This window comes from Budorcas taxicolor, chromosome 16 (assembly GCF_023091745.1).
Source record: "Budorcas taxicolor isolate Tak-1 chromosome 16, Takin1.1, whole genome shotgun sequence".
Classification (NCBI taxonomy): Eukaryota; Metazoa; Chordata; class Mammalia; order Artiodactyla; family Bovidae; genus Budorcas; species Budorcas taxicolor.
The window spans coordinates 69,653,640-69,767,070 of record NC_068925.1 but is presented as its reverse complement, the minus strand read 5'-3'; the positions used below and the strand labels follow the sequence as shown (position 1 = coordinate 69,767,070).

Genomic DNA, 113,431 nt, shown 5'->3' with positions numbered 1-113,431 from the left:
ACTGACTTTCTTAGTTTATATTTCACAGCAGAGATGAATTTTTTCAAATGTCACTCTCTAGTCATCTTTTAAAAAGTCCATATGAATCTTTCAGTTCAGTTCAGTTAAGTCACTCAGTCCGACTCTTTGCGACCCCGTGAATCGCAGCATGCCAGGCGTCCCTGTCTATCACCAACTCCCGGAGTTCACCCAAACTCATGTGCATCGAATCGGTGATGCCATCCAGCCATCTCATCCTCTGTCATCCCTTTCTCCTCCTGCCTCCAATCCTTCCCAGCATCAGAGTCTTTTCCAATGAGTCAACTCTTCGCATGAGGTGGCCAAAGTGTTGGAGTTTCAGCCTCAGCATCAGTTCTTTCAATGAACACCAGGACTGATTTCCTTTAAGATGGTCTGGTTGGATCTCTTTGCAGTCCAAGGGACTCTCAAGAGTCTTCTCCAATAGCACAGTTCAAAAGCATCAATTCTTCAGCCCTCAGCTTTCTTCACAGTCCAACTCTCCTCTACAAATACGATTTGCTTCCTTCATGTTGGTCTCCCTCCTTTTTCTTAGCCCTGCTATGCTCATGTTTACCCTGAGTTTTAAAGAAATACATTTATATAATCTGGAAGGCCTTTTCCAGTCCTGTTTTACCATATTCTGTAAGACCTCATTCAGGATATCTACACACATTGATTTATTTCCTTCTCTAAATCCTTCCAAATTTGTGCTACCTAATCAGAATCTAAATATATATATACTGCCTTGTTCTTCAGATGTTTCTGCCGTGTGCTTTTACACAAGTGGTAATGGATGTTAGTTTTGTTCATGAATTATTTCATTGTACATCCTTATTCAATTATAAACCTCCACCGAGAAACTCTCTCAGTGTAATTATTTTGTGTTCCTTCATACCTAAAGAAGGGCTCGTATCTGTGAGAGGTGTTTAATAATTTCTTGGGTTGGTTGCAATTTTATGTTTTCCCGGAATAGCTTTTAATTCATCTATGGGCAGGTCAATTCATAGGCTAATTTAGGTAATTTAATAAGCTTCCAGTGTTAAAAATGTCATTAGCAAGATATTTCTCTCAATTAAATATAAAGACTATATTTTTAAAGAGTTTTTTCCCCAATGTTTTGTACTCAGTCACTGAGTGCTAACTGAATGTAAGGCATCCTTCTTATGTGCCCAAGTGGATAGAGTGTGTATAGTGCTTATTTTTTTAATCATATTTAAAATTCATCCTAAGGGGTTAGTTATGATACAGGATATAGTGTTTATTTTTTAAATCATATTTTAAATTCAGCCTAGGGGGTTAGTTAAGATATAGGATGTATGATAGGATACAAAAAATACTGCAATTCTCTAAACATTTCCTATTGTATGTTTTTTGAAAAAGTATAATTACATAGTGTAGGAAACATGGAAAAGCAGAGCAAGATAAGAATCCCCCGTAACATGATTGGTTTCTTCATTGTTAATGCCACGTATATTTTGGTCTTTTCAGTACTTTTTCTAGATCAGGAATGAATCTAGAACTTTTATGAGATCCAAACTTTTACATTTTGGAGGACTTTTAAAAAAAGGAACACACAAACATAAATACAAATTTGAGTTCAAAAATGAATATTTATATAGAAAGGTAAAGGAAATCACAGAAATCATGAATTTTATAAACTTGAAAATGACCACACATGTCACACAATCCAGAAAAATAACAAATTACTGTTTAATATTTTGTTTGATTATCCTCCCCCCTGCCACATTTTGGGTTGAGCAATCATTTATTGCTTCTTCATAAGACAACAATTTTGAAATAACATATTCTATAGAAATGGGCTTCCCAGATGGCTCGGTGGGAAAGAATCCTCCTGCCAAGCAGTAGATGAGGGTTTGATCCCTGGGTCAGAAAGATCCCCTGGGGAAGGAAATGGTAACCCACTCTGTTATTCTTGCCTAGAGAATCGTGTGGAGAGAGGAGCCTGGCAGGCTGCAGTCCATGAAGTTGCACAGAATTAGACATGACTTAGTGATTAAACAACAAGAACAACATTCTGTATCAAATCTAGAAAGGTGTTTCCGTCTAGGCAGTGACTAGGCAGTGACTCATTCAGATCCTTCTTTTAGGCGACAAAAATAGGATCTGAATGCTGTAGAAGATTCTCTGAGGTGTGTGTTTGCAGACCTGGTAGATATGGAGGTAGGTCTGCTAGTCTGCAGGCTCATGAATTCCCAGATGATCCCTGGGGTATAGACAGTGACCTCCAATCTAGGGCAGTGACTGAAGCTGTTCCTTTCCTCTTGAGCAAAGATATGCCTGACTTTAGAAGGGCGGGTGCAAAGTGGGGGTTGGAACTGAAGTGTACTGGCTTTGTAAGCAGTCCACCCCTTTTCTTGATACATATTTGAACAAAATAGTATTTGAGTGATGTGATTTTTTTTTCATATAACAATCTATTGTGACTTTTTTGCATGCTAATAAATATTTTTCTAGAACATATTTAATATATGCTTGGTAGCCACCATGTAACAAAATGTACTGTCATTTTCTTAGCCAGTCTTTTATTGCTAGATATTTAGGTTTTTCCTAATTTTTAATATGATTAACAATGTTGCATCTGACATTATTATGCACATATATGATGCCATCTTTCAGAGTAATTTTTTTCTTAGGATAAATTTCTAGAAGTTGCAGGTTTTGGACAAAAGTATGCAGTTTTTTTTTTTTTTAAGGCTTTCAAATGTATATTAAGGCTTAATACATTGTCAAGATATTCTGTGGAAATACTGTAACAGTATATCCTATCAGTAAGTTTATGAGTGGAGAAGACTATAATTCTTGAATGGAGAGCACTATAAATTAAGACTAATAATTAACTCAGCACCCCAGAGAGAGCCATTAAGGAACTGCTTTTAGAGAGAAATATACCAGGCATGTGTGCCTGACACAGCAGTCTGCATGAACAACTTTGCAAAAGCTTTTTACTGACATAAAAGCCTGTGTTCTATCATTGAGTTTTATTACTTAGTAGTATGATGTATGATCTGATACTGAAAGAAATTTAAGATGGAATCTTGAAGGTTTGGCTATCTTTGGGAAGCTGAGAGAATTTGGTGCAGCAGGAATTTAAGACCCGTTCATATTGAGTGTTTGCAGTGCAGTATTAATGTCTTTTGATTTTGAAGGATGGTAACAATCAGTGTTTCCTAGTCAGGCATGAATGCATTACTGTGGTTTTCTGTCAATAGATTTGATGGTGTGATTATTTTCTACCTATTGTATTTAATATAAAATGAGGGGAAGTGGGGGCATATAGCATAATAAAAATGATAGAATACTCTATTGTTGTTCCACTGTTATTAGTGAAAGCCAGGAACAACAAAGAACAAAAGCTCTGTAACATAGTGCTAAACAAATAAAACGATTATTTTCAAATAATGGCTAGAACCTCGACACATTACACAGGAAGGATTTAATTTATAAAGAATTTAATTGCTTTGGATATTTAAAATCTCTTATGAAGCCTAGAATTTAAAATTCATTAAAGCCTTACTGTCTGGGGAAAATACTTCAGTGTGACATGTTATAAATAAGTCAAAGAAATTTAATCAAAAAATCCGTTTCAGATTCCATGAAAACAAGTAATGATTCCTTCTAACAACTGGCTGATGTGTCTTTTCTAGGAAATGCACAGTAAAAAACTACAGACATAATATCCCAGCCAAATGTAGTTATAAAATTGAACTAGAAGAAAGAGAAATGCCATCTGAGTAAATGGCACATGACACTTGCTGCCTTTGGGCCTGCACAGGACATTGCTGTAAGCAGGCAAACGAGTCTCCGGCCAGTTTCCTTTAGTGAGGCACTGTCTCCATCACTCATACCCACTTCCAACTATAATGTGATTGTGTTTGCTTTCTTGGTGTCCAAGTCATGTGAGGAGCCCAAGTCATTATATATATATGTATATATATAATCAAATTTCTGGGAAGTACAAAAACTCTGGCTGATATGTGTCCCCAGGTCCCAGTTTTCCAGCCTCTCTAGTACAAGCAGTCGTGTTAGAAGGCTAGTTGCTTTCCAGTAAGCACCTTTGTCATATTGGACATAAGTGATTTAACTTTTCTTCACACAGAACGTGTGTCATTTCATGTGTTAGCAGTTGATGCATAATGTGCCGAATTCATCCAATAATCTTATTCAGTCATATTTTGCGAGGGGATACCTACCAGGTGCTTTAGGATCCACAAAGAAAAATATTTAAATTATTTCCATTCTAAAATGAGAAGAGAAGTCCACGAATAATTATAATATGGAATACGATGACTGATGTAAGAGAAGAAATGCGAAATACTCTGAAAAATTCAAAAGAAGAGATTATATGTTTTGGGCGGTAGATTTGCAAGGTATTATGTAGGAGGTGCCGTTGGAGATGCGCCGTAACTGATGGATGGAATTTTAATGGGTAGAGATGTAACAGTGTAGATGGAGAGCACAGGGTAAGCAAAGGCACAGTATCGTAAAAACATGGTGTGTGCTTTGGAGAACAGAAAGTCATAGCATTCTGTAGAGACAGAGAGTTAGTGGGCATAGTGCCAGAAAGCTCATCCATGGTGAGAGGGTATCACTTAATTCAGTAGGTGGCGGAGGTGAGATATGTTGGTAGATGGCTACTAAGAGTAAAATGATCAGAGTCCAGACTTAGAATATTCTGGTTTAAATATCTTGGATTGCTTAGAACAGAGGGATGCTGATGCTATGCTTCTGCATAACTCTTTAGATAATCCCTTGCCTCTCTCTTTTTTGGGGTCGGTTTCGGTTCAATCACTCAGTCGTGTCCAACTCTGTGACCCCATGAATCGCAGCACGCCAGGCCTCCCTGTCCATCACCAACTCCCGGAGTTCACTCAGACTCACGTCCATCAAGTCAGTGATGCCATCCAGCCATCTCATCCTCTGTCGTCCCCTTCTCCTCCTGCCCCCGATCCCTCCCAGCATCAGGGTCTTTTCCAATGAGTCAACTCCTCACATGATTTTTGGGGTCAGGATGATTCTAGTCTTGCCCATTTTTTCACTTCAGTATTCCAAATGCCTATTCCAGTGCCTGGCACAGAGTAGGTTAATTAATTAACTCTTCCCCTAGACTTGACTATACCAGGGGGATTTTACAAAAGATAATCTGGCCTCTGGCCATACTCTTTTTCTTGTCCTCCAGGCAGTAGCTGCCAGTTTATTCTTTTGGCTCATCAGAAATAATCACCAGTGCCATACCATAATTTCCCTCATTTTTACCCATTATTAGAAGATGTCTGAAACTGTCAGCTTCCAACTAATGAAACCATTGTTAGGTTCCATAGATTTGCTTCTATTTCAGAGCATTTACTGTATCTTGCATGGTAGCACTCCAACTTTTCAACTTTTGGATCCTTTTGGACACTGTGAACAAGTCTCTAATGACTGATTGTCTAATATCTGTGCATGTAAATGATGATGAATATGATCATACCAGTGAATCCCATGGCCCCTAGCCTTTTCCTTCACTATAAAGTGATTTGACTGTTCTGAAGTAGTGTTGTTTGGTATACTCTTACCATGAGACTTGAAAAGAGCTGGCACAGCAGCAGGGCTAGGCCAACTGGGGTAAGAGGTATATGCAACATGCTTGGGCAACCTGTGTCTTTAGGACTTGCTGGAGCCCAACTATACAAAATACACAGCGACCTGTGTATTTTTTTTTTTCTTGAAGGTGGATATGCCAGAATTTATGCCATCCAGATCACATACAGCTCAGATGCCATGGTCATTCATATCTTGCTATAAATTATACACCCTGAAACTAATTGTAGTTTTGGACAGTGAATTTTAAATCATTATAACTAGACTCAAATACAACTTTATTAATTAAAATAGGAACCATTACAATCAGCATATTTTTACCAACAAGAAATAAGTTTGTTTATTCTTGCAGCATAAAAATCTGTGCTTCAGCATTCAGTGAACTCTTGGAAAGCATTTTCTGCCTCCTTCTGGTTGTGGAAGCATTTTCTCAGCAAAAAGTTGTTGAGATGCTTGAAGAAGTTGTAGTTGCTTGGCAAGAGGTCAGGTGAATATGGTGGAAGAGGCAAAACTTCGTAGCCCAAATGTTTCAGCTTTTGAAGTGTGATTATGCGAAGTGTGGTCAAGCATTGTTGTGGAGAAAAATTGGGCTCTTTCTGTTGACCAGTGTCAACTATAAGTGTCACAGTTTTCAGTGCATCTCATTGATTTGCTGAGCACACTTCTTAGATGTAATGATTTCACTGGGATTCAGAAAGATGTAGCGGATCATACGGGCAGCAGACTGCCAGACAGTGACTGTGACCCTTTTTTGGTGCAAGTTTGACTTTGGGAGGTGCTTTGGAGCTTCTTCTTGGTCCAGCCAGTTAGCTGGTTGTCTCTGGTTGTCATATAAAATCTACTTTTCATTGCACGACACAATCCAGTCAAGAAATGGTTCATTGTTGCTGCATAGAATAAGAGAAGATGACACTTCAAAATGATAATTTTGATTTGGGGTCAAATCACAAGGCACCCACTTATCAAGGTTTTTCACCTTTGCAATTTGCTTCAAATGCTGAATGACCATAGAATGGTCAATGTTGAGTTCTTCGACAGCTTTTCATGTAGTTGTAAGAGGATCAGCTTCTTGATGATTGCTCTCAGTTGGTTGTTGTCAACTTCCAGAGGCTGGCTGCTACATTCCTCATCTTCAAGGCTCTCATTCCCTTTGCAAAAATTCTTGAACCACCACTGCCCTGTATGTTTGTTAGCAGTTCCTGGGCCAAATATGTTGTTGATGTTGCAAGTGGTCTCCACTGCTTTATGACCCTTTTTGAACTCAAATAAGAAAATCGCAGATAAGGTATACAGATGACAACACTCTTATGGCAAAAAGCGAAGAGGAACTAAAGAGCCTCTTGATGAAGATGAAAGAAGAGAGTGAAAAAGCTGGCTTAAAACTCAACATTGAAAAAACGAAGATCATGGCATCCAGTCTCCCATCACTTCATGACAAATAGATGGGGAAACAATGGAAACAGCGACAGACTTTATTTTCTTGGGCTCTAAAATCACTGCAGATGGTGACTGCAGCCATGAAAATTAAAAAAAAAAATGCTTGCTCTTTCGAAGAAAAGCTATGACAAACCTAGACAGCATATTAAAAAACAGAGACATCTCTTTGCCAGCAAAGGTCCATCTAGTCAAAGCTATGTTTTTTCCAGTAGTAATATATGGATGAGAGAGTTGGACCATAAAGAAGGCTGAGTGCCAAAGAATTGATGCTTTTGAACTGTGGTGTTGGAGAAGACTCTTGAGAGTCCCTTAGACTGCAAGGAGATCCAACTAGTCCATCCTAAAGGAGATCAGTCCTGGGTGTTCATTGGAAGGACTGATGTTGAAGCTGAAGCTCCAATACTTTGGCCACCTGTTGCGAAGAGCTGACTCATTGGAAAAGACCCTGATGCTGGGAAAGATTGAGGGCAGGAAAAGAAGGGGATGACAGAGGATGAGATGGCTGGATGGCATCACTGACTTAATGGACATGGATTTGAGCAAACTCCAGGAGATGGTGATGGACAGGGAGGCCTGGCATGCTGCAGTCCGTGGGGTCTCAGAGAGTCGGACACGACTAAATGACTGAACAACAAGAACAAATTAATTTGCTCATTTGCTTTTTGTCTAATATCATTTCCGTAGCCTAAAATTATAAAATACACAACAAGTAATGTCATTCACAAAGAAATATAAAGCAAGAAGTGCACATTAAAATGATGTATAACTTAAGCACTTTTATTTAAGTGTATTTAATATCAAAGGGCAAAGTTCAACAATATGAAACCGCAATTATTTTTACGCCAACCTAATAGCAAGGCAGTAGCTTCTAAAAGGGGCCTTCTATCAGTGGGTCAAGGGAACTTTTTTTGTTTGTTTATTTAATATTGGACTTACAAGGACATATTTGTATGTTGAAAAGGAAAATCCACTTGCCTTGCTTTGTGAGTGTAGCTGGATTCAAGTGCAGCCTGCCCATTATTGGCTTCCCTTTTCCTACTCCACATGTCCCCAAAGAGGGGAAGAGGATAGATTTCACTGTTTTTAGTACCGATAAAGATTGAGTATTATGTAGTTATCACTGAAAACAAAATCCCATTGTCATCTGATTAATAGTCACCTTGTGAACACTGATTTTAACTATTCTACGTTTAACATTCTGTGTAAAATATAGTTGAAAATCCCTGTATAATAAGAGAACTTTTTCTAGGTAATATGGTCAATCAGTCGTTTCAGTGATGAGTTGTATGGGCCTTTCTATAGTCCCAAGAGGAGCAATATGATTCAGTAATGAGAATACAGACTTTGGTAGCAGTCAGACCTAATTTCAAGTTCTGGTTCTGCCTCTTCCTAATTTTGTATCTATTTTGAAAATAATAAATATGGATCTTAGCCAAATTAAAAAAAAGATAAAGAGGACTTTCCTTTGGAACCCAAGGGGACTCCTCTCTGATTGTCCTAGAGGGGTTTGTTACAGTCTCCATACAACAACTTGATCTGCCTAAAACCCTTTGAGTTTCCTGGCATCTTTGGGTCATAGCGTTGATGGCAAAAGTTCCGACGACTGGCTGATTCTACCGTCTAACCAGCCAGAAAACATTATCTTGTTATTGACCTCACTCAAGGCCAGTGGTTGATAGGTCATTTAGTAAATGTATCAGAGCATCTTCTCCAAGTGTGACTTATTTTGCCTTTCACATGGAAAGAGGCATACGGTATATTGTGCCTCTCCTTCTTATTGGTGGGGTGAAGAATTTTTTTCTTTAGAGGAGATATTCAGTCACTTGAAATGACTGTGTGCTGACTTGTCTTCATTACTGAGTTGTCAAGCCTCTTTATTTCTGTAGGATCTAGCCCCTGCTCTCTAGTACATGCATCTGTTTCTGAGGTATCAAGAGTATACGCCTTAGGCTAGTGAGCCAGTCTAGAGAGCTTTCCAGTTCCTGAAAAGATCTATTTCAGCTATTGGGTTAGAAACTGGGGAAATAACTTCAAAATATGTGGGGTGATTTACTGAGATTGCCTTGTCTGAACTCCATTTATTATTGTCACACCAAACTTCTGTTTATTAGGTTTGGAACATTTTTCATTAAAAAAAAAAATCAAATAGGATCTTAGCTGCCCATATATTTTCTTCTTACGGGCCCCTGGTCGTTGCCAAAGAATTGGACCATTTTGATTGCTTGCTTTACTACAGTGGCACTTGAACAGAGTGACAATCTATGGGTTCACTGTCTGCAGAGCAAAACTGGTGGTCTCACCTGGCCGGGGAATTCAGTGCCTCCTATGGATTGATTTGTTCCCCAAATGTTCAGCTGCACAGGCCGCGGGTCCAGTGCAGCACAGTTAATTGATAGCCCCACCTACTACCGAATGGGGATTCCCAGGTGTCACAATGGTAAAGAACATGCCTGCTAGTTAAGGAGACTCGAGAGACGCAGGTTGGATCCCTGAATTGGAAAGATCCCCTGGAGGAGGAAATGGTAACCCTCTCCAGTATTCTTGTCTGGAGAATCCCATGGACAGAGGAGCCTGGTGCGCTATAGTCCATGGGATTGCAAAGAGCTGGCCATGACTGAGCACAAATGTGTGCACACACTACTGCTGAATGTGGTATCCAGTCCTAACCAACTAGTCAGCCTGACCAGAGTCCAGACAACCACAGAGCTCATCTTGCAGCCTTACTTGGGTAGGGACCAAGCCAGCAGTCTTTTCCAACTATCCTCAGCCTCAGCACAACACCCATCCCTGTCCTCAGAATCTGAATAGCAGACTTGCCCTCAAGTAAACCATAATAGCAAGCAGACCCTACTAGTCTAAGGACATTATCAAAAGACACATCTCGCAATGCAAACTAAACTTACTGGTAAAAAAGTCTCTGCTATAGCAATGTGTGAATTCTGGAGGAGGGACTTGATTATGCAAATGTACAATAAGGAATCAAGGGTCAGAAAAATAAAGTAAAATGACATCACCAAAGAAAAGCAAAATAAAGCTCTACTAACTAACCCTAAAGAAATGGAAATCTATGAATTGTCAAAGAAATTATTTAGAATAATTCTCTTAAGTTTAGTGAACTACAAGGAAACATAAATAAGCTAAACAAAATTAGTAAACAATGAATAAACAAAAATGAGAAATTTGACAAGGAAATAGCAAACATAAAAAAGCTCAGAAATTCTAGAGTTGAAAGATACCATAACTGAACTGAAGAATTCAATAGAGAGTTTCAGAGGTAGACTTGACCATGTAGAGTCAGTAACCTGGAGGATAAGACATTGGAAATACCCAGTCAAAAGGGCAAAAGAAAAGAGAATGAAAAAGAGTGAAGAAAACCTATGGGAATAATGGGACACAATGAAAATAAACATGGAAACAATGAAAATGTGAAATTTCCAGAAGAAGAAAAAGAGAAGGGACAGAAAGAATATTTAAAGCAATAATGACTAAAGGCTTCTGAATCTGAGGCTAGAAAGGAACATCCCAGATGGATGAGGCCAAATAGGTTGAACCTAAATAAGGCTACAAAGGTCAACAAAAGTCTGTCTAGTCAAGGCTGTGGTTTTTCCAGTAGTCATGTATGAATGTGAGAGTTGGACTATAAAGAAAGCTGAGCACCAAAGAACTGATGCTTTTGAGGGGTGGTGTTGGAGAAGACTCTTGAGAGTCCCTTGGACTGCAAGGAGATCCAACCAGTCCATCCTAAAGGAAATCAGTCCTGAATATTCATTGGAAGGACTGATGTTGAAGCTGAAACGCCAATACTTTGGCCACCTGATACAAAGAACTGACTCACTGGAAAAGCCCCTGATGCTGGGAAAGATTGAAGGCAGGAGGAGAAGGGGACGACAGAGGATGAGATGGTTGGATGGTATCACCAACTCAGTGGACATGAGTTTGAGTAAACTCCGAGAGTTGGTGACGGATAGGGAGGCCTGGCATGCTGCGGTTGATGAGGTCGCAAAGAGCCGGATATGACTGAGCGACTGAACTGAACTCGACTGAAATAGGGCTACACTGAAACATGTTATAATTAAACTGTCGAAGGTCAAAGACAAAGAATTTTAAGAGCAGCAGTAGAAAAGAGAGAAGTTTTATACAAGGGAACCACCATTAGATTGTTGGCAGATTTTCAACAGAAACTTCTCAGGCCAGGATGCAACAGGATGACATATTCAAAATATTGAAAGAAAATAGCTGTCAGCCAAGAATTATATACTGGCAAAGCTCTCCTTCAGAACTGACCTTTAGAATGTCTTCTTGAGAAGACTTTCCTAGACAAAAGCTGAAAGCATTCACTGTCACCAGACCTGCCGTACAAGAAATACTAAAGTGAATTCGTTGAGTGGAAGTAAAAGAACACTAATTAACATCATGACAACAGAAAGGTAGTGTAAATCTCGCTGATAATGGTAGTCATGTTAGTTCTGCAATATGGTACTAGTGATGCATAATTCACAAAAAACTCTAAAAGTTAAAAAAAGACATAATAAAATAGTAAAAATAACCATAATTACAATAATGTCATGTTACATAATACAAAAAAAAAAGTAAATTGTAACATCAGTAACCTAGCATATGAGGAGAAAAAGAAAGAGAAATAAAAATGTTAAATTTACAAATGCTGTTCAGGTTAAATTGTTATCAGTTTAAAATATGGTATTATAAGTTTAAGATATTTATGTAAACCTCATGGTAATCACAAGAGAAAATATTGTAGTAATCATTCAAAAGAACACAATTAAGAAGTTAAAGCATACTGATACCAGAAGACATCAAAATAAAAATATACTCATCCCTAAATGTAATATTGTCAGATTTTTAATATGTTTGCAAATAAATTGCTGTTGGGTTAGAAAAATGAAAGAAGTAGTTAAAGAAAGAGAACAACAGATCTGTAAACAACCAAAGAACATTTAACAAAATGGCAATAGTAAGTCTTTTAATTTAACTATAAACATGAACAAATTAAATTCTTCAATTAAAAGACATGGAATGACTAAATGGATAAAATAACAAGATCCAACAGTATGCTGCCTATGAAAGATTCACTTTAGCCTTAAAGATAAAGGAAGACAGAGCATGAAAGGATGGAAAAAGACATTTCAAGCAAATATTCAGTTCAGTTCCCCACTCAGTTGTGTCTGACTCTTTGCAACCTCATGGACTGCAGCCTGCCGGGCTTCCCTGTCCATCACCAACTCCTGGAGCTTGCTCAAATTCATGTCCATCGAGTCGGTGATTCCATCCAACCATCTCATCCTCTGTCGTCCCCTTCTCCTCATGCCTTCAGTCTTTCCCAGCATCAGGGGCTTTTCCAGCAAGTCAGTTCTTCACATCAGGTGGCCAAAGTATTGGATTTTCAGCTTCAGCATCAATCCTTCCAATGAATATTCAGGACTGATTTCCTTTAGGATGGACTGGTTGGATCTCCTTGCAGTCCAAGGGACTCTTAACAAGCAAGTGTTAACAACAACCAAAAAGCAAGGGTATATATCCTTATCAGACACAATAGACTTTAAAATTGGTGAAGAGACAAAAAGGCCATTATATGATGATAAGTGAAGTCAATACATTAAGGCAAATAGAAGGGGAAATGGTAGAAGTGACAGGTTCTATTTTGTTGGGCACCAAAGTCACCGTGGACAGTGATTTCAGTCACAAAATTAAGAGATGCTTGCTCCTTGGAAGGAAAGCAGTGACAAACCTAGATACCATGTTAAGAAGCAGAGACATCACTTTGCTGACAAAGGTCTGTATAATCAAAGAAGGCTGAGTACTGAAAAATGGATGCTTTTGAATTGTGGTGCTGGAGAAGACTCTTGAGAGTCCCTTGGACTGCAAGGAGATCAAAAGAGTAGATCCTAGAGGAAATCAGCCTTGAGTATTCATTGGAAGGATTATTGCTGAAGCTGAAGCTCCAATATTTTGGCCACCTAGTGCAAAGAACTGACTCATTGAAAAAGACCCTCCTGATGCTCGGAAAGATTGAAGGCTTAAGGCGAAGGGAATGGCAGAGGATGAGATGCTTAGACAGCATCACCGAATCAATGGACATGAATATGAACAAACTCCAGGAGGTGGTGGAGGATAGACTGATTAGAACCATACTAGAAAAGGGATTGAGTCAGTAATCAAACGTCACCCAATAAAGAAAAGCCCAGGACTATATGGCTTCACTGTTGATTTTTTACCAAACATTTAATAAAGATATAAAACCAATTCTTTTCAAACTCTTCTAAAAAATCAAAGAGAACAGAACACTTCTACACTCCTTTTACAAGGTCAGCATTATTCTGACACCAAAACCAGAAAAGGAACTTTCTAGGAAAGGGAAGTACAAACCAATATTCCCAAGAAATATAGATGCAAAAATTCTCAATAAAATACTAGCAAATCAATAAATGGGGCTGAGATAATTGAATTTCACATGTTAAAAGAAACTGGACCCATATATTTCACCACTCACAACATTGACTAAAAATGGATTAAATACTTAAGTATAAGATCTATAACCATGAAACTCCTAGAAGAAAACAGGAGGAAAGCTCCCTCAAGCTTCCCAGGTGGCACCAGTGGTAAAGAATCTGTCTGCCAATGCAGAAGACCTAGGAGATGCGGGTTCGATCCCTGGTTCAGAAAGATCCCCTGGAGGAGGAAAATGGCAGCCCATTCCAATATTCTTGCCTGGAGAATCCCATGGATAGAGGGGCCTGATAGGCTACAGTCCATAGCGTTGCAAAGAGTCAGACATGACTGAAGCGACTTAGCACACATGAACACAAAGCTCTTTGACATAAGGTCTTGGTAATAATTTTTGGAAATGATACCTAAAGCATAAGCCAAAATAAAAGTAAAGAAGTGGGGCTACCTCCAATTAAAAAATTTCTGCAGAGAAAAACAAGTCATCAGCAAAGTGAAAAGAGAGCCTATGGAATAAGAAAAAATATTTGCAGACTATACATATGATGAGGGTTTCATGTGCACAATAAAGAACTTTGTACAATTCAGTAAAAAAAAAGCCCAAATAACCCAATTTAAAAAATGTACAAAGAACCTGGATGAACATTTCTACAAAGAAGATACACAGAAAGTCAGCGTGTACATGAAAAGATGCTCAACATCGCTAGTTATTCAGTTCAGTTCAGTTCGGTGGCTCAGTCGTGTCTGACTCTTCGCGACCCCATGAATTGCGGCACACCAGGCCTCCCTGTCCATCACCAACTCCCGGAGTTCACTCAGACTCACGTCCATCGAGTCAGTGATGCCATCCAGCCATCTCATCCTCTGTCGTCCCCTTCTCCTCCTGCCCCCAGTCCCTCCCAGCATCAAAGTCTTTTCCAATGAGTCAACTCTTCTCATGAGGTGGCCAAAGTACTGGAGTTTGAGCTTTAGCATCATTCCTTCCAAAGAAATCCCAGGGTTGATCTCCTTTAGAATGGACTGGTTGGATCTCCTTGCAGTCCAAGGGACTCTCAAGAGTCTTCTCCAACACCACAGTTCAAAAGCATCAATTCTTCGGCACTCAGCTTTCTTCAAGTCCATACATGACCACTGGAAAAACCAAAGCCTTGACTAGACGGACCTTTGTTGACAAAGTAATGTTTCTGCTTTTCAATACGCTATCTAGGTCGGTTATAACTTTTCCTCCAAGGATTAAGCGTCTCTTAATTTCATGGCTGCAATCACCATCTGCAGAGATTTTGGAGCCCAGAAAAATAAAGTCTGACACTGTTTCCACTGTTTCCCCATCTATTTCCCATGAAGTGATGGGACCAGATGCCATGATCTTTGTTTTCTGAATGTTGAGCTTTAAGCCAGCTTTTCCACTCTCCTCTTTCACTTTCATCAAGAGGCTCTTTAGTTCCTCTTCACTTTCTGCCATAAGGGTGGTGTCATCTGCATATCTGAGGTTATTGATATTTCTCCTGGCAGTCTTGATTCCAGCTTGTGCTTTATACAGTCAAAGCGTTTCTCATGATGCACTCTCACATAAGTTAAATAAGCAGGGTGACAATATGCAGCCTTGACGTACTCCTTTTCCTATTTGGAACCAGTCTGTTGTCCCATGTCCAGTTCTAACTGTTGCTTCCTGACCTGCATGCAGGTTTCTCAAGAGGCAGTTCAGGTGGCCTGGTATTCCCGTCTCTTTCAGAATTTTCCACAGTTTATTGTGATCCACACAGTCAAAGGCTTTGGCTTAGTCAATAAAGCAGAAATAGATTTTTTTTTTTTTCTGGAACTCTCTTGCTTTTTCCATGATCCAGTGGATGTTGGCAATTTGATCTCTGGTTCGTCTGCCTTTTCTAAACCAGCTTGAACATCTGGAAGTTCACAGTTCACGTATTACTGAAGCCTGGCTTGGAGAATTTTGAGCATTACTTTACTAGCGTGTGAGATGAGTGCAATTGTGTGGTAGTTTGAGCATTCTTTGGCATTGCCTTTCTTTGGGATTGGAATGCAAACTGACCTTTTGCAGTCCTGTGGCCACTGCTGAGTTTTCCAAATTTGCTGGCAAATTGAGTGTAACACTTTCACAGCATCATCTTTTAGGATTTGAAACAGATCAACTGGAATTCCATCACCTCCACTAGCTTTTTATGTAGTGATGCTTCTTAAGGCCCACTTGACTTCACATTCCAGGATGTCTGGCTCTAGATGCGTGGTCACACCACTGTGATTATCTTGGTCATGAAGGTCTTTTTCATACAGTTCTTCTGTGTATTCTTGCCACCTCTTCTTAATATCTTCTGCTTCTGTTAGGTCCAGACCATTTCTGTCCTTTATCAAGCCCATCTTTGCATGAAATGTTCCCTTGGTATCTCTAATTCTCTTGAAGTGATCTCTAGTCTTTCCCATTCTGTTGTTTTCCTCTATTTCTTTGCACTGACCGCTGAGGAAGGCTTTCTTATCTCTTCTTGCTATTCTTTGGAACTCTGCATTCACATGCTTATATCTTTCCTTTTCTCCTTTGCTTTTCACTTCTTTTCACAGCTATTTGTAAGGTCTCCTCAGACCGCCATTTTGCTTTTTTGTATTTCTTTTCAATGGGGATGGTCTTGATTCCTGTCTCTGTACAATGTTATGAACCTCCGTCCATAGTTCATCAGGCAGTCTCTCTATCAGATCTAATCCCTTAAATCTATTCCTCACTTCCACTGTATAATCATAAGGGATTTGATGTAGGACATACCTGAATGGTCTAGTGGTTTTCCCTATTTTCTTCAATTTAAGTTTGAATTTGGTGATAAGGAGCTCATGATTTGAGCCACAGTCAGCTCCTGGTCTTGTTTTTGCTGACTGTATAGAGCTTCTCCATCTTTAGCTGCAAAGAATATAATCAATCTGATTTCGGTATTGACCATCTGGTGATGTCCATGTGTAGAGTCTTCTCTTGTGTTGTTGGAAGGTGTTTGCTACAACCAGTGCATTCTCTTGGCAAAACTCTATTAGCCTTTATCCTGCTTCATTCCATATTCCAAGCCCAAATTTGCCTGTTACTCCAGGTGTTTCTTGACTTCCTACTTTTGCATTCCAGTCCCCTATAATGAAAAGGACATCTTTTTTGGGTGTTAGTTCTAAAAGGTCTTATAGGTCTTCATAGAACCGTTCAACTTCAGCTTCTTCAGCGTTACTGATTGGGACGTAGGCTTGGGTTACTGTGATATTGAATGGTTTGCCTTGGAAATGAGCAGAGATCATTCTGTCGTTTGATTGCATCCAGGTACTGCATTTCGGACTCTTTTGTTGACCATGATGGCTACTCTATTTCTTCTAAGGGGTTCTTGCACACAGTAGTAGATATAATGTTCATCTGAATTAAATTCACCCATTCCAGTCCATTTTAGTTTGCTGATTCCTAGAATGTCGACGTTCACTCTTGCCATTTCCTATTTGACCACTTTCATTTTGTCTTGATTCATGGACCTAACATTCCAGGTTCCTATGCAATATTGCTCTTCACAGCATCAGACCTTGCTTCTGTCACCAGTCACATCCACAACTGGGTATTGTTTTTGCTTTGGCTCCATCCCTTCATTCTTTCTGGAGTGCTTTCTCCACTGATCTCCAGTAGCATATTGGGCACCTACTGACCTGTAGTGTTCCTCTTTCAGTGTCCTATCATTTTGCCTTTTCATACTGTTCATGGGGTTCTCCAGGCAAGAATACTGAAGTGGTTTGCCATTCCCTTCTCCAGTGGACCACATTCTGTCAGACCTCTCCACTATGACCTGCCCGTCTTGGGTGGCCCCAGATGGTATGGCTTAGTTTCATTGAGTTAGACAAGACTGTTGTCCGTGTGATCAGATTGACTAGTTTTCTGTGATTATGGTTTCAGTGTGTCTGCCCTCTTATTCCCTCTCGCAATACCTACCATCTTACTTGGGTTTCTCTTACCTTGGACGTGGGGTATCTCTTCATGGCTGCTCCAGCAAAGCACAGCCGCTGCTCCTTACCTTGGATGAGGGGTGTCTCCTCATAGCCGACCCACCTACCTTGATCGTGGAGTAGCTCCTCTCGGCCCTCCTGCACCCACGCAACCACCGCTTCTTGGACGTGGGGAATAAACCATTAAATAAACCATTAAACCAAAGAAATCGTACCATTTTCAATAACATTTACTTCAATGAATACCTTGCAGACATTTTGCTACGTGAAGTAAGTCAGACAGAAAAAAGCATCTGAAATAAAACTAAACTAAACTCATGGAAAAGTAGATCAGGCTCATATTTGCTAGAGGGAAAGTGGAGAGGGCATTAGAGGAAGGTGGTAAAAAGATACAAATTTTCAGTATAAGATAAATAGGTATTATGAATGTAGTGTACAACATGAAGAAGAGTAAATCCTGAGTTCTCACAAGGAGACTTTTTTTCCCTTTTTTTTCCCTTTGTTGCATCTATATGAGAAGATGTATGTTAGATTAACCTATTGTGGTAATCATTGACAATATATATAAATCAAACTATCATGCTGTATTCCTTAAAGTTACTACAGTGATGTGTATCAATTATTTCTCAATAAAACCAGAAAAGAAATCTTCTGTGAACCAGCCAAGCACACTTTTAGGCCTACTGCCAGCTATTGAGCAAGGACATCAAATCCAGAATTTCTGTTAAGTGTGCTTGTATTGATAAATTTAGCCCCAATATAAAACTACTTTCTTTTTTTCCTTGATGGAATACTTCATAATTCATTCTTGTACATATTCCCCAAGATTTTGCCAAAATCAACAAGCCACATTCTGAAGAGTTTTTGGTGTGTAATTCTTTATTCTTGAATTTGATTTTTTATTGGTCCTTTGGGATCTATTTGGATCTGGCTGTAGTAAGACTGGTGACAATAAGGGGTGTTTTGTGTGTGAGTGCCTGCCTGTTCCCACATATGTATTGGGGGTGGAGCATGATAAGAATTAACTTCATCTTTATAGATAAGTCTGTGAGGTAAGGAAGATATTCTATAAATGTATTCTACATATGAGTATCCAGTTTGAATTTGCAGATTGGTATGTAAACTGCAGCGACATAGAATAATGACTGTTCAGGAAATGTTGCCAAATTGTTGAAGTCTGATTTCCCCAGGGATTCATTATCATAAAATCTCTTTTCCAGACCAAGGAAGATTTCACTGGATCAAAGGGGTTAGATTTGGCTGGTTAGAATTGGTCTCTTTTACTTTCTAAATCAAAATCAAGACCAAATAATTCCACTGAGACCTTGCCTTGAATCTGATAGTCCTTGTGATCAAAGATTCCTTTCTGCTCTCTATAACCTCGCTTTTTCTTTCTTTTTTTCTTGCATCGAATCATCTGATCTTCTCAAGGATTTGATAAACAATCATCTATTGTTTGTCATGGATAATAACATAATAGACTTAAACAAGCACTCAATTTGTCATACTCTTTTGGGCTTACAAGCACGTAATTTTGCAAGTTTGAATCAAAGATGGATTTTAGGAAACTGTTTAAAAGTAGAAACAGAAGCCCTGATCCATCATTTATTATAGTGCTTAATTTTGCACAAAATGATCAAGTGAACTCTGAAAGAGTATAATAAATGACATATTCCTCCAGTAACAAATATTAGCACACAAAACAGGCAGACATGAATCTACTCTATCCAAAATTTTACCCAGTAGAGTTTCTTTTGCCTGAGTATAATTTGTACTCACTTGCCTGGGGATCTGTGGAAATTTGCAGCAGAGCCAAGTTCTTTTGATTCCTGCTGAGATTCTTATGATGCCAAGTCACTTCTCACACCCCTGACCTTGGGTTGATACTGCTTGGGAGAATATTGTTTACTTAAGAAAGAACAAAGGTGCCCCCAGAGTTTAAGTTTTTATATATTATTTCTTAGTTTTTATAAAGACATTGTTAAAACAATTATAAAATACTATGAAAGGAAATAAAACTCTAGTTTCACTTGTAACTCAACTCCCTACCACAGCAGCTATTTTCATTCCCTCTTGTGTCCCTTTCATTTCTGAATGCGGACAAATTTAGGGGGCTTCTTGGGCAGCTTAGCTTTCTCGGGCACTTAGTAAGCTTTCCATGTGTTTGATGCCAATCGATTTCATGTATCAGTAAGTGTATCACAGGTCTTTTCTAGACTTCTGTACTTTTATGCTTTTCTCTCTATATATTTGGCTTTCTGCTTCCCTTTTCTCTCGACTAAATTATTAATCGGAAAATCTTTATTTATTTTCGTGCATCATGTCCAAAGAGGGTCAGCAGTGGGCTCTGCCTAATCTTTCATTTCTCTCTTTTTTAAAAAGCTGTCTGCTCCTATGGAAAATCTTTTCTAAATATCATGCTCCTAGCTGACTATTGCTCTTGGGGACACTAATCCATTCAGAGATTTGAGCAATGAGTGTGATTCTTTTGACTTGTTAGCTAGGATTGATCAAGGCTGAGTTTTAATCAACTTAGTTAAAGCATTCCTAAATTTTTCATTGTAGTTTTTGGGTCTGAGAAGCAGTTGCCTCTTTCTACTCTCTAACTCTCTGAATTCATGGACTCTGTTACCTATCTCCCTTGTCTTCAAACTGGGCCAGTTAGTTTCTGTGGCCAGTTCGTCCCCTCCCTCTTGCAAACCTCGCCAAAGGCAATGACAGCACTGGTTCCCAGTATCAGCAGTTTGCTCCCGCATGGCTTCCTCTGCACCTCTAACTTTAGCACGCTGTGTGTTCTGCTTCCCAAGTTTTCCCAACACAGATTGCCGCCTTACCAGCCTCCATTAGCAGTTTTCCTGCTGTCTGCCAGTTGACCATGAAGCCAGTATCACATAGTTCAGGTTTTCATTAGAGCTACTACAGTACATTCTGCTTTTAGGTTCCAATTTTTATATCTGTCCATACAGGTTCAGTTTTGGTGTAGTGACAGACAGCTCTGACATCCCAGTGACTTGACATGGGGGAAATTGATTTCTTGTTTATAGCAGCCAAAGGGGTTGAAGCCTTATAATGTCTTAGGGCGTCAGGCTAATGGGGAATTCATCTGAGCACATCCTTGGATAGCTGCTGAGGCAAGAAAGGGGTGGATAGGATCGTGTGCTGGAATGACACCCTGACATTGGATTGGTCATTATAAGTCATGTGATCAGGCCTAACTTCAGAGTGGGTGGGGAAATGCTGTCCTTCTGTTGTGGGTTGAATACCACTCATCAGAAGATGTTGAGGCACTAACCCCCAGAACCTGTGAATGTGACCTTACTTGGAAATGGGGTTGTTACCCAGATAATCAAATTACAATGAAGTCATTAGAGTGGGCTGTAATCTAATATGACTGATGTCCTTTTAAAAAAGAGAAATTTGGGCAGAGATAAGTATGTGTAGAGGAAGGATTATGTGAAAACACAAGGAGAACATTAACTATAAGCCAAGATCTGCCTGAGGTTACCAGAAGCCAGGAGAGAGTCTCCCGCACAGCTCTCAGAAAGAACCAACCTGGTCGACACCTGGATTTCAGACTTCCGGCCTCCAGAACTATGACGTGATAGATTTCTGTTGTTCGAAGCTTCTCAGTTTGTAATGCTTTATTACTTCAGTTCTAATACACTTCCTGTATATCTAAGAGGAGAAGATTGGAATATTTATAAACAGCGTTAATGAGCATCACAGTGTCTTTATTGATGTAAAACATACATCACTTTACTAGTTTTAATCCCAGTTTATAGAAAAATTTGCACCCCATCTTCTTCACTTAGCATTAATTAATGTCTTTATCCTTTTATACAGACATATTTTCATTGCTAAATTGCTGTGTTATATATAACTATTTATATTTTATTTTTAATTGTAGGATAATTACTTTATAATATTGTGATGGGTTTTGCCATACATTAACGTGAATCAGCCATAGGTATACATATGGCCCCTCCTTCTTGTGCCTCCCTCCCGCCTCCCTCCTCCTTGCATCCCTCTAAGCTGTCACAGAGGACCAGCTTTGGGTTCCTTGTGTCATAGAGTAAATTGCTGCATTATATCTTATCATATAGTCTTAAATGTTTAATTTATAATTTTCATGCTGTTAACAAGTACTATGAATTGCAAAATCAAAAATAGAAAAAAAATATAAAATTCTCAGATAATATCAATTTCCAATAAAGCAGTGAATTTGAGGCACTAGGAGTGTAAATATATTGTCCAGTATTGCAACAAATGTACTTGATGCAGACTCTTAGAAAGTCTGAGATTATTGCCAAAATTTATTTATTATTACACAGAGAACATGTATCAATTTGTTCTGTTACTAGACTTTATTGGAGCCTAAAAATATATGTGCAATATAAAAATTTCTCTGTAAATATTCCAAGGAAAATTTCAGTGTTATCCCTTAATTCAGTGGTAAAGTAAGTCCTGATTTTCTGGGGAATAGTCAATGGAAAAAATCCAAATTAAATTTATTCTTATTCTCAATATCTGGTGTTGCTCAAGAAGAAAATTCTTTGATCTTCAACTCCTACTCAGATATATATCCTTGTAAGGGATGTTGTACTACATGCTGGAACACTTTCTTTCTTCTTTCCTGCTCCAGCATTAAATTATGTATGACTCCCTGGTGTATATAAATATTTCCTTCTAGTTGGAATCTCACTTGCAGATGGTAGAATGTCATAAATATAACTTAAAAAACCCCCCCAGTAACAGACTCAGGATACTCAAGGTATATTAATGTCACACATCTATGAAAAATGCATGAGATTCTTTCATAGAGTGATGATGCCATTTTTATTTCTCATCTATATTTAACCCTGAGAAAAGTGAGCAGAATGACAGAGTAAAATGAAATATGTTCTTTAAGCTACATTTCATGGTTTCATGGTTGAATTAAAGATATCCTTATTTAGTGTCCTGAAATGTCTGCAAGTTTGCTGAGACCATTTCAGTACCAAGCCCAGTTTAATACATTGAAGAGAACATTCAGCACAGTATGTGGGGAATAAGGTTCTCAAGTTGTGTTCTTATAGTCTGTGTGTGGCTTTTTTTTTTTTTTTAACTGTGTTTCATAAAGTTCCAGATAGAGGAGAGGCAGAGTTTTGGTTATCTGAGGATGTCTAAGGAACTAACATATAAAATCAGTTTTATAATTCGAGGCTTTTCATTGGAATCAACCAATAACTTCCTTACCACTCTCATGGAGATACAGCTGTTATTTATTGCAATTACAGTGCAAAGCTCAGCTGGTAAAGAATCCACCTGCAATGCAGGAGACCCTGGTTCGATTCCTAGGTTGGGAAGATCCACTGACGAAGGGATAGGCTACCCACTCCAGTATTCTTGGGCTTCCCTTGTGGCTCAGCTGGTAAAGAATCCACATACAATGTGGGAGACCTGGGTTTGATCCCTGGGTTGAGAAGATCCCCTGGAGAAGGGAAAGGTTCCCCACTCCAGTACTCTGGCCTGGAGAATTCCATGGACTGTATAGTCCATGGGGTTGCAGTCACAGCAATTACTACGTACTGGGCACTGTGCCAAGTGATTTACGTACATCACTCATGTAGTTTTCTCAAGAAACAGATAGAGTAGCTATTGTTATCCTCATTTTTATAGATAAGGAAGCTACAGTTTAGAAAGGATAGAGTAGCTATTGTTATCCTCATTTTTATAGATAAGGAAGCTACAGTTTAGAAAGGATTCGTCCAAGTTAATGGATACTGAAATGTGAATCTAACCAGCTTGCTGTCTCAGTCTCTTCTAACCATTACTCCAGAACTTTCCAATACCGTTTCATGTAGTAGCATGCATAGAAATTGGCAACACTTGCATACACACTTGAGAAAACTGAAGGGGATTTGGGAATATATATAATGGGGCTTGGTGGAAAACAAGTTATTAAATTTTCCCTGTGTTATGTAACTATTAGAAGAAAAATAAAAACAAAAGAACAAGGACTTTTTAAATAAAAATAATAAATCTTGTCCCATTTTATTTTTTCAATTTTAGAGAAGTATGGTTGATTTGCAATATTATGTTAATTTTTGCTGTACAGAAAAGTGATTCTGTTATACATATGTATATTCTTTTTCATGTTCTTTTCTATTATGGTTTATCTCAGGATATTGAATATAGTTCCCTGTGCTATACGATAGGACCTTGTTGTCTGTCTATCCTACATATATTAGCTTGGTACAAATGTAATTGTGGTTTCAGACTATGAATTTTAAATAATTATAACTAGGCTTAAAAAGCAGAGACATTACTTTGCCAACAAAGGTCCGTATAGTCAAAGCTGTGGTTTTTCTAGTAGTCATGTATGGATGTGAGAGTTGGACCATAAAGAAAGCTGAGCACTGAAGAATTGATGCTTTTGAACTGTGGTGTTGGAGAAGACTCTTGAGAGTCCCTTGGACAGCAAGGAGGTCAAACCAGTCAATCCTAAAGAAAATCAACCCTGAATATTCATTGGAAGGACTAATGCTGAAGCTTTAATACTTTGGCCATCTGATGCAAAGAGCTGAAAAGACCCTGATACTGGGAAAGTTTGAAGGCAGGAGAAGGGGATGGTAGAGGATGAGATGGTCAGATGGTATCATCAACAAAGTAGACATGAGTCTGAGCAAGCTCTGGGAGATGGTGAAGGACAGGGAAGCCTGGTGTGCTGCAGTCCATGGGGTTGCAAAGAGTCGGACATGACTGAGCAACTGAACAACAACAACAGAAAAAAAAAAAACCAGCAAGGCTCAAATACATCTTTATTAATCAAAATAGGAACCATTACAGTTATTTTTGGCAACGAGAAATAAGTTGGTTTATTCCTGTAGCATAAAAATCCATGCTTTGGAATTTGGTGAGCTCTTGGAAAGCACGTCTGCCTCCTGCCAATTGTGGAAGCATTTTCCCTGGAAAAAGATGTTGAGAAGCCTAAAAAAGTGGTAGTCAGTTGACAAGAGGTCAGGTGAATATGATAGATGAGGCAAAACTTTGTAGCCCAATTTGTTCAGCTTTTGTAGAACTGATTTTGCAACATGCAGTCAGGTGCTGTGGAGAAGAATTGGGCCATTTCTGTTGACCAGGATTGGCTTCAGGCATTGCAGTTTTGGTGCATCTCATCAATTTGCTGAGTTTTGCAGGGATTCAGAAAGCTGTGGTGGATCAGATGGGCAGCAGACCATCAAACAGTGACCGTGACCTTTTTTTGCTGCAAGTTTGGCTTGGGAAAGTGCTTTGGAGCTTCTTCTCAGTCCAACCACTGAGCTGGTTGTCAACGGTTGTCACTTATTGTTGTACATCACAGTCTGATTGAGAAATGGTTCTTTATTGTGTACAATAAGAGAAGACACTTCAAAATGACGATTTTTTTGATTTTCGGTCTGCTAATGAAGCACCCAGTTTTTCAACTTCCAGTTTGCTTCAAATGCTGAATGACCATAAAATGGTCAACATTGAGTTCTTTGGCAACTTCTCATGTTGCAAGAGGATCAGCTTTGATAATTGCTCTCAATTGGTTCTTGTCAACTTCTGATGGCTAGCCGCTATGCTACTTACCTTCAAGGCTCTCGTCTTCTTTGCAGAACTTCTTAAACCACCACTGCACTGTAAGTTCATTCACAGTTCCTGGGCCAGATGCGTTGTTGATGTTGTGAGTTGTGTTCACGGCTTTATGACCCATTTTGAACTCGGATAAGAAATTTGCTCAAATTTGCTCATCATTTAACATCATTTCCACAGTCATATAAATGGAAATACACATACATATAAAATAATCAAATAATAAGTCATTAGCAAAAAAGCATAAAGTGAGAAATGCACATTAAAATGACATATAAAACATAACCACATTTATTTAAGAATGTATTCAAGAATCAAATGGCAAATTTCAGCAGTGCAAACACCGCAATTACTTTTGCACCAGCCTAATATAATAGTTTGCATCTGCTCTTGGCATATTTTAAATAAGGGACATGAGCTCACTTCTATGACCATATAATTTTGGCATCAGACTTTAGGCTTGAAACATAATTTCTGACCAGATATTTTTTTAAGGACAGTTTCTTCAAATTCTTGACAGTGATCATCAACTAGAAACTTCTACAAACAAACAGGCAAAAAAATTTGAATTCATTTTAATAACCAGTTCTATTTGAAGGGGATGACAGAGGATGAGATGGTTGGATGGCATCACTGACTCGATGTACATGAGTTTGAGTAAACTCCGGGGGTTGGTGATGGACAGGGAAGCCTGGCGTGCTGCAGTCTGTGGGGTCACAAAGAGTCGGACACGGCTCAGCAACTGAACTGAACTGAATTAAATCTAGTAACTCTAAGGATTCCTTTTATCATGTTGAAATAGTCAGTGGTAGAATTTCATGTGAAAATGGATAAGCTTCGAATACCGACTTTTTCACATCAGGGATTTCAGAGTCATGATAAAGCTCTGCTTCTGCCTGGAACTGTCTGGACAGTTCTGGTCCCTAGCCCCCACCCCCAAGAGTGCAACTGGGGGCTTTGCACAGAATGTCTTACATGTTAAAGGGATCGCTAGGCTTTTTGTTAAGAATATGCTTATAAGGTAAAAGGGGTGAGCCTGAATATGGTTTGCTAATAAGATTTTAAAAAAGGAAGACCAAAGGTAATAGATTTTGGCCTAGAGAATTGAAGTCACATATGTAAGTTCATAGAAAATACATTAGGATTTGAACCCCAAACTCCAGAGCCTGAACCCCCTACTCCCACATTTGTCTACTAGATAACATTTATGGCCTGATTCTATTAGAGTCCTTCACTGTTGACTGATATTTAGCATTCTAAAAATGGGCAATTTCTAAGTGCCATTCAGAGTCTTGGTTAATCTTTTAAATCATGATATTTATTTTTCTGTCACTTTCTTTTTTTTTTTAATACTTCCCTAGATATAACTAGGTAAAAAAGAACATCATGCCTTATATCAACAGTGAGTTCCCAGAAGGCAGCTATGCCCAGAACAGCATTGAATAAGTATGCATTCATAATTATTGGTCATCTAATATGTGCCAAACATTGTGTTAAATTGCAGGATAGCATACAAACAATTTAAGTGGTGGGGGTGGGGGGTGGCAAGGGAAGAAAGCCCTGTAAATAGAAAATGGGTTGCTTTTTCTCATAGGATTACAGAGAATGATGCCATGACCTCTACTTGAGGGCATCATGAAAGGCTTTTCAAAAAGTGACATTTGAGGTGGGTTTTGAAGTATGAATAGGAGTTTGACAAACTCTCTCTATATAAAATATGTATGGATATATACATATGCATCGTGATTATCTGAGTTCTCTCCATGTGGTGAGGTGATGTGATATAGTGAAAGAATATTGGGTGGAAAATGAAGAAAAACATGTTCCTGTCCTGATTTGTACATTATAATTTAGGGGTAAGTCATTTAGCATCTCTGTCCTGTGGACTGTTTCATGAAAGAATTTTGAAAAAAAAAATCTTGACAATTCTCAGGGGATTAATGGCACCCAGCAATCATCATTTCTACCCTCTGTTCTTTTACACAAGATTTTGTACCTGTGCCTATTTAAAATCCACTTTTCCTCCTTTGCCTCTCTCAATATTACCTGTAATTAAAAGTCATCTCTTTTCTTTTAATGAAGCATTTCACAGATGATTCTCATTCAATACCACATGGTTATTGAGGAAAAAACAAATTTTAAATTTAAATACATATGTGAACTCCTGCAACATTGGGCTATGTACCATGAGTATATAAAGATTGATATGGACTGCCCAATCCTTGGGAATTTATAATCCAGGAGAAGAGACTGTTACATTTAGAGATTACTCTGGCACAGGCAGACAGGAATAAAAGGGAATCTGTGGTCCAGTGATGGAGGGACAGATCCACTGCACATGAGAAACTCCCAAATAAGTCAAACTCTAAATGAGAAATAGTGTAGGTCCCAATAAAGTGTGGCGATAACCTAAGGCCTATTGAATGTTATTCTGTTTACACCACGCTTTATTTTATATTATCTCATTTGATCCTCACAATAGCCTTGAAATGTAGGAAGGTATCATTTCATTTTATGAGTGAGAAATTCAAACTCAAGGAAATTAACTCACCTCCTCAGGGTTCTTAGTAGTGAGTGGGAGAACAGGGACTGATTTCTAAATTCAGTAATTTTTGTGTAGCACCAGCTGGTTGGATACAGACTCTGGAGGCTGGAGGTGGAAAAGAATGGGACAGAGAGTCAAGTTCTTCATATGGCTCCTGTTTTTAAAGAACTCTTTCATGGGTGGGTGGGGCGTGTGGGGTGAAACTATTGAATACCTGCTTCACCAGTTTCATGGATTAACCGACAGGTGGCACCACGTCCCAGTACAAGCCTTTTCTCCTTGAAGCTATAGCACAGACCACTGACCTTCAGTTAAACTTGGCAGACTAAAGTGAGGCTCATAACCCTGCTTCCCCCCTTCCTAAGATAATCAGGATCTGTTTACTTACGTACTTAAAATCAGTAAAGGAGTGGGAAGCATGAGGATGTTAAAATGTAATGGCTTGGGAATATCCACTCTGCCTTTCATTGCTGAATGAAAGTCCCTCTCAACTCCGGCTTTGGACAAGCAACAAAGTCCCTCACAACTCCAGCTCTTCACCTCTCAAGTGAAGTAAACTTTCACAGAAGTTTTCGTGAAGGTCAGTCATAATGCGTACTGTGGGCCAGCTACACAGCTGTTCAGCAAACGGTAGTTATATTTACCCATAGCTAAACATGGTAAGGAAACCATGATCATACCATCGTCTCTCTACCTACCCATTTGTTACTAGAAACACATCTTCAGGTAGTTAGTCTAGTGTCTACTATTGGTAGGGCATTATTCTTGCATTTTTGGACTCTTCAGCAGAGGATTCTTTCACGAAGTTTGGGCAGGAAGAGTAGTAAGAGGTAGAAAGAGAATACGGATGGCCTTTGATTATGCTGTGAGGGCTTTCATCATCCTCCTGATCAACAACATGATTCTGTCAGAAGTCCCGAAGGTAATGAACTAATGCGCATTTATTAGGTATATAACTAAGTATTCTACATGGTTGAAATAGCATAGAAGTTCTTTCTCAAAATTTATAGTTATAAGGGAAAAGAACTGTTAACCATGAAACAACTGAAAATACTAGATTATGATTATGCATATAGTTATCTGCTAAATGATACTTCTGTGTAGGATTAAGGGAAGTTTTTGCTTTCCTGCTCATCTAATCTGGCTCTGCTCACTTCTGATACTGGTATTTTGAATGCTGGTTATCAGGGTAGTTTCTGGGAAATCATAGCCAATTTCTCAATAAATAACCTGAAGGACAACAGTAAGTGAAATCTACAGATGTCGGAAGTCCAGGGCCCCTTACAATAAATCTTTTTATTTTTATTTTTTAATTTATTTAATTGGAGGGTAATTGCTTTACAATATTGTGTTGATTTCTGGCATACATCAATGTGAATCTGCCATAGATATACATGTGTGCCCTCCCTCTTGAACCTCCCTCTCACCTCCCACGCCTTCACACCCATCTAGGTTGTCACAGAGAAACAAATCTCTTTTCATTTGGCAGGACAGGTCACCCTCAGGAAGTACTAGGGTGAGTCATGTGAACCTGTGAGCTGCTTCATCTCTTTCAGGTTGCAAGGTAAGAGAGATGTCAGGTCACCTAAGAAGAAGAAAGTCTTCTTGCAAGGACGCGTAGAATAGGAGATGAACAGTGGGAAGCTTTCACAGAAGGCTCATGGAATCTAGAAGTTTGTTCAAGTGCCACACGGTTCATGCCATCTTATTCCTTCCGTGTCTCCTCAACAGCAGAAGTTTTTGCTTCCTTTCTCTTGCACAAGTTAGGACACTGTTTCTACTGCTGTTACTTTTATCACATAAGTTCCTATGTTCCCTTCTTTTTCCCCTATAATTGCAGGGTTTCTGCTAACTTGTGGCTTATAGTCGTGCCTTCTGTTATCTTCTGAATAACTTATTTTTTAATACTTTTCTTTCTTTGTCCCCTTTTTCTGTCTAACGACTGTCTGTCTGATGACTCTTTTGGAGTTGAGTAGAGGATTTGATTCTATCACCCATTCATCATGGAACAGAGCATGCTCCTGGGTCACCTGCTAAACATCTGATAAACTATTTTGGTTGCCTTTGGTCAGATATCCTTTCTCTGTTCATTGAATTCCATTCAAGGTATTAATTAGGGCTACATGTTTCAGGGCATGGAGACCTATATGTCAGGAATCTAGAGATGGGCTAAGTCCATGGCAGCCACTTTGAGGATTCTCAGCTGGGGCAGTGTCAATATAGTCACATTTCATGGTGTTCCTAATGGGCTGGGTAGCCCATAAGAAATAAGTAGATTAAAAAAATTTTTTTCTGCCTTTAGTTTTATTGGAGTATAGTTGCCTCACAATCTTGCATTCGTTTCTGCTGTACAGCAGAATGAATCAGCCATACATATACATATCTGCATCTCTGTCTTAGTCGTGTCCAACTCTTTGTGACCCCAAGGACTGTGTAGCCTGCCAGGCTCCTCAGTCAATGGAATTTTCTGAGCAAGAATACTGGAGAAGGTCACCATTTCCTACTCCAGGGCATCTTTCTGACCCAGGGATTTAACTTGAATCTCCTGAGTCTCCTGCATTGGCAGGTGGATTCTTTACCACTGAGCCACCTGGAAAGACTGCAAATACATGGATACATGTATGCACAATGTATCCCCTTCCTTTTGGATTTCCTTCCCACTCAGGCCACCTTTAAGTAGAGTTCCCCCATGCCATACAGTATGTTCTCACTAGTTATCTATACATAGTATCAATGGTGTATGTATATGTGTCAATCTTAGTCTGCCGATTGCTTCCCCCACTCCCATTTGCTCCTTAGTATCCATGTATTTCTTCTCTATATCTGTTTCTCTTATTTCTGCTTTGCAAGTTAGATCATCTATACCATTCTTTTATATCCTACATATATGCATTAATATATGACATTTGTTTTTTTGCATCTCATGCAGCTCAATATAAAAAACAAACAACCCAATCAAAAAATGGGCCTAAGACCTAAATAGAAATAATGATTTTAAAAGAGGTTCCCCGAGCAAGCTCTGGGGCCTGTGCCTGTGTTAATTAGTTTTCTATTTTGGCTGTAATAAATGATCAATTTAGCAGCTTAAAGCAGCACAAATTTATTATTTTATAGTTCTGTAGGTCAGAAGTTCTGTATGGGTATCATTGGACTAAAGCTGGGTGTCATCAGAGCTACATTTTTTTTTTTTTTTCTGGAGGTTCTGGAGAAGATTCCACTTGCAGGATCATTTAGGTTATTGGCAGAATTCAGTTCCTTGCAATAGTAGGATTAAGGATTCTTTCCTTGCTGATGGTCAACTGAAAGCTCCTTCTAGGAGCCACCTGCCTTCTTTGGCTTGTGGCACCTTTCCTACCTTCAGAGCCAGAAACAGAAAGTCAAGTCCCTCTCAAGCTCCAGATCTCTCCTGCTTCTTCTTCTGTCTTCTCATCTGCTTGATTGATCTTTCTGCTCTCCTCTTCTGCTTTTAAGGACTCATGTGACTAGACTGGTTTACCAGAATAATCTAGGATAATCCCACTACCCCAAAGTCTATAATATTAATCACCTCATCTGCAAAATCCCTTTGCCATGTAAGGTAACATATTCACAAGTTCCAGGATTAGGACATGAACATCTTTGTGGGGCCGTTAATCTGGCCTAGCACACCATTTTTTGACTTGCACTTGTCTTGACCATGACAAATATAAATCCTCCAGAAACTGTCACAGTTTTCACATCCTCCTGAAGCCTTCCTCACATATGATTGGCAGTCCTGATTTTTTCTTTCTTTAACTTCTTACGCCATATTGTTTATGGTGTAACATGATCACGTGATCACATTTTGTCACATGATCTTGTAGTACTCTTGATGCTTCAATAAATATTTAGAGTATTATATAAGTAGCAGGCTTTGGGGAAAGGAAGCTTGATGGAGTACCAGTCCCTGGGCTGATGATCACTTCACTGATGTATTTACCACCAAAGTGGAGCTACTAAAAGATTCTTATGTTTTCTAGTTCCCTCTCTTCTGGCAGCCAGAGTTGATTAGAATTTAAATCATTCTTTCAATAGAGTAGAGCTTCTGCCCTTGGATTTTATTGTTTGTTTCATGAAAGAGAGCTCCAGTTGACAATGCAGGCATGGTTAGAATTCAGGAAATCTTTATTGACAAAGATCACATTATAATTACCCTGAATCCAAGTCTCTGTGAAGATAATAGAATGTTAGGAAGTTTAGGGTCAAGCTTAATGCCTAGATTTCATCACTCCTTTTCTGTTCACTTCCAAAGTTCATTGAGTATGTCCATAAAGACAAGACCATGGATAAAAATATAAATGTTGTGAAAGTACCAAGCAACAGTTCATTAATCTGTTTCTTAGAGCAGTGCTTTTTAGTAAGGGACTAAGTTGAGAAGTGTCCATTGAGAAATGACCTTGGGACCTGTGCTATTCTGGTTTACCCACTTACCTGCAGACAGAAAGCTTTAGGCAAGCAAGAAGCCAAATTAGATGTCTCTTTGCTTACTGCGTCACTTCTTGGGAAATAGATGGGGGAGCAGTGTCAGACTTTATTTTTTTGGGCTTGAAAATCACTGCAGATGGTGATTGCAGCCATGAAATTAAAAGACGCTTACTCCTTGGAAGGAAAGTTATGACCAACCTCGATAGTATATTGAAAAGCAGAGACATTACTTTGCCAACAAAGGTCCGTCTAGTCAAGGCTGTGGTTTTTCCAGTAGTTGTGTATGGATGTGAGAGTTGGACTGTGAAGAAAGCTGAGCAACGAAGAATTGATACTTTTGAACTGTGGTGTTGGAGAAGACTCTTGAGAGTCCCTTGGACTGCAAGGAGATCCACCCAGTCCATTCTAAAGGAGATCAGCCCTGGGATTTCTTTGGAAGGACTGATGCTAAAGCTGAAACTCCAGTACTTTGGTCACCTCATGCGAAGAGTTGACTGATTGGAAAAGACTCTGATGCTGGGAGGGATTGGGAGCAGGAGGAGAAGGGGACAGCAGAGGCTGAGATGGCTGGATGGCATCACTGACTCGATGGACGTGAGTTTGAGTGAACTCCAGGAGTTGGTGATGGACAGGGAGGCCTGGCGTGCTGCAATTCATGGGGTCGCAAAGAGTCGGACACGACTGAGCAACTGAACTGAACTGAACTTGCTTACTGCATGGAGGAGGAAGCCAGGGGTTTTAAAAATGTGTTTGTTTTATAGACTTGAAACAGGCAGCTCATAGTGAGTGAGAAATAAAGGAGTCTGTCTTGCTTTGAGCAGCTCGCTGGTTATGTGGCCTGGTCTCATTAGTGACTCTGTGACTTCAACACTCAGAGAAGAGACTTGAAACTTCATTCCTGTTGATCCTTCCTGGATAGTAGAACAAGAGTTTCCTTTCTTCTTCTTTTCTCCTTTCTACCCACTTGGAGCTTCCCAGGTGGCTCAGTGGCAAAGAATCTGCCTGTCAGTGCAGGAGATGTGGGTTTGATTCCTGAGTCTGGGAGACCCCCTGGAGAAGGAAATTGAAACCCACTCCAGTATTCTTGCCTGGGAAATCCCATGGACAGAGGAGCCTGGCGGGTTACAGTCCTTGGGGTCGCAAAGAGTTGGACAGGACCGAGTGACTAAACAACAATGATTGTTCCTTCCTGGACAGTGGAACAAGAGGTCTGTCTCCTCTATGTACATGTGAGGGCAGGGGATAGACACTAAACCATCTGTGGCCTTTCAGGAGCTAGATTTTACTGATCCCCACTTATTTATCAGTCACCAAATTGAGCTCTTTCTGAATATATTTCCTCATCAACCCTCAATAGCTTTTGAGTAGACATCAATGGCACATGCTTTGACCTCCAAAGACTCTTACTTCTGTACTCCTCTGATAAGAGTTAAGGACCCAGGTCAGCCGCTGATTATGGGTTGCAAGTTTCTTGGAAAGAGTAACAGTTGTTAGCCTGTGTCTTCCACATGTAGTTCCATTTTGCTTTTGTAGTTTCCGCTGTGTTGCTTTGCTCTGTTACTTTATCTCCAGGATTCTTCTCTTCTGAATCCTGCTTCTCATGTAGCAGTTAAGAAATGGTTCTCTCTCCCTAATATCTTCTTAAAAAGCCTAAACATTTTAGGTTTACAGAAACATTGCAAAAATTGTGTCTAGTTCACATACACTTTTCACCAAGCTTTTCTTGATGTCAGTAACTTACGTAAACACAGTATAGTGATCAAAATCAATGACCAAAATCAAGAATTGAACACTGATACACTTGTGATCAACACAGAGTTGTGGTTCAGATTTCACCAGTTTCCCTGTCATCAAAATATCCTTTTCTTATCCAAGAACCCAATCAAGAACTTCACCGGTACTTACTGCATCCGTCTCCATAGTCTCCTGCAACCTGTGACACATTATTTCTGTATCTTTCATCAACTTGACAATTTGGATGAGTATTGTTGAGATGTTTTGCAGAATTGCTCTCTCATTTGGGGTTTGTCTGATGTCCTGTCATCATTAGAGTAAGGTTGTGCTTGTTCAACAAAAATACCACCAGTGATGTTGCGTCCTTCTCAGCGCATCCCAGCAATAATTTTCATCACTTGGTTAAGGTAGTGTCTGCTGGGTTTCCACCATTAAGTTATTATTTATGCACTGGAAACTGATAATTATAGTGGGGGAGAAATTTTGAGAGTGGAGTGATATCTTTTTCATCAAACTTTTGCCCAACAATATTAGCATCCATTGGTGGAGCTTGCCTGTAACAGATATTACTGTTGTGTTGGGATCATGGTAATTTTCTAATTCCTTCTTTATTTTTACATTTGTTAGTGGGAATTTTTCTGATAAGAGATATCCTGTATCCCCAACTTATTTATTCAAGTATTTATAATATATAGGGTCTCCTGGATATTTATTTTACTTACATGGCTTATAAATCCAACACTTTCTCTTTTCCTCTCTTTTCCTCTCTTATTTTCTTCCTCCCTCCCTTCCTTCCTCCATTTCTTTCTCTCTTCTCCTCAGTGTTTTCTTTCATTGTTCAAACTTTGGCTCTTTGGAGTTCCTTGCCATTGGCTCTTGTGTCTCTCTGACATATCTCATTATTTTTGTACACTTCCTTATTTTTCTAGCATCATGAGATGTCCCAGGCTTACCTTATATTTTCTCTGCTCTGGTCCTGATATCAGCTAGTCCTCTAAGGAGCCTGCTTTCATTTTTGGAGAACAGAATTTAGAAGATGAAGATCTGGGTACTGGGTGTGCTCCTTGTTACTGTAGTATCATTGATCCCAGGCCCTCTCAGTGGGCAGCATATATACTAACCCAACTATACACATATTTTGGAGAAGGTGATGGCACCCCACTCCAGTACTCTTGCCTGGAAAATCTCATGGACGGAGGAGCCTGGTGGGCTGCAGTCCATGAGGTTGCGAAGCGTCGGACATGACTGAACGACTTCACTTTCACTTTTCACTTTCATGCATTGGAGAAGGAAATGGCAACCCATTCCAGTGTTCTTGCCTGGAGAATCCCAGGGACGGGGGAGCCTGGTGGGCTGCCATCTATGGGCTCACACAGAGTCGGACATGACTGAAGCGACTTAGCAGCAGCATACACATATTTATTTACATTTATGTCTATATTCATAAATCTGCATATACATTAAAAACTGAGTTCGTATTGGTATCTCTGACTCCAGTCCAACACCACAAGGTCTTTGTAGCCTTCCTCCTTTCCTCATTTTTATGTATTTATTTATATTTACGGTTGCACTGGGTCTTCATTGCTGTGCACAGGCTTTCTCTGGTTGTGGTAAGTGGGCTTCCTGTTGCATTGCACAACCTCTAGGCACGTGGACGTCAGTAGTTGCGGATTGTGGGTCCTGGAGCTGGGGCTCAGTAGCTGCGGTACATGGCTTAGTTGCTGCGTGGCATGTGGGATCTTCCTGCACCAGGGATTAAACCCGTGTCCCCTGCACTGGCAGACAGACTCTTATTCACTGCACCACCAAGAAATTCTGCTCCTTTCTTATTTTTAACTTCTTTCCCCCAACAATGAGAAAGCTGGATCTCAATATATGCAATACCTTTACTTATTTGTTCAGTCCTAGAATACACGTAAAGGATTTTAGAATTGCTAGCCCATACTGCTATGAGAAATAGATTTGCTAAATAGAGTACAATATTTTTGTGTACAGTGTGAGATATTTATCTGATTTTACCTTTTTTAAGCAACTTGTCAACATCCATAGGTTGTCCCAGCACCATTTATTAAAATGTCTGTTTTTAACTCAGTGATTTAAGATGCCATTTGTAGCATATACTCAGTGCTCATTGATGCTTGTATCTGTTTCTGGACTTTTTATCCTTTTCTATTGATCTAGTTGTCCACAAAAGTGTGCCAGTACCACACTTTTATTAATTACAGAAGTTTTGTAGTGCTGCATTCAATATGCCAGCAAATTTAAAAAACTCAGCAGTGGCCTCAGGACTGCAAAAGGTCAGTTTTCATTGCAATCCCAAAGAAAGGCAATGCAAAAGAATGCTCAAACTACCGCACAATTGCACTCTTTTCACATGCTAGTAAAGTAATGCTCAAAGTTCTCCAAGCCAGGCTTCAGCAATACATGAATCATGAAATTCCTGGTGTTCAAGCTGGTTTTAGAAAAGGCAGAGGAACCAGAGATCAAATTGCCAACATCCGCTGGATCATGGAAAAAGCAAGAGAGTTCCAGAAAAACATCTATTTCTGCTTTATTGACTATGCCAAAGCCTTTGACTGAGTGGATCACAATAAACTGTGGAAAATTCTGAAAGAGATGGGAATACCAGACCACCTGCCCTGCCTCTTGAGAAATCTGTATGCAGGTCAGGAAGCAACAGTTAGAACTGGACATGGAACAACAGACTGGTTCCAAATAGGAAAAGGAGTAGGTCAAGGCTGTATATTGTCACCCTGCTTATTTAACTTCTATGCAGAGTACATCATGAGAAATGCTGGACTGGAAGAAACACAAGCTGGAATCAAGATTGCTGGGAGAAATATCAATAACCTCAGATATGCAGATGACACCACCCTTATGGCAGAAAGTGAAGAGGAACTCAAAAGCCTCTTGATGAAAGTGAAAGAGGAGAGTGAAAAAGTTGGCTTAAAGCTCAACATTCAGAAAACAAAGATCATGGCATCCGGTCCCATCACTTCATGGGAAATAGATGAGGAAACAGTGTCAGACTTTATTTTTGGGGGCTCCAAAATCCCTGCAGATGGTGACTGCAGCCATGAAATTAAAAGACGCTTACTCCTTGGAAGAAAAATTATGACCAACCTAGATAGCATATTCAAAAGTAGAGACATTAGTTTGCCGACTAAGGTCCGTCTAGTCAAGGCTATGGTTTTTCTAGTAGTCATGTATGGATGTGAGAGTTGGACTGTGAAGAAGGCTGAGCACCGAAGAATTGATGCTTTTGAACTGTGGTGTTGGAGAAGACTCTTGAGAGTCCCTTGGACTGCAAGGAGATCCAACCAGTCCATTCTAAAGGAGATCAACCCTGGGATTTCTTTGGAAGGAATGATGCTAAAGCTGAAACTCCAATTTTTTGGCCACCTCATGCGAAGAGTTGACTCATTGGAAAAGACTTTGATGCTGGGAGAGATTGGGGGCAGGAGGAGAAGGGGACGACAGAGGATGAGATGGCTGGATGGCATCACTGACTCGATGGACATGAATCTGAGTGAACTCCAGGAGTTGGTGATGGACAGGGAGGCTTGGCGTGCTGTAATTCATGGGGTCGCAAAGAGTCGGACACGACTGAGTGACTGAACTGAACTGATAGTGTATTTTAATGTGTGATATGGCTAGTTTCCCTCTGTAATTTTTCTCTTTGGGTGTTTTCCTAGCTATTCTTACATATTTGTTTTTCTATGTAAATTTTAGTTATCAACTTATGTAACTCTGTTAAATAATTTCTTGGTAATTTTATTAGGATGGCATTGAGTTAATAAATTAATGTAAGGGAAACTGTCATGTTTAATGCCAAGTCACCTAACCAAGAACAGAGAATGCCTTGCCATTCCTTAAAATCTGCTTTTGTTTCTTTCAGGAGGTCTGATATGGCTGTGCTAATTTGCACCAGCCTCTTGGTTGTTTCCCTTCCTCAGACTCTCTGCACAGGCGTTCAGGCCATGCCCTTAAAGATCCTTCTCTATGTCTGGCTGCCTCATGGCACTTAACACACATTTTTAAATGGAAGAAAAGAAAAAGAAGAGAGAAAAGAAGAAAAGGTAACTTGTTATGGGCTCATTAGTGTCATCTCCCCCCACAAAAACAATTTGTATTATTGTCCTAACCTTAGAATGAAACCATATTTGGAGATTAGATCCTTATAGAGGTGATGAAGTTAAAATGAGGTCATTAGGGTGACCTTAATCCAATCAGATAAAAAGGGGAAATTTGGACACAGATTTGTTCTATGGGAGGATCATCTGAGGACACAGGGACAAGACAGCCATCCAGAAGCTAAGGAGAGACCTCAGAAGAAAGCAACTCTGTTCACAACTTAAACAGCCTTTGGAACTGTGAGAAAATCAATTTCTGGGGTTTAAGCCACTCAGCTTGTGGTAATTTGTTATTGCAGCCTTAGCAAGCTAATATATTTGTCTAGAGAAAATTTTACTTACCTCAAGAGATCAGCCCTATTGATTAATTAATAGTAAAGTGTTTCTTTGCAAATTCTACTCTTGAGATAGACTTTTTAGACCAGTATGGACGTGCTTTGAGCCTCAATATTGCTGTCATTGAATCAGCCAATATACAAGTGATGTGATCAGTATTTTCAAGTGGTGTCCTTAGGGATGCTACAAATACGACTTTATTTTTTTCTATCACTCACCCTTATTTCTGTCTTGATCCTCAGTGCTGCCTGGTGGCAGAAAATTCACCCAGTTAATTCTAGTTTTAAGTATTTCAGATTAGGTCCATTTGGGGACTTTGCCTTCCCAAATGACTTCTCAGAGATTGGTTCAGAAAAATGCAGTAATCAGTCATGCTTTGTCGTGGCCAAGCTTAATAATGCCTCCTCTTATAATCTTCCCTGCTTCTCTCCCTGTCTCTCATGCCTGCTTTTTGCGTTCCCTGAAATGTGTAGCAGATACACCTTCTCTAGGCTCTCCTTCTTCTGCAGACTAAAATAATGCCTTGGCTTGTCTCCCTGGGCCCCAGTTGGAAAGAAGCTCAGTCCGCCTTTGCTCTCTGAATGCCAGGATTATCTGAGGAGCATTTATCCATCTTTCTTTTCCCTTATACTAAGACCTGATCCTGGGTTGGAGATGTAGGGTTAAAAGCCCCTTCTTTAAGGGTGGAGACCCACAGCCTCCACTAGCCAGACCCATGGCACTTCCTCATTCTTTCCAGTGTCACAGTCCACTCTGTGTATATTCTATAATTTACTTAACTGGTATCTCATCAATGGCTATCTCCTGCTATTGCAAACAGTATGGCAGTGAATATCCTTGTCCATTTGATGAACATTTGCAAATTGATCCAAATACGACATGTGCAGTTTCTCATTGTCTCTACGCCGTCCTCAGCATTGTATGAATTTTATCCTACATTCTTGTTTCACCAACGTTGAGGGCTATCAATCTTTGATATTTGACAATTTTGTAGATAAAATATTGCATATATTTTTAGTTTAGATGTTTATTTCTCATTTTCTGAGATAAGATACTTTTTAATCATATACTTAAGAGCTTTTTATTGTTTTTGTAGCTTATCTGTTCCTGTCCTTTTTTCCATTCTTCTGTTGGTTTGTTGGTGTTGTGATTTTTCTGAGGCCTTTATAAAGGAAATTATCCCTTTGTCTTTCACTTGTTTTAGCTATCTTTTTTCTTTATTTTTCATTTGTAGTTTGACTTTTCTAAAAATGAGTATTGCCAGGAAGAATTTTTAATTTCATTATTAACTTTATCAGTTGTTTTCTTTGGCATCTTAGAACATCTGTGGATATTTAATACTAGGAGTAGTAGCAAAGAAGTTGCTTTTTTTCCTGTTCCTCCCTGCTAGAACTGAAAGCGGGAGGAGCACTAGTGCTGTTTCCAAACTTTGCCTTAAATACCTCCTCGGTAGGTCTACCTCCTCGGTAGAGTGAATTTGAAGTGTTGTTACTCAGTTCTTACAGAATAATCTGGTTGATCCCAATTTACAGAGCTACTCATGCCTTGTATGGTCCTTCAAAACTGTGGACAAGTTTTTCTGAAAAAAGAAAGAAACAGAACAAAACTAATGGTGCAGAACAATCACTTGACTTGATGCCGTGCGTGAGAAAAGCAACTATTCCACTGTTGATAACTGCTATAATGTACTTCATTGCCCAAGTTAATGGATAACAGAGATACAGAGTAAAAAGATATTGTGCTTTTTGCTTTCATTTTCTCAACAGATTTCAATGAAATAACAAAGAATATTCTTTAGAACATGTTTCAACATTTATAACACTTTTTCAAAACTTCTAGTATGATAATGCTACTGGATTAGAGCAGGTAAGAATTGCCTTCTTACAAAAGGAATTTCGTTTCTAAATGCTGCAGAACTGGAGTTTGTCATTTCCTTCTATTACTAGCATAATTTAAATAATCGGCAGAGGTTCTTCAATTAATTTGGCGCATGCCTTCAGTGTGCCTCAAGTAACCTCTTCCACGTTGACAGCCTGGTTTATTTTAGGAAGAAAGGGTGACCTTAAGAAACAACTCAGCCTGTGTGCTCATTGTTGTCAGTAAGGTGGGCTTGACATCAGCTAACTAAGGCAAGAATTATAGTCTTGGTTAAAATTTTCTCCGAAAATAAGTGTACAGTTATCTTTCAGCAGAATATAGCAAAATAAAGAAAAAGCCCTTCTGGCAGTGCAGCTCATTCATTGGGTGATTGTAACAATGCTTATTTTAAAGCCACACATTAAGTTGTATTTGCTATTTGTTAGAGACGCTCAAACTCTTCTGATGATCACATGAATTTCTTACTGAAGGTGCAGGAGCTGCCTGACTTAGGGATAAAGAAAGAGTTAATAAGAACTTTTAGTTTTTATTTTTTCCTAAAAATATTTGGCTCCCACATATGATTTTACTGTCTGTTGCTTAATACCATTTAAAAATTACTGTTAAATGACATAAATTTATGAAGTTATTACCAAATATTCAAGTGTTGAAGCAGATTTGATACTTCCTTCCTTTTTTTTAAAGAAAAATCTTGGTCATTCTGTCTTTTACAGCAGAAGAAAACACACAGGAACTTCAATTAAAAAGTTGGTTATAAAATTTTCTCAAATTTTGAAATTGAGGTATAATTTACATATAATAAAGTACACAGATTTTGAATTTAGTTTTATTAGTTTTAATAACTGTCCATCCACCATCCATAAAAACAGTGTAGAATATTTCCATTTCCTCCAGGAATTTCCCTTGTGTCCCTTTTTAGTCCTTACATGCCTCTTCTTACAACAGGCAACCTGTGGCTGGACATTTGAATTGTTTCCAGAGCTTTGCTGTGTTGGGTAAGTTTTGCGAACATTGTTGTACACATCTTTCTGTGGATATATGTTTTCAGTTCTCTTGGGTAAATGCCTTGAAATGTAACTGCCAGCCGTGAAGTAGATGTATGAAACTGCCTAACAGTTTGCCAAAATATTGTACCATTTCACATTCTCATGGCAGTGTATGAGAGTTCCAGGTGCTCTACATCGTCACCGACATTTGGTAATATCAGTTTTTTATTAAAAAAAAAAAAAAGATTTATTTATTTATTTTTGGCCATGTTGGGTCTTCATTGCTGTGCACAGGCTTTCTCTAGTGGTGAGTGAGGGCCACTCTGCATTGCAGCAGCTTCTCTTGTTGCAGAGCCCAAGCTCTAGGCACGTGGGCTTCAGTAGTTGCAGCGTACAGATTCAGTAGTTGTGGTCCACAAGCTTTGTTGGTCTGTGGCATGTGAGATCATCCTGGACTAGGGACTGAACTTGTCTCTTCTGCGTTGGTGGGTAGATTCTTAACCACAGGACCACCAGGGAAGTCCCAGTGTGATTTTTGACATTAACTATTCTAGTGGGTATGAAATGGTATCTCATTTTGATTTTATTTTGAGTTTCCCTTGAATAATAATGAACTTCTTCTTATATCCTATTGATCACTTGTATGTATAGCTTTTTTTGGGTGAAGAGTTTGTTGAAATATTTTGTCCATTTAAAAACTTAGGTTGTTAAGTGTTGATTTGTAAGAGTTCTTTGTATATACTGGGTACAGATTTTAAAAAACAGATTTAGCAGATATTTTTTCCCTAGTGTGTAGTTTGCCTGTTAATTTTGTAACTGGTGGTTTTCAAGGAGCAAACTTTTAAAATTGTGATGGGTTTGTTTATCAATTTTTTTCTTCAATAGCTAGTGCTCTTGTGACCTAAGAAATCTTCATCTACTCTAGAGCCTTATGGCTCTAGTTTTCAGGTTTATATCTATAATCCACCCCAAATTATTTATGTGTAGAGTGGCATCTGGTCCCATCACTTCATGGGAAATAGATGGGGAAACAGTGGAAACAGTGTCAGACTTTATTTTTTTGGGCTCCAAAATCACTGCAGATGGTGATTGAAGCCATGAAATTAAAAGATGCTTACTACTTGGAAGGAAAGTTATGACCAACCTAGATAGCATATTCAAAAGTAGAGACATTACTTTACCGACTAAGGTCCATCTAGTCAAGGCTATGGTTTTTCCAGTAGTCTTGTATAGATGTGAGAGTTGGACTGTGAAGAAAGCTGAGTGCCGAAGAATTGATGCGTTTGAACTGTGGTGTTGGAGAAGACTCTTGAGAGTCTCTTGGACTGCAAGGAGATCCAACCAGTCCATTCTAAAGGAGATCAGCCCTGGGATTTCTTTGGAAGGAATGATGCTAAAGCTGAAGCTCCAGTACTTTGGCCACCTCATGCGAAGAGTTGACTCATTGGAAAAGACTGATGCTGGGAGGGATTGGGGGCAGAAGGAGAAGGGGACAACAGAGGATGAGATGGTTGGATGAATCACTGACTTGATGGACGCCAGTCTGAGTGAACTCCGGGAGTTGGTGATGGACAGGGAGGCCTGGCGTGCTGCGATTCATGGGGTCGCAAAGAGTCGGACACAACTGAGCGACTGAATGGGAACTAAACTGAGAGTGGAATAGCAGTTGAAGTTTATTTATGTATTTATTTATTTTTAAAGTAATGTACAGAAGACTTTATTTCCCTCATAGAAATTCCTTGACAATTTTTTTTTTTTGAAAACCAAGCAATATATGTGTGTGGATCCCTTTCTGTAATCTCTATTTTGTTCTGTTAATCTGTTTATCTTTGTAGCACTAGCACAGTGTTGATTACTGTTGCTACATTGTGAGATTTGAAACCAGACGGTATACATCTTCAACTTTGTTCTTTTTTAAAAATACAACTTCTGATTCTTTGCATTTCTGTAAACATTTTAGAATCAGCTTTTCTGCTGGAATTTTGGGATTGTACTAAAACATTAATTTGGGTAAAATGTATATTGACAGTGTTGAGTCCTTCAATCTATGAACATAGTATCTTTCCATTTATTAGGTTTTCTTTAATTTCTTTCAGAAATTTTTATAGATTTTAATCTATACAGCTTGTGAATTTTTTGCTTAAATTATTCCTATGTACTTGATGGTTTGTGTTGCTATACTAAATGGTATTGTTTAAAAATTGCGCCTTATTATTGTTTGTTGTTTGTATGTAGAAGTACAATTGATTTATATGTTTTGCCCTAATATTCTTCAAACTTACTAGATTCACTTGTCAGTTCTAATATAATTTGTTTTTGCAGGTTCTATAGGAATTTCTGGGTACCCAGTCATAACTGCAAATAGTGATAGTTTTATTTCCTATCAAAAACGTATGCCTTGTTTTGATTTTTTTTGCTGTATTTGCCTATTAATTCTAGTACAATAATAGTACAATATTTCTAATGTCAGTTCAGTTCAGTTCAGTCGCTCAGTCGTGTCTGACTCTTTGCCAGAATAGAAAAATGAGTAGAAATGGTGAGAATTAGTATCTTTCCTTGTTTCCAGTATTAGGGAGAAAGATTTCAGTGCTTCACTTTTATATTATTGTATTAGCTGTTAACTTTTTATTATTATTATTACTAATATTGCCTTTATTAGATTTCTTTTTCCTCATTTAGAATATTTCTATTCTTTCTAGTCCTATTTCCTTCTATTCCCTTCATTAGATTTTCTTCTCTTCCTTATTTGCTGAGTAGTCTTTCTAAAATCATGGATAAGTACTGAACTTTGTTTGCTGGATTTTTGCTTTTTTGTTATTTTTAGCGATAATTTTATAATTTTTCTTCTAATTCTGTTCATTGTCAATTAACATCAGTTAATTTTTATACCAACTTTGCATTCCGTGTTTATGTTTGTTCTATATTGTTGAATTTGATTTATTACTATTTTGTGTCTATTGTATATATATTCATAAATTATATTGGCCTATAATTTTCTTATTTTTGTTAGGTTTTTGTATTAGGGTTATGCCGGCATCAAAAGGAGTTGAGAACTATTTGCTTCTTGATTTTTCTGTAAGATTTGTATAAATCATAGGATTGTCTCTTAATCAACATTACAGAATGACAACACTTGAGGCATGATGAGTTGATGGTTCAGCATTTTCCAGAATTTTATTTTTGAGTCATCTGATATTTTAAAGAAGATATCTAATAGACTTTTAATTATGAATTTCTCTACTTTTCATAAACCTCTCCATTTCTCAGTTATATAATCAGAAGTCAGTTTTCATGGTTCTAATTCCTTGAAGATACACTTTGATTTTTATGTAATACCACCCACTGTGTATAAAGATGATATAAAGTGATCATTTATAGTTTGTGTTATTTGCAATATCATGATAGTAAGCGTTTCCTACTCTCATCCAATGTCCCTGACATTAAAACCTGCACAATAAACACTTCATAGATTTCTCCAGAAAAAAAGTACATTTTTTTTCAAGCAAATATATAGGTCTTTGAAGAATTTGAACTTTTTTTTTTTACACAGCATACCTCATTTTATTTTGCTTTAGGTCATTACATTTTGCATTTTTGGAGTTTTTTTTACAAATTAAAAGTTTGTGGCTACCTTATATGGAACAAGTCTATAGGCACCCTTTTTGCAGCAGTATTTGTTAAAACTTAGTTACTATGAAGCTCAAAGTTAAATTTAACATTCAGTTGTAATGTCTAACTGACACCAGTTGCTTTAGATAGCTCTGGTAGCTCAGTTGGTAAAGAATCTGCCTGCAATGCAGGAGACCCTGGTTCAATCCCTGGTTGGGAAGATCCACTGGAGAAGGGATAGACTACCTACTCCAGTATTCTTGGGCTTCCCTTGTGGCTCAACTGATAAAGAATCTGCCTGCCATGTGGGAGACCTGGGTTTGATCCCTGGGTTGGGAAGATCTCCTGGAGAAGGGAAAAGCTACCCAGTATTCTGACCTGGAGAATTCCATGGACTGTATAGTTCATAGGGTTGCAAAGAGTCGGACAGGACTGAACAACTTTCACTTTCACTTCTGAATTGGCTGAAGAGATTGGGAAGAAAGGAATTAATAAAAACATTTTCACTGTTGCCCACGGAAAGCTCCATTTAACTGAACACACAACACCAGATTCTTAAACTAAAGGCAAGTGGTATGATTTACCTGCTCCACACCACTTATTCCAAAGTGGAACATTCTTAGCCCAGGATTCTTTTTGTGTGTTTCGTAATGGATGGGTGGGAAGAAACTCCTCTTGGATCATGACTTGACTCAGTTTTTCGTTAAAAGCAGAAACCATAGATGACATATCAGATCTCAGAGCATCTGAGTAAGAATATGGAAAATCTGCACCATAGTAGTCCTGATCCACTAAGTGTAGCCCTCACTGAATTCACTTTGTCCTCTGAACCTCTTTCTTGCTTCCAGTTGGGTCATCATAGATCCACCTGGCTTTGTCACTGGCCCACGGTCTTCAGTGCTCTTAAGTCATTTCTTAAATATTGATACATTTGGGTCATTGGAGACAATGTTCTTAATTAATACTAGGAATCAAAACAATTTTGTGGTTAGATCTCATTGACTGGTATAAACCTTTTATTCATTGATTCAAAATAATACATTAATTTTTTCCCCAAAGAGATAAAAAAATAAAAAGATACAAAATTTCCTATGGAGGCTATATTTGATATCTTTTCTTATTCTTGCAAAGTGTGATGATCATAAAAAAACTCAAAGAAATCTACCCATAGGTGCTTGGCTTACCTAACTACTCTAATTGCCATTTTTCCTTTTTTAATTGTAATTTTCTTATTTTATGTCTCCTAAAATTGTGAGCTGCCTAACAATTTTTTAAAATTAAATAGAAGGGGTATAAAAATACTTAACAAGCTAAAACATTGAACAGGTTGTGGTAAGTCATTTTTATAGTTCTTCCCCCAAGAAGAGTGTAGAGCCATCAAAAGTTGAAGGCAGGGTCATCCTCTCCACATGGTCAAATTAAATACTATTTCTGCAGGAAAAGAAGAAGTATTATGCAGGAGAGTTATGAATACCTAGACATAGGATGCTGCCTCTGTTCCAACAACTTGTTCCAACATTTGCATCTCCTGCCCAGACTTCTCCCTAACTCCACCTTGTGTTCCCAGAATGTCCTCACCTATATCTAAATGGCATCTTATGGTTAACATGTCCTAAACTGATTCTTGATCTTCCTCACCATGCCTCATCCTCCCATGCCCATCTCCTTTCAATAAACGGCAAGTCCATACTTCCAGTTCCTCTGACAAAGCACCTCGAAACCATCTTTGACTCTTCTCTTTTACTCGCATCCCACATCTGATCCACAGTAAATTTTATCATTGCATCTACAAAATACACTCTGAAAATGAACCTGTAGTAGTGATCACTTTCACTATCACTGCCGTCATTTCAGTTCAGTTGCTCAGTCGTGTCCGACTCTTTGCGACCCCATGAATTGCAGCACGTCAGGCCTCCCTGTCCATCACCAATTCCCGGAGTTCACCCAGACTCACGTCCATCAAGTCAGTGATGCCATCCAGCCATCTCATCATTCTTTCTGGAGTTATTTCTCCACTGATCTCCAGTAGCATATTGGGCACCTAATGACCTGGGGAGTTCCTCTTTCAGTATCCTATCATTTTGCCTTTTCATACTGTTCATGGGGTTCTCAAGGCAAGAATACTGAAGTGGTTTGCCAGTCCCTTCTCCAGTGGACCACATTCTGTCAGACCTCTCCACCATGACCCTCCCGTCTTGGGTTGGTTTCATTGAGTTAGACAAGGCTGTGGTCCTAGTGTGATTAGATTGGCTAGTTTTCTGTGAGTATGGTTTCAGTGTGTCTGCCCTCTGATGCCCTCTTGCAACACCTACCATCTTACTTGGATTTCTCTTACCTTGGGCATGGGGTATCTCTTCACGGCTGCTCCAGCAAAGCACAGCTGCTGCTCACTGCCATGGTCTAAGTCATTTCCCACCTGGATTATTGCAATACTTTTCTAACCTACTTCCAGCTTATTCTTTTCAGAATAATTTCAGTAATGCAAAGATCTTGTTAAAATCTAGGTCAGATCTTATAACTTTTCTGTGCCACTTCCCTGTTCTAGACTCTCCAAGAGCTTCCTTTTCCCTCTGACACAGAGTGAAAGCTAGAGAGAGACTTTCCAGTAGTCCGTAGCATGTCCATGATCAGGCCGTGGATCACCTCTCTGAGCTCATTTCTTCCTCCTCCTCTCCTGCCTAACATTCTGCTCCAGCCACACTGTTTTCTCAGGGCGTCCTGTCTGAACCACTTTCTCCAGGTATCATCATGTGTTACTTTCTCATCACTTTCAGACTTTAATCACTGTTATTTTCTCCTTGAGGATTTTCCCGGCCAATGTAATACTGCACTCTCCCGGGTACTCTCTGTTCCATTTCACTGCTTTTTTTTTCTCCTTATCTTTTATTATCACTCACAAATAGTGCTAGTTTCCTTGGGCTGCTGTAACAAAGAACCACAATCAGCTGTCTCAAAACAGCAGGTATTTATTCTTCCACAGCTATGGAGGATAGGAGTCCAGAATGAAGGTGTAGCAGGGTTGGTTCCCTCTGGAGGTTCTGATGGAGAATCTGTTCGCGCCTCTCTCCTGAATTTTGGTGGTTACTGGTCATCCTTGGCATTCTTTGGTGTGAAGCTGCATCACCCCAGTCTCAGCCTTTATCATGACAGGAGGTCTTGCCGTGTTTCTTTTCCCCCTTCTTAGAAGGACATGAGTCATGTTGGATTTAAGGCCCGCCTTAAATCATTATGGGCTTCCCTGGTGGCTCAGATGGGAAAGAATCCACCTGCAATGTGGGAGACCTGGGTCTGATCCCTGGGTTGGGAAGATTCCCCTGGAGAAGGGCATGGCAACCCACTTCAGTATTCTCGCCTGGAGAATTCAATGGACAGAGGAGCCTGGTGGGCTACAGTCCATGGGGTCGCAGAGAGTCAGACACGACTGAGTGGCTTTCACCTTCACCTTTTAATTGAGTGTGGCTTCCCAGGTGGCACTAGTGGTAAAGAAACTGAAAGTGAGAGTGAAGTCGCTCAGTCGTGTGCGACTCTTTGTGACCCCATGGACTGTAGCCCAGGCTCCTCCATCCATGGAATTTTCCAGGCAAGAATACTGGAGTGGGTTGCCACTTCCTTCTCCAGGAGATCTTCCAAACCCAGGGACTGAACCCAGGTCTCCCGCATTGTAGGCAAATGCTTTACTGTCTGAGCCAACCCAGCTGCTAATGCAGGAAACGTAAGAGACATGGATTCAGTCTCTGGGTTGGGAAGATCTCCTGGAAAAGGGAATGGCTAGTCACTCCAGTATTCTTGCCTGGAGAATCCCATGGACAGAGGAACTTGGTGGGCTATGGTCTATAGGGTCACAGAAGTCAAACACTATTGATGGGACTTAGCATAAACATCTGGTCATCAAAGCCACCCTTTCTCCTTTTGATCCAGTATGATCTCATCCTACCTTGATTACATCTGTAAAGACTGTGTTTCTAAATAAGGTCATAGCCATCAATTCTAGATGGATATGAATTTTAAGGGAAAGTGACACTATTAAATTCAGTACACTAATACATTTATCTTGTTTACTGTCTGTTTCCTTTACTGAAAGATACATTTGGGAGAACTTTGCTCATCATTACATCCCTGTTCATAGAATAGTCTGAGACACGTGGTAGGGCTTAGTGATGTTTATTAAATAAATAATATTCTTGGTTGGTCAGACTAGGTTTTAATTAGAGGGCAGATGCCCAGATATATTGCAGCTGATGGTGATTAGTGTGTTAAAGAGAGTCCATTTTTCTAAGTGAAGCCTACAGACTAGTAATTCAATCATAATTCTTTACTCCTTGATTTTTCCTCCAAGATCTATTCACAGGCCTTGGACTAGCCTTCAGTCACCTCTGAAGCCATAACTTAGAAGATAATATCAGTTGTAAAAGACTCTGAGGTCTTGAATAAATGTACCATAACCATGCAAGGACCATTCCTTAAAGACAGTGCTAATGTCACTCAATGATAGAGAGCACTAAATAAACTTTTGATGTGTTTCTGACTTTTCTAAATTCCCCGGATAACAGGAAATCAAATAAGACAGTCCAAGAACAATATTTCCAAACAAAGCAAATAAAAGCCCCCAACATACTTTTGACGTCAAAGCAAAGCTCTTCTCACATTTAATCCTAGTGTGTAAACTCTTGGGTACAGATGAATCAACAGCAGCTAAGTTAACAAATAAAATATGAAACCTCATATCCCAATATGAGCCTTCCCATCCCATTCAAAGAAGGAAACTTCAAGGCATACATTTTTCTCTCAACTAATGAAAATTACATTTGATTAGCAAAAGTTGCTGCCACTGATTTTTAAAAATGAAATGATTGTCTTACTTAAAAAGTGTTCTCAATTTTATTGCTTGCTATTAGTAGCAAGCTAAAAAGAAAAAAGAGCATTTTGGTACTGGTGTCAGTCTTGCTGTGTGAGTTGATTATTTATTTGCTAAAGTTGTGGGTCATTCACTTGAGTGAGATTTCTTGCCAGGCTTTCACAGGACTTTTTAGTTTTTATCGTAACCATATTTGAAGTGAGACGGTGTCCTGCCAGTAGGGTGCCCTGAAGAAACTCAGTGCTTTTCCTTTGGAGAGAGACTGTTATGGACTGATCTGTATCCATCTTCTACCCTTCTCCCAGTTCATATGTTGAAGCTCTACTCTGTACCTTAGAATGTGAACTTATTTGGAAATAATGTCTTTGTGATGTAGTTAGTGAAGGTGAGTCAGTTAGGGTGACGCCTAAATCCAATATGACAAATGTCCCTATAAAGGGGGGGGGGGGGACAGTTTGGATGCAGAGACATGTGCACAGAGAGAACTCTGTGAAGATGAGGGTAGAGATTGGGCCGATGCTTCTATAAGACAATAAATACCAAAGATTGCCGGCAAATCAGTGGAGATTCATGGAATAGATGCTTCCTCACAGTCCTTTGAAGGAAACAGCCCTGCTGATTGATTTAGGACTTCTAGCCTCCAGGACTCTAAGATAATAAATCTGTGTAGGTTAAGGCACCCAGTCCATGGTACTTTGATATGACAGCTCTAGAAAACTGATATACCCTGGATGGCACTCTGGTGGAACTCTTTCAGTATGGCCTTAGCCTGACTGCCTTCATGGTCTCCACTTGGCTTGGCAGACAGGAAGTCACATGCCATCTTCTCCTTCCAGACGCCCAAGCCCTCCCTCTGTTTCCATGTTCTATAGTATCGGGAGATTCCAGGTAACTCCTCTCCTCAGAATTTTCTATTTCAGCAAATATGCAGCCAGGGAAGTGATGTCACATTCCCCTTTTGCAAAAACCCCAGACTCACTTGGAGTCCTCTTCACTCAACTGAGAAGTGAAGACTGAGGAACGTACAGTGAAGGAAATGTTCTCTAGTAACAAGTTCCTGCCATTCATGGGCATTCATGCATCCGCCTCCTTGCATTCACGCATCCTCCTCTTTACCTTCATTCTGCTGGCAAATATTGTTGAGTGTCAGGCTCAAGGCATTAATAAAACAAGGTTTCTGCTCCCTTGTATTCTAGAGATGAAGACAGAAACTATTAACAAATAAATAAAATGTATAATATGTCAGATGATATTAGGTGCTAAGAACAATAAAACAATATGGGAAGGGTTGATTTTTATAGAAGAGGAAAAACCTCTCTGATATAGGAACATTTGTGTGTGAACTTGTGGGAATTGAGAGGAGAACAAGGAGGCTGTTTGAAGGAAGAACCATCCAGACAGAAGGAGTAATAAATGCAAAGACCCAGAAGTGAGCGTGCAGGTGGTTTGTTCACAGAAAAGGAAGCACAGCAGTATGGCTGCCGTATAGTGATCAAGGAGAAAATTGGTAGGAGATGAATTCCGGAAGGTGGGGTGCTTGCAGAACCAGAAAGGGCTTATGAACCATTGAAAGGACTTTTGATTTTACTCTGAGAGAAATTGGAAGCATTGAATTATTTCAAGCACAGGAGTGACATGATCTAATGAATTTTAATGAGGATCTCTCTGGCTGCAGGTGAAGAATAGTCTGCACAGAGAGGAGAAGAGAGGTCAATGTGATGAGTCTATGAGCTGCCCACTAGGGTCCATTCTCTCTCTTTTTTTGTGTTTAGAAATTCCTAATTAACAGAAGTGATAATAAACTCAGATTTTAAAATTCCACAGACTACATTAACCAATCTTCCATGCACATAGGGGATGTCTTGTGGCTATTTCTAGCCAATGAAATGTCATCAGAAGTTGTTAGGAGGGGCCTCTAGAATGCCACTTAGAAAGGGTGCTGCCTCCGCTAGCGTGTGCTTTTTGCCTGTTGTCTTTCACTTCTTCCTGCATGAAGTATGAATATGATGGTTGGAACCAAAGGAACTATCATTAGGGAAATACAATGTAAAAACATAATGGTATAAAATAGTTCATAGAACTCAACAACAAGAAAACAAACATTTGTTTATTTCCAGTATTCTGGGAGGTGGATCATAGAGGATCCTGCTGTGATTTATGTCGGAGAGTGTTTTGCCTATGTTCTCCTCTAGGAGTTTTATCGTTTCTAATTAAAATTAAAAGCTTCTGCACAACAAAGGAAACTATATGCAAGGTGAAAAAACAGCCTTCGGAATGGGAGAAAATAGCGAATGAAGCAACTGACTAACAACTAATCTCAAAAATATACAAGCAACTTATGCAGCTCAATTCCAGAAAAATAAATGACCCAATCAAAAAATGGGCCAAAGAACTAAATAGACATTTGGCTAACAAACACATGAAAAGATGCTCAACATCACTCATTATCAGAGAAATGTAAATCAAGACCACAATGAGGTACCATTTCACATCAGTCGCAATGGCTGTGATCCAAAAGTCTACAAGCAATAAATGCTGGAGAGGGTGTGGAGAAAAGGGAACCCTCTTACACTGTTGGTGGGAATGCAAACTAGTGCAGCCACTATGGAGAACAGTGTGGAGATTCCTTTAAAAACTGGAAATAGAACTGCCTTATGACCCAGAAATCCCACTGCTGGGCATACAAACTGAGGAAACCAGAATTGAAAGAGATACAGGTACCCCAATGTTCATCGCAGCACTGTTTATAATAGCCAGGACATGGAAGCAACCTAGATGTCCATCAGCAGACGAATGGATAAGAAAGCTGTGGTACATATACACAATGGAGTATTACTCGGCCATTAAAAAGAATACATTAGAATCAATTCTAATGAGGAGGACGAAACGGGAGCCGATTATACAGAGTGAAGTAAGCCAGAAAGAAAAACACCAATACAGTATACTAACACATATGTATGGAATTTAGAAAGATGATAATGATAACCCTGTATATGAGACAGCAAAAGAGACACAGATGTATAGAACAGACTTGGATTCTGTGGGAGAGGGCGAGGGTGGGATGATTTGGGAGAATGGCATTGAAACATGTATACTATCATGTAAGAAACAAATCGCCAGTCTAGGTTCGATACAGGATACAGGATGCTTGGGGCTGGTGCACTGGGATGACCCAGTGATATGGGGAGGGTGGTGGGAGGGGGGTTCAGGATTGGGAACTCATGTACACCCGTGGTGGATTCATGTTGATGTATGGCAAAACCAATACAGTATTGTAAAGTAAAAAATAAAATAAAGAGAGAAAAAAAAAAAAAAGAAAACAACCCAATTGAAAAATGGACTGAAGACCTAAATAGACATTTCTCCAAAGAAGGCACATGAAAATATGCTAAATGTCACTAATTATTAGAGAACTGCACATGAAAAGTACAATGAGGTACAAGCTCATGCTAGTCAAATGACTTATCATCAAAAAATCTACAAATAACAAATGCTGGAGAGGATATAGGAAAAAGGGAACCCTCCTACACTGTTGGTGGGGATATAAATTTGTACAGCTGTTATGGAGAACAGTATGGAGGTTCCTTAAAAAACTAAACATAGAATTACCAAATGATCCAGCAGTCCCACTCCTGGGCATATACCTAGAAACAAACTAATTCAAAATGATACATGCACCCCAGTGTTCATAGAAGCACTATTCATAGTAGCCAAGACATGAAAAGGACCTAAATGTCCATTGGCAGATGAGTGGATAAGGAAGATGTGGTGCTTAGGTGCAGTGGAATCCTACTCACAATAAAAGGGAATGAAATAATGACATTTGCAAAGATGTGTATGGATTTTAGACATGTATTGTCATACTAAGTGAACTGAGTCAGAAAGACAAATACCACATGATCTCACTTACACGTGGAATCTAAAATATGGCACAACTGAACCGATATAAAAAACAGCAACAGACTCACAGATGTAGAGAACGGACTGTGGTTGCTAAGGGAGGAATGTGGGGGGGAGGATGGATTAGGAATTTGGTGTTGGCAGATGCAACCTATGATATATAGGATGGGTAAACACAAGGTTCTACTATAGCACAGGGAACTATATTCAATATCCTGTGATAAACCAGAATGGAAAAGAATGCAGAGAAGAATGTGTACATGTGTATAACTGAATCACTTTGCCATACAGCAGAAACTAACACAACATTGCAAATCAACTGTATATTAATTTTAAAAAATAGGGTTATAACTACTCATGCCTATCAGAATGGCTAAAATGTAAGAAAAATGATAGTCCTAAGAGAACACTGCACACAAACAAAACCCTGTGCACACCAGGAGAAAGGAGCAGTGTCCGCACAAGAGACTAAGCCAGACTTGCCAGTGAGCGTCCAGGAGTCTCCAGGGAGGTGTGGGTTGACAGTGGCCTGCTGTGGCATCAGGGGCACTGAATACAAGTCCTTTTGAAGGAGTTCCCGGTTACTGTCCTCATTAGCTCTCCATAGTTTGGCCTCAGGCCAAACAACAGGGAGGGAACACAGCCCCACCCATCAATAGAAAATTGCCTTAAAGGTTTACTAAGCATGGCCCCACCCATTAGAACAAGACCCAGTTTTCCCCACAGTCAGTCTTTCCCATCAGGAAGCTTCCATAAGCCTCTTATCCTTATCCATCAGAGAGGAGACAGAATGAAAACCACAATCACAGAAAACTAACCAAATTGATCACATGGGTCACAGCCTTGTCTAACTCAGTGAAACTATGAGCCCTGCCATGTAGGGCCACACAAGATGGACGGGTCATGGTGGAAAGTTCTGACAAAATGTGTTCCACTGGAGAAGGGAATGGCAAACCCTTCAGCATTCTTGCCTTGAGAACCCCATGAACAGTATGAAAAGGCAAAAAGATAGGACACTGAAAAAGGAACTCCCCAGGTCGGTAGGTGCCCAATATGCTACTGGGAAAGAGTGGAGAAATAACTCCAGAAAGAATGAAGAGACAGGGCCAAAGCAAAAACAACACTTAGTTGTAAATGTGACTGGTGATGGCAATAAAGTCTGATGCTATAAAGAGCAATATTGCATAGGGACCTGGAATGTTGGGTCCATGAATCAAGGTAAATTGGAAGTGGTCAAACAGGAGATGGCAAGAATGAACACTGACATTTAGGAATCAGTGAACTAAAATGGACTGGAATGGGTGAACTTAATTCAGATGACCATTATATCTACTACCGTGGGCAAGAATTCCTTAGAAGAGATGCAGTAGCCCTCATAGTCAATAAATGATTCTGAAATACAGTACTTGGGTGCAGTCTCAAAAATGACACAATGATCTCTGTCCATTTCCAAGGCAAACCATTCAGTATCACAGTAATCCAAGTCTATGCTCCAACCACTAATGCCAAAGAAGCTGAAGTTGAATGGTTCTGTGATGACCTACAAGACCTTCCAGAACTAATACCAAAAAAGATGTCTTTTTCTTATTAGGGGACTGGAATCTTCAAGTAGGAAGTCAAGAGATACCTGGAGTAGCAGGCAAGTTTGGCCTTGGAATACAAAATGAAGCAGCGCAAAGGTTAACAGAGTTTTGCCAAGAGAACACAGTGGTCATAGCAAACACCCTCTTCCAACAACACAAGAGAAGACTCTACACATGGACATCACCAGATGGTCAATACCGAAATCAGATTGATTATATTCCTTGCAGCCGAAGATGGAGAAGCTCTTTACAGTCAGCAAAAACAAGACCAGGTGCTGACTGTGTCTCAGATCATGAAGATGTTATTGCAAAATTCAGACTTAAACAAAGTAGGGAAAACCCTAGACCATTCAGGTATGACCTAAATAAAGTCCCTTACAGGTATGACCTAAATCAAATACAGTGAAAGTGACAAACAGATTCAAAGGATTAGATCTGATAGACAAAGTGCCTGAAGAACAATGAACGGAGGTTCCTGACACTGTACAGGAGGCAGTGATCAAGACCATCCCTAAGAAAAAGAAATGCCAAAAGGCAAAATGGTTGTCTGAGGAGGCCTTACAAACTGAGAAAAGAAGAGAAGCTAAAGGCAAAGGAGAAAAGGAAAGATATACCCACTTGAATGCAGAGTTCCAAAGAATGGCAAGGAGAGATAAGAAAGCCTTCCCCAGTGATCAATGCAAAGAAATAGAGGAAAACAACAGAATGGGAAAGACTAGTGATCTTTTCAAGAAAATTAGAGATACCAAGGGAACATTTCATGCAAAGATGGGCACAATAAAGGACAGAAATGGTATGGACCTAACAGAAGTAGAAGATATTAAGAGGTGGCAGGAACACACAGAAGAACCATACAAAAAAGATCTTAATGACTCAGATAACCATGATAGTGTTATCACTCACCTAGAGTCAGACATCCTGGAATGTGAAGTCAAGTGGGCTTTAGGAAGCATCAATACAAACTAAGCTACTGGAGGTGATGCAATCCCAGTTGAGCTATTTCAAATCCTAAAAGATGATCCTGTTAAAGTGCTGCACTCAATATGCCAGCAAATTTGGAAAACTCAGCAGTGGCCACAGGACTGGAAAAGGTCAGTTTTCATTCCAATCCCAAAGAAAGGCAGTGCCAAAGAATGTTCAAACTACTGCACAATTGCACTTATCTCACACACTAGCAAAGTAATGCTCAAAACTCTCCAAGCCAGGCTTCAATAGTACATGAACTGTGACCTTCCAGATGTTCCAGCTGGATTTAGAAAAAGCAGAGTAACCAGAGATCAAATTGCCAGCATTCGTTGGATCGTCAAAAAAGCAAGAGAGTTCCAGAAAAACATCTACTTCTGCTTCAGTAAATACGCAAAATCCTTCGACTGTGTGGATCACAACAAACTTGGAAAATTCTTCAAGAGATGGGAATATGAGACCACCTGACCTGCCTCCTAAGAAATCTGCATGCAGCAGTCAGAACCAGACATGGAACAATGGACTGGTTCCAAATTGGGAAAGGAGTACGTCAAGACTGTATATTGTCACCCTGCTTATTTAACTGATATTCAGAGTACATCATGCGAAATGTCGGGCTGGATGAAGCACAAGCTGGAATCATGATTGCCGGGAGAAATATCAATAACCTCAGATATGCAGATGATATCAACCTTATGGCAGAAAGCAAAGAGGAACGAAAGAGCCTCTTGATGAAAGTGAAAGAAGAGAGTGAAAAAGCTGGCTTAAAACTCAACATCCGAAAAACTAAGATCATGACATCCAGTCCCATCACTTCATGGCAAATTGATGGGGAAACAATGGAGACAGTGACAGACTTTATTTTCTTGGGCTCCAAAATCACTGCAGATGGTGACTGCAGCCATGGAATTAAAAGATACTTGCTCCTTGGAAGAAAAGCTGTGACCAACCTAGATAGCATATTGATGAGCAGAGACATTAGTTTGTCGACAAAGATCCATCTAGTCAAAAGCTAGTTTTTCCAGTAGTCATGTATGAATGTGAGAGTTGGACCATAAAGAAAGCTGAGCACCGAAGGATTGATGCTTTTGACCTGTGGTGTTGGAGATGACTCTTGGGAATCCCTTGGACTGCAAGGAGATCAAACCAGTCAATCCTAAAGGAAAGCAGTCCTGAGTATTCATTGGAAGGTCATGCTGAAGCTGAAACTCTAGTATTTTGGCCACCTGATGCGAAGAACTGACTCATTTGAAAAGACCCTGATGCTGGGAAAGATTGAAGGCAGGAGAAGGGGGTGACAGAGGACGAGATGGTTAGATGGCATCACTGACTCGATGGATATGAGTTTGAGCAAGCTCTGGAAGTTGGTGATTGACAGGGAATCCTGGCGTGCTGCAGTCCATGGGTTCACGAAGAGTCAGACAGGACTGAGTAAATGAACTGAACTGAACTGAAGAGGATACTAAGAGAATGTGGTGCAATTGGAACTCTCATATGTTGAAAGTGGAAATGTAAAATGAACAACTCAAGTTTTCTTAGAAATTTTAATCTACCCTTACTGTGTGATCTATCTATCTCATCTATGTATTTACCCAGTAGAAGTTTAAACTTAAGTTTGTGTAAAAATATGTATATAAATGTCTATAGAAACTTTACATATAATCTCTAAGCACTGAAAACAACTGAAATGTCCTTTAGTGGATGCATAGGTAAAGAAACTGTAGTATGTCCATGTAATGTGATACTACGCAACAACAGAAAAGAAAGAATTATTGATGTATGTGACAGCGTGCATGAATTTTTAATAAATTTTGCTAAGTAAAAAAGCCAGATCCAAAAGATTTAATACTGTCTGATTTCATTTATATGTCATTACAGAAAGGGAAAACTGTAGAGATAGAAAAGAGAAGAGAGGGGATATAGGCTGCAGAATGGATTGATTATAGAGGGCAGTGTGAGAAAATTTGGGGGAGTCAATGGACCTGTTCTACATCATAATTCTGGTGGGCATACATCTCTGTGCATTTGTCAGAGCCCATAGAACTGTATATCACAGGGTGAAAATTTTATAGTATATAAAGTAAGAAATAATTTTTTTTAATGGGGAAAAAAGGCTGGGAAAATTGTCAGTCTAAATCTGTATTTTCTATTAGAAAGTGGCAAAATAAAATTATCTTGATTCCTGAAACTCAGTTTTGTGGTTCAGTAAAAGATAATTCCTCTTCATGTATACATAGTCCATTTCCCATTTTTTAAACAAGTACTTGCGTTAGAAAGGCAACATAGGGAACAGAAGGGTCTGAAGAATTGAGTTTGGTGTATTTTTTTCCATCTTAATATCTACTCCTGGAACCATTTGGAGAGGGTCAGAGCCGACAGAAAGATAAGTCATGCTTTTAGCTTCTTTTCTTTCTGGTGCATAAATGTTAATATGCCAGATAAATTGCTCTGTAACAGTTGTTGTAGGGATAACATAGGGATAAAAAAACCAATTTCCCCTCTCCCAGAAATCTCTCTCAGTTGAGATATGTAATTTTCAAAGTCTTTATATATAAATGATTTAGTTATTTTTGTTATTACGGATGAAAATGTTTTGGAAGGAATATTTAGCTCTGGGTAGCAACCGAATGAGACAGCTGAAATGCAGAATCCCAGTAAATAAAGCTGCAGTCTGCTCAGCCCACCAGATGGAGAGCCCTGCAAGGCTCTTATCCTGTCACCAATTAACCCCCATCAATCTTCTTTCCAAGGACAGGCTAAGAAAGTTCTTCACTTGAATACTCACATAGAAAATCCTCAAGTAATTCCCTGCCTTGTCCCCAAGCTACTCCAGGTCACTCTCCAGGAGAAGCGAGACCAGCTCGAATTTAACTAGCAGTGAACGCCAAACAGGTGAACGACATTCATTCGACTTTGTGCCTGCACACAGCCCAAATGTTCTAAGATAATAAAAAAAAAACAAACCAAAGATTTATCTGGAGAAGCAGATGAAGTGGAACTCAGTCACTGTGTTTTTACTGAAGGAGATTTCTGAGCCAGAGACAGAGACAGACACTGTTTTATCTCCTTAGATGAGCTCATACCATGTGTGATGATGCCCTCGCATACGGATGATTCCATGCTATTCGAAGACAGCTGACAGAGGCAGTGCTGAACTGGTTGTCTTTCTTGGTGTATCCTGAACTAGGGATTAAGAAGAACAGGGGAAGTAAATGTCTAGAAGGGCCCCAAAGCCTCTCTTGATCATTCTCAAGTCCAGCGGCATCTGGACTTTTTACTGGGCTACAAAGCAGTTCAATATTCTATTTTAAAGCAGTTCCTTGGCCTGCTGGGCGGTAGTGGTGTCCTGGCTCCAACAGTCATCTTTCCCAGCTGTGCAAGTGCAGGGCTTTCCAGGAGGGTGGGGTTGAGGGAAAAGAAGAGATGATGGGCCAAGCAGTGAAAAACCTACCCACCCGTGTTTATGGCTGGGTACAGAATCCTTCCTTTGTGACCTGAAATACACCTGACACACAGGCCAGGACCTGAAAATAAGACTTAAGGAGAGCTGAATCCAATGATATTGGCTAAATTGTGATTCCACATGGGAATAGTTTCCACAAGCCGTTAGTAGAGTTAAAATGGGAAGTTGGTACTGAAAAGTGTGTGCCTTGCACAGAGGAGAGATTGTCCTTGGTCCCCAATCTCCATCTGCTTGCCCCAACCTTCTCTGAAGCTGTTGCACTTTTTTCCATCTGCACTGTATCCTGACCCCACTCCCCATTTGTTCAAATCCCAGTTTTATTAGGATATAATTGACATATAACATTATTTTAGTTTAAGATGAACAATATAATAATTTTATATATGTAAATATTGTGAAATGATTACCCTTGAGTTTAGTTAATGTCCATCATCTCACATAGTAACAATTTTTTTCTTATATTATGAACTTTTAAGATCTACTCTCTTCAGTTCAGTTCATTCACTCAGTCGTGTCTGACTCTTTGCGACCACATGAACTGCAGCACGCCAGGCCTCCCTGTCCATCACCAACTCCCGGAGTTTACCCAAACTCATGTCCATCGTGTTGGTGATGCCATCCAGCCATCTCATCCTGTCATCCCCTTCTCCTCCTGCCCTCAATCTTTCCCAGCATCAGGGTCTTTTCAAATGAGTCAGCCCTTTGCATCAGGTGGCCAGAGTATTGGAGTTTCAGCTTCAACATCAGTCCTTCCAATGAACACCCAGGACTGATCTCCTTTAGAATTGACTGGTTGGATCTCCTTGCAGTCCAAGGGACTCTCGAGAGTCTTCTCCAACATCACAGTTCAAAAGCATCAATTCTGTGGCGCTCAGCTTTCTTTATAGTCCAACTCTCACATCCATACATGACCACTGGAAAAACCATAGCTTTGGCTAGACAGACCTTTGTTGGCAAAGTAATGTCAATATTACTTTTATTTTATTTTTTTTAAAATTTTTATTTTTACTTAATTTTACTTTACAATACTGTATTGGTTTTGCCATACATTGACATGAATCCGCCACGGGTGTACATGCGTTCCCAAACATGAACCCCCCTCCCACCTCCCTCCCCATAATATCTCTCTGGGTCATCACTGTTCACCAGCCCCAAGCATGCTGTATCCTGCGTCGGACATAGACTGGCGATTCGATTCTTACATGATAGTATACATGTTACAATGCCATTCTCCCAAATCATCCCACCCTCTCCCTCTCCCTCTGAGTCCAAAAGTCCATTATACACATCTGTGTCTTTTTTGCTGTCTTGCATACAGGGTTGTCATTGCCATCTTTCTAAATTCCACATTACTTTTAATTTCTATTTTATTTTTAATTTTAGTTTCTACTCTCTTAGCAACTTTTAAATAGAAGAATATTTGTTAACTGTGGTCACCATTGCTCTGCATTGGTCCTGTAGAACTTATTCATCTTTTAACTGGAATTTTGTACCTTTTAACCACCTTCACTCCTTTCCCTCACCTCCCACCCTGACACTGGCAACCACCAATATGTTCTCTGTTTACATGTCTGTTTTTTTAGTATTAATTTAAAAGTGAGGTCACACAGTATTTGTCTTTCTCTGACTTACTTCACTTAGCATAATGCAGTCAAGGTCTGTCTGTGCTGTTGTGAAGGCTTTCACTGAAAAATATTTTTCACTGAAAAATATTCCATAATGCCGTCTTCTCTGTCCGTTCATCTGTAACGGACACTTCGGTTGTTTCCATGTGTTGACTGTTATAAATAATGCTGCAATGAACGTGGTTGTTCAGGCACCTCTTGGAGACAGAGACTTTGTTTCCTTCAGATATGTACCCAGAAGTGGGATTGCTGAATTACATGGTAGTTCCATTTTTAATTTTTTGAGGACTCTCCATACTGTTTTCCATAGTGGCTGTGTCAGTTTACATCCTTGCCAGCGATGCACAAAGAACCCCTTTTCTCCACATATCTCTTCTCTTTCTGATGACACCATTCCAACAGGTCTAAGCTGCTGTCTCATCGTGGATTTGCGTTTCCACAATGATTAGTGTTGACTGTTGAGCACTTTTTCACTTTTCCATTTCTCATCAGGACTCATGCAGCAACCTCTTGGCAATAATCTCTTGCTTCTATTCCAGTCTGTTTACACATTATGTCCAGAGTGATCTTATAACCAATACTCCAGCTTTTATATCTGCTTGTGACATCCAGTGATTTTCTTTCCACTTAGAGTAAACCCCAGCATTTTTTAAATCATGGCTTATGAGGCCTTGAACTCACAGGCCTTACCCCCCTCTCTACCTTCAGTCTAAAACACTTGCCTACTTGCTCATGACATTCCTAGACAACCCTCCTCTTCCTCAACATTCAAAGCCCTTCCTACTCCCAGCCTTTATCCATGCTGTTCCATCTGCCTAGAACACTCTTTCTCCAGCTCTTTGCATGACTGGTTTCATTCTCAGAAACTCTAGCCTTCCCTGACATCTCTTGATAAGATGGCCACCCCCAGGGACTCTGTGATCATTACCCCATTTATTTTCTTTAGAACATTTTCCCAAACAAACACTTATTTGCTTATTTAGTGTCTTCCCTACAAGAATGTATCGATCCCTGGGTCGGGAAGATCCCCTGGAGAAGGAAATGGCAACCCACTCCAGTATTCTTGCCTGGAGAATCCCATGGACAGAGGAGCTTGGTGGGCTACAGTCCATGGGTCGCAGAGTCGGACGCAACTGAGCAACTTCACTTTCTACAAGAATGTATACACTGTTAGGGTAGACAGCTTGTCTTGTTCACAGCTCTTTCCCCAGTGCCTAGCACAGTGTGGAACATTGAAAAGAGCTTTTAAAATACTGGTTGAATGACTCAGTGAATATTACAAGAAGGAACAAATGAGTGAATGAGTGACTAGAAGGAACATCTGGTTTCCCGATCTTTTGTTGGCTCATCTCAGAAAGTTTTTGATGATGACTTCGCTATCTGTGGCACTAGTGGTATGGAACCTGTCTGCCAGTGGAGAAGAGAAACAGGTACAATCCCTGGGTTAGTAAGGTCCCCTGAAGGAGGGCATGGCAACCCATTACAGTATTCTTGCCTGGGGAATCCCATGGACAGAGGAGCCTGGCCAGCTCCTGGATTTTTCTATATCTGGATTTCTTTTTCTGACATTCTGGGCCCTATTACTTGCAGACAGGGTGAACGTGTGATGACTGTTTGGCTCTTCAAACACCCACTGTCCCCACCTTGCAGCTGAAGTACAAACCCAGACTTCATCCTTAGCTCTTTCTTTCCTTTCCTCCACACCTAGTTAATCAGCCACTGTGATGTCTTACGCCTACTTCCTAATATGGAGCTTGACTGTTCTACTTCTCTCTACCTCCACTGTCACCCTAGTCTACATATCACCAGTTTCCCTGCCTGGACTACTTTAGTAGCATCCTAAAGTCTTGAGAAGCCTTGAGTTAAGGTTTAATCAAATGCATCTTTGACACCAAAGCCAGTGATGTGAAAGAATGTAGATCAGATCGCCTTTCTCCTCTGCTTATATTCCTTAGTAACTTCTGACACTTAGGTAAGTCTTCACCTGACTCACAAAACCTTAGGAAGTTGCCCTTATCTTTCACTCCTTTTGTATTGCTTCCCCTTCTCCCCCAACTGGCATATTCTAAATTCTGGCTGTGATCTTTCAGTCCTTCAGGCCTCATGGACTCTTGTTTTCCCTTAAAACCATAGGATGCCTCTGGGTTTGGGATACTGTTTCTCTCCCACTTCATCTGGCCATCTCCTGTTCATGCTTCAGGCTGACCAAAGGGGTACTGATCCCAGGATTTCTCTCCTATCCTCTATGCCTGGATGAGGCACTCTTGCTAAGATCCTCCTGAGGCAGATACTACTTTCTCTGTCACAACTTTTGTCCCTTCTGGACACAAGGGTTCCTCAGGGAAGAGATGCTTTCTAGTTGGTTCACTATTTCTGGCACCTGGCACAGTGCCTGGCACATAATAAGTGCTTAATAAAAATGGCACCAGTGGTAAAGAACTCTCCCTCCAATGCAGAAGACAGAAGAGATGTGGGTTCAATCCCTGGGTCGGGAAGTTTCCCAAGAGGAGGAAATGGCAGTCCACTTCAGAGTTCTTGCCTGGTGAGTCCCATGGATAGAGGAACCTGGCAGGCTACAGTCCATGGTGTTGCAAAGAGTCTGTCACGACTGAACTGAATTAGCCTGCAGAAATGTGTTGACACCAGGAATATCCCTGGATTCCTCTCTAATGCATTCAGTGGTGGGTGTTGGGAGACCTTATTTCTCTGTGCTGTTCCACTCTGATTCTCACTTTTTTCTTTTCTAAAATAATTTTATCTATTTATGGCTCTCCTGGGTCTTTGTTGCTCTGCGTGGACTTTCTCCAGCGAGTGGGGGCTACACTCTGATTGTAGTGTGTGACTTCTCATTGTGGTGGCTTCTCTTGCTGCAAAGCATAGGCTCTGGGTGTGTGGGCTTCAGTAGTTGCAGTTCCCCGGGCTTTAGACCACAAGCTCAATAGTTACGGCACACAGGCTTAGTTGTTACAGGGCATGTGGGATCTTCCCAGACCAGGGATCGAACCCCTGTCTCCTGGATTGGCAGGCAGATTCTTTACCACAGAGCCACCAGGGAGGCCCATTCATGCCTACTCTTGACTTCACTCTGTCTGTACTCTGCCTATTGCCTTGGCACCTGGGTACCCCTCCACCCTCAGTGTACCCAGACTCTGGTTCCTCAAAAGCCAAGTTCAGTTTAGAGGTGGCTCTTCTCAGCATACTCTGTCCCACTCACCTTTGCTCAATTCTTTCGTTAGATTTGGCAGCAATCAGAGAGGAAATAAGCATTTTTAATGCGCATTGTTGAATAGAAGGAAACTGGAGCCCCAAAATGAAATACTTGCCTCAGGTAGCCATTCTTTTGATAAAGAAGTCTTAGGTCACAGGTGGTCCATGTGTTAAAAACTTTTCCAAATTCTGTAACTCCATAACAAGCTAAATAGAAGGAAATGAAATTCTCTGGGATGACACTCGGGGACTTGGTAGATTGCCATCCTGTCTTGCCCACACTTGGAAAAATGCTACTCAGTGAGCTCCGTCCCCTCTCCCACTCACTTTCTCTGGAAAGCCCTGATTTTAGGTGTGAGGTCCGCCTGCCTTTGGAGCGGCTAGTAAAACTCCTGGAACTTGTCTGTCAGCCTAGGTCTCAGCAGTTCGATCCCATTAGGAGAATCTCCCTCCCCTTCACTCCCACTCAGATGTTCTTTTCCGTATCTTGCAGTTTGACACTTACCCATGAAACATCAAGAAAAGTCACTTAAAATTGATTTTTTTTTTTTTTCAGTCAGAATGTCAAAAATAACAAGATTCAGAAGGAGACTGTAGTAATAAACTTGACCCCTTTCTTACCTCCTCTGGCCGTTCTTTGGCGTTCCCTCCTCAGCATTGCCATGGAAACCGCTGACTCCTTTCTTGTCAGGGTGATTATACCTTTTCAGATTTTGACAACTGGAAGATACAAGTGAAAGAAATCCAGACTCTTTCATTCCCGCTCCCCCTTCCACTGATGCTGCTTATGCAAATTGGAGAAAATGGGCTTTGTTATGTTTTATTTCGTATTCTGCTGACAAATAAGTGCATCTGTGAAGTGCATGTGTGAGAGAAGACTGGTTGCCCAGACATTTGGGGAAGCATCGGATTTTCTTGCTTTTATTATATTACTTTAACTACCTGCTTGACAGATACAGTAATCATTACAGATTGGAAATAGCTTTGTCAGACAGCAATTTCCTGAGATGGGCAGCCTCAGAAGTGTGCATAATGTATTGAGTTGACATCTTGCAGGGAGATCCAGGAAAAAAAAAAAAAAAACTTGTGAAAGGGAAAAGCTTATTTTAGCATCAGACTTGGAAATTTCACAGACGTTATAGAGTTCTTTTAAAGTGATGCATGATTTTTCCTCATCAGCTGCTAATTAAGGACATTAATTTATGTATTTGTTTGACACTGGAGACATAAGGCTTAGTTTAGCACGAGTTACAATTGATCATAGTTTTAGTCTTTTAGGTAATCCAAAATTATCCTTTCCAATAAGTGATTTATGAGGAGTTTATAAGTATTCTTATTAAATCAGCATTTTTTAAAATGTATCATTCTCTGCTGTTATGTACCTCTGGAGACTATTAAAGTTTATTACTCAGTGTTCATTTTAATAAGAACCTTCTGACATTCCCAAGGGCCTGAGAAAAACTCTCCATGAGTTTCTGCCCAATACTGAATGTGGCTTTGGTGGTAAGGCAGTCCTCTTCATCAATACTTTGAAGGGAGAAATAAGTTGATGGTTCAGATTTCAGCTTTGAGGCAATGGCTTAGGCCAGAGCTTCCTAGTCATTTTTACTTCATGACTCACTTGTAAACTTCCAAATTTGCAGCAGCGAAACTGGCCCACAGTGAATGGGTGCACATCTGGAAAACAGGAGTGTTGATAGCTGCCGGTGAGGAGTATCCTAGCTGCCGCATGTCCCATGCACCTGAAGTTGGCTGGATCCCGAGTTCTGACTCTGGAGGGAAAAAGGAGATACAAGGACTTTCTGGGACATTGAAGAGGGTCCTAGACTGTTGGGCCCGTGTTATTCTGGAAGCAGTTTAATGGAAAGAAATTGTCTGAGGTTCAGACAAAAAGCCAAACTCACTTCCCAGACAGTCATGGAGAGAAAGATACAACCTCTGCCTTCCAGACACCCTGCCCTGTTACACACATGAAACCATCGTATGTCCCAGGTGAGAGGTTAAGAGTGTAACGCTGAAGAAAAGGACCACAGGTCTTCTTTCTCTTCTGTCTGATATCTTTATTCTTTTTCATAAACTGTGCAATGGTACACTCAAACTGCCTTTCTTCTTATGCTGCATTTGGCCTGATGTCTGACTGGCTGTCACTGTTGCCAAGCAGCCGTTCAGTGTTGTCTGTATGTGTTTGTCTCTGTTTATTTAAAGAAATATTTTATTGCATATAATCCTTAATATTTAAATATGTGTGGAAAACAGGGAAACCGAATTGTTGACATTAGTGATGAAACTATTGAGGTGAAGATTATTCCCCCCCACCCCCAAAGTGTTTAATTTTTAGCTTCAATCGACGCTTATCAGACCTGAGTTGCCAGTGATGTTCAATTGTAAAGGAAGGGGGAAAAAAATAGAGGACAAGTTGGGAATATGTTGTTGAAGATGGTCTAAATGGCATGGTGTAATTAGGGATTTTCCTTTGTCTTTTAGCTTTTTTGGAATAGATCTTCCCCTTGTAATATGTAAGGTGATTGTTCAGCTTTTCTATATTTGGTGTTCATGTGTCTTCTTAGGAATTCATCATGTGTAAAAATTAAGAATTATCTTACTATCTCATCACTTTTTTGCTTTTCTGCAAATGGGTACTATTAGTTTAAGAAAATGTCTTTGTCTACTAATATGCTAGCATAGCTATTTATCATTAGATGTGTTAAAATCCAGGTGTCAATGTTGCCAGTTTTCAAAACTAAAAACTCATTTTTAACACTTTATTTACCACAAATGCTATTTCTATATTTTATTGTATGTCTACCTTTGAATAGATAAGGGGAATCTTCCCAGGAAGACTACTTGTTAGAATTATCTAAATGCAACTGTAATTGCCCTGGGATTTTAAAACAAAAAGGAAATAAAACAATAAACCCAGTAGATATTACTGCTAACATTATTTTAAAACAATTATTTTTCTAAAAATCTTTACTTTTGTGACCTTGAAAGGCATAGACAGGAAATGGAAATAGTGGGTAGGGGTTGATTATTCCTATAGGACTAAGTCCTCAGAAATGAATTGAAATCAAATTGTTACTAACTTTTATGCTAAGTGTCTATATTGAGAAGGACCATGGAATAACACTGTATTGACTGACACTATAAAGTGAATTAAAAGCCATTCATGTTATAGAGGTAAATCTCCAGCACACATGCTAAATCTGGCCTCTATTTAAATTCTTCCAGTCCCTGAGGTATGTACTGAAATATATTAGTCCTGTATGCACCTGTGATGAAATACAGATTAGGTGAAATTCTAATGTAATTCAGTATAATTCCAACCTAGTAAGAATGATACTCCAAAATGATAGACTCCTTTTCTTTTTTTTTTTTTAACTGAGATAGAAAGATGTTATACTGCTGTCTTTTAAGATGGAAAATGGGGCTGTCAGCTAAGGAATGCTGGTGGCCTCTAGAAGCTGGAAAAAAAGAAATAAGGAAACAAATTTTTTTCCTAGAACCTCCAGAGGGTGCACAGCCCTGCCTATATTTTGATTTTAGCCCTGCTGCTGCTAAGTCACTTCGGTTGTGTCCTACTCTGTGCGACTCCATAGATGGCAGCCCACCAGGCTCCCCCGTCCCTGGGATTCTCCAGGCAAGAACACTGGAGTGGGTTGCCATTGCCTTCTCCTGATTTCAGCCCAGTGACACCCATTTTGAGCTTCTGATTCCCAAACAGTAGGATAATAGATTTGTGTTGTTTTAAGCCCCTATGATTATGGTAATTATTTTAGCAGCCATAGGAAATGGATACACTGATGACTGATGACTGTTAATATTTTGATAGCACATGGAAAGGAAAGATGATTCCTGCCCCTCAGTGCTATGAAATGGAAAGTATTTGATCTAAGCCAAGGCATGGTAAACCTATTGGCCTTTGTTGGCAGTGGTTTAGAAATGAACTTGTGTCCCAGTTCCATTCAGTGAGGCATAAAGGGAAGACTGATGGTAAAGAGACTTCCTGGGAAGAATTTTTCTCCTTTATATAAAGAGCTTTTGAGATGAGAAATCTTGCCCCTTCCTGCCTGCCATGACCAAAGTTAAGGGAGGTTTGAATGATTGAAGCTGCACTGAAAGACTTCATAATCATGGTGAAATCTGTGGTAATAAGAGGCTGAAAAGTGTGGTCAGAAGGACCGACCAATAGCAACTAATGACTGCTTGAGGCAAAGAGAAGCTTGATATATTTCCATTAGGGAATCGTGAAGAAAAAGCATTGTACTTGCAGTTCAGGCAGATTTAGTTTTCTGCAGGGAGTTTGCGGTTGATTCAGGAACATTAGATCATGAACTTAAGATGTTCTGTCAGAAAACAAGCATCGGACAATACACTGGCGTCATTGTCCCAGTGTAGGGCTGGAAACTCACACAGAGCATTTCAAAAAAATCTGTTTCTTCCACTGAGCTTTTAATGAAAGGACAAACAAATCAAGTCCCTGATACTGAACTTGACCAAGGCAGACTTGCTACAGAGAAGAATGCCATGTAAGGTGGGTCTCTCTGGAAGCTTCTACAAAGGAATCTCTCTCTCTGGAGAGCCTCCCTCTGTTTCTCCTGTGGTGGTGAAGAGAAGCCCAGTTGCATTTCCAGTTATCTAGGCCAGAAATCTGAGCCTCTGCGTCTTTTCCTGCTCTCCCTTCCCTCCTCGTAACACCTACCTGTGGCCTTTACTGTTTCCCGTGTCTCTGTCCTCCTCTGTTTCTTTCTTGGCTCAGCCTTTCCCCATCACGAGTCTAAATCTCCCAACCTATCTCCGCATCCCCCTCTAATCCAGGCTCCGAACTTCAGGCAAATGATGTTTTCAAAATGCAGAGCTGATCATCACCATCTCCGGCCTCCCAGTTATTTGATGCCTCCTCATTCCCTGCAGGGTACAGTCCGAACTTCTGAGCCTTCACCTCTAAAGAGTAAGAGCCAGCCTGTGGCTCTTCATTGAGATCGCTGGCTAACACTCTTCCTCCTAGCATCTTTAAGTCTAGTCAGTCAGAAGGAGACCTTCAGGTCTCTGATGGAGCCTGGCTATTTCATACCTCCCCACCTGCCTTTCATCATGTTGCCTCCTGTCCTGGAATTGAAACCCTTTACCATTCTGCAAACTCAGTCAAAGATCCCCACTTCTGTAATGCCACTCTGGCCCTCCTCGGTACTCAGGGGGAATGGCTATGGCCTCCTTGGTGCTACACCCTCCTTCAATACCATTTTTGTGTGACTTTCTTACCATGTTACATTTTTGATAGTCTTAGAAATTGTTCTTCACATATTAGATAGTGAGCTTCTGTAGAATAGGGAATACCATTCTTAAGTTGTCTGTCTTTTGTTCAGGCTCAGTACAGTACCTGTTACATACGGGATACTCAATTTCAGAGATAAATAAATACATATTGGTGGGATTTTAGAAAATGATTAACTTCAGAATTGATGTTTTTAGAGCAAAAGGAAACTTTTATGTATTGTTTTGAATTTATGTATTATTTATATCATATAGTTTATATATAATTTTATATGCTATTTAGTCCAACTCTTTCATTCTATACTTGTAGACTGCACTGATCAAGTTGTCCTTTAAACACTTGAAATGTGGCTCTTTTGTACTCGAATGTTCTGCAAGTATAAAATATACACCAGATTTCAAAGGCTTAGTCCTCTCTCATTAGTAATTTTATATGATTATATTTTTATAATGATAAGACTAAATATAAATAGATTAAAATTTAATTCTGCCTATTTGTTTTTACTTTTTAAAATATATGACTACTGAAAAATTTTAAATTACTTGTGTGATTCACATTTGTGGCTCACCTTATATTTCTCTTGGACAGTGTGATTCTAGAACAGGAGTTGACAAACTCAGGCACGTGGGTCAAATCTGACCAGTGACCTGTTTTTTGATGTCTATTAACAACAACAAATTTTTTTTTTTTAACATTTTTTTCCAGTTTCATTCTGATCATTTTCATGGTTGCATTTTAAATGTTTTTGTATATACCTATATAATAGCCTTGATTTTGCTTCTGGGCCCAGAGTCTAACATATTTATTATCTGGCCCTTTAAGAAAAAGTTTGTTGATCCTGTTGTAAAACATAAGGCCTCCTGTGTGACATAAAGTAATGACGATAACGACATGAAACAGTAGCTATTGTCTTAATAGTGATAGCGCACCCGTCACATATTCTGTGTGTCGTGATCTGTTATGAGTGCTTTGCTTGTAGTAATTCATTTCATCTTCATAGCTTATTGGGGTGGCAACAATTGTGCTCACCATAGTTTGGAATAGGTAATCAAGACACGAGGAAGGTAACTAACTTGCTGAAAGATGCCAAACTGGTAAGTGTAGAGACAGAGTTTTAACTCGGGCATCTATTTTGAAGTTGAGAGGTCAAAGACGAGAGCCTTGAAGATGAGGAGCACAGTGGCAAGCCATCAGAAGTTGACAACAACCAGTTGAGAGCCATCATTGAAGCTGATCCTCTTACAACTACATGAGAAGTTGTTGAAGAACTCAGTGTCGACCATTCTGTGGCCATTTGGCATTTGAAGCAAATTGGAAAGGTGAAAAAGCTCAGTAAGTGGGTGCCTTGTGAACTGACCACACATCTAAAAATCTTCTTTTTGAAGTGTTATCTTCACTTATTCAACACAACAGCAAGGAACCATTTCTCAATCAGATCGTGACATGCAATGAAAAGTGGATTTTATATGACAACTGGCGACGACCAGCTCAGTGGGTGGACCAAGAAGAAGCTCCAAAGCACTTCCGAAAGCCAAACTTGCACCAAGAAAAGGTCATGTTCACTGTTTGGTGATCTGCTGCCCATCTGATCCAATACAGCTTTCTGAATCCTGACAAAACCATTACATCTGAGAAGTATGCTCAGTAAATCAATGAGATGCACCCAAAACTGCAATGCCGGCAGCTGGCACTGGTCAACAGAATCGGCCCAGTTCTTAACAACACCCAATTGTATACTACACAACCAGTGCTTCAAAAGTTGAACAAATTGGGCTATGAAATTCTGCCTCATCTACCTGACCTCTAGCCAACTGACTACCACTTCTTCAAGCACCTCGGCACCTTTTTGCAGGGAAAATGCTTCCGCAGCCAGCAGGAAGCAGAAAATGCTTTCCAAGAGTTTGTTGAATCCCAAAGCATGGATTTTTATGCCACAGGAATGAACAAACTTATTTCTCGTTGGCAAAAATGTGTAGATTGTAATGGTTCCTATTTTGATTTATAAAGATGTGTTTGAGCCTAGTTATAATGATTTAAAATTCATGGTCTGAAACCACAATTACTTTTGTACTAACCTAATTAAACAATTATCCATTTGTTTTTGAATAGGTTATTTGTGTAGTTGCATAAAATCTAAGTACCCAATGATATACCATTTAAGGAATGCTTATTCTGTTCGCCTTGTCTGCCAGCTTCCCAGACCCTTACTCCAGAGGCTGCCTCTGCTCTTCATTTGCTGCACACAATTTTTTTCCTAGCTTTATTGAGATACGACCACATATAGCTAGAGAAGAACATGGTAACCCATTCTAGTATGCTTGCTTCAGAGATCCCATGAGCATAGGAGTCTGGTAGGCTACAGTCTATGGGGTCACAAAGAGTTAGACATGACTTAGTGACTAAAGAAACCACATGTAACGTTGTATAAGCTTAAGGTTTGATTTGGTACATTTTATTTGCAAAATGATTATCACCATAGAGTTGTCCATACAGTTCTTTTTATTTATACTTTATTTTTCTTTCTCAGAGGGAGGGAACTTTTCTGGAGTCCTGTCAATTCAGGTGAGGATATTCACGTTGATATTCGCCACGGTCATGCATATAAGGGAGACTTCCCAGGAGACTCAGGGTAAAGAATCCATCTGCCAATGCAGGAGCTGCAGGAGACACAGGTTTGATTCCTGGTTTGGGAAGATCCCCTGGAGGATGAAGTGGCAGCCCACTTCAGTTTTCTTGCCTAGAAGATCCTGTGTACAGAAGAGCCTGGAAGGTTACAGTCCATGGGTTACGAACAGTCAGACACGACTTAGCATGTACACAGCACATGTCAGACACGTACACAGCACATGTCAGACACGAACACAGCACGGTACACACATGCATGTGAGGTTCTGCAGGTCAGTGATTTCTAACTCTGTGTTATAAGTGGAATTTCTTGTGCAAAATGCAAGTTAAATCTGTGAGTTAAGTGATCCAGATGGGAAACACCAGTTCTGAAGAAAAAGAAGCTTGTTTTGGATAATAAGTATTGACCCAATGAACAACTTAATTTTTTTATTTACATCTTTGATTTATAAGTATAATCACCAGTAAAAAGCACAAAACCCATCACTCTCTCATAGAAGATCCATGGAGAATTTTGTGGGTAATATTGCTTATTGTGAACTTTCTATCCTAACACAGATTAACCCCTTCTGTTTAATAACTGTTTTTTCACTTGATAATAGTTAATCTCATTTAATAATTCTTTCTGATAAAATAAGAGAAGGATAACATTGATTCTAAGCCACATAAATATAAGATTTTATAAATACAAGATTAAAAAAATGTCTACATCAAACATATTTTTTCCTCTTTGTTAGTGAAAAAAGGTGAATCCTCAGTTCCAGAAACTTGCAGCCTCATTCAGGTATAGGCTAAATTGACTCATAGGTGTCAGCCAAATATGTGTTCCAGGAATGAATTTCCATCAGAGGCTTTGTTTGGGAAAGAAAGATGTATATGTTTTTCAACAGTAATAAAAATCATACAACCTAGTTTGTAAAATTTTCCTGTAATTTGGGGGCAGATGTTTGGCTGAAGAGTCTAAATACTTTTTTTTTCTTAAAGCAACTATTTGTTGAGCACTTTCTACTTGCATGTCACTGAGATAAGAGCCTTACATGTTTTAAGATGTATGAATTATTATTTGCATGTTGCAGATAAGGAAACTGAAGTTTAGTAAGTTTTACTAACTTGCTAGATTCAAACTAGACCTGTTTGACTTCAACGTTCTGTAATGTAATACCGCTTGTCTAATGACTTATATGTTTTAAACTGTTATAAATCAAGGATTATTTGAAAAGAGCTAAGGAGGTTTCTACTCAAAGGAATCTTATGGGGAGTCTTTTCATCAGTCATCAAACATGTAAAGACAGTCCTTGTAATTTAGTCTTTTAAAATGGCAGCACTCATATTTATTTTTTGTGATTAGGGAGTGATTTAGCATGACAACATTGATTGGCAGGTTTCTAAAAGACCAACACATCTTTTTCTCAGGAAGAACTAGAAACTTCAGTGACTCTATGAGAAATAATCAGTGTAAAATTTTATAATCAACTAGAGTGGTAATGAGCTCCTTGCCTGTTTGTAGTTAAGCTTCTTATGTCTTAACTGCTCTTGAAAAGATAGGCTCTTTTCTGTCAGCGAGCCACTATTCTGGTTTGTTTTCTTCAGAGAATTAACAATACAATTTAAAGCCCAGTCCACTCGTTTTAAACCATATTTAAGCCTTCATCTGTCAGGGTCTTTAGCAGTTGACAAGCATCGATCCATCTATTCATTCATTCTCTAAGTATTGTTTGACAGCCTACTTTGGGCCAGATATTGTGAGTAGGTATTGCAAATTGAGTGTTGTACAAAACAACTATGGTATACTTTCTGATGGACGTTAGAATCTCTCGAGGAAGATATTTCTTAAGTGAATAAATAAAGTTATAGAACACAAGAGGAAAGGCAGCATGAATTTTGGGAATAATAACTTTTAGGTAATTAAACGGAGAAGGCGATGGCACCCCACTCCAGTACTCTTGCCTGGAAAATCCCATGGATGGAGGAGCCTGGTGGGCTGCAGTCCATGGGGTCGCGAAGAGTTGGACATGACTGAACGACTTCACTTTCACTTTTCACTTTCACGCATTGGAGAAGGAAATGGCAACCCACTCCAAGTTAAATAACATAATTTTTAATTACTTAAAATAACTTAAAAGTGATTAAAAGCTAAGTAATTAAAAGCCATCAGGCTTCGCTCATGGTAAGGAATCCATCCACCTACAATGCAGAAGACCTGTGTTCGATCCCTGGGTCAGGAAGATCCCATGCAGAAGGGAGTGGCAGCCCACTCCAGCATTCTTGCTTGGGGAAGAGCATGGACAGAGGGGCCTGGTGGGCTGCAGTCCCTGCGTTGCCAAGAGTAGGACCCAACTAAGTGACTAACACTATCCTAATGCCATAACCCTGACGCTCTTAAGTTATTGGACTGATCTACTTAAGACTTATTGACTGCACGTTTATAGTTAGTATTCCTGTAAATGGTGCTTAAGATTGCTTGAGAAGTTTTATCTCTCAAGTTATTTAGAAATTATAACACTGTATTTATTTTTTCATTGATCAATTTATTCTTTTATTTAGGCATTGCAGCACTGTTTATAATAGCCAAGGCATGGAAGCAACCTGGATGTCCATCAGCAGATGAATGGATAAGAAAGCTGTGGTACATATACACAATGGAGTATTACTCAACCATTAAAAAGAATACATTTCAATCAGTTCTAATGATGTGGATGAAATCAGAGCCTATTATACAGAATGAAGTAAGCCAGAAAGAAAAACACCAGTATGGTATACTAACAGATATATATGGAATTTAGAAAGATGGTAACAATAACCCTGTATGCAAGACAGCAAAAGAGACACAGATGTATAGAACAGTCTTTTGGACTCTGTAGGAGAGGGCGAGGGTGGGATGATTTGGGAGAATGGGATGATTTGGGAGAATGGCATTGAAACATATATATTATCATATGTGAAACGAATCACCAGTCCAGGTTCGATGCATGTTACTGGATGCTTGGGGCTGGTGCACTGGGATGACCCAGAGGGTTGGTATGGGGAGGGAGGAGAGAGGGCGGTTCAGGATGGGGAACATGTGTACACCCGTGGAGGATTCATATCGATGTATGGCAAAACCAATACAATATTGTAAAGTAATTAGCCTCCAATTAAAATAAATAAATTTATATTAAATAAAAAAAAGAACTTGTATTGAGGGTCAGTGGTATAGCAATCTTGGCTCTCAGGAAGCTAGAACCCATGGAAGGGTCAGCATATTGTTACCATGTGATTAATGCTCAAATATGACTGCTTTGTTGTGAGAATATGGAGTTGGAAATTTTTTTCAGGGGAGATGATACTACATCAGTGAACAGAGCTTTGCCTTGGATAAAAGAGGGATGCATTCTAGGAAGAAGGAGCAGCATATGTAAGGGAATGCAGTTTCATGTATTTTAGGGACAGAGGGAACTTCAGCTGAGAGGAGTGTAGGAGTGTGGATGAAAAATGAATTTGGGGGGAGACACTAGAACCTGCCCATGGTTTATCTGGGTGTCCTGCAGAAAAGGCTGAGTTTACTCCCAGTTGATCAGAAACCTCTGATTTTTATTATTTATTTAGCAGTACAGTCTGAATTTTTCAAGTTTATCTTTCTTCTGAGAGACACACGGGGAAAATGTGTGTCTTAGAAGCCAGTTTGAGACTGTTAAAACACAAGTGAGAAATAAAAAGAAATAAAAATCTGGGCCTTGTGGGAGGATCAAGAAGGAAAGTAGACTTGAGAGACATTTGGAAAGTAAAGTTAATTGATTGTGTTGTTGTCGAGCAGTATGATATACATGCAAGGAAAGGGAAAAATCAAGATGGCCACCATATTTTTACATTGAGAGCTCCTGGATTGTGACTCTGTTAGTTCAGAGAGAAAACGGAGAACAGAGCAAGCATGGGGCATTAGAACTTCAACACACAAGTCTTGGGAGTCATGCAGACATTCAAACCATAGCAGCAAGATTAGCTAAGATAGAAATCACCATTAAATCACAGCAGTGGTTATAATATGTAGAATAAAAACAAACCACAGCTCCCCAGTTACTCCTGTTTGATAAAAATAGAGTCCAGGTAATGAGTTTCTAGGGCTTCCCTGGTGGCTCAGCTAGTAAACGGTTTGCCTACAATGCAGGATCGATCCCTGGGTCAGGAAGATCCCCTGGAGAAGGAAATGGCAACCCACTCCACTATTCTTGCCTGAAGTATCCCATGGACAGAGGAGCCTGGTGGGTGGGCTACAGTTCATGGGGTCTACACATTGGCACTGTTAGGTCTTTGATTTTTTTCTCCTGGGCAAGAATTTTGTCTGGTTCTATGAATTCTAGAACACTCTGATATTTCTAACAAATGAATACTTATAAAAGAGTAATGAAAATGGCATTTGCTTCCTTTTGAAATCTCGCTCCCACTTCCATGCTTATCCCACAGCTGCTTTTTCTGGCTGGGGTTTTAATTGTTTCCTTTCTCATATCCTTTTCCTCTGGATAGTTTCGTTAGTCTGTTTTTTTTTTTTTTTTTTAAAAATATGGCACCATCTGAGTTTTTGCCATTACAAATGTTATTATCCTCCAGGATCATTTACAGTGCCCTGAACTACCTTATCCTTGGGAAAAGAATGGAAAAAAATATCTGAGTTTGATATTCAATATATATTATCCTCACAAATATTTGGCCAGTTTCTACAACAACTTTTATTCACAATTTCCACTGGGGATTTTTTTTTTTTAAATAAAGGAGCAACTAGAGTAGGTATTATTTTAGGGATTTATACAATTTAAAGCTTCTCTGATGGCTCAGCTGGTAAAGAATCTACCTGCAACGTGGGAAGACCTGGGTTCAATCCCTGGGTTGGGAAGATCACCTGAAGAAGAAAACGGATACCCTCTCCAGTATTCTGACCTGGAGAATTCCATGGACTATTCCATGGGCTCGCAAAGAGTTGGACATGACTGAGAGACTTTCGCTTTCATACAATTTAACAGGATCACTTTCATACAATTTAACAGGATTCTTCTAAGGATAATTTTGGTGTGGCAATTAAAGAGTGTGGTATATAAAGCCAATTATCCTAATTAAATATCTTTCTCATCATCTTATACTAGTGTATGTTACATTAGTCTCTAATGAGTTACTGAAATTTTTACAAGCATAATTTTACTATTGTTATTTGAGGGAGAGTTTACCTTACTTCTATTACTTAATAGCCAAGAAGTCCATTCTAGAGGAGTGCTATAGATTCAGAGTTGCCATAGTGAACCTGCTGTGGGCAGCTTTTCTCAACTCAATCCCCTTGCAGTTACGGAGAATGCTTGGATGGCTCCTTACTGTGGAACCCAATAGCAAGGTCACAGGTGTGTAGCCCTGTACCAAGGTCACAGGACAAAAATCTCTGGAACTGACCAATCCCCATAGCAGCTGTTGCTATGAGCCTCCAGATCTAAACCTGCCAGTTCCCTGACCCCATATTGGGCAAAATACCCACCCTATTGCCCACCCTATAGCATCCTAACCAGTCACCTAATGCCACCCTTCCAATAGGAATTTTCTGTCTTGACGCTATAAAAAATTGGCTACTAGCCCATGAAAGGGGTCAACTCTCCCTTAATCTGGCCTGCTGTTCTAACAGCGTCTCCCACACTAGTAAACTTTATTCTCCTCTCATTCTGTCTCATGTCTGGAAATTCCTTTCCAGCCTGTGCACAGACCACGACACTATTAATATCAAGGCTAGGAATTTCATTTGCTTTCCACAGTCCCTGTTCTTTCTCTGATCTTTCTGTTACAGAAACAGAGAGATTATCACATACAAACTTATTTTTGCTTTGGCCCTTAACTTTCTATTGCCTTAGCAGGGCTTATATAAACTAAAGTAGAAGTGCTCCAGTTCCTTCAGCTACAGTTTCTTGTAAAATCTGCTTCTGAGACAGAATATGGAGTGGCAGAATTTATTTAAATCAGAACCAGTTTCCTAAAGGATACAACATTCTTCAAAGTTATTTTAACCAACACTTAAAAAGAAACTCTAACCTGGAGCCACAGTCCTTCCAGCTGGTGCCTCCCCAATCCTCAAAATCAGCTTCAAAATAGAAAGAACAAATGAAAATTCATCAGTCTATTTTGTTAGTTGAAGAGTGGCTGATAATTGTAAGAATACTGGTAACAACATTTTTTTTCCCCTGAACCCACAAACAAATCTTTGCTGTTTGGCTACCTTAACTATAAAGAGGGAGATAGTAATATCCTCTTGATAGGGTTGTGAACAGCATCAAATATGGCATGGGAAAACTATTTGAAATATTAAATATAAGCAGTTATTGTTGTTGTTATTGTTTTGGGTAGTGGTGATTATAGTTTTAGATGTTGTAAGAATGGGAGTCATATTAATACCTTATCTTCCGCAGCCCAAGGTCCAGGCAATGTCAGTGGAGAGAAAAGGAAAAAGCAGGGAGAAAGATGGTAGGAGAGGAAAGAATGTGTCTGGGACAGAGTGAGAGAGCTGATCAAGGACAACTTGTAAGGTTGTAGGATGTTACTTCTGTAATAAATGGAGCAATCTTGATTTAATCAAAGTGGACAAGAGGTGGACGTTTAAGCAGCACTTGCACCATCATTGAGTGCTTAAAGGTGTTGTTTCACTGAATCTTCACAACTCCCTGATGCAAGTTTTATCAGATCCATTTTGCAGATGTGAAAACTGATGACAAGAGTGATCATGCAGCATTCTCTTAAGTCATCACACAACTAGTAAATATTAGAAGCCAAGATCAGAAAGTGGAATATGGAGATCTACCAGAAAATAAAATAAGCAAGAACTCAGGTACAGGCACGTGTTGCCTAAAGGTACTTGAATTTACTTCGCTTCCCCTTTGTATCCCAACACTGTGCTAGCCTATTGTTATTATTGTTTGGTCGCGAAGTCCAGCTCTTTGAGACCTCATGGACTGTAGCCTATCAGACTTCTCTGTCCTTGGGATTTCCCAAGCAAGAATACTGGAGTGGGTTGCCAATTCCTTCTCCAAGGGAGCTTCCTGACTCAGGGATTGCACCTGCGTCTCTTATGTCTCCTGCATTGGCAGGTGGCTTCTTTATCACCAGAGAAGCCCAGTAAGGACGCAATTTTGACTTTACTTGACTATGTAGGTATGAATAAAATTCGAATATGACTGGGTACTAGATGAAATTAAAGGATTATAGCTGTGTTAAGTTTTTTAATGTATTGTTGTTATGCAAGAAAATATTCTTTCTTTTTTTTTGAAAATATTCTTATTTTAAAAAATTCACCCTGAAGTACTTTGGAGTTAAATGTCATGGTATCTTGGATTTGCTTTTCAATAGCTGAGAAGGTGAAAAAGCAGGAAAGAGTGAGAAAACATGAGAGAAGGAGAGAGATAAAATATGGAAAAATACTGCAATCATCGAATCTAGGTGCTATATAAACTGTGGTTTATTGTGCTATTCTCTGATATCTATTTAAACTCTTTTATAATAAAAATTTTGAAAAAGAGTTCACTTGAGTTCACAGGCCCAGTGGTAATGCCAGCATCAGTATATGACAAATGAATGTGGTAAATACACAGGGCCAACTTAATACCACCAAGCAATTTACATGAAAGTATCATTTTATGCCACAGAATTATACTGTTTGCTTTTCATGTGTTAGTACTTTTTGTAAAAAAAAAAAAAAAGTAGGAAGGGCAATAATATCTAAGTCTGTTTACTAGCAAAAACACTTGTATAATTGTTTTAATATGCTGTAGCTCCATATTTATTTTTAGCTTTCTTTGTTTTATTGGTTAATTAAAAACACAAACACTTCCTGGCTTAAGCAAAATCAGCATGTCATATCCACACCAGAAGAAGGTCATAATCACTTGTTCTGTCTCATTTGAACTTTGTGAAAAGACAAATTTTCACTTTTTAAAAGTTCACAAGTAGAAGGCAAATATATTTGCAAAAATTTTCCCCGTTTCATTACAGCTCAAATAACAAGCACATTTTTAAAAGAAATCTTTTTTTTTGCACATTCAGTATTCTACTTTCCTATAATATACAGATAATTGAAAACCTAACATCTGATACAAGTTCTTTCCACTTTAAAAGGTATATTCCTAGCTATATTACTTAGGTCAGTATAGATTTTGCCCAGTCTTTCTTGTTTTCTTTATAAATATTTGTCTTCCCAACTTTTTTTAAAATTTAATTTTTATTTTATATTGGGGTATAGTTGATTTACAATACTGTGTTAGTTTCAGGTGGACAGCAAAATGATTCAGTTATAAATATACATATGTCCATTCTTTTCCGGGGGTTCCCAGGTGGCGCTGGTGCTGCTGCTGCTGCTTAGTCGCTTCAGTCGTGTCCGACTCTGTGCGACCCCATAGACAGCAGCAATGGGCTCCCCCGTCCCTGGGATTCTGCAGGCAAGAACACTGGAGTGGGTTGTCATTTCCTTCTCCAGTGCATGAAAGTGAAAAGTGAAAGTGAAGTCATTTAGTCGTGCTCGACTCCTAGTGACCCCATGGACTGCAGCCTACCAGGCTCCTCCCATTCACCTACCCATGCAGGAGGTGCAAAGAGAGTTTGATCCCTGGATTGGGAAGATTCCCTGGAGTAGGAAATGGCAACTTGCTCCAGTATTCTTGCCTGAAAATGTCATGGGTAGAAGAGGCTTTCAGGCTACAGTCGCTGGGGCTGCAAAGCATCAGACACAACTGAGTGTACAACACACACAATTCTTTTTCACATTTTTTTCCCCATAAGGTTATTATATAATATTGAGTGGAGATCCCTGTGCAGTAGGTCCTTGTTGATTATTTATTTTATATATGCATGCATGCATGTTCAGTCACTCAGTCGTGTCCGACTCTTAGTGGCCCCAGGGACTGTAGCCTGCCAGCCTCCTCTGTCCATGGGATTCTCCAGGCAAGAATACTGGAGTGGGTTGCCATCTCCTCCTCCAGGGATATCTTCCTGACCCAGGGATGGAACATGCATCTCCTGTCTCGGCAGCTGGATTCTTTACCACTGAGCCACCTGCAAAGCCCCTATTTTGTATGTAGTAATGTGTATATGTTCATGCCAGCCTCCTAATTTATTCCTTCCCCCACCTTTCCCCTTTGGTAACCATAAGTTTGTTTTTGAAGTCTGTGAGTCTATTCTTGTTTTAGAAATAATAAGGTCACTTGTATCATTTTTTTAAGGTTTCACATATAAATGTTATCATATATTTTTCTTTGACTTCACTATCACTAGTACAATAATCTCTAGGTTCATCCATGTTGCTGCAAATGGCATTATTTCATTTTAAAATTTTTATTGGAATATAGTTGTTTACAATGTTATGTTAGTTTTTGCTGTATGGCAAAGTGAATCAGCCATGTGTTTACATCTATCCCCTCCTTTTTGGATTTCCTTCCCATTTAGGTCACCAGAGAGCATTGCATAGAGTTCCCTGTGCTATACAGTAGGTTCTTATTAGTTGTCTATTTTATGAATATACATAATAGTGTATCTGTCTCAATCTCCCAATTCATCCCTCCTTTCCCCTTGGTATCCATGTATTTGTTCTCTATGTCTGTGCCTCTGCTTCTGCTTTGCATATAAGTTCATCCGTATCATTTTTAATGGCCAAGTAGTATTCCATTTATATATACATCACATCTTTTTTATCCAATAACCAATCTGACCTAAACTGATGTGATGCTCCTTAGAATCTTTATTAATGTTTGTTGCAGACATAAGAATGCATTTGACTGCAAGTTGGGCTTTCAGATGCCATTGGAGACATTATGTGGTATATAGTGCATACCAAGTAATACTTCCCTAAAATCAGAAACACACAGAATTTGAAACACACTTGACTGCAAGGACTTTAGAGGAGAGATTATGGACCTGTATATGCAAATGTTAATCTTTTAAAATTAGTTCAGTTCAGTTCAGTTCAGTCTCTCAGTCATGTCCGACTCTTTGCAACCCCACGAACTGCAGCATGCCAGGCCTCTCTGTCCATCACCAACTCCCGGAGTTCACTCAAACTCATGTCCATCAAGTTGGTGATGCCGTCCAGCCATCTCATCCTCTGTCGTCCCCTTCATCTTCTGCTTCCAATCCCTCTCAGCATCAGAGTCTTTTCAAATGAGTCAACTCTTTGCATGAGGTGGCCAAAGTACTGGAGTTTCAGCTTCAGCATCAGTCCTTCCAATGAACACCCAATACTAATCTCCTTTAGGATGGACAGGTTGGATCTCCTTGCAGTCTAAGCGACTCTCAAGAGTTTTCTCCAACGCCACAGTTCAAAAGCATCAATTCTTTGGCACTCAACTTTCTTCACAGTCCAACTCTCACATCCATACGTGACCACTGGAAAAACCAGAGCCTTGACTAGATGGACTTTTGTTGGCAAAGTAATATCTCTACTTTTGAATATGCTATCTAGGTTGGTCATAACTTTTCTTCCAAGGAGTAAGCGTCTTTTAATTATTTCAGAATTTGCTAAATCAAACTTGGAAAGATATTCACCACAGCAGTATTTACAATAGCCAAGACATGGAAGAACCCTAAATGTCCATTGTTCAGTACCATTGGGATTTTAGCATTTCATATCAAAGACTCTAGAGCTGTATACTCTGGATAAGAGGTCCATAGTACTCTGGAGTCAGATCAGTTTTATCTGTGATTCTTAATAGGTGTGTAACAATGTAAACCTCATTTTCCCCATTTGTAAAATGGAAATGATACCTACTTCATGAATTGTTGTGAAGATAATTTGTGCAAAGTGCTAGGCATAATGCCTGTTCCAGTGTAAGATGTCAAAAAGCAGTAACCAGTCTATCCTAAAGGAAATCAGTCCTGCGTGTTCATTGGAAGGACTGATGTTGAAGCTGAAACGCCAATACTTTGGCCACCTGATGTGAAGAGCTGACTCATTTGAAAAGACGCTAACGCTGGCAAAGATTGAGGGCAGGAGAAAGGGACGACAGAGGATGAGATGGTTGGATGGCATCACTGACACAATGGGCAATGGGTTTGTGTGGACTCCGGGAGTTGGTGATAGACAGGGAGGCCTGGCATGCTGCGATTCATGGGGTCGCAAAGAGTCGGACACGACTGAGCGACTGAACTGATTATAATACCGTGGGGGTTTCTCAGGTGGCACTAGTGGTAAAGAATCTGCCAGCCAAAGCTGGAGAGCTAAGAGATGCTGGTTTGATCCTTGGGTCAGGAGGATCCCCTGGAGGAGGAAATGGCAACCCATTCCAGTATTCTTGCCTGAAGAATCCCATGGACAGAGGAGCCTGGCAGGCTGTTGTCTGCTGGGTTGCAAAGAGTCAGAAACAACTGCGTGACTGAGCACCATTGTAATGCTATATTTGTACTGAATATAAAAAAGATGTGAAAAGCATTCTATTATTTTAAATCAATCTCCAGGTCATTTTGTGTTTGGGTAGGGTGTGTACTTGGGTCCAAGCTATTAAATAAATTAAACCTTTGAATAATGATTATGGAGCTCTGACTGATGACTTTCACCCAAACTAAGCATCAACTAGGCAATATTCTGAATTAAAAACAATGGAATTTTCAAAAATTTGCAAAGTAATTTGTTATGAAGATTTGGTAAAAAATCACTTTTGAAAGTTAAATTAACTTTAAGCACTAAAAAAGTTATTTGCCGTATTGTATATATTTTATTTGAGAAGTAAATATTTCTGAGTACACGCTATATACAGAGCATTGAAAACCAGAAAACAGTCTCTATCCTCAGTTCTATTCCTTGGCCCATGGTTTATTATTTTGCAAAAATTAATAAAGTAAATATATAATAAAGGCATATTAAATCATCACACTTAACATGAAAGTTTCTATTGTGCTTGCATAATACAGCTTTTTCTAAGCTTCAAGTTAGCAGTCATTCAAAATTAAGGTTTTTCTCTAAATGGATAAAAAAAATATGATCTCTTTTCCGAGGCCTGCTATATTTATATTTTGGTTTTTATAAATGTGCGTGGTAGGTTTATATTAAAGATTTTGTCATTGTTGATCCTTTTATTTAATTAAACATTTGAAAGATTGCATTTTTTCCACATTCAGAAGTGATCATACAGATTTTCTCAAATTTTCCAGAGAGGAAAAAAATAACTATATTTGGGTGGAGCTTGAACATGAAATGGAAAGTTTCAGCCTCAAAGACATTTTTTTTCATCAAGTTATGAACATGTGAACATGGATTATAATTGAAACCATTCTGTATACTTCACCATCAAATTCATACTGAAAAGAATGTTTTAGCAATTTAAGCAACAGTTATAACAAAGTCTCACCAGTCCCCAGGATTTATTCAGTATGCGCTGCAGCACTCCTGCGCTAAGTACAGGGGAGTGATGCATGAAGTAAATGGTGAGTTATTAAGGATGTTGTTAATAGATACACATAGAATAGCTAAATGAAGCCTGCAGATGCATCTTTGTTTTATTATTGCTTAAAAATATTTTTAATGTTTTGCTTTTTATTTCAGACATGAGGTGTAGTGGACATATAAAATTATAAGATATTTAAAGTTTACTTTGTGGTGATTTGATGTATGCGTACATTGTGAAAGGATTCCTTCTGTCAATTAACACATTCATTATGTCATATTTAACTTTTTCTTTTCGGTGAGAGCATTTAAGTTTTACTCCTTAGTAAATTTCAGTTATACAGATTTCTTGTATAAGTGTTATTAGTAACACTTGTGTAAGTGTTGTTACAATCACCATGTTTTGGATTTGATCCTCAGACCCTATTCATGTTATAGTTAAAAGTTTGTACCCTTTCCCTTACCTCCCAGCCCCTGGTACCTACTCTTCTATTCTTTTGAGTTTGACCTTTTTTTTCTTTTTTCTTTTTTTTTTTTTTAAGATTCCACATATAATTGATATCATGCAGTTCTTGTCTTTGTCTGGTTTATTTCACTTAGCAGTTTACCCTAAAAATACATCCATCTTGTTATAAATGTCAGGATTCCCTTCTTCTCTGTGATTGAATCATATTCCATTGTGTATATGTGCATCTTCTTTGCCCCTTCACCCATTGATGTACATTCAGGTTGTTTCCTTATCTTGGCTGTTGTGGATGGTGCTGCAATGAACATAGGGGTGTGTGTATCTCTTTGATATCCTGTTTTCATGTCCTTTGGATATATACCCAGAAGTGGATTTGTCGGATCATATGGTAGTTCTGCTTTTAATTTTTTGAGAAACTTCCATATTGTTTTCCATAGTGGCTGCACCAATTTACATGCCCACCAACAGTGCACAAAGGTTCCCCTTTCTCCATATCCTTGCTCAGTACTTGTTGTCTATTGTTTTTGTAACAGTAGCCATCTTAACAGTTGTGAATTCATATGTCATTGTGGTTTTAATTTGCATTTCCTGATGATTAGTGATGTTGAGCATCATTCATGTACCTGTTGGCTTTCCAGTGACTATATTTGACCATCTCTTTTGTGCCAGGTGTTATGATCAGCTCTGGGTAACTACTAATGAAGGAAACTGATAAAGTAATGGTCCTTGGAGTTCACAGTTGAGTTCAGTTCAGTTCAGTTGCTCAGTCGTGTCCGACTCTTTGCGACCCCATGAGTCACAGCACGCCAGGCCCCCCGTCCATCAGCAACTCCTGGAGTTCACTCAGATTCACGTTCATCGAGTTGCTGATGCCATCTAGCCATCTCATCCTCTGTCATCCCCTTCTCCTCCTGCCCCCAGTCTCTCACAGCATCAGGGTCTTTTCAAATGAGTCAACTCTTCACATGAGGTGGCCAAAGTACTGGAGTTTCAGCTTTAGCATCATTCCTTCCAAAGAAATCCCAGGGCTGATCTCCTTCAGAATGGACTAGTTGGATCTCCTTGCAGTCCAAGGGACTCTCAAGAGTCTTCTCCAACACCACAGTTAAAAAGCATCAATTCTTCGTTGCTCAGCCTTCTTCACAGTCCAACTCTCACATCCATACATGACTCCTGGAAAAACCATAGCCTTGACTAGACGGACCTTAGTCGGCACAGTAATGTCTCTGCTTTTGAATACGCTATCTAGGTTGGTCATAACTTTTCTTCCAAGGAGTAAGCATCTTTTAATTTCATGGCTGCAGTCACCAATTGCAGTGATTTTGGAGCCCCCAAAAATAAAGTCTGACACTGTTTCTACTGTTTAACCATCTATTTCCCATGAAGTGATGGGACTGGATGCCATGATCTTTGTTTTCTGAATGTTGAGCTTTAAGCCAACTATTTCACTCTCCTCTTTCACTTTCATCAAGAGGGTTTTGAGTTCCTATTCACTTTCTGCCATAAGGGTGGTGTTATCTGCATATCTGAGGTTATTGATATTTCTCCTGGCAATCTTGATTCCAGCTTGTGCTTCTTCCAGTCCAGCGTTTCTCATGATGTACTCTCATATAAGTTAAATAAGCAGGGTAACAATATACAGCCTTGACGTACTCCTTTTCCTATTTGGAACTGGTGTGTTGTTCCATGTCCAGTTCTAACTGTTGCTTCCTGACCTGCATACAGATTTCTCAAGAGGCAGGTCAGGTGGTCTGGTATTCCCATCTCTGGAAGAATTTTCCACAGTTTATTGTGATCCACACAGTCAAAGGCTTTGGCATAGTCAATAAAGCAGAAATAGATGTTTTCCCAGAACTCTCTTGCTTGTTCAATGATCCAGCAGATGTTGGCAGTTTGATCTCTGGTTCCTCTGCCTTTTCTAAAACCAGCTTGAACATCAGGAAGTTCACGGTACACGTATTGCTGAAGCCTGGCTTGGAGAATTTTGAGCATTACTTTACTAGCATGTGAGATGAGTGCAATTGTGCAGTAGTTTGAGCATTCTTTGGCATTGCCTTTCTTTGGGATTGGAGTGAAAACTGACCTTTACCAGTCCTGTAGCCACTGCTGAGTTTTCCAAATTTGCTGGCATATTGAGTTCAGCACTTTCACAGCATCATCTTTCAGGATTTGAAATAGCTCCAGTGGAATGCCATCACCTCCACTAGCTTTGTTCGTAGTGATGCTTTCTAAGGCCCACTTGATTTCACATTCCAGAATGTCTGGCTCTAGGTGAGTGATCACACCATCATGATTATCTGGGTCATGAAGATCTTTTTTGTACAGTTCTTCTGTGTATTCTTGCCACCTCTTCTTAATATCTCTGGCTTCTGTTAGGTCCATACCATTTCTGTCCTTTATTGAGCCCGTCTTTGCATGAAATGTTCCCTTGGTATCTCTAATTTTCTTGAAGAGATCTCTAGTCTTTCCCATTCTGTTCTTTTCCTCTATTTCCTTGCATTGATTGCTGAGGAAGGCTTTCTTATCTCTTCTTGCTATTCTTTGGAACTCTGCATTCAGATGCTTATATCTTTCCTTTTCTCCATTGCTTTTCACTTCTCTTCTTTTCACAGCTATTTGTAAGGCCTCCCCAGACAGCCATTTTGCTTTTTTGCATTTCTTTTCCATGGGGATGGTCTTGATCCCTGTCTTCTGTACAATGTCACGAACCTCAGTCCATAGTTCATCAGGCACTCGATCTATCAGGTCTAGGCCCTTAAATCTATTTCTCACTTCCACTGTACAATCATAAGGGATTTGATTTAGGTCATACCTGAATGGTCTAGCGGTTTTCCCTACTTTCTTCAATTTAAGTCTGAGTTTGGCAATAAGGAGTTCATGATCTGAGCCACAGTCAGCCTCTGGTCATGTTTTTGTTGGCTGTATAGAGCTTCTCCATCTCTGGCTGCAAAGAATATAATCAGTCTGATTTCGGTGTTGACCATCTGGTGATGTCCATGTGTAGAGTCTTCTCTTGTGTTGTCAGAAGAGGGTGTTTGCTATGACCACTGTGTTTTCTTGGCAATACTCTATTAGTCTTTGCCCTGCTTCATTCTGCATTCCAAGGCCAAATTTGCCTGTTACTCCAGGTGTTTCTTGACTTCCTACTTTTGCATTCCATTCCCCTATAATGAAAAGGACATCTTTTTTGGGTGTTAGTTCTACAAGGTCTTGTAGGTCTTCATAGAACCGTTCGACTTCAGCTTTTCCAGCGTTACTGGTTGGGGCATAGACTTGGAGTACCATGATATTGAATGGTTTGCCTTGGAGACGAACAGAGATCATTCTGTCATTTTTGAGATTGCATCCAAGTATTGCATTTTGGACTCTTTTGTTGACCATGATGGCTACTCCATTTCTTCTGAGGGATTCCTGCCCACAGTAGTAGATATAATGGTCATCTGAGTTAAATTCACCCATTCCAGTCCATTTTAGTTCGCTGATTCCTAGAATGTCGACGTTCACCCTTGCCATCTCTTGTTTGACCACTTCCAATTTGCCTTGATTCATGTACCTGACATTCCAGGTTCCTATGCAATATTGTTTTTTACAGCATCAGACCTTGCTTCTATCACCAGTCACATCCACAGCTGAGTATTGTTTTTGCTTTGGCTCCATCCCTTCATTCTTTCTAGAGTTATTTCTCTGCTGATTTCCAGTAGCATATTGGGCACCTACTGACCTAGGGATTTCCTCTTTCAGTATCCTATCATTTTGCCTTTTCATACTGTTCATGGGGTTCTCAAGGCAAGAATACTGAGGTGGTTTGCCATTCCCTTCTCTCTTGACCACATTCTGTCACATTTGAGAGGAGGGAGATATAACAAGTAATGAAGCAGTACATAGTGGCAAATTCTGAATACCATATAAAGGAAACAAGCAGGATTAGAGGGGGCTTTCTCTTAAGGAGTCTGACTCTGCTTTTAATGTTTGACCATGGACAGCATTCACATCCCACAACTCTTCCTTCCTCCCTTGTCCCACATCTCAGCAATAAACTTTCTAATAATAAAGTTGGGTTCTCCCTCAGTTAGTGCTGGCAGGGAGTTCAAACAATGCCAGGCCCATCTCTGAGAGGAAGCCCTCTTCCAGTCCTGATCCTCCTAACCATCATATAATCCTACGCCTGTTGCCTCTCTGTGCTTTCTTAGGACTTGGTCAGGAGGATACACTGGTCTCCCAGAACAGTGTGAGTGATAAGCCTTTTCATACCCTCTCATGTGTGGCATGATCAGTCTTAATATGCAAACCAAATTTGGGGTGATAGGTCCATCCTTTCTGTGAGATAACCCCAACAGGCTTGCTACATAAATATCGTAGTCCCAACTAATATGATAATAACTATATTTATAATTTAGATGGTTTTGATATGTCTATTTCTCTTAGAGTTGTGGCATAATTTTCTAAGAGTTCCAGAAAGAAATCTTAGGCAGAATTGAGATAAATAAATATATATTTAATAGATAAAGTCAGTATGAGCCCCTGGTGGCTCAGACGGTAAAGTGTCTGCCTGCAATGTGGGAGACCTGGGTTTGATTCCTGGGTCAGGAAGATCCCCTGGAGAAGGAAATGGCAATCCACTCCAGCACTCTTGCCTGGAAAATCCCATGAATGAAGGAACCTGATAGGCTACAGTCCATGCGGTCACAGAGAGTCGGACACAACTGAGCGACTTTACTTTCAAAGTCAGTATATAAAAATACTTCCAGATTTTTCTTTTAGATTATTTAGATAGCATATTAAATTTAGTTCCCAAACTAGAGTCAGCTCTTCATTTAAGTAGGCCCTGTGGTCTGGAGAGCAGAAGGTTTCCATCATCCAAAATACCTACTCCAGAGATATGTCACAGGCCTATCTTTAGACTCACTCTCAAGGGCTCTCTGAAATCATTTATTTTAATCATGGGAGGGCATTAAATAACCTGGAGAAAGAACTCCCAAGGAAGACCATGTTAGGAGCAGCAGTCCCTGGAAAGGACCTAGCATTAGAAAGCCTGGACTCAGGCCCCAGCTCTGCTGGTTTCAGTCTGTGAGGCCGTGAACACTTGTTTTTCTCATCTTTGAAAATAATGGTTTTCTTTTCAATATCTTTTTACTTCTGCTTTAACCTGCCACATCTGGTTGAACGCGCCAACGTGTCCGACTCTGGAAAGTCTGATAAAGGGACCAAGTTTCACTTCTGCAATTATTTTCTGATTACCCCATCAACAACAAAGGCTCCCTGGTAGGTGAGCCACGATAGGTGAGGAGAGCGGGAGGTGTTGGAAAGTGAGGTGGTGCTGTCAAGAGCGCACAGTGTGTTTTAGAGTTGGTGACCCAAGGACCAAAGCCTGGCTCTCCAACTCCTCGTTTTCCTTGCATATAAAAGAGAGATTTTAATAGTAACCCCCTGATAGGCTTGTGAGAATTAAATACAGAATTTTAAGAAAAGTTCTGAGGAAGCCTTCAATAATATTAACTATTATTACTACTATTATTAGCAGTTGTATAGTCATTTTGATTCTTTCTAAAAGAACTGGAGAGCCTAGAGAGTTTTAAGAGGCAGTCTCTAAAACTAACTTTGCCAGTTTTCCCCAGATCTGACTATCATTCTAACACTCAAAGGTCTCCTTGGTAATTTGGAAATGAAACTTGAGAGTGAGAGAGAAAAAGAAGTTATTTCAAAATTTTTTTTTTCTATAAATTAGTGTTATGAGTGAGCATGGGAAAAATTTTAAGACTATTGTTGATGCTTTTTTAATTAAAAAGATAGGATAAAATACCTGGCTAAGCAGCGAAGGGCTCTCAAAGTCAGATATTTGAATAGTGTCTGTGGTGGAGTGGTAATACCCATGGTACACAGTTGCTTTGTAGTCCTGGGCTCTTTAATTGAGCAGACCGATGTGTCGCTTGCATAATGAGTGTTTGGAGTATCATGAGTGCCAGGCATTGCCATCCCTCCTCCCTCGAAGCTGTACATTTGAAGTGCAGGTGAATACAAACCAGTCAGGAAAGAAGGGGCCTGACACCGTAACAAGAACAGCCATGTTGGCAGCAGGGCATAGCAGTGTTAACTCAGGTAACCGGAGATCATGAGGCTAAGATATAGAATGCAGGATTTCCCCTGTTTGAAATCTATCAGCATAAGAAATAGAGAAGAATTACAAACACAATCCCAACCTTTTTGATGCTAGTCTTTTCATATCAGTAAAAAATTTAAAAAGCCTTCTGTCTTCAAAGTTAACTAAGTTGCAGCAAGCGAATTTAGAAGTTTATCCTTAATTTTTCCCCTTTTTTGGTTTTATTACGTCTGTATCAGGGGTTAGCAAACTATGGCCCAAGGACCAAGTCCGGCCCTCTACCTGTTTTTATAAATAGATTTTGGGAGCACATTCACGCTTTGTCACTTCCATATTGTTCACAGCTGTTTTCATTCCATAATGGCAGAGTTTAATAGTTGTGCAGAGAACTTATGATCCGCAAAGTCTAAAATATTTCCCATCTGGTCCTTCACAGAATAAGCTTGCTGACTCTGTGAACTGTTGTCACAGGTCAGTCAAGTCCATTCCCATTTCTTGGATTAAAATCCTTAAATGACATACTGGTGCCTCCAGGGTAAGTCTGAATTGTGAACTTGATTTCGATGCGTCCGACTATGTTTTATATTAAACCCAAAAGTTTTGGAGGTGGTTTGATGTAAAACAAGTAAGTTTAGCTAGTGTTATCTCCTAGAGTAGGTATTAAAATAAAAATTTGTCCTTAACTTTGCATACTTTTCTTTTTTTACTGTTCACTCTCTAATGATGATTTAAATGACCAGTGCAAAGGATTCAGATCAAGATGGCCAAGTAGGAGGACATGGAACTCAACCTCCAGCCACAAGTAGGTGGAATGTAAATCTACATGTGGGGCAGTTCTTTGGGGAGAGTAACTGGAGACTAGCAGAAAGGCTCTTGTACAACCAAGGCTGAGAAAGATCCACATGGAATTGGCTGGGAGGGGAAGAGGAGAGGAGGGATCAAGTTGAAACCGGTGCCCCTGGGAGGGAACAAAAGAGGAGGTAGATGACACAGGCGGAGACCTGCCCTGGGAGTGCGTGGTTCGAGCCACATATTTGGCATGCCAGCTCTGGGCTCCATCACTGGGAAGATGAGTCCCCTTAGCTAGTTAGGAAACCAGTGGAACTAACTGGAGGGCTGGGAGAAATCCAGACCTTGCTTGTAAAAAGTATGCACCCACTTGTTTACTGTCTTCTAAAAAATTTCATTGGAATGTCATTGATTTACAATGTTGGGTTAATTTCAGGAATACAGAAAAGTGAATCAGTTGTACGTATACACATATCCAACTCTTTTTAAAGATTCTTTTCCTTTATAGACCATATTGAAACAAAAGTGGAGAAGGCAGATTGAAAATGCAGTGAACTCTGGCCAGTTTCCCACAACCACCCTGGCGTGTGCCCCAGCCTGAGCCAGGTGCCCGCTGCAGCCCTGCTTGCTGCATGGCCCAGCTTCATCCTCTGCCAGGGTCTGCAGCAGCTGAGGGGAGTGGTCAGTTATGAAGGATATGAGCTGGACTTGGACCCAGAATGCATCTAAATGGGGTGAGGGTTGCTGGGATGGAGTGCTTGCATGGAAGCAGCATATCAGAGGGGGTGCAGAACTCTGCATGAGGCCTTGGCTGCCCAAGCCTGCACTCAGACCCATGCAGAATGGCTGCTGCAAGTCTCACTTGCTACAGTACCACTCCCTTCTCGGGCAAGGGCTTTGGTGCTGGGAGAGGGTGAGTGTGCACTTGTAAACACTGTAAGGGAGAGGAACACCTGAAAGGGTAAGAGGCTGTGGGCAGAAAGCAAATGGAGACTTAAGAGGTTAAAGGTCAGGCACCTCTGGGTGATGACAGAGGAGGTAAGCTGAAAGCCAGGAGGGCTATGAGACCCTGGTGCTTTTGCAGCAGCTACCCTTCTGTCTCCCTGCTTATTTAATTCCTATGCAGAGTACATCATGAGAAACGCTGAGCTGGAAGAAGCACAAGCTGGAATCAAGATTGCCGGGAGAAATATCAATCACCTCAGATATGCAGATGACACCACCCTTATGGCAGAAAGTGAAGAGGAACTCAAAAGCCTCTTGATGAAGAAGGAGAGTGAAAAAGTTGGCTTAAAGCTCAACATTCAGAAAACAAAGATCATGGCACCTGGTCCCATCACTTCATGGGAAATAGATGGGGAAACAGTATCAGACTTTATTTTTCTGGGCTCCAAAATCACTGCAGTTGGTGATTGCAGCCATGAAATTTAAAAGATGCTTACTCCTTGGAAGAAAAGTTATGACCAACCTAGATAGCATATTGAAAAGCAGAGACATTACTTTGCCGACTAAGGTCCGTCTAGTCAAGGCTATGGTTTTTCCAGTAGTCATGTATGGATGTGAGAGTTGGACTGTGAAGAAGGCTGAGCACCGAAGAATTGATGCTTTTGAACTGTGGTGCTTGAGAGTCCCTTGGACTGCAAGGAGATACAACCAATCCATTGTAAAGGAGATCAGTCCTGGGTGTTCATTGGAAGGACTGATGCTAAAGCTGAAGCTCCAATACTTTGGCCACCTGATGCGAAGAGTTGACTCATTTGAAAAGACCCTGATGCTGGGAGAGACTGGGGGCAGGAGGAGAAGGGGACGACAGAGGATGAGATGGCTGGATGGCATCACCGACTCGATGGACATGAGTTTGAGTGAACTCCGGGAGTTGGTGATGGACAGGGAGACCTGGCTTGCTGTGATTCATAGGGTCACAAAGAGTCAGACATCACTGAGTGACTGAACTGAACTGAACTGGGCCCTTCTGGAAGCCTAAACTTTCAAGTTTAGTAAAAGAGTGGTTTACATCTGTCATGCCTACTTCCTCTCTTTTTATTGACTTCTCAAACCACTGTACTAAAATTGTTCTTGAAAAGATTAGTCCTAACTTCATTTTATGTTTCCAGTTAACTTAATTGAGTTTCCTGTAGTATTTGCATTATTGATCAAGCTCTATTTGAAACCCTCTCTGCCTCTGGCTTCTCTTGATTTTCTTTCTATCTCTGAGATGAACAGTTTCTCAGCTTTTTCTTATTCTCCACTTGACTTTCCCAATTCCCCCTTTCCCTGACTGTCCAGTTTTACACTTTTCCTAACTCTCCCTGTCCCCTAACCCCCAGTGATGGTGACCCAGGGCTCCATGATATCTTTGCTGTTTATCCTCTCCAGATTAATCACCTAGTCTTTGGTTTAAATTCCAGCAGTATTCTGGAGAAGTCCACATACATATCTCCTGTTTAAATGTCTCTTTAAAGCTTCATCTACAGCTCATTAAGAGGCATCTCCACTTGGATGTTGTGTTGGTTAGGGTCCAGTTAGGAGATAGAAAATATACCAGTAATTTAAATAAGAGGTTATTTAATAGAAAAAACTGACTGTCGCCTACCAGGCTCCTCTGTCCATGGAATTCTCCAGGCAAGAATACTGGAGTAGCTTGCCATGCCCTTCTTTCCAAGGGAACTTCCTGACCCAGGGATCAAACCTGGGTCTTCTGCATTGCAGGCAGATTCTCTACCATTTGAGCCACTAGGGAAGCAAAAGGAAACGTAAGTCTCTCAAAGTAGAAGATTATTAAATGCAGAAAGCAACTACTACCTCTAGGGCTGTGGAAGAGCAAAAATGTAGGAAACTAAGAATTTAAAAAAGCCACCTTCCTCCCTCCCAGGGCTGACTCAGGCCCCTTTGGAGATTTTGGCTGTCAGAGGAAAGAGAAAACTTGCCAGAGGGCATGGGAGCTGATCTGAGAGGGGTTCTGAGGTGAGCGCCCTGGCCTTCTACATGCTAATTCACTCCTGCTGCTTTGGTCTCAAAGGGTCCCTCCAGTGCTGTCTGCTGATAAACCCTAACACTGAGTCAGCTAGAAAAGGATATTTGTGTACAGGGGTTGCTTTGGTACACAAAGCAAGGAAGGGTTGATTTAGGGGCTCAGAGACAATAATTGATACCTGGCACAAATGGTTCCCTTGTTACCTCCAAGGCAATGTGTCAAAAATAGAGCTAATTACAGTATCTGCTGATTCTTGTTTTACTAAATGGTATCACTTATCTTTCCAGTCAGACAAATGGAAAGCCTGTAAAGCAACCGAGACTCTTTCCTTCTCCTAACCCTTCCATTTTATCAGTCAACAAGTCTGACTGATTTCACTTCCGAGATGTTTATTCATTTAATACATATCTCTTGAATACCTGCTATGTACCAGGCATCTTTCTAGGCACTGCAGATACATAGCAATGACCAAAACTACCCACATGGAACTTATAGTCCAGGATGAAATGAAGAGCATGAATGAAAAATAAAGTAAAATATTATACAGTATATTGGGAGATAAAAAGAGCCATAGACAAAATTAAACAGGGGAAAGGGAATAGGGAAAGTTAAGGGTGGTAATTTTCTAGAAAATTCCCTCTTCCATGAGGAAACTCTCATGGAGAAGGTGGCATTTGGGCAGATTTGAAGGAGGAGAGGGAAGAAATATTTAGAGGAAGTCATTCCAGTAAAAGGGAAAAATCTCTAAGTCAGTAGTGTACCTGGTGTGTTTAGGGATGCATAATGGGAGAAGAGGTCAGCGAGATGAGAGGGGACAAGCCTGTATGACTTTGAGGCTCATTTAAAGAACTTTGGTTAGTATTCGCAGTATGATGCCAGGCCATTGGAGGATTTTAATCAGGGGAGTTACATAATCAGATCTAAGTTTCAGCAGAATCATTTTGGTTGCTGAATGAGAATGGGTGAAGGCAAAGTGAGGAGGGAAATGGGGAGACCAGCTGGGAGGCTTTTGTGAAAATCCAGTCAAGAGATAATAATGGCTTGCCCCAGTGTGGCAGTGTTACCAGCAAGGGCCCGACATGCATAGAATCTAATACTATGGCTTTTGAGGGGGGAAAAAGGGCTTTATTGTGAGGTCAACCAGCAAGGAGAGGAGGGAAGAGTCAAATCTTTCTATTCCATCCAGGGTTGGGGCAAAATTTAAGGGTTAGGGGAATACAAACTAGAAGCCGATTGGCTAGTTTCTATCCGGTCCACAGATGGTACTCTTGTTACTGGAAACCTCACGGTCCCTTTTGATGGGCATCTTGCTTTGTAAAGAGATGGGTAGCAATGTTGTTATTCTTTGAGCTCCCCAGACAGGAGATTCTTGGTTCTAGGATCATGTTGGAGATCTGATTTCCCATCTTGCATGTGTGCATTGTTGTCTGTAAAATAACTCAGGATTTGATTAATCAGTCAACCTATTTAAGGAAGTTGTGTGCTGTTTCAGTTTGGTTACAATCAACAGTCTGTGTAAGGAGGCAAAACCAGTTCAAGCAGGTCAGTGTTTTATGTGCTGTTGCAGTAGCGGTGGGGGAGTGAGAAACAGCCCTGCTGTGGATGAATCTAAAGTCTGTCATCTCTACCCACATGGTCATCATCTTAGAGTTTGTTTTTTGTTTGTTTGTTTTCCATTTTACCTCCTAATTCAGCTCCCCGCTTGCACTTTCAATCTCTGCTAACCTCACTAAAGTTTATTTTTCACTTTAATGCTACAGTAGGCATCTGGTCCCGTCGCTTCATGGGAAATAGATGGGGAAACAGTGGAAACAGTGTCAGACTCTTTTTTGGGGGGGGGCTCCAAAATCACTGCAGATGGTGACTGCAGCCATGAAATTAAAAGACGCTTACTCCTTGGATGGAAAGTTATGACCAATCTAGATAGCATATTCAAAAGCAGAGACATTACTTTGCCAACAAAGGTCCATCTAGTCAAGGCTATGGTTTTTCCAGTGGTCATGTATAGATGTGAGGGTTGGACTGTGAAGAAAGCTGAGCACTGAAGAATTGATGCTTTTGAACTGTGGTGTTGGAGAAGACTCTTAAGAGTCCCTTGGACTGCAAGGAGATCCAACCAGTCCATTCTGAAGATCAGCCCTGGGATTTCTTTGGAAGGAATGATGCTAAAGCTGAAACTCCAGTACTTTGGCCACCTCATGTGAAGAGTTGACTCATTGGAAAAGACTCTGATGCTGGGAGGGATTAGGGGCAGGTGGAAAAGGGGACGACAGAGGATGAGATGGCTGGATGGCATCACCGACTCAATGGACTTGAGTCTGAGTGAACTCCGGGAGATGGTGATGGACAGGGAGGCCTGGCATGCTGCGATTCATGGGGTTGTAAAGAGTTGGACACGACTGAGTGACTGAACTGAATCATTCTAAAATGTAATTCTGAATTTCTTTAGCTCTTGACTTCCCATCTGTAATAGGCTAAAAAGCTCAAATTCTTAGCATGGTATACAGACTGTTCAGTGCTCTAAATCTGTTATCTCCCAGCATGGTGCCTTGTGCTCTAGACAACCCAATTTACTCTTAGGTCTTCAAACTGGCCATAACCTCCCTTTCTTTTTTGCCCTTTTTGTATTCTATTTCTTTTCTCTAGAATGCTTTAGAATTTCTTGGTATTCAACCCTTCAGTAGTTCGGCAACTTTTCCCTGACCCCTCTTCACGAGGTTCTTGCCCTTCCACTGACCCTGATTATCCCAAGTGTAGTTGCATTAGCACACTTAACGTATGCTGTTGTTTGAAGTCTGTCTCCCTTACTAGTCTGAGAACCCATTGAAGGCAGTTAACCTCATTTTCATCTGTATACTCACATTTAAAGTACTCAAACATTTGTGGAATGAATACATTAAACTAGTAAATGAGAAGGGTAAACAAAACTAATGCTGATGCCTCTGCAAAGGCTTCTCAGAGAAGAGTTGTGCCACAGCAAAGCTCTGTGGATACCAGCTCTGGGCCAGAGCTTAAAATGATCAGTCTGAGTCAACTGCAAGACTTAGATCTCTGTGTGAGATCTGGGACCAGGGAAACAAAGGAGAAGGGTACTTTCCTAATAGTTATAAATTATGCCATGGCTCAGTGCTTTGTGTGAGTGTAACCTTGAGATCTGGGCTCTGGACCTCTGCTCATATCAGGAGTGAGATTTATGCTCACTCCACAAACAAACGCTGAGATAGTATATGAGACTAGAGCCAATATTGTACTGTACACATTGCCACATTATATTGTCATTTTATCCCAGCCTTCATCTTATCAGAAGAGAGTGGGTGCTTCTCTACTTGTGTAGTGTCAGGGCCTCACTAACCAATAACAGGGGCTTCTTTCTCAGGCTCTTTTGTGCCCTTCTTGATGTCTTCCACTCTGAGAGAAGGCAGCGGATCACAAGGCCACCCTCATGTCTGCTACCGCTTCTGTCCCTAGCAAATCTCGGAAGAATGAAAGGGAAAGTCCCTCAGTCGTGTCTGACTCTTGGCAACCCCATGGACTGTACAGTCCATGAAATTCTCTAGGCCAGAATACTGAGTGGGCAGCCTTTCCCTTCTCCTGGGGAATCTTCCCAACCCAGGGATCGAACCCAGGTCTCCTGCACTACAGGTGGAATCTTTACCAGCTGAGCCACCAGGGAAGCCCGAGAATACTGGAGTGGGTAGCCTGTCCCTTCTCCAGTGGATCTTCCTGACCCAGGAATCAAACTGGGGTCTCCTGCATTGCAGGTGGATTCTTTACCAACTGAGCTATCAGGGAAGCCAGGAGGAATATTGCTAGGCTATTTATTCCTTCTTGTTGTTGTTCATTCGCTCAGTCGTGTCCAACTTTCTATGACCCTGTAGACTGCAGCACGCTGGGCCTCCCTGTCCTTCACCATCTCCCAGAGTTTGCTCAAACTCATGTCCATTGAGTCGGTGATGCCATCCAGCCATCTTGTTCTCTGTCGTCCCCTTCTCCTCTGTCCTTCAGTCTTTCCCAGCATCTCAGGGTCTTTTCCAATGATATTGTTTATTAACAAACAGAAATCCCCTAAACTTCTGACTTTAATGTGCATAAGATAGGCAAAAATTGCTAGTTGCTTTTCATCACATAGATCAGAACATTCTTCCTTGCATGTAATTTAATGTTATTTGAGATTTATTGAGCTAATAGGTATGGATCAGATACTTAATGAAGACCCCAGGAGGAGCCTTTAAGCCATCAGAAAGCAGGAGTTAGTGCACAAAATTTCAGTGATTACTAAAAAGCTTTCAGCAAGAAATACGCTGCAGGGCATTTTGGATGGACTTCTCAGAAGATTGTTTCCTGCCTTTTCAATCCTGGGCTGTGTATCTTCATTTGCCACACAGATTAAGCTGGTGGTTTGACACAGTCACCTGAAAACTGTGGGATGCAGGGCTGGTGTCCTGGTGGAGGGAGCAGATGACAGTGAGCCACGTTGTTGAGTCCGTAGCTCAAGGTGAGAGCCCGGGCTGGAAGCAGGGTCTGTGAAGGAAGTCTGCAGGAGGCTGAACAGCACTGGTTCCGCAGGAGTACCAAGGATGGGGGAGGAGCTAGGCTGGGAAAGAGCTTCGAGCCCTGGAGGGGATTTAGCCCAGACTTGACCCCGCCAGCTCTTGTAAAATGCCTTGTTGCTCTTTAAACTGCTTTTCCAGTGGGTTGTAAGACTATGTAACTCTAGCTCTGAGAATATCTTTCTAAAAGTAATTTAAATTTTAATAAAAATGTACAAAGAAGAAGCAAATATGGAAAGAGTGCGAAAGGCTTATGAAAATGGTCATCTCCCCCGCCTAATTCCTAGCATCTGATCTACTCTCCAGAGGTGAATTATTCATAGTCTTTTAGTAGCTTCTTTCTGTATTTATCTTCATATTTCTAAATGTTGTTTAAATTATTTCATGGTGAACCAATTTTAGACTCTGTCTCAACTTTTGCCTGAGGATGATTAAGAATTAGCTGTCATATACTTACACTTGTTGCCCAATCATCTCACTTCCTACATACACTCTGAGTCCTTACACCCATCTTTCCAGTACAGTTATAGGACAACTTGGGATAATCAAAACTTAGAGTCTGCATTCTTATGACTGTTATACAAAACACTGTTCACTGCTGAGACAATAACATACTAAAATTTATTTTCTTGAAAAAAAAAAAAAAAGTTTTTTTTTCCTGGAGTTAATCATTGCCTCCTTTCTTTGTTTGAATTTTCTTTGTACCCATTATTAACTATTTTCATTACCTTTCATGGCTTTTCAATACAGTTTTCCGTATTTGAATTGAATGAGGTCATCAATCAGATTCTTGTTTGCCCTTGAAGGAGTTTTTCAGCTTCTTGTTTCAATCCGAATGGTCTTCTCTAGCCTTCTTGGCATCCTGGGGTTTACACTGGGATTTACCTTTGAGTGTCTTCCTGTTCCTTGCTTCCTATACCCTGTCTTTTTTTGATTTTTTTCCCCACTTATCTCATTGTTGCCCTTAGGTGGTTTTTGAGAAAAGTATGTGGAAAATAAATTTCTGAGGCATTGTGTGTGTGAAAATGTGCTTATTATACCTTCACATCTAATTTATAATTTGATTTGGGGTAGGATTTAGAATTCAAAATGATCTTCCTTCCTCCTTGAAGGAATTGTTCCATTGTTTCTAACTTTAAATGTTGTTGATTACTTGTCAAGTGTCATTCTTTTTCATCCTTTGTATGTGGTCCAATTTTTCCTCTCTGGAAGTGTTTATGATTTCATTGTTTCATTTTTCAAAATGATGTGCCTTGGTATGGGCCTGTTTTTATTCAATGAGCTTTGTATCTAGTGGGTGCTTTCAATCCGGAAGCTTCTGTGTTCAGTTAAGTGAAAAGTTTTAGTAGTCTTTCTTTGATAAATTCCTCCCAACTTTTTTATTGTTTCACTCTGGAAATTCCGTTAGTAGAATATTGGGCCTCTTGAAGTCATCTTCTCATTTCCTGGCTTTTCTGTTTTTGTCCAGCATTTGGTCCTCTCACTCCTTTCTGTTGTGCTTCTTGGCTGTATCTTCTATTTTAGTGCATTATTTATTTTTTCCTTATTTTCTGATTGTTCTTTTTCTATGCATGGTGGGTTAAGGAAAGGAGGCATTTCAGCTGCTGCTTATATAATCCTCATCTATTTTCTGAGGGTTTTTTTTTTACCACAACTCTTCACATTGCTTTGTGTTATAAGCTTCATGCTGTGAGTCTCGAGCCTTTCTTGTGAGACTTTCTGGGAGTAAATAGCATTATTCATCACTCATGTTGCAAATCTCTGGGCACTAACATTTTGTGCTCTCCTTTGTTTTTGCCATTTCTCTGATTTGCTTTCAGTTTTCATTTATTGTGGTTTAGCTGTCTTCTCTTTTTACCAAGGATGAAGTTTGTAGTTTTGATTCTTAACACTTTCTGCCATTTTTGGATAATTTATGAGGGTAGAAATGGACAGAAATATCTATTTTGCCATAAAAAAATCCTTGGAATATATCTTAAAGCCATAATATAGTTCTTCACCCAATAAATATCAGACTGAGCCCATAGCCCATGACTCTATACTTGCGACTTTCTCTTCATAATCACATATGTGTAGCCTGATATTTATTTACACAATGAGGAAAAATTGTAGCACTGTAAACTTGCCTCAACTTGAGGGTTTAAACTGCAACTTTATTAAATCAAAATAGCTGCTTATCTGAATCTATCCATTTCTTCAAAATTAGATAAGCTGTGCGCTGATACTATGCTTTGGCTTAAACCCTTGACCTAGTGTTTTCCACAGCTAAAGGCTAATAATCTGACAATGGACAAGAACTTCTCTGTTTGCACACTGTTGCCTCATGCCAGTTGTATTAAAAGGTGCAGGCACACCCTTCGACCCCACTGAGAAGAGCTTGATCCAGCCAAATGGGAGGCTGTCTTGCTGGATCCCACCACAGACGTCTAGGGAGCTATAGCTTGCTTCCAATGTGATACCTGTTTGAAATGGTGGCCTTTGACAACTGTGAACACCTTTTGATGTTTGGAAACTTCCCCAACTTGTGATAACTCCGTCCTCAAGGTAGAAGTGAGTTGTTGGCCTTTCCCTTGCCATTGTATCTCAGGTGTGTGACCTAAGCCCCTAGCAGTCAGACTCACTGAGAGGTTTCAGTTCAGAAACTAATGGCCTTAAGCAGCAGGTGTTGTGGGGCATCCAGCCTGGTGAGGGTGGAACAAGAGATAGCAGGATGGAAGTCCAGTGACAGCATCAGTGGGGAAACTGTGGGGTCCCTTGCTCAGGTGTGGAAAACAATGGCATCTCCACCAGGGAAAACCTATGGTATAATTGGGTCATTGTGGCAGTACCATAGCCTCTAAGCCTGGCTTTCTGAGACTCCCTGCCACTCTCATTTAGGAGTTGTGTTTTTGTAAAGGAGTCAGAGTTGGTTCCGTTTGCAGATCTTTTTTTTTTTTTTCTTTTTAAAGAAGGTTGTGTCTATTATGTGTTTATTTATTTTTATTTTTGACTGCGCTGAGTCCTTGTTGCTGCACACAAGCTCTCTAGTTTTGGCCAGCAGGCATTGTTCTTTGTCGTGGTGAGTGGGCTTCTCATTGCAGTGGGTTCCCTTGTTGAGGAGCACGGGCTCTGGGGCACGTGGGCTTCAGTAGTTGTGCATGGGCTTAGTTGCCCTGCAACATGTCCAGGATCTTCCTGGACCAGGTATCGAACCCGTTCCCCTGCATTGGCAAGTAGACTTTCAACCACTGGAACACCAGGGAAATCTCCAGCAGACCTTATTAATTCATTCATTTGAGAGCAAACATAACATCCTTTCTCACCCATGTTGTTCCCATTATTTCTGACATCTAGTTAGAACTTTGATTTTGTTGATCTCTGTTGCCTTACCGGCTTGTGACTGGCTTTACTTCACATGAGGAAAACGTTCTTTTAGTTGATTTTGAAGTTTTGATGCAAGAAGCTAAAAGCTGCCTTCTGAGAAAGCATTCTTAGTACTCCTAAGCAGGGCACATGAAGTGTGGATCACACTGGGTTTGGTGTCAGACCTGGAGGGCTCCAAGTGACTTGTGTCCTCCCCACTTGGGAGCAACATCACTTGGAAGAACTAGTGACCCTCAGCAATTCCTCGTATTAGAATTCTTCCAGCAAAATTCAGTGGATGCCATGGCTGAGTAAGGTTATCCTTTTCCATGAATTTTTATGAGAAAATTTATTTCTACATGTATTTCAGCTCTTTTTTTTCTCAGATACATTCTGTATACTTTGTGAGGAGTGATAAAATACTGACTTACCAACAGGTTCTTGCTCCTTTCGTAGATGCAGTTCAAGAGGTGAATATGGTCCTTTAATCTCAAAACAGATGTAAATCCAGTCTGTTGCTTGTGCCCAGAGGAGATACAACAGCCTGATTATTTTGTTTTATCCATTGCTCAGCCTCGACATCAGGACTTTGTCTCTGCTGTAGAAATCAAGCCATTGCTTGTGATGTCCACTTTTGCTCTGCAATTCTGAGCCTTGAGGTAAATCTCTGATGTATTTTGCACCTTGGGACTTTTTGGAGGTAACCAGTTAAAGCTAATTATAAAGGGTATATATTTTCTTTGGTTTTGTGTAACCAAGGGAAAAAGTATTTGAAGGCAGCAGCTCAGGAATGCAGTGAACATTACAGATGCATCTCATGCATAGTTTGGTTTAAAACCAGCGGTCTCTAGGGACTTCTCTGGAGGTCCAGTGGTTAAGACTTTGCGCTCCAGTGGAGGGGTATGGGTTTGATCCCTGGTCGGGGAGCTAAGATCCTACATGCCTTGGGGTCCAAAAACCAAAACACAAAGCAGAAGCAATGTTGTAACAAATTCAATAAAGATTTTAAAAAACAGTCTGCATCAAAATATCTTAAAAAAAAACCAGTGGTCTCTAAACTTTTCTGATTGCTTCTTGAGCATATCTTCAATATGTGTATATTAATGTATAAATTATATACACATGCATCTCTAACAATGCATTATATGTATATATATATAAATATATAGAAATAGTACAGATGGGTTATATTAAAATTAATATAAATAGAATTTTTGCTGTATTCTTTTCCCATCCCGATGGGTTGTTTTGTGTGTTGCTCAGCATCCACTCCAGTATTCTTGGGACTTCCCTGGTATAATAGATGGTAAAGAATCTGCCTGCAGTGAGGGAGACCTGAGTTCAATCCCTGGGTTGGGAAGATCCCCTAGAGAAAGGAATGGCTACTCACTCTAGTATTCTTGCTTGGAGAATCCCATGGATAGAGCAGCCTAGTGGGCTACAGTCCATGGAGTCTCAAGGAGTTGGACATGACTGAGTGACTCACACTTTCACTTAGGCTATATGCTTCCAGTTTTGAAGATGACTACTTGTCTGTATGTGGACAAAGCAAATAGGAAATGAGATAGCTCAGGATTCTGCAAGGAAATACCCTAGTTTTGAAAAGATGACTGGTTTGTGTCCTGCCTGGATTCTCGTTCAACTTGGATATGCTTTCTGCCCTTTGCACTTGCCTTACAATACGCCTCTCTCATGGGTTCCTCCTCCTGCAAGAGAGGAACAGTGGTTGAGTGGAAAGAGAATCACTAAGACTTTGGAGTGTCGATATTGCAGCTCCTCCATTAACTAACCTTGCGACTTCACGTGAGTTATCAGACCTCTTTTAGCCTTGGTTTTCAGTGATTAGGAGGGCTTCAAGTCAGGAGGATCAGGAATATGCTATGAAACATTCTTCCCCTGACCAAATGTAAAGTATTTTCAGATCTATTATGAAAAGCTGGTGTGTTTAAGAGGGATCAAGATATTCCTTGGTGGAAAGTAAGGTAGTGTTGAAACTCTGAAGCTTACCAGAAGATAGAGCAGAGATATCTGAAAGTGATTCAGTGCCAGAATATCATCTATAGTATTTCTAACAGAGGGTCATCTAACTTCCAGCTCTTCGGATGGAAAACTCACTGGTTTTTAAAAAAGACAATTCATTCCATTAAGAAAAATTTGAACTGAGATTATATATTTAATGCTTTAAAACTAAGAAATAATGCACAAATGGAGAATGAAATGATTTACACTTATATATATACGTAGGGCTTCTCAGGTGGTGCAATGGTAAAGAATCCGCCTGCCAATGCTGGAGATGCAGGTTCGATCCCTGGGTCGGGAAGATCCCCTGGAGTAGGAAATGGCAACCCACTCCAGAATTCTTGCCTGGAGAATCCCATGGACAGAGGAGCCTGGCAGGTTACAGTCCATGGGGTCGCCAAGGGTCAGACACCACTGAGCATGCATGCACGCACAGATAAACATGGCTACCCTTTAAAATATCTGAAGATAACCATTATACTCTTCTTAATCTCTTTACCTTTAACACAAACATGATCAATCCTTTAAAAAGTCTTCACTTGCAATCACTTCCAGACCCTTTGTTATCTCATTTGCTATTCTCTGAACAAACCTGGAACTGATTTGAGGGTTACTGGTTCCCAAAAGGTGGCTCCCAGAGTTGTTTTTCTGAGCAGGCACCAGCCTCTGGAGACCGTTGCCTCACTTCGAGAAGCACCTACTCTGTCTCTTTCTTATCCACTCCCTCCAAGGAGTCTGAAAACAGACAGGGCTTCAAGCCTTTTGGATGAAACCCCATTTTTCACTTGTTACCAGATAGCTGGCTTGAGGACTGAAACCTGAGTGTGGATGTATTTTTGGATTTTACTTCTACTGTGTCTTTCCGCTGGGCTTGGCTCTCTGAAAGTCAAACTTGGTCAGTTTTCTTAGATACAAAATTTGTTTGCATCATTAGGCTTGCCCTCATACCCTGGATTCTGACCCTCATCTCTGCCCACAGGATGCCCAATAACATTCTGCTCTGCATGCCCAAATCCTAGGACTAATTTTCTTAACATTGCTTGTCGTGTGGTTATCTTATTAAGCCTGGAACAGCGGTCTCTCTTTCCTCTCAGTTTCTCCAACTCTTAATGGCTGCAGAACTCATTTCACATTTAAATACATAGGCCTTCCTGTCATTTGCTTTTATAAGAACACCTCTTGTTTGCCCAGCTGGATTATACATATTCTATACGTAGGGACTAGGGTTTTTTGCATCTTGATATTCAGTACAATGCTTAGTGTAAGTCCTTGAATTACATGCTTAATATTTCTTCTTAATATTCCTTATTAAAGGAATGGCAAGATATTACTTCTACCTTAGGGTATTTTGGAAAATTATTACACTTTTTGGACTAATCACTTTTTTTATGCTTTGGAGAATTTATTTCCTCCTCACTGATGTTGCACATTGTATAACATATTAGATATCCCTTTTAGTTTGGGCTATCAGGAAAATTATAACTAAGTTCATTTACTCTGTTGACTCTCTACTTCCCTACTCGCCTCAATGCTAGTTTTCCACTTCTATTTCTATTATATTAGTTTATTTTATGCTTCTTTCTTATTTTTTTGTAAGGCATTTTTAATCCCTTTGGGAAGGAAAAGATATTATAAATATACTTGCATAAGACTCTTTAATAGAAATCTAACTTTTTAAAATTAATTTTCCATTTAGTCATTCAGGAAGTATTGAAGGAACTGAACTGAAGGAAATGTAAGAGGCAGTGAAGGTCTAGATGCCTACCCATTAAAGAAATATTCATTATTTTTCAAAACACACTGATCATAATTTTTTTGAAAGGCAATGAAATCTAGGGTAAGCTGAGTAACTGGAATGTCAGGTGGAAAAGAGACTGAAAAGTTCATGTATTTCAAATAATACTGTTAAATTACTCAGAATAGAGCCATCTGGACAAAGTCCATGTTAATAAATGAAAGAAAGACAAGTAATTTCCGCAGAGTATACCTTCATGAAATATTTTTCAAAATGGGCAAAATATTAGTTTGGGGAGCAATGAGAAATACCGAACCCAAATCAATGTTAATGACCCTAAGGGACATAGAGTAACTACAAAATTTTCAATAGAAGTTTCATGTGTTGTTTTTGAAGTTATTCTTATTTGTTTTGTAGTCCTGTCTCCATATTACCATATGTTGATGACAAGGTGAAAAGAGTGCATTTCACATAATCAGTTCTGGAAATTAGAATATATTCCCTATCCAAGTTTCAGATGAGTTTGCTTTATACTACTCATTTTAGCACTTTAATCTTATATTGTTCCCTAATTGACTCAGCAAAATATTTATATACAGGAGGCGCAAATAAATAAAACTTGGTAACTGACTTTCAAGAGTCCGCTACTTAATAGGGGAGCTCATACTCTGGATTAACCAATTATATCAGTTGCATTCATCTTGCTGGTTCAAAATATATGATGTGCAGCCCGAATAGTATGATATCGTTGATACCCTTCTGTTGTGTTGAGTAGCAGTAACAACCCACAGAAAAATAATAAGGCTTTTAACCATATGGTACAATATTGCTATCAAACTTTTGAGTTAATCCTGTCATAAATCTGCAGTGTTTAACTTCAGAATAAGGAATCATGACCTTAATGGAATTAGAAAGGAACAAAAAAATAAGACGCAGTATTAGTTGGCATATAGATACTAAATATTTCTCATAATGACTGGCACATGTGACCCAAATAGTTGGTGTTTCACAGATCCTTAATGTTTGGTTGGTATACAGGAGCAGCTGGTCTGTTGGAACTTTGAGAAACAGGATCACAAGACCACACCAGTTTATAAATCAGTTCATGTGTACCTTATGCAAGGAGTGCCCTTTTCTGCTAGGGGCATGAAAGATATTGTTAGACATTAGGATGGTGGTAACAGAGGAGAAATGTATGAATGAAGGTTACGATAGTGGTGGAGTCTGAGTCTGGTCTCAGAAGGAGGATAGTGCTGTTCCTAGATCTGAAAAGATAATTGTTTGGTTGGTGGCTGGAAGTCACTCAGGAGACAATAAGTAGGTAAGAAATAGTAATCTTGGGATTCCACTAGCCATGACTTTTAGATGACTGGGAAAATAAAGATCACAGAGAATGACCACGGTAAGGCAAATATCACCTTTGGGGAGAAGTTATAGGGAGAGGGGTTCAGTGACCCATCAGATTGAAGTACATCAATTGCTGAAGAAATCAGGGGATCTCAAGTCACTTTCAAGTATTTATAAATCTAGCAGAGGAAATAAGAGAATATGAAACTATAGCCTAAGGTAATTGTCAAAAGAATGTGCCATGAAAAACTATGCAACTTCAGAGACTAAATGTGAGGGGATATAATGTCAACTAAATGTATACCATGTGCCAAGAACATGTTTGGGTTTTTTTTTTTTTTAATGTACATGAGGACATTATCATGTGTGGTTGGAAATCAGAAAAGGTTTTATCATTAATTCTTTTTAAAATTGAGCTTAGTCAGAGAACCAAGTCTAGAGTCCAATGATTTGAATTCTGATTTTTTTCATTAATCGTTGTACAATTTTTGGCAAATCATTTAAAAAGCTTCAGCTTGTCCTTCTTAATATGTAAACTAAGGATAACAATAGTTGCATAACCTTGCAGAGTGATGGTGCGCAATAAATGTGGTGGCTGATTTCAGACCTTTTTTTGCCAGCTCATGATATTTTTGGTTATGTAAATAAAAACTTGTTTGCTTTTTCTTTTACAAGGGTCCCAAGACAAGCTATGGCAAAATATGAAAAGCTATGACAAACCTAGACAGGGTATTAAACAACAGAGACATCATCTTGGCGGCAAAGGTCTGGCATATAGTCAAAGCTATTATTTTTCTGGTAGTCATGTACAGATGTGAGAGTTGGACCATGAAGAAGACTGAGCATCGAATAATTGATGCCTTCAAATTGTGGTACTGGAGAAAACTCTTGAGAGTCCCTTGGACTGCAAGGTGATCCAACCAGTCAATCCTAAAGGAAATCAGCCTTGAATATTCATTGGAGGGATTGATTCTAAAGCTAAAGCTTCAGTACTTTGTCACCTTATGCAAAGAGCTGACTTATTGGAAAAGATCCTGATGCTGGGAAAGATTGAAGGCAGGAGGAGAAAGGGGTGACAGAGGATGAGATGGTGGGATGGCGTCACCAACCCAATGGACATGAGTTTGAGCAAATTCCAAGAGATAGTGAAGGACAGGGAAGCCTGGTGTACTGCAGTTCCTGGAGTCTCAGAAAGTTGAACATGACTTAGCAACTGATCAACAACAACAGCAAGACAATTCAATGAAGGAAAGATTAGTATTTTCAGAAAATCTAGATACTCATTTAGAAGAATGAAGTTGGACTTCTAACTCATATTGTATTCAAAAATTAATAACTCAAAATGTATAATGGACCTAAGTGTAAGGGTTAAAACTGTAAAACTCTTGAAAGAAAACATAGCAGTAAACCTTCAGGATCTTGCATTAGGCAGTGACTTCTTGGATATGATTCCAAAAGCATAAGCACCAAAAAAAAAAAAATTGATAAATTACAGTTTATCAAAGTAAAAGATTGTGTTGCAGTGACACCATCAAGAAAGTGAAAAAGATAGTTCATAGAAGTTTGTGAATCGTATATTTGATATAGAGAACTCTTAAAACTCAACAAAGTGGGCAAAAGATTCAAATAGAAATATCAGTTAAAAAATACATGAATGATTTACAAGCACCTGGAAAGATGATCTACATCATTAACCATTAAGAAATACAAATTAAAGCCACAATTATATACGATTTCACACTTCCTGTTGTTGTTGTTTAGTCACTAAGTCATGTCTGACTCTTTTGCGACCCCATAGACTATAGCCCTCCAGACTGCTCTGTCTGTGGGATTTCCTAGGCAAGAAAACTAGAGTGGGTTACCGTTTCCTTCTAGGACAGCTAAAATAAAGAGAAAGGCATAATAAGTATTGATGAGGTTGTGGAGAGTTTGGAACACTGTTACATTGCTGGAGGAACTTTAAAATGGTGCAGCCACTATGGACGATACTTCTGATAAGTGGGTAAACAAAATGTTTAAGTGGATAAGCAAAATATCCATACAGTGGATTTAAAAAAAGTCAAGCACTGGCTTATTTTATAACACAGATGACACTTTAAAATAATTATACCAAGAGAAAGCAGTCAGTCACAAAGGCCACATGTTTTATGATTCCATTTATATGAAACACCCAGAATATCCATAGAGATAAAAAGTATATTAGTGGTTGCAAGGAGGTTGGGAGAGATGGTATGGGCAGATTTTCAACATTTTTTGTGATGTTAGCTGTAGCTTTGCATATAAGGCCTTTATTATGTTTAGGTATGTTCCTTCTGTGCCCAATTTCTAGAGGTTTTAATCATAAATTATGTTGAACTTTGTCAAAAACTTTTTCTGTATCTATTGAGATGACCATATGGTTTTTATTCTTCAATTTATTGATGTGGTATATCATGTTTGTTTATGTATATTGAAAAACTCTTGCAACCCTGAGATAAAGTCCACTTGATCGTGGTGTATGATCTTTTAAGCATATTGTTGGATTTGATTTGCTGGTATTTTGCTGAAAAATTTTGCATCTATGTTCACTTGTGATATCTTTGTCTGGTTTTGGTATCAGGGTGACTCTGGTCTCCAGAATGACTTTGGGAGTGCTCCTTCCTCTGCAATGTTTTGTAATAATTTGAGTAGGTGAGGTATTAACTCTTCTTTAAATGTTCGGTAGAATTAACCTATGAAGCCATTTGGTTCTAGACTTTTGTTGGGCGTTTTAAAATTACTGATTCAATTTCACTGTTGTGAATTGGTCTATTTATATTTTCTATTTCATCCTCCTTCAGTCTTGGGGGATTGTTCCTTTCTAAGAATTTGTCCATTCTTCTAGGTTATCCATTTTACTGGTCTATAGTTATTCCTGGTAGTCTCTTATGATCCTTTGTATTTCTGTGGTTTTGGTTGTAACTTCTTTTTCATTTCTAATTCTATTGATTTGGAGCCTCTCCCTTTTTTTTTCTTAATGAGTCTTGCTATAGTTTTATCAATTTTGTTTACCTTTTCAAAGAACTCACTTGTAGTTTCATTGATCTTTTTTTAGTCTTTATTTTATTTATTTCTGCTCTGATCTTTTTGATTTCTTTCCTTCTATTAACTTTGGGTTTGTTTTTCTTTCTCTAGTTGTTTTAGGTGTGATATTAGTTTTTTTTTATTTGAGATTTTTATTGTTCTTTGAAGTAAGCTTATATAACTATAAACGTCTTTCTTAGAAGTGCTTTTGCTGTGAGCTGTAGATTTTGGATCATTGTGTTTTCATTTTCATTTGTTTCTAGGGATTTTTAAATTTCCTGTTTTATTTCTTCAGGGATTCAATCAATAACATGTTATTTAGCCTCTATGTGTTTGTGTTTTTTGCAGTTTTTTTTTCTTGTAGTTGATTTCTAATCTCTTAACACTGCGGTCAGAAAAGATGCTTGATGTGATTTTATTTCTCTTGAATTTGCCAAGGTTTGTTTTGTAGTCTAGCATAGAAAAAGGAGTACATCAAAGCTGTATATTGTCACCCTGCTTGTTTAACTTCTATGCAGAGTACATCATGAGAAACACTGGGCTGGAAGAAGCACAAGCTGGAATCAAGATTGCCAGGAGAAATATCAATAACCTCAGATATGCAGATGACACCACCCTTAGGGCAGAAAGTGAAGAGGAACTAAAAAGCCTCTTGATGAAAGTGAAAGAGGAGAGTGGAAGAGGTTGGCTTAAAGCTCAACATTCAGAACACTAAGATCATGGCATCTGGTCCCATCACTTCATGGCAAATAGATGGGGAAACAGTGGAAACAGTGTCAGACTTTATTTTTGGGGGCTCCAAAATCACTTTAGATGGTGACTACAGCCATGAAATTAAAAGACGCTTACTCCTTGGAAGGAAAGTTATGACCAACCTAGATAGCACATTGAAAAGCAGAGACATTCCTTTGCCGACAAAGGTCTGTCTAGTCAAGGCTATGGTTTTTCCTGTGGTCATGTATGGTTGTGAGAGTTGGACTGTGAAGAAAGCTGAGCACCGAAGAATTGATGCTTTTGAACCATGGTGTTGGAGAAGACTCTTGAGGGTCCCTTGGACTGCAAGGAGATCCAACCAGTCCATTCTGAAGGAGATCAGCCCTGGGTGTTCTTTGGAAGGAATGATGCTAAAACTGAAACTTCAGTACTTTGGCCACCTGACGCGAAGAGTTGACTCATTGGAAAAGACCCTGATGCTGGAAGGGATTGGGGGCAGGAGGAAGAGGGGACGACAGAGGATGAGATGGCTGGATAGCATCATCGACTTGATGGACATGAGTTTGAGTGAACTCCAGGAGATGGTGATAGACAGGGAGGCCTGGTGTGCTGCTATTCATGGGGTCACAAAGAGTTGGACACGACTGAGCAACTGAACTGAACTGATGTGATCTATCCTGGAGAATGTTCCATGTGCACTTGAAAAGAATGTGTATTCTATTGCTTTCAGATAGAATGCTCTACATAATCAATTTAATGTTAAGTACATTTATTCTAAATTTGCATATTATAAAATTAATATACAGAAATCTGTTGCATTCACTGACAATGAAGCAGCAGGAAGAGATATTAAAGAAGCAATCCCACAAAGCCTTTGCACAGCAAAGGAAGCCCATTGACAAAACAAAATGACAGCCTACTGAATGGGGGAAAGTATTTGCCAATGATATGATGAATAAGGGATTAATAAATAGCTCATGCAACTCAACATCAAGAAAACAAACAACCCAATTAAAAAATGGGGCAATACTTAATAGACATTTTTCCCAAGAGGAAATGCAGGAACATCCCTGGTGGTGCAGTGGATGGGAGTCCAGCTGCCAGTGCAGGGGACTCATGTTCAATCCCTAGTCCAGGAGGATTCCACATGCCGTGGAGCAACTGGGCCCACACACAGCAACTGCTGAGCCAGCACTCCAGAGCCCATGAGCCATAACTGGAGCCGTCATGTGACAGCTACTGAAATGTGCATGCTCTCGGGCCCACAAGCCACAATTAATGAGCCCCTGTGCTACAGCTGCTGAAGCCCACGTGCCTAGAGCCTGTGCTCCGCAACGAGTGAAGCCCCCACAGTGAGGAGCCTGCGCAGAGCATCAAAGAGCAGCCGCTGTTCTCTGTAACTAGAAAAAGCCTGGGTGCGGTGACAGAGACCCAGTGCGACCAAAGACAAATAAATTGTGAAAAAGAGGAAATGCAGATGGCCAACAGGTACATAGAAAGATGCTCATCATCATGAATTGCAAATTAATACCATGATGAGATATTACCTCACACCTGTCAGATTGCCTATCATCAAAGGAACACAAGTAACACACGTTGGTGCAGATGTGGAGAAAGGGGAACCCTTGCACATTGTTGGTGGGAATGTAAATTGGTGCAGCCACTGTGAAAAACAGTGAAGAGATTTCTCAAAATTGGAAATAGAAGTACCGTATGACCCTGAAATTCCTATCCTGGAAATTTATGTAGAAATTTACGTAGAAAACAAAAAGACTA

General features: G+C 39.8%; 2 pseudogenes; one reads left to right on the top strand and one right to left on the bottom strand.

The window, feature by feature from the left end:
* Positions 1 to 5,879: 5,879 nt before the first annotated feature.
* LOC128061305 (histone-lysine N-methyltransferase SETMAR-like) lies at positions 5,880 to 25,180 on the bottom strand (annotated as a pseudogene).
* A 3,271-nt stretch (positions 25,181 to 28,451) lies between these two features.
* LOC128061304 (histone-lysine N-methyltransferase SETMAR-like) lies at positions 28,452 to 71,584 on the top strand (annotated as a pseudogene).
* Positions 71,585 to 113,431: the final 41,847 nt, after the last annotated feature.